At 42.1% G+C, this 133,589-nt stretch overlaps 2 protein-coding genes across 2 annotated transcripts; one reads left to right on the forward strand and one right to left on the reverse strand.

Annotated features, from left to right (window-relative positions):
* Window positions 1–33,283: 33,283 nt before the first annotated feature.
* LOC310856066 (RPA-related protein RADX) lies at window positions 33,284–97,326 on the reverse strand (the record flags this gene model as incomplete). Its single annotated transcript, XM_083761283.1, has 19 exons — window positions 33,284–33,546; window positions 36,261–36,410; window positions 36,880–37,227; window positions 42,386–42,429; window positions 47,798–47,851; window positions 48,178–48,314; window positions 48,535–48,659; window positions 51,262–51,423; window positions 53,487–53,591; window positions 54,042–54,158; window positions 54,276–54,333; window positions 56,820–56,929; window positions 78,571–78,724; window positions 80,693–80,853; window positions 82,309–82,434; window positions 83,453–83,547; window positions 93,697–93,844; window positions 94,547–94,640; window positions 97,243–97,326. 19 exons carry the CDS (start codon window positions 97,324–97,326, stop codon window positions 33,428–33,430), a joined length of 2,391 nt encoding a protein of 796 aa, XP_083617409.1. The 3' UTR covers window positions 33,284–33,427.
* Window positions 97,327–102,858: 5,532 nt separating this feature from the next.
* On the forward strand, window positions 102,859–104,310 carry LOC310856067 (serine protease FAM111A-like; the record flags this gene model as incomplete). The annotated part of the gene is made up of 1 exon (XM_083761284.1): window positions 102,859–104,310. Exon 1 carries the CDS (start codon window positions 102,985–102,987, stop codon window positions 104,308–104,310), a length of 1,326 nt encoding a protein of 441 aa, XP_083617410.1. The 5' UTR covers window positions 102,859–102,984.
* Between the last annotated feature and the right edge of the window lie 29,279 nt (window positions 104,311–133,589).

The raw sequence follows: 133,589 nt of genomic DNA on the forward strand, positions 1-133,589 counted from the left end.
GTGTGACGTTCTGCTGCAAGCTGTGCCCTAGTTTATTTATTTATTTTCTGCTTTTAACTGTGTTCTTGTACTGTTTTTAACCTGTACGGCGACCTTGAGTGCCCTGAAAGGCGCCTTATAAATAAAATGTATTATTATTATTATTATTATTATATAAATGCACCATTTACCGTTCACCAAAAGAGACAATGAGAGAGCTTTACAACAGAAAAGCCAACTATTAATTAGGGGACTAACTTATAACGATTAGGGCATTTGAACACTGGTTGCCTGTTCAATTTGTGGGATGCTTGACAAGCATTGGAAATGAGTCACCCTAAGGCAGTGGTTCCCAAAATCTCTCACATCAGGGACCCCCAAATTGACCCTAATTAGCCCTGCAGACCCCCATTTGAAAACATATGCCAGGGACCCCCATAGGAGAAGATTAGTAGGTACGGCTCTAGCAGTGATTATGAACCCGTTTAATTTCAAGGACCCCCCAGTTTGACATGCATTAGTCTACGACCCCCCATTGAATGGCATTTCTATCTCTGGGACCCCCAATTTATATTGTAAAATCAATGTTATTTTAACTCTGAGAGTGTACGAATGGAACCATTTAACTCTGAGAGTGTACAAATGGAACCATTCTGAATGGGAACCCATTTTGGTGTTAGCATCATGTTATGCTTTAGCTATTTGAAAAATAGCAGACCTACAAGCTCATAGCGCGCCACCGAGTGGCGCGCTACGAGCTTGTAGGTCTGCTATTTTTGAAAAATCGAAGAACGACTGACATTTTTAGAATCTGATCTCAGGTCAGAATGGGTTAATCAGACCAGTGTGTGTCCAGTGGAAAACCTCGTATGAATCTGATCTCAGGTCAGAATGGGTTAAGTCCATTTGTACATAACGTCACCAGGTTTTTAGTGAACAGTGGCTTTATTGACGATTTATACTTGTAATGGTTCGTTTTGTCCACATGGGGGCGACAAAGACAATACAACAGGTGTAAACATGAACACACGTACAGCTCTATAAATGAGCATTATAGTGTTGTATATAATCTAACTATAAATGCACCCTCGTGCGTGCGTGCGTGGAAAGGGGATCTTGCCGAAAATGTGATCTAATGTGCAGCACAGTGACATGTTATGTTGCGCAATAACATGGCATTTCATTCATATGCAAATTAACTGTAGGGTAATTATGCCAGTTGTGGGGATGCTACATAGCGTTGTGTACTTCTTCTCACACCACTGTAAAAGCAGCCCGTTACACAATTTAAACAATAAGAAAAGACAAAGCAGTTATTTTTATTCAATTTTATTCTTTTGATTAAACCTTTTTTTTCTCCTGTATTTCTTGAGTACATTTATAACTCCAAACAGAAGAGTCTTTTTTACAACAGGGGTTCTCAAAGTGGCTCCTAAAATGATACTGTTAATTTACAGAATGCACCGAGGCGTTCAGAACAATATGCATACAAATATCACTGGTTTAACTTCAGTTCAAATGTAATTTTGGTCCAATATTCTGATTAAATAAGAAATAAAAGTTGGAATGCAGTGAAAACTGTAGATTTACAACTCGACATGCACATGTTGTGAGCTTGTGGATCTTTTGCCCCTCCCCCTCTTCTATGAAATACAAATAATAATAATATCAAACACTGAGGAGCCTCTGTGTGTGTGTGTGTGTGTGTGTGTGTGTGTGTGTGTGTGTGTGTGTGTGTGTGTGTGTGTGTGTGTGTGTGTGTGTGTGCGTGTGTGCGTGCTTGCGTGCATGCGTGCATTGGCATACAGTGTGAAGTATCAGTATACATGTGTGAACGCACACTCAAACAAAGACATGCACGCACAGTCGCACGCACGCACAGTCGCACGCACGCAAGTACGCACGCACGCACACACATGCAGGCACACACACACGCACGCACACATGCACACACACACAGGGGAGCCACAACCCCATTATACTATACCCATTAATTACTGTACATGTAGCTCCTCCTCCTCCTCCTCTGACTCACAGAGACACTGAGGAGTCATCGCTCCAGCACCCGAACCCAACATACAGAGGTCCAGTGAACGTGGACTGGAAGGTGTGCAGGTGTCTGAGTGAGTCAGAGGACACTGTGTAGAAGGACACAGTGCCAGCAGCATGGTCTAGGTACACTGCTACTCGGTTGGAGGAGGAGGAGGGACTGACAGGGAGGTCAGTGTACTTCTTATTGTGACACACAGAGTAGCTTTTATAAACACCATCACAGACCAGACTCCATGATTTATTATTGTATCCAAACCCACTGTCACCACCCTGTCTGGTGACATCACTGTGTGTCAATGCTACATAAACATGTCCACTACACTGTACCTCACAGTAACAGCGTCCAGTCAGTTCCTCTCTACACAGCACCTGAGGGCGGTCCTTAAATCTGTGTGGATGAGGAGGATGCTTCTGATCTGCCACCATCCTCACCTTCCTGTTGTTCTCAGACAGAGATAAGAGGCTGTATGCTGTGTTTGGATCCAGAGTGAGTTCACACACATCTGATGAGAAGAACAAAACAATACAGCACCAGTTTACAATCACACATCATCATAATAATAATAATAATAATAATAATAATAACAATAACAATAATCATAATAATAATTATAGAAAAACAAAAACAACAAAAGGCAGCCGACGGTGGTGTGTGTGTGTGTGTGTGTGTGTGTGTGTGTGTCTCACGGTCTGCCTGCATTTGCTGCTTGTTAACCTGCACTCTGGTACACAGTAAGTGAAAACACACTCTGAACTTTTCTATACCCATTTCCTTTCTTTATTTTTGTACTATCTGTTTTGTCTTCTGCCTGTGTTTTAATCAGACTGTATCTCTGAAACTGCTGAACAAAGAGACCAGGACTTAATTGCCATCAACTGAGCCATCAACTCACTTGAACTATTAAGCTCCACCTACATTTGTAGATTTAAATCTCTTGCCAGCCCTATATATAGGGACCACTTTCACATACTCCAATTTCTTCTCTGTATCGTTCCAATTTCTTCTCTGTATCGTTCCAATTTCTTCTCTGTATCGTTCCAATTTCTTCTCTGTATCGTTCCAATTTCTTCTCTGTATCGTTCCAATTTCCAATCCAAAATTCACACAGGCTGACTAATATAGCCTAGTGTCCAATCCAAAGACCCGGACATCCAGACACATCGAAGGAGGCCGTCTTAGGGGTTCTGTATCAACTTACTTTCTACTTCCTACTTCCCATTATTATGTTTAGTTGTACTTTATTATTATTATTACTTTAATATTATTATCTTTATTATTATTATTACTTTAATATTATTATCTCTTATACCTGTTTAGAATGTGCTTTCCCACCGTCCCTATACTGTCCTCCTCATGCCGCCCTAGACACTACCTCTCCAGTCACAGAGATCCGTCAAATCTCATCTATCCAGCTCGTTCACCCAGTCACCACATTGTGGTGGAGGGAGGCCTATGGAACTGCCGTGCAGCTACCAAAAAGAATATGCCTGAATTCATTTCAGGCCACGCCTCCCTCAAGTCTCTGCATTTCCTTGCTCTGACCAAGAAAGCTTAGAGAAGGAAAAGACACCACCGTCATGGTGTCACGTGACTGGACGCCAGGGCTGCGCCATGACACCCCACCACGCCCCCATGTGCAAGAACTCGCAGCGGAAGTTCGATGAATACATTGGAGTGGATGGGAGCCCGCTGGACATCTTGTAAAGAAACATTATTTATGAACGATAGCGACCTTTGTCATATAATCGGTCCAGGAATATAATAGAAGACATATCACAGATTGTTTTCCGACTGGGTGTTTTTCGACTTGCTAACTGTTTCATTTTATTCAGAAATTTAAAGAGCACAGGGTACGTTTCTGGGCTGCATGGGCTTAGCCTGCTGGTGGCAGTATTGGGTTCACATCACAATCCTGCCTTCAAAAGCCTATATTGTTTTTAATTCATCAACACTACAAACTAAATAACGCTTTAAAAATGAGAATAAAGGATTTTGCAATATTACAAGTCAGTGGTGTTTGATGAAATACTTTTTTTCATATTAACAGTAGCCTTAGGACCAACCCGCTCACCTCCCCCTATTTTCACACCGTGTAAAGTACCGTGCCGAATTCAAATAGCCACTACTTTGCATAACAACAGCTTTAACTGTTTATATACCTGAGCTGACTGTGAGCGCACGTAGCCGGTAAGCATGCCATGCACACTTGACTTAAGTTACAGGAGTGTGACTGCTATGGCTCCAGTAGGCTACTGCTGCTGTGTGGTGTTCTCCTCCATCAAATAACAGTTACAGATATATTCGTCCAAAGCAAACCTTTTAGTTTCGCTAGTGTCCAGTAAGGATGTTTGTCTGACCATTTTAAGTCTACTTTTGTGTTTTAGGCTTAGGCTATAGCCTACAGCTGTTCTGTGTGCATGCCGCGATGCGTGCGTGCGCGTCACGTTCCGTGGTACCAGTACAATTTCATTTATCCAGTCATTCATTCATATTTAACTTGAAACTGAATAAGGCAATGTCTGGAGTTGATAGAGCAAGCATTAACTTCTTTAAGGTATGCCTATGCCTACTATATTTTGAGGGACACATGACTCTTAAATCGTTTAATTACCTCTACATTTCACATGCAAATATTATACTTTCACTACAATTATTAGTTATTACTGGACTACTATTAAGTTGTATTGTACTACTTAAAACTACTGTTGTATTATACTAGGTGGGTTGGTCCCAAGGCTACTGTTAATTTGCGTATTTATTCTGAAACTTAACCACTTGTAGAGCATATTACATTGTGATACTGCTAGGCAACTTTTACTTTAGTGAAAAAAAGTATTTCATCAAACACCACTGACTTGTAATATTGCAAAATCCTTTATTCTCAACATTTTTAAAGCGTTATTTAGTTTGTAATGTTGATGAATTAAAAACAATATAGGCTTTTGAAGGCAGGATTGTGATGTGAACCCAATACTGCCACCAGCAGGCTAAGCCCATGCAGCCCAGAAACGTACCCTGTGCTCTTTAAATTTCTGAATAAAATGAAACAGTTAGCAAGTCGAAAAACACCCAGTCGGAAAACAATCTGTGATATGTCTTCTATTATATTCCTGGACCGATTATATGACAAAGGTCGCTATCGTTCATAAATAATGTTTCTTTACAAGATGTCCAGCGGGCTCCCATCCACTCCAATGTATTCATCGAACTTCCGCTGCGAGTTCTTGCACATGGGGGCGTGGTGGGGTGTCATGGCGCAGCCCTGGCGTCCAGTCACGTGACACCATGACGGTGGTGTCTTTTCCTTCTCTAAGCTTTCTTGGCTCTGACTGAAACCTGGATCACCCCAGATAACACTGCAACTCCCGCCGCGCTCTCTGTTTCACACAACTTCACCCACACCCCTCGCCAAACAGGTACAGGGGGGGTACAGGGCTACTAACATCCCCCAAATGGAATTTCCGTGTCTTAAATCTCTCTCACCTTTCTCTGTCCACATGTGAATTTCATGCTATCTCAATATCACAGCCAGTCCCCCTCATCCTCATTGTGCTTTATCGCCCTCCTGGAACTCTCGGGAACTTCCTGGAAGAACTAGACTCTCTGATCAGCTCGTTTCCGGAAGATGGAACCCCTCTGATTCTACTGGGTGACTTCAACCTTCCTACCGCAGAGAAGTATCTTCCCGTTACATCCCTTCTGGCCTCATTTGACCTCTCCCTATCTCCCTCCCCTCCCACTCACAAGGCTGGTAATGTTTTGGACCTTGTGTTCTCCAGAGCCTGCTCTCCCTCCACACTCTCTGTTACCCCCTCAACTAGGTCTGACCACCACTTCATAACCTTCTCCCTCTCTCTCTCCACCCTCCCGCCTAAACCTACTAACCCCCCGAACGTCACCTCCCGACGCAATCTCAAATCCCTAAACCCCTCCTCCCTCTCATCCTCTATTCTCTCCTCTCTACCCTCCCTGGAGTCATTCCTCTCCCTCTCACCTGACACTGCAACCTCATCCTTCCTCTCCTCTATCTCATCTGCATTCGACCAACACTGCCCGCTCTCATCCAGGCCAGCTCGCTCATGTCCACCGGCTCCCTGGCTATCTGAAACTCTCAGATCTGAACGAACACCTCTAAGGGCAGCCGAAAGAAAGTGGCACAAGACAAAGCTACCAGATGACCTTTCACACTTTCACTCACTCCTCTCTGCCTTTGCCCACTCACTAACCACTGCTAAAACCTCTTTCTACCACACCAAAATTCAATCCTGTACTTCTAACCCAAGGAAGCTCTTCTCCACTTTCACCTCCCTCCTTAAACCCCCTCCCCCCACTCAACCTTCATCCCTCACTGCTGATGTTTTTGTCAACTACTTCGAGAAGAAGGTTGATGATATCAGCAGCTCCTTTCCTCCCCTCCCACATAAAGTGGCATCTGACTCAACCAACACCAACCCCAACATACCATGCATGTCCTCCTTCTCTCCTCTTTCCCCAGACGAGGTTCTACAACTAGTAACATCCTCTAGACCTACCACTTGTCCTCTTGACCCTGTCCCGTCTCCAATCTTCCAGACCATCGCACCTGATCTGCTCCCCTTCATCACCTCCATCATCAACACCTCAGTAACCTCAGGCTGCGTCCCATCTGCCCTCAAGTCAGCCAGAGTAACACCACTCCTCAAAAAACCAACCCTTGACTCCTCAGATGTCAAGAACTACAGACCGGTATCACTCCTTTCATTTATTTCTAAAACCATTGAACGTGTCGTCTCCAACCAGCTCTCTCTCCATCTCTCACAGAACAACCTGCTGGATCCCAACCAGTCCGGATTCAAGAAAGCCCACTCCACAGAAACTGCCCTGCTGGCAGTCACAGAAGCACTGCATGCTGCCCAAGCTGCAGTACTGATTCTCCTAGACCTATCAGCAGCATTTGACACAGTGAACCACCAGCTGCTCCTAGACACCCTAGCGGAGCTAGGCATCGGTGGAACGGCACTAAAGTGGTTCTCCTCCTACCTCACCGACCGGACCTACCAGGTTTCCTGGAAAGGTCTGTTATCATCCCCCCGAACCCTCCAAACTGGGGTCCCACAGGGATCTGTACTTGGTCCCCTCCTTTTCTCACTGTACACTAAATCCCTTGGCACTATCATCTCTGCTCACAATATATCCTATCACTGCTACGCCGATGACACACAACTGTTCCTATCCTTTCCCCCCTCTGCCACTCAGGTGGAAGAGCGCATCACTGCATGCCTGGCTGACATCTCACAGTGGATGTCCTCCAACCACCTCAAGCTGAACCCAGACAAGACTGAGCTTCTCTTCTTCCCAGCTAAGTCCTGCCCTATGCGGGAGCTAACTATTTCCGTAGACAACGCCCTGGTAACGTCTGTCCCAACAGCCAGGAATCTTGGTGTTGTCCTGGATAGTCAGCTCTCGTTCAAAGCTCACATCACAGCTGTCACTCGATCATGTAGGTTCACACTCTATAACATACGACGAATTAGACCGTTCCTCACCCAGGAACCAGCCCAGCTCCTAATCCAGACAACAGTCTTGTCAAAACTCGACTATTGTAACTCCCTCCTTACTGGCCTACCAGCATGTGCACTTAAGCCTCTCCAGCTGATCCAAAATGCAGCAGCTCGCTTGGTCTTCAACCAGCCAAAATTCTCACATGTCTCCCCCCTGCTCCGCTCCCTCCACTGGCTCCCGGTCGCTGCCCGCACAGAATACAAAACTCTGATGCTGGCATTCAAAGCAACCAAAGGTATGGCTCCCCCATATCTTACAAGTATGATTGAACCCTACAAACCCTCCCGCGCACTCAGATCAGCCAACGCAGGGAAACTGGAAGTACCCTCACTAAAAACGCCGGGCCAACGCTCCATACGTCCCAAACTCTTCTCCCTTCTGGCTCCAAAACTGTGGAATGCACTTCCCATTGCAGTCAGAACTGCAGCATCACTCCCAATCTTCTGCCGTAGCCTGAAAACCCACCTTTTCAGACTCCATCATGGCCCATAGCACTTACCCTAACCCCTTAGATAGCATTTCTGTTGGCTTAGATAGCATTTGACACAGACTTATAGCATGTTATGTAGACAGCACTATAATTGTATTGTATATAGTTATAGCACGCCATAGTACATATGTATAGCATAGTAGTAAATATGCATAGTTTATATGTATAGTGTATGTATAGTTTCATTATATAGATATTCCACTGTTACTTTCTTAGCTTACGCATGTTTCATGATATTGATAAATGCTTTTATGTGATGTATTCCCATGCTTTTGTTCTTGCTTAAATGTAAGTCGCTCTGGATTAAGAGCGTCTGCTAAATGCCTAAATTGTAAATTGTAAATTGTGTGTGTGGGGGGGGGGGGGGGTGTGTGTGTGAGGGGGGTTGTGTGTGGGTGTGTGTGTGGGGGGGGGGGGGGGTGAAGGGGGGGTTGTGTGTGTGTGTGGGGGGGGGGGGGTGTGAGGGGGAGTTGTGTGTGTGTGTGTGTGTGTGTGTGTGTGTGTGTGTGTGTGTGGGGGGGGGGTTGTGTGTGTGTGTGTGTGGGGGGGGGGGGTGAGGGGGTGTGTGTGTGTGTGTGTGTGTGAGGGGGGGTTGTGTGGGTTCCAAGCTATCATTTAGCTGCAGACCCCCTGGAACTCCCTCAAGGACCCCTGGGGGTCCCGGACCCCACTTTGGGAACCACCAGTGTTGTTTTTTACAGTTTTTATTTGTTGATGAAATTGTCAGTATATTTAGTCTTAGTTTTAGTCATCATAGCTTAGGTTTTTATATCGTTTCCATTTAGTTGTCATCGTCAAAAAGGTAGACGACGAACATTTTTCGTCTTAGTTTTAGTCGACAAAATCAACACTGGGAACCACTGATGTATAAATGTGAGGGCGGGGACTTCATGTAACTTTTTTGAATACTTAATTTTAAATGAAAAAACCTCTCCAAGCAGGAGCTGATGCAGGAGAGATGCTGGACGACAATTGGGCCATCGCATGTGACGGCTACGCATCAGGAAGAAACAGAGACAGCTACAAAGCCAGCTAACACCATGCACCAAATGCCTTATGTTTTATTCTTTAGAATTACATACCGGTATTAGGGAGGGGGGATAATCATCAAGTTCAAAATTTAAACGCACCCATTTAGGAGTTGATTAACACTATAAATACAAGACTTTTGACACCAAAAGTAACTCTGTATCTTGAAAATAACCCCCCACCCCTTGAAAATCAAAAAAATAACCCAAAAAGGGCCATTCCGCCTGGTATGCATAAGTTATTCTTGCTGTTTTTCTATATGCTGTTGAATAAATACTTTCAAACACATTTGGGAATTGATAAACACTATACATAGAAGAACTGTAACACCTCAAAGTAACTCTGTATCTCCCAATTCCTCATTAAAATGAAAAATACCACAAAAAAAAACGAGTTTTCTGGCTATTCCGCCAATTATGCATTCACTAATCTTACTGTCTGCTAATACTATTAAAGACTTTAAAGTCAGAATACTTTGTTGAAGATTAGATCTTAATTTCAAAGACAAAACAGGTCATTTTTATTCAGTCACATTGACAAATAACTTTAACTTCCTTGTAGCGGTTCCAGGGTTTGTGGGCATACTCGGGAGCCACCAACTTGAGGCACATGTCCAGTGCCTGTCCAGCTACACTGGCATTCTTGCTGTCTACATCCAGATCCACCATGAAACTCTTTAGCACTTGCTCCATCTTCATATCAGCCTCCAACAACTGCATTACCTTATTCATGGCACTGCTGAAGCCCAGTGTAGTGTGGGTGCCACAAAATATCTGCCCTGCTGGTGTTTCCAAGTTGTAAATCTCTGCCAGCAGCTTTGAAAACCCTTTGTTGTGCTCTGTACTGTCAGTCATGTGTGTATCTACTGTACTAGTTTATACACATCCTCCACACTGACTCCTCTGACCGATGCCAGTATTTCGAACCCCATATCCACTTGCATTGCTATGTCCTCAGTGGTCTCTCCATGATTTATCCTGTTTGCTTGCAGTCAACCAGGAGCCAAGATGCATTATGTAAATGTACCTTAATACAATAGAACTTTGGAATATCTGACAGGTGAACCAAAGTCCTCTCTAAGATTTAATTATTTTTTTTAATGAAAGAAAATGTGAAAAAGTGGTAAATTAACATGTCCGATTTAGTTTTTTGGGTGGGGTGGGGGGTTTATTTCATGCTAGGTACCAACTCCCAATACAAAATATCTCCCAAATGACCCAATGCACCATCCCTGAAATGGGCATAATCATTTTCCAATATTTTTATTTTTAGGCCATTTATCCCCCCTCCCTACCGGTATTAACCCATTCTGGGCGGGAACCCCTTTTGGTGTTTTAAGCATTATGTTATACTTTAGCTATTGACAAATGGTACCGAGTGCCGCGCATACGAGCTTGTAGGTCTGCTATTTTTGAAAAATCGTGAAAATGTGGCACAAAATATTTGAATGTATATTCTTTCAGAGCGAACGTTTTTAACTCAACTCTTTGCTTCTAAGGGGTTCCTGGAATTATAACACATTTTCAGATGGGGCTCGGTGGCCAATTATATATCATTTTTGGGGTTCTTGACATGGAATATGGAGCACCACTGACATACAAACATAGGTATTTCAGAAAACTGTCAGGATTTAAGAAGACATTTTCATTATATTATATATTTTAATATATATACTGTATATATATATATATACACACACACATAATGTTATAGTGACTTCTGCATCACTTCATGACTCATTAGCCAAGGAGGCGGTGGATCAGCGGTAGAGTGGGCGGTATAACGGCCGGTTCCCAGTTCGATCCCTGTGGGCTCCCCCAGAGTTACTGTCGAAGTGTCCTTGAGCAAGACACTGAACCCCTAAATGCTCCTGATGTGCTGGTTGGTGCCTCGCATGGTTTCCTCCGACATCGGTGTGTGAACGTAATGCACAATCTAATCCATGTGCCTTGGAGATATATACGCACACACACACACACACACACACACACACACACACACACACACACACACACACACACACACACACACACACACACACACACACACACACAGTGTACTCACATTTTAAAAAGTCTCGTCTGTTTATGCTCCCTGCAGGAGACACTGATTGACCAGACGACCAGATTGACCAGATTGACCTGAATGACACTGATTGACCAGATGCAGAAACTGGTCCTGAAACAGCAGCAACTGGTCCTGAAACACCAACTGGAAACAGATTTGACAAAATAAATAATGAATGTGACTGAAGAATGAACGAGATTACATTTTAATCTACAATATATCATGATATAATTGTGGAATGGAACAAAGCCATCATTAGCATCATTAACACTGACTCTGTTTGACCAGAATGGAACAGAGCCTTCATTAGCATCATTAACACTGACTCTGTTTGACCAGAATGGAACAGAGCCTTCATTAGCATCATTAACACTGACTCTGTTTGACCAGAATGGAACAGAGCCTTCATTAGCATCATTAACACTGACTCTGTTTGACCAGAATGGAACAGAGCCTTCATTAGCATCATTAACACTGACTCTGTTTGACAAGAATGGAACAGAGCCTTCATTAGCATCATTAACACTGACTCTGTTTGACCAGAATGGAACAGAGCCTTCATTAGCATCATTAACACTGACTCTGTTTGACCAGAATGGAACAGAGCCTTCATTAGCATCATTAACACTGACTCTGTTTCACCAGAATGCAGGAACAGAGCCTTCATTAGCATCATTAACACTGACTCTGTTTGACCAGAATGGAACAGAGCCTTCATTAGCATCATTAACACTGACTCTGTTTGACCAGAATGGAACAGAGCCTTCATTAGCATCATTAACACTGACTCTGTTTGACCAGAATGCAGGAACAGAGCCTTCATTAGCATCATTAACACTGACTCTGTTTGACCAGAATGGAACAGAGCCTTCATTAGCATCATTAACACTGACTCTGTTTGACCAGAATGGAACAGAGCCTTCATTAGCATCATTAACACTGACTCTGTTTGACCAGAATGGAACAGAGCCTTCATTAGCATCATTAACACTGACTCTGTTTGATCAGAATGGAACAGAGCCTTCATTAGCATCATTAACACTGACTATGTTTGACCAGAATGGAACAGAGCCTTCATTAGCATCATTAACACTGACTCTGTTTGACCAGAATGGAACAGAGCCTTCATTAGCATCATTAACACTGACTCTGTTTGACCAGAATGGAACAGAGCCTTCATTAGCATCAGTAACACTGACTCTGTTTGTCCAGAATGGAACAGAGCCTTCATTAGCATCATTAACACTGACTCTGTTTGATCAGAATGGAACAGAGCCTTCATTAGCATCATTAACACTGACTATGTTTGACCAGAATGGAACAGAGCCTTCATTAGCATCATTAACACTGACTCTGTTTGACCAGAATGGAACAGAGCCTTCATTAGCATCATTAACACTGACTCTGTTTGACCAGAATGGAACAGAGCCTTCATTAGCATCAGTAACACTGACTCTGTTTGTCCAGAATGGAACAGAGCCTTCATTAGTATCATTAACACTGACTCTGTTTGACCAGAATGGAACAGAGCCTTCATTAGCATCATTAACACTGACTCTGTTTGACCAGAATGGAACAGAGCCTTCATTAGTATCATTAACACTGACTCTGTTTGACCAGAATGGAACAGAGCCTTCATTAGCATCATTAACACTGACTCTGTTTGACCAGAATGGAACAGAGCCTTCGTTAGCATCATTAACACTGACTCTGTTTGACCAGAATGGATCAGAGCCTTCGTTAGCATCATTAACACTGACTCTGTTTGACCAGAATGGATCAGAGCCTTCGTTAGCATCATTAACACTGACTCTGTTTGACCAGAATGGAACAGAGCCTTCGTTAGCATCATTAACACTGACTCTGTTTGACCAGCAGCTGCTCCATTCAAAGCTCAAAGTGAACTTTACTCAGGTATCTAGTTTGTCGCTTTCCGACCTGTAGCATGTTGTAGGGCTTAACACATGGATTAAAACAACAACTTACTTAACCCTGAGTCTCTAAAAGACAACTATTCATCAGATTACTATTAAAACATTTCATCTTACTCACCCTGGGTATATCTACTCTAGATTACTATTAAACCTTTTCATCTCACTCACCTGTCTGTTGGTTTGATGATGCGGTTAGTCTCTTGACTTCAGCCTTCAGATCACGGATCTCCTGAGCTGCAAATGACAAATTCATATTTTCATAAAACATCAGCAGAACAAAACAATCGTAATACAATATTCAATTTCCCACTAAAATCAAATCAAAATGTATTCATAAAGCACATTAAACTACAATAAAGCAACAAGGAAATCAAATACAGTCAATTCAATCAAATACAGTCAGATAAACAAGCAATGAGACAGGAGGTGATCAATGAAAAAGCTAAATTAAGCTGTGATTAAAAGCCAAGTAAAACAATGGTACCATTTAACAGGATGTTTTATTTTGAAAACAGCAAATTAACCATAAGCAGAATCGCCTAAAGCTAAAGTCATCATCAGAAGCATTAATATTGTAACCGCGAGGTCGCGACAATGTTATTAATGAGCCCCTAACGAGTCATCAGAAGCATTAATATCGTAACTTTAAGATCAATCAATCATGTTGAAAGCAGGGAATCATAGCTTCAAATTGACATATTGGTTGTTCAGTTTGACCCACCAGCTTTGGAGATATGGCTTATAGAGTAATGTCTTGCAGAGAAAACAGGCTGGAAAGGTTCACTTCTGTGGACTCTATAACATTACACCTAGCTACAGTACATGTTTAAGCATTTATTTCATATTTACATGTCGATTTATTTAAGTCGACACTTATTTGAGACTTGCTCTAGTATGTGAAGAAAGAGTTTTTTTTAAATATAAACCAGCAACAGAACAAGACAACTGTAAACAAAGTATTTAATAATCAATGTCTCACCACAAAATAGGTATGTTTAGATAAACCAAGAATCACTTCTAATATAAGTATATTAACAGTCCTTTGTGCAATCGGACAGATTTCATCTTACTCACCCGTCTGTTGGTTTGATGCAGTGTTTAGCCTCTCAAATTCAGCCTTAAGCATCTCCTGAGCTGCAATGACACATGTTGATACATCTTTATAAACCAGCAACAAGTAAACTGTAGACTTTTATGTAGGTTTTTAGTTATCCATTTCTCACCCAGGAGTGTGTTTTCAGTGATGTCACCACCTTGTCCTTTTCCTGTCAGAACACACGGATAGAACATAAACGTTTGGATGAACCTCACAGACAGTCCTAGACGCATTGTGAGATTGTACAGCGGGTGTATAGCCATTATTAAAACCAATTGATACAATACAGTTATAATTTGGTCATGATGAGATCTTGTTGTCTTTTAATTGGTTCAATGTTTATAAAGCAGGCACGCACGCACACACGCACGCACGCACACACACACACACACACACACACACACACACACACATTGATGGTGTATTGTATGGTAACACTATTGCTACACTAGTAGCCGCTACAGTATACATTATTATTTACAGTAAACTTCATAGGCTACAGTATATGCTATTGTTTACAATAAACAAACATACATAGAGTACAGTACTGTCTCTAAAGAGTTTTTGTGGAGTGCAGGTTTTTTCCCACCCTTTTTCAGTCCTGTCTTTGACATTATACCACACCAACGCTGAACTAAGGTCGGTGAAGGGGCTATAAGAGTTTAGCCTGGACTAAAATGTATTACAGACATGATATGGGATGCATACCACGCGTTACCACATTAACCTACAAACATTACACATCTCTTCTTACACCTGTTGGTGCATGTGTTATCATTAACCTATCAACGTCATCTAAACTATCTTCTTTCACCTGGTGGTGCATGTGTTATCATTAACCTATCAACGTCATCTAAACTATCTTCTTTCACCTGGTGGTGCATGTGTTATCATTAACCTATCAACGTCATCTAACCTATCTTCTTTCAGCTGTTGGTGCATGTGTTATCATTAACCTATCAACGTCATCTAACCTGCATCTTCTTTTACCTGTTGGTATGTATCCAAATCCCTCCGCTAGATCAAACCTCTTGACCTTCTGCAGGACACACAGCATGAGCTGAGTTTCGCTACCGTTATATGTCTGAACGATCAGGTCGACCACGCGCATTTTCGTAGTGTTCTCCAGATGGCATGTTTTCAGCGGCTCCAGACCTTGGACATTAGCCTTCGTAAGAAACCAAAGGAACTTCTCGTACTCCCCTCCATTCAGCATCTCCAGAGCGTCCAAGATACGTTCATGCATGGTGGATACCTACAAGCACATGATGTCAACACGTCAGTTTCATTCTCTGAATGCTTTGGATGTGAAGAGACTGAACACAGGCTTTGTTGTCTCCACCAGGCTGAAGGCTGGGGGGGAGAGAGTATGTTTTGTACTGTGCGTCACTTGCTGTGTGTATATTGTATACAATTTATTTTCTTATTCCTTGGCCCCTCTTATCGCTATAAATTTTTTCTTTATTGTTGTCTCAACCAGGCCGAAGGCATGGGGGGAGAGTATGTTTTGCACTCCGTCCGTCCGTGTGTCCGTCCGTCCGTCCGTGTGTGTGTGTGTGTGTGTGTGTGTGTGTGTGTGTGTCCGTCCGTGAGCAGCTAATCTCGGCCACCGTTAACCCGGTCGATGCCAAATTTTGCACACACACTCCCTGGATGCCAACGATGAACCTCTGCCCCAAACTTTCCAGAACGGCCTGTTATAGCGCCACCAGGAGGCCGCTTTGTGCAAAACAGGTTTTTGCACAGCACACCTACAGATTTTGTCCAAACATCACGCAAATTGGTACACAGTCTCTCTAGAGCCATTCAACCAAACGGGTCTTTCAGATTTCTCACACTCCATCCTGATTGGTTAAGATTGGCTTCCAAAGTTCACAGGAGTGCTCAGTTTCAAACAAAATGCTGCAAATCATGAACACATCGCGTGATTTCCGTGAAATTGTGCACCCACATTCCCACTAGGCCGAGGAAAAAATGCCACATGAACAATTTCAACTCAGCCTCAAGGTGGCGCTATAACTGGCCGAAAAGTGTTTTTACCTCTAACTGCACGGATCTGTGGATAACCTGGTGGAGACCTGTGCCCAGAAGGGCACTTTTTCTAGTTTTATATCATTTCTTTTACAAAGTGGCAGATGTGTAGAGTCAGTGATTTCTTACCTGTACGACGGTCGTGCTGTTTGTCGCTCCTCGCGTGTAGAAGGAAAGTGTTCACACTAATGAAGCGGCGCTGCTTATGCAGTGAGCAGGAGCAGGCAGAACAGACAGACTGAGAGATATGTCGTGCGACTGGTTCCACCACATCAGGTCCTACTGCGTCACTCCAGCGGTTTCGGGCCGGCCCCTTCCTCTGCACCCCCCACCCCCCCCACCCCTCTCTACCTGCCTGAGGGAAGGAGGGAGGGTCACAGCCTAGACGTGCTGAACTCTACAGTATACCTGCCTAAGGTGGTCAGCCAGCCACACCACGCCAACGCCCCCCGGCCCCCAGCCCACACCACGCCAACGCCCCCCCCGGCCCCCAGCCACACCACGCCAACGCCCCCCGGCCCCCAGCCCACACCACGCCAACGCCCCCCCCGGCCCCCAGCCCACAAAACAATCCCAGTGCAGCAACAATTAAGTAAGTAAGTAAAGTACATTTTATTCATGAAGCACCTTTCGAAGCAAAGCTACAGGGTGATGAACAATTGACACAGTAAAAAAACAATAGAAGCAGGTTAAAACACAATATAAATGAGCAGAACAAAAACAAACAAGGCAGAGCAAAGACACACATAGGGCTATAAAAATGAATCAGGTCAAATTAAGGTACATGGGAGAAATATTTAAGGAAAGTCTTTAGGAGTCTCTTAAAACCGTCAACTGACTCAGCATTCTTCAATGCCAGAGGAATTCAGGGGCATTCGATTATAGGGTAGGAGCTACCACAGCGAAAGCCCGGTCACCCTTTGGTCCTAATTATGCATGGAATGCGTGTAACCTTTGGTCTGCGTTGTGTTGTTGACGAAAGACGTTTTCACACCACTTCCTTCTTTGTTGACAATTTATTGTCATTTGTCATATCGTCGTGAATGGGCATGTCTCATGTTAAGACTGACCCAAGAATCAATGAACATACATACGACCATGGGCGTATGTATGGCTTCTGACTGTAGTTTGTAATCATCTCTCTTATCATGATATGATGACTCGCTGTATGGCTGTAGTGCATGTGTGTATGTGTGTGAGCTGCTGTACTACCTAAATAACTCATTTTTAGGGGTTAGGGCATTGTAAAAACGCTAAAATAATAAAATAAAGGTAAAAAAAAATTGCATTGACGTTCGCCAAGCAGTCGCACCCCCTGGCGTCAAGTTCAAGCTCCGCCTATGCTACGACGCATTACAATTAAAGGACAAATATAAATCATTATCATAACCACTTCATGTTGGTACATTTAGCATGTTTAGAACACATGTATTCATCACAGTGAACATAGACTACAGACTCTTGTTAGATAGTTTGCTATTGTGGTATTTGTTCATGGATTAATTATTTGTTTGTTTGTTGACATGTACAATGTAGCGTTGAAAGTGCAATTATGTAATCTGCCGCTTGGCATGCAGTTCCCACTTGAAAGAGAGACGCCGTCTCAATGTGTTTTTTTACTGGTTAAATAACATAAATAACATAAATAAATACATTTGTCTCGAGCGGAGAGCTACACTGCTGCAGTTTATTGTTTATTACGGATCCCCGTTCGTCCTCACTACAGTGAAGACTACTCTTCCTGGGTCCAAACACTACAACAACAATACAATCAGATTAAAACATTACAAAGTTAAAAACTAAACTAAACTAAACTAATTGAAGCTTTCAGTCTTCATGCATTCTAGAAAATATATTACATTACAACACATTTACAAACTAAACATTGTATATCCTTATTATTAATAATTGAGTGAGGGTATAAGGAGTTTTAACTAGAACTAAGATGAGAGAACATATTACTCCAGTTTTAGCTTCACTGCACTGGCTTCCGGTTGTTTTTAGGATTGATTTTAAAATTATTTTACTTGTCTATAAAGCTTCTCAATGGTCTCGCACCTTCCTACCTACATGACTGCCTGCCTAAATATGTCCCAAACCGCCCGCTAAGGTCTTCCACTGCTGGCCTGCTCGCTTTGCCTAACTAAAAAATACGGGGAAGCAGCTTTTTGCTTCTACGGGCCGACGGCATGCTCCCACTGTACCTTCGTCAGGCAGCTTCTGTAGACATTTTTAAAGCACAGCTCAAGACCCACTTCTACAACATTGCTTTTAATTGATCTTTTATTTTTTATTTTTTGTTATTCATGTCCTCATTGTATTGCATTACTGCTTGTTTTTTAATGTCGTTGCCTTGCTTTTCTTTTATACTCCATTGTTCTGTAAAGCACTTTGAGCTGCATTCCATGTCATGAAAGGTGCTATACAAATAAAGTTTTTTTATTATTATTATTATTATTATGTACCCTCACAATAAACATGCAGTAATCCTGGTCTCTATACTGCCTCCCCCTGGCCAGCCGGGGTGCCTGATGGAGGGGAAAGGAACTGGTCTCTATACTGCCTCCCCCTGGCCAGCCGGGGCGCCTGATGGAGGGGAAAGGAACTGGTCTCTATACTGCCTCCCCCTGGCCAGCCGGGGCGCCTGATGGAGGGGAAAGGAACTGGTCTCTAAACTGCCTCCCCCTGGCCAGCCGGGGTGCCTGATGGAGGGGAAAGGAACTGGTCTCTAAACTGCCTCCCCCTGGCCAGCCGGGGTGCCTGATGGAGGGGAAAGGAACTGCTTGGAATAACGTGTTCCTTCCACGTGCTACGTCCAACCAATTTGAGCTAAAATATCGGGGACTGCCCTTAAGTCAGACCTATTAGTTAGATGTGCTGTGGGTTACAAATGACACGTGCTGACATATAAATGATAACGTGGCATATAAATGATAACGTGGCATATAAATGATAACGTGGCATATAAATGATAACGTGGCATATAAATGATAACGTGGCATATAAATGATAACGTGACATATAAATGATAACGTGCAGGGCATATAAATGATAACGTGACATATATCCGCACCAGATCAGTCTCTATCCTTTTAATACTCTATGGTCACCCCCCCCCATCTCTCTCCCCCATTTCCTGTCAGCCTACTGTCTGTCCCTCTAAAAAATATATATATAAAATAAAGGCAAAAGCCACTAAAATAAATAAATGCAAATGAATCTATTGATCAAATTAATCTATATGACAGTCTTAAGGTTAAGACATTTAGACCCTAGGACGTGTGGAAACGTCATAACTAACCCAACCCTGAATGAAGTACAGTCTGAAGGGTTATGCTTAACACTCTTACTGCTAGCCTATTCTGCTTGGCTGTCTTGGGCTGTGCTAAGGGGCTAACATTGGACGAAGGAACTGTTTGGGGCCCACAGCAAAATGTTCTCTTATAGCGAGAATCACACCGCATACATCAAAAGAAAGCCCAACTTGTCCACTTCAATTCAAAATAAAAATTTTAAATCATCATGATTTTACCATCTTCCATTCTGGAGATATTGACCTTTTTCTAACACCTGCTTTTTCCTGCACTCTGCTCGCTTGAAAAAAACAACAGAGATATGGAAGGTCAAAGTTGACAGACATTTCAGTTCAGTTTTTTTTATATGAACACAAATTATTTCCTATACATACCATACACTGAATGAAAGCCCTCAATGTCTAGTTTTAGGAGGAAATCAATATACACATTGATCCCATGTACAGTTTGTCAGTAATTAATTGTTTATTGAATGCAGCTTGTGCCCACCAAAGAGAACTTTAGAGAAAGCATGGACCTGAACAACTATTATTCACAAAATAAGGCCTATAGCGACATGTACATACTATATACCGTATGAAACAGAAGACTCTCTGCTTTCATAAGAAAAAAACTAATACTGTAATAATAATAAAAATCACACCCCTGTGAAGTGAGCAGTGCAACAGTTGCACTGCTCACTTCACAGGGGTGTGATTTGTATTATTATTACGGTATTAGTTTTATATGGTATATAGTATGTACATGTCGCCGTACATTAGTTTTATATGGTATATAGTATGTACATGTCGCCGTACATGGGCCGATCAAATAATTTATAAGAAGAAAAACAAAACAAATAGTGTTATGTCTCCTTGCCTTTATTCTCTTCTTTCTAATGATTTGATCGGCCCAAAACATTGTGTTCATTGTCATGATTTGTCACGATCCGAGTTGTCTTTGTCGGCGGCGTAACCGTCTTTAAATAAATACTTTAGGAAAAGCCTATGGGGAAAATGAACGGCGATTTATTTTCCGGGTCTCTCGAGGGGGCGGGACTGCAACGCTCTATAGGCATCGGGTGAAAGAATGGGTTGCAACATTGTGGGATAGAAATGTATAAAAAAGAGGTGCCATATAAATCAAATGTAATTACTTATACTTACTTACTTACTTACTTAGTTACTTACTTACTATTTCAATACTATGTACAGGTGTTTAAGGATCCTCTTTGTTACATTTGTGTACAGGTGCATAAGAGTAAAACTCTTACAAGCTGCATTCAGAAACTGTTCCAAATGATAGTAAACCATTATGAGCTGAGGGGTGGTAACAGACCCCCATTCCGAAACACCGCCATTCAGAAACCCGGTTAGGGTTAGGGGTTAGGGGTTAGGGTTCAGAATGGCGGTGGTTCTGAATGGCGGTGCGTATAGTGATGTTTGAAATCAAAACAAGCAAAAGAACCAACATTCAAGAAGGTGTCCATCGGTTATGGCAGAAGAAATGTGGAGTAGTAATAGTGATAATGACCAGAAAAGTCGCAAGTCAATCCGTAAATTTAAGAAAATGTTTATAGATGAATATATTTCATAATAAACCTTTATTATGTATTATCTTGCACCATATTATGATTCAACCCGATGTCTTCCTTTCTTTGCCTGTCGTATGAATTGTTTTGTTTTCATTACTTGTATTATTAGTGTAATAATTGGCTAAGTTAGGGTAGAGGCGCTATTCAGACCAGTGTGTGTGTGTCCAGTGGAAACCTCATATGAATCTGATCTCAGGTCAGAATGGGCTATAGAGCGTCGCAGTCCCGCCCCGTTTCATGACCACGCCAGGCCCAGGAAATTAATCTCCATGCATTTTTCCCCATAGACATTTCAAAAAGTATGGGGGGGCTCAGACAGAGTGCGTCCACCAAAGGAAAGCATAGGCTTTCTGATGACACAACCCGTCTTTGTATTGTTCTGTATTATGTATTATTGTTCTGGAGATTTCCACTAGAGAGGAGAGGTAGAAGTAGTAATTAAGGCTCTGGACCAGAGCTCACACTAACCCTGACTGTAAAGAGAGGCGTTACTGTCAGCTGTACCACCAGATAATCTGCATTGCTATAGTATAGCACACAGAATGAAGAGGAAACCGAGCTACACTTCCTAACCATCTGTCCATTCTCCATTGTACCTATAAGACATCAGAGACACATACTCACCCACAGATTACAACCACACACACACGGAGATTTTGAAAACATGACCAATGACAAAAAAACTCCCATATCTGCTGGGCGAAGTACAACAATGTGCAAATAACACATGCAGCAAGATTTGTGAGTTGCTGTGATAGGAGAAGGATATCAAATGGAACACAACTACCCTAAAGACTAATTCATCATTGTGTATATTATTCCTGCACTATACCTGCATCGAGTGATCTCGGTACATAGAATTTGATCTATTGAAGATTCTAACCTTCAAATGTACATCATTTTCGTTTTGATTGTATTGCTGTATTGCTGTATTGCTCTTTCTGCTTTGGGAATGTAAACGTATGTTTCCTCATGCCAATAAAGCCCTTTGAATTGAATTGAATTGAATATAGCCCAATGCGGTTATCTAAAGGACCGCCTCAAACAGGGCTGGACTGGGACAAAAATGAGCAGATTAGCAGAAACTCTACCGCCCGCTCCGTCGACGCACACACAAACAAACAAGGCCTAATAATACCACCCCTTTTACAGAACAACATGAATGATACAAACCAACAGACAACCCTTTGTAGAGGGTTATGTGTCCATCACTGATATACAGGTACAGTGACATTATCATCCCTTTGTAGAGGGTTATGTGTCCATCACTGATATACAGGTACAGTGACATTATCATCCCTTTGTAGAGGGTTATGTGTCCATCACTGATATACAGGTACAGTGACATTATCATCCCTTTGTAGAGGGTTATGTGTCCCTCACTGATATACAGGTACAGTGACATTATCATCCCTTTGTAGAGGGTTATGTGTCCCTCACTGATATACAGGTACAGTGACATTATCATCCCTTTGTAGAGGGTTATGTGTCCATCACTGATATACAGGTACAGTGACATTATCATCCCTTTGTAGAGGGTTATGTGTCCCTCACTGATATACAGGTACAGTGACATTATCATCCCTTTGTAGAGGGTTATGTGTCCATCACTGATATACAGGTACAGTGACATTATCATCAGTGGCGTGCACAGACATTTAGAGGGGCAGGTGCTCAAGTGAAAAAAAGGGCACCTTGTGCAGCGCATTTTGGGGCGGGAACCCATTTTGGTGCTTTATAGCTATTGAAAAATAGCAGATCTACAAGCTCGTAGCGCGCCACTTGTAGGTCTGCTATTTTTTTTGTATCGAAGAACCACTGACATAGAAAAATATAGCTTTAGATTGTGGGGGCCTAAATAATATAGTAGAAGCGTTTTTTATGAAGATTTGATCAATGTCACCGCATGGTCCACACACTACACTAAGAAAAGAAAAGATAGACACTAGGGGGTGCTCTAGCGCCCCCTAGTGTCTATCTGTGCACGCCACTGAGTATCATGATGGCAGAATGGCAGCACGCCCCGGACCTTTCCTGGGGGGACCTTTCCTGGGGGGACCTTTCCTGGGGGCCTGCCGCCTATATAGATCATGGAGGCCCCCCTGGGGGGACCTTTCCTGGGGGCCTGCCGCCTATATAGATCATGGAGGCCCCCCTGGGGGGACCTTTCCTGGGGGGACCTTTCCTGGTGGCCTGCCGCCTATATAGATCATGGAGGCCCCCCTGGGGGGACCTTTCCTGGGGGGACCTTTCCTGGGGGCCTGCCGCCTATATAGATCATGGAGGCCCCCCTGGGGGGACCTTTCCTGGGGGCATGCCGCCTATATAGATCATGGCGGCCCGCCTGGGGGTCCCCCCTGGGGGGACCTTTCCTGGGGGCCTGCCGCCTATATAGATCATGGAGGCACCCCTGCGGTGGCCCACCGCCCGGTACGCCCGCTGGCCAGTCCAGCCGAATACTGGACAACTCGCCCCGGTGCTTGCCCGTTGTTCCTCCCGGAATTTTCCCCAGTGAGGGGGATAACTTTGTAATATGCTATTGGCTGTTTGTATTCTTTTTGGAAAAATATAAAAAGATACTCCTGTGGAAAGGCTATATTATTTTACTTATATTTAACCTATAAACAATTTAGTATTATTTAGTATATGTAAGGTTTTGCCCCCTCAAATGGTACCTCGTCAGCTAATCCCCACATATCCTACAACAACTTCTGTGAACAGACTTCACTTCACCTTGTACTTAGGCTGTTCTGCTGTCATGAAAGTTTATAGTTAGATAAATTCAAAGTCCAGCCGTCTGCTGTCCAGCCTCTCCCATTAACCCCTCACTGTCCAGCCTCTCCCATTAACCCCTCACTGTCCAGCCTCTCCCATTAACCCCTCACTGTCCAGCCTCTCCCATTAACCCCTCACTGTCCAGCCTCTCCCATTAACCCCTCACTGTCCAGCCTCTCCCATTAACCCCTCACTGTCCAGCCTCTCCCATTAACCCCTCACTGTCCAGCCTCTCCCATTAACCCCTCACTGTCCAGCCTCTCCCATTAACCCCTCACTGTCCAGCCTCTGCCATTAACCCCTCACTGTCCAGCCTCTCCCATTAACCCCTCACTGTCCAGCCTCTCCCATTAACCCCTCACTGTCCAGCCTCTGCCACCAACCCCTCACTGTCCAGCCTCTCCCATTAACCCCTCACTGTCCAGCCTCTCCCATTAACCCCTCACTGTCCAGCCTCTCCCATTAACCCCTCACTGTCCAGCCTCTCCCATTAACCCCTCACTGTCCAGCCTCTGCCATTAACCCCTCACTGTCCAGCCTCTGCCATTAACCCCTCACTGTCCAGCCTCTGCCACCAACCCCTCACTGTCCAGCCTCTCCCATTAACCCCTCACTGTCCAGCCTCTCCCATTAACCCCTCACTGTCCAGCCTCTCCCATTAACCCCTCACTGTCCAGCCTCTCCCATTAACCCCTCACTGTCCAGCCTCTCCCATTAACCCCTCACTGTCCAGCCTCTCCCATTAACCCCTCACTGTCCAGCCTCTCCCATTAACCCCTCACTGTCCAGCCTCTCCCATTAACCCCTCACTGTCCAGCCTCTGCCATTAACCCCTCACTGTCCAGCCTCTGCCATTAACCCCTCACTGTCCAGCCTCTCCCACCAACCCCTCACTGTCCAGCCTCTGCCATTAACCCCTCACTGTCCAGCCTCTCCCATTAACCCCTCACTGTCCAGCCTCTCCCATTAACCCCTCACTGTCCAGCCTCTCCCACCAACCCCTCACTGTCCAGCCTCTCCCATTAACCCCTCACTGTCCAGCCTCTCCCATTAACCCCTCACTGTCCAGCCTCTCCCATTAACCCCTCACTGTCCAGCCTCTCCCATTAACCCCTCACTGTCCAGCCTCTCCCATTAACCCCTCACTGTCCAGCCTCTGCCATTAACCCCTCACTGTCCAGCCTCTGCCATTAACCCCTCACTGTCCAGCCTCTGCCATTAACCCCTCACTGTCCAGCCTCTCCCACCAACCCCTCACTGTCCAGCCTCTGCCATTAACCCCTCACTGTCCAGCCTCTGCCATTAACCCCTCACTGTCCAGCCTCTCCCATTAACCCCTCACTGTCCAGCCTCTGCCATTAACCCCTCACTGTCCAGCCTCTCCCATTAACCCCTCACTGTCCAGCCTCTCCCATTAACCCCTCACTGTCCAGCCTCTCCCATTAACCCCTCACTGTCCAGCCTCTCCCATTAACCCCTCACTGTCCAGCCTCTCCCATTAACCCCTCACTGTCCAGCCTCTCCCATTAACCCCTCACTGTCCAGCCTCTCCCATTAACCCCTCACTGTCCAGCCTCTCCCATTAACCCCTCACTGTCCAGCCTCTGCCATTAACCCCTCACTGTCCAGCCTCTCCCATTAACCCCTCACTGTCCAGCCTCTCCCATTAACCCCTCACTGTCCAGCCTCTGCCACCAACCCCTCACTGTCCAGCCTCTCCCATTAACCCCTCACTGTCCAGCCTCTCCCATTAACCCCTCACTGTCCAGCCTCTCCCATTAACCCCTCACTGTCCAGCCTCTCCCATTAACCCCTCACTGTCCAGCCTCTCCCATTAACCCCTCACTGTCCAGCCTCTGCCATTAACCCCTCACTGTCCAGCCTCTGCCATTAACCCCTCACTGTCCAGCCTCTCCCATTAACCCCTCACTGTCCAGCCTCTCCCATTAACCCCTCACTGTCCAGCCTCTCCCATTAACCCCTCACTGTCCAGCCTCTCCCATTAACCCCTCACTGTCCAGCCTCTCCCATTAACCCCTCACTGTCCAGCCTCTCCCATTAACCCCTCACTGTCCAGCCTCTCCCATTAACCCCTCACTGTCCAGCCTCTCCCATTAACCCCTCACTGTCCAGCCTCTCCCATTAACCCCTCACTGTCCAGCCTCTCCCATTAACCCCTCACTGTCCAGCCTCTGCCATTAACCCCTCACTGTCCAGCCTCTCCCATTAACCCCTCACTGTCCAGCCTCTCCCATTAACCCCTCACTGGGGAAAGTTCTGGGAGGAAAACAGAAACGGGGCGAGTCTTCTTGTTACCGTCCAGCCCTGCCCTCAAAACGAGATAATGCATCATTATAATCCTTCCAATAGAAAAAGTCATTTGAAATAATAGAAAGGTCATTGACGCATTTCCTGGGACAAAAATAAATCTAAAATGCAAACAGCGTTTATACATTTAATCTACAGATGTGCTCATTCTATGACACAATTCGAATTATACATAAATACATCTTTGAATTTCAATTTAAAAAAAAAATGCCAGCAAATTAGTGGGCAATATTACAATGAAAATGCATTTTAGAAAATACAAATGAAACAAGAGAAATGACCCCACCCACCTACCCACACCAGGGACTGTTCACTCTGTTGCCTTCTGGCAGAAGCTATCGAAGCATTGGGAGTAAAACAGCAAGATTCTCCAAGAGCTTTTTCCCCCCCAAGCCACGTGCAATATCCCCTAACCTTTCCCCCTAAATGCTGCTATAAGGACTCCTGTTGTGCAATATCTTGTCTCCAAATGAACTAATGGTGCTTTTAATTTAAAGGTATATTCAGTGATTTCACTCAAAAAACCTTAGGTTTCGTTTTTGGCTGTGGGACCCAGCCTTTCGTCCAATCAGGATAGAGAGTCAAAAACGAAACCTAAGGTTTTTTGACCCCCAGGGGTTAACTGGGGACAGGGAGGAACTCCTTATATGGCCAGCACACTCTATAGTAGGGAGGATTATCACAACAAAACAAAAAAATAAGTGATATTTGAATTAAGTGAAATCACTGAATATACCTTTAATTGTTTTTAAGTGGATTTTAGATTTTAATAGTATTTTAGCTCTCTTTTAACTAGCATACTAAAAGCCAGTGAGACGACATTTTCTTCTCTTTTTTATGTATCTGCTGAATGACAGTAAAGCTATCTATCTAACCTCAACTCCACTGCAAGAATATACATAAGGCTTGTATTAATCCACTTCCAAGCTGCATGCAGGAGCTGTTCAAGCCGAGAGAGAGAGAGAGAGAGAGAGAGAGAGAGAGAGAGAGAGAGAGAGAGAAAATATGACCTCAGGGGAACAGCTTATGTTTAACCCATTTTGGTGTTATGCTATGCTTTACAACCAGGTATGTGACAACCAGTCTGGTGACCACCGGAGAGACGGCTGACAGCCGGAATGTAGACGGCACCCCGGGGGGCAGTATGGGTTATACCCCAGCCTGCGTCCTCCGTGAGGGGGAAGCCCAAAAACCTCCGATGAGGCCTTTAGGAGGGCCATTCCAGACCTCCGATGAGGCCTTTAGGAGGGCCATTCCAGACCTCCGATGAGGCCTTTAGGAGGGCCATTCCAGACCTCCGATGAGGCCTTTAGGAGGGCCATTCCAGACCTCCGATGAGGCCTTTAGGAGGGCCATTCCAGCCGCAAGTGGAGCCTGCAGTAGGCCTACCACCGGTGTCCAGTCCAGTGAACTTGTAGGCCTTGTACCGTAGGTCTGCTATTCTTTGAAAAATGGTGAAAATCGTAGCGCAAAGCTTTGAATATATTCTTTCAGAGCCAACGTTTTTAACTCAAATCTTTGCTTCTGTGGGGGGGGGGGGGGGGGGGGTCCATGGCAATGTTCCCTCTAAAAAAAATTCGGTCTGAGCAAACACTCAAACCTCCTGAGCAGACATCAGCAACTACTGAACAAACATACGTCACCTTGACACCAACTATCCAAACGTTAGATAATGCGAAGTGAGCGCCCCTCACTTCACACAGGTGTGATTTTTTTTCTTTTTTCAAAATGGATTTTGGTATACGAGTGAATCAATGAATAGTTAAATAAGGTTACGCAAGTTACAACATTTTTATTTTATATCAAGGTGGTAGGCTAGCATTTTTAGAAATATTCAGTTATCAGTGGTTCTCAACCTTTTCAGGCTGTGACCCCCCCAAAGTAATCATATTTGAACTGGGGAAACCCCACCCAGACAAGCAACAGAATGGTTCCACAGATAAATATTGTGAAAATAGCCAATCTACAAGCTCGTTGTGAACTTGTAGATTGGCTATTTTCACCAGTTTGACCAGTTTTTATAGCATGGTTTGCTGCTGATTACTTTTGATGCAGTAATGGTATTTTTTCTTTTAGAGCCTTTGAGGTATTATAAAAGTCTTAAAAGTCCTTAAATTGTCACTTCACTGTCATCTGGGGTCCTCCCCCCACCCCCAAATCATGTGGAGACCCACAGGTTGAGAACGACTGGTATATGAATAGCCTACTCAATTGTGCATTACATGGGGGGCATGAGAAACCGTAAAAACTTTATTGGGACACACACACACACACACACTAAGGTGCTATTTACACGAGGATGGTGTTCATAAAAAACGGCAAAATAAAGTACCGTTTAGCGCTGTCATTTAGACGAGAACGGTGTTCTCAGGAGGTGAAAACGCATCGAAGTGAAAACGCCTCCCAGAGTGCAAATCTTTGAGAACACCGTTTCCTATGGTCTCCATATAAACAGGCAAAACGGTGAATCCGCAAAACTTATGACATCATGGCTCACGTTAATTGGCTCACAGCGGCAGCGCATAGCCTATGTTTATTACATTGATGCAGAGCAATATCATTATGATATAATGGAGTTCCTGAACAAGCCTCCCTCCTCGCCTACAAAGTGCTGCTCATCAGCGATGTTGAATGTAAAACCATGATGTAAATAAAAAGCCTTGTGAAGTTGTGATAGACGGCAGCCGCGGCAGCAACGTTTATTTAATAAATATATATCATCCCGTGGCGCGCCCAGAGCAGTGTTGCGCCGCTTGCGTCTTCTTCTTGTACGTGGGTGACCTGTCTATTTGGCAGCCCGTTATCGCCACCTAGCGACAGTATAGCATAATAGCACATTATATCATAACTTGTGCGTTCTCGTGTAAAGGGTAAGAAAAAATGAGAACGCAACGGGACTTTGACGTGTTATATGGAGATGGTCCCCGTCTAAAAGAGGCCTAAGACCGAGTTTGTTGGTGTGTCAACTCCTATAGTTTCTCAGATTGTCGAACGTCAGCAGCCCCTACTACGCCAGATATGAGCTATTATTATATGTAGCTCTACATAGCAGAGGGATTGATTGATTGATTGATTGAAGAAAGCTGTATTAACAGATTGGATAATAATTACAGAGAGAGGTTCCATATGGGACTAGACCGCTAGAGATTAATGTTAACTTCCACATGTTGTTTCATTCACAAGTACACTGGACTGCGGAGGCTTGTTGTGCTGTAGTGATAACAACGTTAGCTAACCAGCTAATGCGAAGCTAACGTTATTCCCCCTCTCCTTGTTGCGCACAGCCGCACTTCCATCCGTTCCATCCGTCTAAATGTCCCATCAACGCACGGGTCCAAGGCGCAACACGATCTTATCTGGTTCTTGGGGTTTCACACACTGACTGACTGCACTGCAGTGCTGCTGCTCCTTACGTCTCCACCTATAAGGTCCTCACTCGCCGCGCAGACGACGCACTCACTGGGCGCAGTATACACAGGAGGAGAGGAGAGGAGAGCAAAGAGTCAAAAAAGGAGGGGAGGAGACCTGCCTGTCACCTCGCCTCAGTGTGTGTGTAATCTAAATAAACTGTGAAGTAAATAGAAATAAAGTGTGGGCAAATGTCGACTCGGGATAGGTATTATTACTGTAATGTAGATGATACTCGGGGGGAACACCTTTTTCTTTTAAAGAAAACTTTTTTTACACCAGCGTCTGTGTCTGTGCGCGACAGATTTCAGTTGTGCGCGAGCATTTGGCCATGTGTGCGCGCACGGGCGCACGTTAGGGGGAACATTGGTCCATGGAACAACATATTTTCAGATGGGGGTCGGCGGCATATTACATATCATTTTTGGGGTTCTTGTCATGAAATATTGAGAACCACTGATATAAAAACATGAGGTTTTTTCAGAATTTTTAAAATTTTATTCTAAATTTCGACATCAGGCCTAAATGTACAAAGGACAAACGCTAAGGGGAGATATCTAACTGTTATAGCGGCAAAACTGTGGAACTCATTAGACAACGAGCTTAAATTATCTAATTCAATAAAAACATACAAGAAATTATTTAAAGCAAATTGATGCATATCATTATTATTATAGCAGCAGAACAAACAAACTGAGAAATGATCATAAAAACAATAATAATGGGTGAATATTATGTAAAATATGTCAAATTGGATGTAAAATAATATGTATAAAATACACATGTAATAGTACTTATATTATAAAGATAAGATATAACATTAAGTACACCTTATATATAAATTATTATGTCCGTAAAACAAATTGTGAAACAAACATTTTGTTCACTTTCTTTTTCCTTTTCTGTTTTTAGTATTGTTTCTACGGTTACTTAATTGATATGACTTTTTCATTTGTGCTTTTCATTTCATACTGTGATATTTCATCATAGACTATTTAATTTTTTTATTGTGTAAAAAGGTAAAGGCAAAATAATCTTTATGTTTCAGCCCATACCTTTTCGGCTAAAATAGTCACTACGTTGACTAAACTAAATGTAAACTGCTTAACAACCGTTTTGTTTTTAAATGACCGAAATAAAGATTCAAACTCAAACCCCCAGCATGCACCGGGCCAGGACAAAAGAGGGGTTAAACCCATTTTAGGCGGGAACCCATTTTGGTGTTAGCATTACCTTATGCTTTAGCTATTTAAAAATAGCAGATCTACAAGCTCTGAGCTACGAGCTTGTAGGTCTGCTATTTTTGAAAAAGCAAAGAGCAACTGACATTGAAGACATTTTGTAGAATCTGATCTCAGGTCAGAATGAAAACTGTCAGGATGTAGAAGACATTTTTAGAATCTGATCTCAGGTCAGAATGGGTTAACCGTTTCAGTTCATAAGACGCCTGAGGCCGTCATAAGGATTCCGAAATATTAGTGCCTACGACGTCTGTGGACGTCCTAGCGACGTCCTAGCGACGTCCCAGCGACGCGGGCGAGATGAGAATATTCAGAATTTTTCCTATTTTTTTTTTGGCATTTCGCTTTTCGCTTGCCGTATGCTAACGCTCAGTGCAACGATTAGCTTGTCATTGACTCCCATGTTAGCGCGGCGGAAAGAATGACTCGTATCTCCTAATCCAGGGCGCTCTCCGTGGTGATGAATGGATCGATATGCTGGCGCTTCATTTCTGCTCCTCATCCGTCTCTCCCGCAAAATATGAACGCTTTTTGGAGCGTAAAAAAAATAAATTAAGATGATCGGGGATGTGAGGTCACTTTGAAAAGTCAACTTTTTTAGGAAAGTGTTTCCGGTTCATGGCTTTCAGAGTAAAAGCGATCAGACAACTCTACATTGTAATGTTTTTTTGTCCGTTCGTTGAATGTGGACCTCTATGGGGACCTACCACGCATCACAGACACAGACCTCTATGGGGACCTACCACGCGTCACAGACAGACCTCTATGGGGACCTACCACGCGTCACAGACACAGACCTCTATGGGGACCTACCACGCGTCACAGACACAGACCTCTATGGGGACCTACCACGCGTCACAGACAAAGACCTCTATGGGGACCTACCACGCGTCACAGACAAAGACCTCTATGGGGACCTACCACGCGTCACGGACAAAGTCAGAGAGAGAAGGATGAGGCTGGCACTGTGTCAGGCACCCAGAACTAGAGGCTGGCACTGTGTCAGGCACCCAGAACTAGAGGCTGGCACTGCGTCAGACACCCAGAACTAGAGGCTGGCACTGCGTCAGACACCCAGAACTAGAGGCTGGCACTGCGTCAGGCACCCAGAACTAGAGGCTGGCACTGTGTCAGGCACCCAGAACTAGAGGCTGGCACTGCGTCAGGCACCCAGAACTAGAGGCTGGCAGGGCACTGCGTCAGGCACCCAGAACTAGAGGCTGGCAGGGCACTGTGTCAGGCACCCAGAACTAGAGGCAAGTAAATTGACCCTATGGGAGCCAACCCAGGGCAAAGCCAGGAGGGGAAAGAAGCGTACCAACTATGTAGACGTGCTGCGGCGCGACAGCGTGGCTATAACAACACTGCAGAGCTCAAGAACCTGATGTTGGATTAGAGGAATTTGTGGAGGGCTGCAGCGATCCAGGAATCCCCAGTTGGTGTTGGCTTTAGACCTCACCTCTGGCAGCAAGAAGAGGAAGGTCCGTTCTCACTTTTAATTTAATTATCTTGTCATGTAAAGAAAACCTTGTCACAAAATGTACTAAAAATAATAAATATAGCTGCGAGCTGCGATCCTACTAATACTACTTTTATCTAAGATTTTCCAATAAACAAAACAAAATATTCATTCATTCATTCAAGTTTTTTTTTTCTCTCTCAAATACATGTGGAAATTAAACTGACATATTATAACTGATATATTAATCAGACCAGTGTGTGTCCAGTGGAAACCTCGTATGAATCTGATCTCAGGTCAGAATGGGTTAAAACAACATCACAATACATCCTCAAGGCTTTGAAAAAAGAAGGATTAAAAAAAGCATAAGGTTTATAATAAATACAATCTAAGAACAGTTACAGTTCATGTCGCGGTCGTCCGTTTCAAACAAAATATACAAATTCAAAACAATGTAAAAAAACACAATCCATGCCAGTAGATTAGAATAGAAACAGCGTTTCTATTGTTTAAAAAAAATAAAATGAAAGACGCAAAATTACGTCCTGGCACACAGGGGGTTAACTTATATAGTGCTTAAAACGTAACCTGTCGTTCCTTGGCTTGGATTGGGTTGGTTTCATTCAACGTTTCCCTTTCAATTCACATCGGAAACAATGTGTGTGTGTGTGTGTGTGTGTGTGTGTGTCTGTGTGTGTCTGTGTGGGTCTGTGTGTGTGTGTGTGTGTGTGTGTGTGTGTGTGTGTGTCTGTGTGTCTGTGTGTGTGTGTGTGTGTGTCTGTGTGTGTGTATGTGTGTGTGTGTGTGTGTGTGTGTGTGTGTGTCTTTGTGTACGTATGTGTGTGTGTGTCTGCATGTGTGTGCGTACGTCTGTGTGTGCGTACATGTGCGTGTGTCTGCGTGTGCGGGTGTGTGTGTGTGTGTCTGCATGTGTGTGCGTACGTCTGTGTGTGTGTACATGTGTGTGTGTGTGTGTGTGCATGCGTGCGTGCGAGCGTGCGTGTGTGCATGCGTGCGTGCGAGCGTGTGTGCATGCTTGCGTGTGCATGCATGTGCATGCATGCATGCATGTGCATGCATGCATGCATGCGTGTGTGTGTGCGTGCGAGTCAGAGGCTGTAGGCTCTTGTCAGGACAATCTCCGTTCTGGCCCCGCCCAGATGACACGCCTCCAGGACACATACAAGCCTCTGATTGGCCAGCTGGGTTGCCATGCCGATAAGGTCCGCTGAAAGAGGAAGAGGAGGAGCATTAAAACGACGCTACCTCCACTTCACTTCCTCTGTGTGCGTGAAGTGGGCGGGGAAGAATGTTGGAGCTTATTCATTTACAATGAGAGAGTGAATATGGACCATAATTATTACTTGCGCAAGCAGAGCGCGCAAGTAATAATTCCGCCCGGTCTTCGTTCACCGTGACAGCCAACCCGCCATTTGATGTGTATGCAAAAAAAAACAGCAAATCCGTGCCTGGTTTGCTGGGACCAGATCACATAAATGACCATATGTCTTACGTCATCATTTAGAGCTAGTCATACGTATACTATATACATAATCAGTAAAAATAAAATAGCAAATTGTGCCTGATCTGCTGGGACCAGAGTACGTGGTGTGTATATGTATGACTAGCTCTTAATGATGACGTAAGAAATATGGTCATTTGTGTAATCTGGTCCCAGCAAACCAGGCACAAATCTGCTGTTTTATTTGCATACGCATCAAATGGCGGGTTGGCTGGCACGGTTTTTGGCACAAAGTAACCACAGTATACCGCTAATCAACTTACAAATTACATAGTATATGTATGACTAGCTCTCAATGATGACGTAAGAAGACGTATGTGGATTAAAGGACCCAATGCCAGAGTGTAATTGGTTTTCGATGGTGACGTAATGACGATATGTTTTAGTGTTGGGAGGATTAAAGGTAATGCTCCTGTGTATACATGTATGTAATCTGGCACCACTGCCGTATCAGGCACAGTTTGCAGGGACGGTGCAAACGCATCAAAAGTGACAGTTTATAACGGTCTAAAGTACTTGCGCGCTCTGCGTGCGCACTAGTTGGCCATTTATGGCCTACTAGTGTGCAACAAGCAAGTATGCACTGGACAGAGTGCAGTTCTAGTTATGATTGTGATTATATAAATGTATCATTGTTTAGTTCACTCTGTATATCCACAGGCATAATAGCATGATGATGCCATTATGATACCATTGGGCTACATGGAAGAAATGTGTTTAATAAAACGAAATTAACTGCTAGAAGGTCCTAAATTAAAATTAACTTCATTAAGTTAAGCAGAGTATAGAGATCGACTACTATGCAATCAAATAAATCTGTATACAAGATCATTTCTGATTTCAGAGAGGGAGGGAAACACTAAATTAACTGTTAACTACATTAAAATAAATTGCGGGGGCGAGTTGATAAAGGGGCGAATCGTTTGGTATTCGGAGCAATTAGGGGGTTCAGAGTCTTGCTCAAGGACACTTCCACACTAACTCTGGGGGAGCCCACAGGGTTCGAACTGGCAACCTTGCGGTTAGCATCCGGCCACCCTACCCCCTGAGCCACCGCCGCCCAAACGATCACACTATCTTAACCCATTCTGACCTGAGATCAGATTCTATAAATGTCTTCTAAATCCTGACAGTTCTCTGAAAAAGCCATGTTTCTATGTCCGTCGTTCTTCGATTTTTCAAAAATAGCAGACCTACGAGCTTAAGGCAGCGGTGGCCGAACGGTTTGCGGAGCGGTCTTGATATCAGAAGGTCGCTATAGTTCGTATCCCCGGACCGGCACGTTAAAATTACCACCGCTGAAGTGCCCTTGAGCAAGGCATTGAACCACTACCATGAAATGTTCTATGAGCAGGGCCTGGCTGTAAACAAGTTATTGAGCTATTAGTCCAGTTACCCTGGGTAAACATAGTACCTTTCCTTTCCTTAGTCCAGTTACCCTGGGTAAACATAGTACCTTTCCTTTCCTTAGTCCAGTTACCCTGGGTAAACATAGTACCTTTCCTTTCCTTAGTCCAGTTACCCTGGGTAAACATAGTACCTTTCCTTTCCTTAGTCCAGTTACCCTGGGTAAACATAGTACCTTTCCTTTCCTTAGTCCAGTTACCCTGGGTAAACATAGTACCTTTCCTTTCCTTAGTCCAGTTACCCTGGGTAAACATAGTACCTTTCCTTTCCTTAGTCCAGTTACCCTGGGTAAACATAGTACCTTTCCTTTCCTTAGTCCAGTTACCCTGGGTAAACATAGTACCTTTCCTTTCCTTAGTCCAGTTACCCTGGGTAAACATAGTACCTTTCCTTTCCTTAGTCCAGTTACCCTGGGTAAACATAGTACCTTTCCTTTCCTTAGTCCAGTTACCCTGGGTAAACATAGTACCTTTCCTTTCCTTAGTCCAGTTACCCTGGGTAAACATAGTACCTTTCCTTTCCTTAGTCCAGTTACCCTGGGTAAACATAGTACCTTTCCTTTCCTTAGTCCAGTTACCCTGCAGGGTAAACATAGTACCTTTCCTTTCCTTAGTCCAGTTACGCTGGGTAAACATAGTACCTTTCCTTTCCTTAGTCCAGTTACCCTGGGTAAACATAGTACCTTTCTTTTCTTTTCCTCGTAGCGCAGCACTCGGTGGCGCGCTATGAGCTTGTAGATCTGCTAATTTCCAATAGCTAAAGCATAGCATAATGCTAACAACCGCCCAGAATGGGTTGAGGCGGATTTTCTTGAAATGGAACGACAGTCAAATGGGGATTACGATTGATTAATCCCGCAAGTCAAACTGATGCAAACTAATTGGTGTGTGTGTGTGTGTGTGTGTGTGTGTGTGTGTGTGTGTGTGTGTGTGTGTGTGTGTGTGTGTGTGTGTGTGTGTGTGTGTGTGTGTGTGTGTGTGTGTGTGTGTGTGCGTGCGTGCGTGCGTGCTCACCTGGAGAGGGTGGGGGTGTGTCGGGGGAGAAGGCTCCGTGGGACAGGATGGAGAGCCAGGTGTTGTTGTGTGGGGGGAGGTGGAGGGGGAGGGGAATGGGGGGCGAGTGAGGGAGGAACACCGTTTCCATGACGACACTGTCTGACAACACTGGACAGACAGACAGACAGACAGACAGACAGACAGACAGACAGACAGACAGACAGACAGACAGACAGACAGACAGACAGACAGGATTAGATATATTCGTTTAACCACCTTTTGGTGTTAGCATTATGTTATGCTTTAGCTGTCAAAAATAACAGATCTACAAGCTCATAGCGCGCCACCGAGTGGTGCGCTACGAGCTTGTAGGTCTGCTATTTTTTTTAGAAAAATCGAAGAACGACTGACATCGAAACATAGCTTTTTCAGAAAACGGTCATTTTCAAAACAGACATTTTTATAGAATCTGATCTCAGGTCAGAACGGGTTAAACATGGTTTGGATCAATGATTGATTCCGAACAGATCTCTAGATCCAGTGTGATTTTACTGTACATACAGTAAGATGATCCATGAACAGATCTCTAGATCCAGTGTGATTTTACTGTACATACAGTAAGATGATAATACAGTACCTCTCAGCGTCAGCGTGTACCAGGAGGTCACGGCGGGGTCAAAGTGCTCCAGAAGGTCGCGGTGGCGGCGGTGATGTCGTCGTCTAGGCCCCGCCCACTCCCCCGGCTGCAGTGTCATGGCGGCGCCGGCTAGCTCCTCCTCCCCCTCCTCCCCCCCCTGGGGGGCGTGGCTACAGTAGCGCAGCGGCAGCGTCTCCATGGCGACCGGACGGACGAGGGGCGGAGCCACGGCCGAGACGAAGGACCACGCATCGTCGTCATCCTCGTCGTCGTCATCTTCGTCGTCGTCATCTTCGTCGTGGTGGGCGGAGCTTTCTAGGAACTCCATGGAGGCGTCCCATAATACACCTGGGCAACAATGTGTTACAACGTATCCGTTTATATAACGTTGATTTTTTACTATAACTAATATACTGCACATTATACTGTATACATTGGGGAGAGATATAGAAATGCCATTAATTAACCCATTCTGACCTGAGATCAGATTCTAAAAATGTCTTCTATACATCCTGACAGTTTTCCATTCTGACCTGAGATCAGATTCTAAAAATGTCTTCTACATCCTGACAGTTTTCATTCTGACCTGAGATCAGATTCTAAAAATGTCTTCTATACATCCTGACAGTTTTCCATTCTGACCTGAGATCAGATTCTAAAAATGTCTTCTACATCCTGACAGTTTTCCATTCTGACCTGAGATCAGATTCTAAAAAGGTCTTCTACATCCTGACAGTTTTCATTCTGACCTGAGATCAGATTCTAAAAATGTCTTCTACATCCTGACAGTTTTCCATTCTGACCTGAGATCAGATTCTAAAAAATGTCTTCTACATCCTGACAGTTTTCCATTCTGACCTGAGATCAGATTCTAAAAAATGTCTTCTACATCCTGACAGTTTTCCATTCTGACCTGAGATCAGATTCTAAAAATGTCTTCTACATCCTGACAGTTTTCCATTCTGACCTGAGATCAGATTCTAAAAATGTCTTCTATACATCCTGACAGTTTTCCATTCTGACCTGAGATCAGATTAAAAAAAATGTCTTCTACATCCTGACAGTTTTCCATTCTGACCTGAGATCAGATTCTAAAAATGTCTTCTATACATCCTGACAGTTTTCCATTCTGACCTGAGATCAGATTCTAAAAATGTCTTCTACATCCTGACAGTTTTCCATTCTGACCTGAGATCAGATTCTAAAAATGTCTTCTATACATCCTGACAGTTTTCCATTCTGACCTGAGATCAGATTCTAAAAATGTCTTCTACATCCTGACAGTTTTCCATTCTGACCTGAGATCAGATTCTAAAAATGTCTTCTACATCCTGACAGTTTTCCATTCTGACCTGAGATCAGATTCTAAAAATGTCTTCTATACATCCTGACAGTTTTCCATTCTGACCTGAGATCAGATTAAAAAAATGTCTTCTATACATCCTGACAGTTTTCCATTCTGACCTGAGATCAGATTCTAAAAATGTCTTCTACATCCTGACAGTTTTCCATTCTGACCTGAGATCAGATTCTAAAAATGTCTTCTATACATCCTGACAGTTTTCCATTCTGACCTGAGATCAGATTCTAAAAATGTCTTCTACATCCTGACAGTTTTCCATTCTGACCTGAGATCAGATTCTAAAAATGTCTTCTACATCCTGACAGTTTTCCATTCTGACCTGAGATCAGATTCTAAAAATGTCTTCTACACATCCTGACAGTTTTCCATTCTGACCCGAGATCAGATTCTAAAAATGTCTTCTACATCCTGACAGTTTCCATTCTGACCTGAGATCAGATTCTAAAAATGTCTTCTACATCCTGACAGTTTTCCATTCTGACCTGAGATCAGATTCTAAAAAATGTCTTCTACATCCTGACAGTTTTCCATTCTGACCTGAGATCAGATTCTAAAAATGTCTTCTACATCCTGACAGTTTTCCATTCTGACCTGAGATCAGATTCTAGAAATGTCTTCTACATCCTGACAGTTTTCCATTCTGACCTGAGATCAGATTCTAAAAAATGTCTTTCTACATCCTGGACAGTTTTCCATTCTGACCTGAGATCAGATTCTAAAAATGTCTTCTACATCCTGACAGTTTTCCATTCTGACCTGAGATCAGATTCTAAAAGTGTCTTCTACATCCTGACAGTTTTCCATTCTGACCTGAGATCAGATTCTAAAAATGTCTTCTACATCCTGACAGTTTTCCATTCTGACCTGAGATCAGATTCTAAAAATGTCTTCTACATCCTGACAGTTTTCCATTCTGACCTGAGATCAGATTCTAAAAATGTCTTCTATACATCCTGACAGTTTTCCATTCTGACCTGAGATCAGATTCTAAAAATGTCTTCTACATCCTGACAGTTTTCCATTCTGACCTGAGATCAGATTCTAAAAATGTCTTCTACATCCTGACAGTTTTCCATTCTGACCTGAGATCAGATTCTAAAAATGTCTTCCATACATCCTGACAGTTTTCCATTCTGACCTGAGATCAGATTCTAAAAATGTCTTCTACATCCTGACAGTTTTCTGAAAAAGCTATGTTTTCAATGTCGGTTCGTTCTTTCAAAAAATAGCAGATCTACAAGCTCATAGCGCGCCACTCGGTGGCGTGCTACGAGCTTGTAGATCTCACCAGACCTCAGGATTCCGTTTAGCTTTTTTTTTTGCGTGGTCGAACCACTCCAAGGAACAGCAACGTCCGTCCGTGCAAACCTATGTGTTGTTCACCTATTATGTATGTGACGTTACCAGACTACCAGTAGGGGGCGCCAGAAACAGAGAGAGGGATAGTGCTGCACTCAGTGCACTGTTTGCCTGCTAATATGAGAGAGAGAGAGAGAGAGAGAGAGAGAGAGAGAGAGACAGAGAGAGACAGAGAGAGAGAGAGAGAGAGAGAGAGAGAGCCCCCCCCCCATTGTGAAAATGTGGCGCAAATCATGGAATATTCTTTCAGAGTGACCGATTTTAACTCAAATCTTTGCTTCTGGGGGGGGGGGGGGTCCCTGGAACAACATATTTTGAGATGGGGGGGGGGGGGGGGGGGGGGGGGGGGGGGGGGGGTCGGTGGCCAATTACAGATCATTTTTGGAGTCCTTGACATGAAATATTGAGTAATATAGGCCTAGAAACATATAGATAACTGTCAGGATTTAGAAGGCTTTTTTTTATTTCGACATCAGGCCTAAATTTGATAAAGCAGAATCAACCCCTTTAGACTGACTATGAAGCAGAATCAACCCTTTAGACTGACTATGAAGCAGAATCAACCCCTTTAGACTGACTTTGAAGCAGAATCAACCCTTTAGACTGACTATGAAGCAGAATCAACCCCTTTAGACTGACTATGAAGCAGAATCAACCCCTTTAGACTGACTTTGAAGCAGAATCAACCCTTTAGACTGACTTTGAAGCAGAATCAACCCCTTTAGACTGACTATGAAGCAGAATCAACCCCTTTAGACTGACTATGAAGCAGAATCAACCCTTTAGACTGACTATGAAGCAGAATCAACCCCTTTAGACTGACTATGAAGCAGAATCAACCCTTTAGACTGACTATGAAGCAGAATCAACCCCTTTAGACTGACTATGAAGCAGAATCAACCCTTTAGACTGACTATGAAGCAGAATCAACCCTTTAGACTGACTATGAAGCAGAATCAACCCTTTAGACTGACTATGAAGCAGAATCAACCCCTTAGACTGACTATGAAGCAGAATCAACCCCTTTAGACTGACTATGAAGCAGAATCAACCCTTTAGACTGACTATGAAGCAGAATCAACCCCTTTAGACTGACTATGAAGCAGAATCAACCCTTTAGACTGACTATGAAGCAGAATCAACCCCTTTAGACTGACTATGAAGCAGAATCAACCCTTTAGACTGACTATGAAGCAGAATCAACCCTTTAGACTGACTATGAAGCAGAATCAACCCCTTTAGACTGACTATGAAGCAGAATCAACCCTTTAGACTGACTATGAAGCAGAATCAACCCCTTAGACTGACTATGAAGCAGAATCAACCCTTTAGACTGACTATGAAGCAGAATCAACCCTTTAGACTGACTATGAAGCAGAATCAACCCTTTAGACTGACTATGAAGCAGAATCAACCCTTTAGACTGACTATGAAGCAGAATCAACCCTTTAGACTGACTATGAAGCAGAATCAACCCTTTAGACTGACTATGAAGCAGAATCAACCCCTTTAGACTGACTATGAAGCAGAATCAACCCCTTTAGACTGACTATGAAGCAGAATCAACCCCTTAGACTGACTATGAAGCAGAATCAACCCTTTAGACTGACTATGAAGCAGAATCAACCCTTTAGACTGACTATGAAGCAGAATCAACCCTTTAGACTGACTATGAAGCAGAATCAACCCTTTAGACTGACTATGAAGCAGAATCAACCCCTTAGACTGACTATGAAGCAGAATCAACCCCTTTAGACTGACTATGAAGCAGAATCAACCCTTTAGACTGACTATGAAGCAGAATCAACCCTTTAGACTGACTATGAAGCAGAATCAACCCTTTAGACTGACTATGAAGCAGAATCAACCCTTTAGACTGACTATGAAGCAGAATCAACCCCTTAGACTGACTATGAAGCAGAATAAACCCTTTAGACTGACTATGAAGCAGAATCAACCCTTTAGACTGACTATGAAGCAGAATCAACCCTTTAGACTGACTATGAAGCAGAATCAACCCCTTTAGACTGACTATGAAGCAGAATCAACCCTTTAGACTGACTATAAAGCAGAATCAACCCCTTTAGACTGACTATGAAGCAGAATCAACCCTTTAGACTGACTATGAAGCAGAATCAACCCCTTTAGACTGACTATGAAGCAGAATCAACCCTTTAGACTGACTATGAAGCAGAATCAACCCTTTAGACTGACTATGAAGCAGAATCAACCCCTTAGACTGACTATGAAGCAGAATCAACCCTTTAGACTGACTATGAAGCAGAATCAACCCTTTAGACTGACTATGAAGCAGAATCAACCCTTTAGACTGACTATGAAGCAGAATCAACCCCTTAGACTGACTATGAAGCAGAATCAACCCTTTAGACTGACTATGAAGCAGAATCAACCCTTTAGACTGACTATGAAGCAGAATCAACCCTTTAGACTGACTATGAAGCAGAATCAACCCTTTAGACTGACTATAAAGCAGAATCAACCCTTTAGACTGACTATGAAGCAGAATCAACCCCTTAGACTGACTATGAAGCAGAATCAACCCCTTAGACTGACTATGAAGCAGAATCAACCCTTTAGACTGACTATGAAGCAGAATCAACCCTTTAGACTGACTATGAAGCAGAATCAACCCTTTAGACTGACTATGAAGCAGAATCAACCCTTAGACTGACTATGAAGCAGAATCAGACATTGAACCAAGCCGTGTAATGAGATAAATATGATACAGTACCTCTATGTAATGAGATAAATATTATACAGTACCTCTATCTGGGTGTTGGTCTTCCTGAAAGGTGGCCAGGGGGAGTCTGGAGAAAAAATTAACAATATTAATCCTATCATTTAAAAAAAAAACGTTCCTGGCCTGGGCCGTGGCTCAGCGGTCCAGGCACCTTGGCCGGTATAGTCCGAGTCTGGCAGTGTGCCGCGGGTTCGACTCCCGATCCCAACGGCCTTTACTGCACGTCACCCCCCCCTCCATCTCTCTACCCCATTTCCTGTCAGCCTACTGTGAGTCAGTCTACGCAGTCAGACTGCTAAACGATGGATCACTAAATGAGCATTGACTGTCCCCTCATATGCATCGCATGCACTCTGACTCTGGACTGTGTTATAACTTATTGGTTCTCTTCTTTCATCCATCTTGCACTTTAACCCATTCTGAACGGGCACCCATTTTGGTGTCAGCATCATGTCATGCTTTAGCTATTGAAAAATAGCAGACCTACAAGCTCGTATCGCGCCACCGAGTGGCGCGATACGAGCTTGTAGGTCTGCTATTTTTTTGAAAAATCAAAGAACGACTGACATTTCTAGAATCTGATCTCAGGTCAGAATGGGTTAATCAGACCCAGTGTCTGTCCAGTGGAAACCTCGTATATGAATCTGATCTCAGGTCAGTGTTTTTATGTACTACGGTTATGTGGGTGCTCCGTAGATTAGACATGTCGTTGTATGCTCAGTGTATGCTTTGTGTGCAATGACGAATAAAGGTCTATTCTATTCTATTCTTCTGTCCTTTTATAAAATATATAAAATAAAGGCAAAAGCCACACAAAAAAACTAGGGCCGGGACTAATAACGATTCATTTAGATTAATTAACTACAGAAAAATGTATCGCGATTAACCCATTCTGACCTGAGATCAGATTCATACGAGGTTTCCACTGGGACACACATTGGTCTGATTAACCCATTCTGACCTGAGATCAGATTCATACGAGGTTTCCACTGGGACACACATTGGTCTGATTAACCCATTCTGACCTGAGATCAGATTCTAAAAAATGTCAGTCGATTTTTCAAAAAATAGCAGACCTACAAGCTCGTATCGCGCCACTCGGTGGCGCGATATGAGCTTGTAGATCTGCTATTTTTAAATAGCTAAAGCATAACATGATGCTGAAACCAAAATGGGTGCCCGGTAAGAATGGGTTAAATACAGATAAATTAATCGCACCTTTTGTTCCACCGCGGAACGTTTCTCACTGGGCGCTTTTCTATAGTACTGAAAACTGGAAATAATAAAAAGTCACCCCATTTTGTGTTGCCTAGAACTGGAGGTCTGACAAAAAACAGTAACAATATGAAGTAAGTACAGCTTTGTGATGTCACTGAGATGTACTTGTTACTGTTACTATTTTTTTTCAGACCTCCAGTTCTAGGCAACACAAAATGGGGTGACTTTTTATTATTATTTCCACAACAGGTATATTAATGACAGTAAAATGATGAAAATGAGTGGTATCCTGTAGTCACTATTCATTGATTCACTGGGATACCATACCACCAAAAAACATTAAAAAAAAAGGTTTCTCACTGTTCTCGGGTTGAATATTGATATGCGATTAAAATGCGATTAATCTAGATTAATTAACTACAAAGCCTCTGATGAATTAGATTAATTTTTTTAATCGAGTCCCAGCTCTAAAAAAACCCCATTAAAAAACGGTTTCTTTTGGTACAGAGCCTCTCCTCAGCAGTAACTACTAATGCCTCTGCTCCCCAGGGGGTGTCTAAGCTCAGCTAAGCTTTTAATACCACCCTTTATACTTTAGACAGCAATGAAATTAATCTACCAGCTCAGTGGCCTTGTGGTTAGACTAGAGTGTCCGCGCTGAGACTGGGAGGTCGGGGGTTCGATCCCTGGCCGGGTCATACCAAAGACTGTAAAAATGGGACCCAATGCCTCCCTGCTTGACACTCAGCATCAAAGGGTTGGATTGGGGGGGGAATTAAAAAACTTCAGTGCACTTCAATGCAAGGAATAAATGCATTCGCCATGTATCCGAAGGAAGTCTGATCCATTCATTTTTAGATTTCTCCAGTTTAATCCTGAGTTTAAGTTTTGCTGTGTTCAAGATCTGATTTTAGGCCATGTTTAAGCCTCCAGGGAAATCCGTGTTGAGGTTCTTAATCCACTGTTTTTCATTAAAACGTCTTTGTCCTAAAACTGTCCAGTTGGGATTGTGTTGAAGTCCAGCGCATTTTAGAGCGTCAATGCCATGAGCCATGAAATGTTGCACAAACCTTGTGGTTGTCTTTTTTCCATTGTTAATATTGTATCTGTGTTGTCCCATATGTGACCAAATTTGACTGAGGGTTTTGTCATGTCATATGAAAGCAGGGAATCATAGCTTCAAATGGACATATTGGTTGTTCAGTTTGACCCACCAGTTTAGGAGATATGGCTTATAGAGTAATGTCTTGCAGAGAAACAGTTAGTTGAGACAACAGGCTTGAAAGGTTCACTTCTGTGGACTCTAACATTACACCTACAGTAGCTACATGTTTAAGCATTTCTTTCATATGTACATGTCTTCTGTGGTCTCTAACATTACACCTATAGCTACATGTTTAAGCATTTATTTCATACTGTATTTACATGTCTTCTGTGGTCTCTAACATTACACCTATAGCTACATGTTTAAGCATTTATTTCATATTTACATGTCTTCTGTGGACTCTAACATTACACCTAGCTACATGTTTAAGCATTTATTTCATATTTACATGTCTTCTGTGGTCTCTAACATTACACCTATAGCTACATGTTTAAGCATTTATTTCATATTTACATGTCTTCTGTGGTCTCTAACATTACACCTATAGCTACATGTTTAAGCATTTATTTCATATTTACATGTCTTCTGTGGACTCTAACATTACACCTAGCTACATGTTTAAGCATTTATTTCATATTTACATGTCTTCTGTGGACTCTAACATTACACCTAGCTACATGTTTAAGCATTTATTTCATATTTACATGTCTTCTGTGGTCTCTAACATTACACCTAGCTACATGTTTAAGCATTTATTTCATATTTACATGTCTTCTGTGGTCTCTAACATTACACCTATAGCTACATGTTTAAGCATTTATTTCATATTTACATGTCTTCTGTGGTCTCTAACATTACACCTATAGCTACATGTTTAAGCATTTATTTCATATTTACATGTCTTCTGTGGTCTCTAACATTACACCTAGCTACATGCTTAAGCATTTATTTCATATTTACATGTCTTCTGTGGACTCTAACATTACACCTAGCTACATGTTTAAGCATTTATTTCATATTTACATGTCTTCTGTGGTCTCTAACATTACACCTATAGCTACATGTTTAAGCATTTATTTCATATTTACATGTCTTCTGTGGTCTCTAATAGTGATCGACCGATATGGTTTTTGGCCGATATTTCCGATCACCGATTAGTGGACAAATCAAAAAGCCGATAGCCGATTATGAGCCGATTATTTAAGTTAAAAAAAAAAGTTTTTACAGTAACATAAATTCCAACACAAGAATTCCTTGAAATGCATTATTGATATTTATCGCTTATAAGAAGCACCAACATCGTTTCAGTAACACTTCCCCCCCTCCATCAAATGCAGCTTTTTTTTTAATTGCATGTACTGTATATATATATGTATCTATGTATGTATCTATCTATATATTTATCTATGAATGCACCAAGTGTGTGTGGGTGTGTGTGTGTGTGTGTGTGTGTGTGTGTGTGTGTGTGTGTGTGTGTGTGTGTGTGTGTGTGTGTGTGTGTGTGTGTGTGTGTAATTGTCCAGAACCGCCCCAAAAAGGCCTCTGCCCGGGATCTGGACCGGGCCCATGCCCACTGCCCAGCATCCATATATGGAGCTGGCTCCATATTTGGGCATGCCTGACACAGAAGACAGAACTCCACAAGCTGGCTGCCTATACTCCCTATTTGGGCATGCCTTACAAAGAACTCCATATATGGGCATAAAAGGGAGACAGACATAATTACTGGGCGGGGCATTCATTTCCAACTTGCATCGTTCCAAGTAGGTCAGTGCCCAATGGGCTGTAGAGGCACTACTAGTTTATCAAAATTGGTGATCTACAAGCCCACAGCACATTGCAGCATTACATGTTGAGAGCTTGTAGATCTGCTGCCCAAACTCTCCAAAGCCATGTGACCTTGTTTGCCACTTTCAAGATCACTGGCCACTTTTTTAATGCATGTAGAATTTGTTTTTACCATTCATTTTATAGCAATAAAAGACAATATGTCTCAAAACACTGGCCAACAATAAAGTTATTGGCAACTAATTATAGCCAACATGCAATAATCATATTAGGCTGGTCAGGATGGGGGGAAAAAACGTTGTCCTTCAGTTGGCTGACGCGCGCGCGCGCGCGCACACACACACGCACGCACGCACGCACGCACGCACGCACGCACGCACGCACGCGCGCGCGCGCACACACACACACACAGACACACGGACACAACAGGCAATCAATACAACGTGTTACAGCTGTTGTTTGCAGCGTTAGCAGGCAGCAGCTAGCTTGGCTAACGTAGTTCTACCACTGCTCTCTGTTGTGACTCCCTCTCACGTGTGGATTTTATTTTGGTTAATTGAAGATGAAAACAGCAAAGCTTTTTATCGTTACAAGGTTAGTAGCCTCCTCCCTGCAGTGGCCCTCTCTCTGACTCCGTGTGTGTGTGTGTGTGTGTGTGTGTGTGTGTGTGTGTGTGTGTGTGTGTGTGAGAGAGAGAGAGAGAGAGAGGAGACGTCAGTCTATCTGTAGTGCGGAGCTAAGCCGTGTCTACTCCTCCGGGGGTGGAGCACTGGGAGTCAGACACGCAGCTATACATTTCCTTACAACCGTACTCTACCGGATTTTCAATGAAAGTGGTTGTTTCACCATGTTTGCGCATTTATGAGAAATATAATAATCGGCCGTTTTTTTTTCGATTATTTGTTTTTAGCACCGATACCGATATTAATTAAAATCATGAATATCGAAGCCGATAATCGGCCGCGGCCGATTATCGGTCGATCACTAGTCTCTAACATTACACCTATAGCTACATGTTTAAGCATTTATTTCATATTTACATGTTGATTTCAGCTCTGACATTTATTTCAGAGATGAACATTGCTGGGGGGGAAAAAACTCTCCTCTGGTGAAAAGGTTATCGCGATGGCAGGCTCTCAGTCAAATCTGGTCACGTTATGGTATCAGATCTAACAGGAAGTGTAACTATGGTATCAGATCTAACAGGAAGTGTAACTATGGTATCAGATCTAACAGGAAGTGTAACTATGGTATCAGATCTAACAGGAAGTGTAACTATGGTATCAGATCTAACAGGAAGTGTAACTATGGTATCAGATCGTACCTCTTCCTGGGCGTCTCTGTTCTCGTCGACAGTTTCCTTTTAGGAGACATGAAACTAAACACACACACACACACACGCACGCACGCACGCACGCACGCACGCACGCATGCACGCACACCCACACACACACGCACGCACGCACGCACGCACGCACACACACACACACCCGCACGCACACGCACACACGCACGCACGCATGCACGCACGCCCACCCACACACACGCACACGCACGCACACACACGCACGCACACCCACACGCACACGCACACACACACACACACACACGCACACACAGAGCATAAATTATTACCCGTAAAAAATACAAATTAGACACATATCTATCGGTGTCTGTCTGTCTGTCTGTCTGTGTGTCTCTCACCTTGTACGGGCGTGCTGTGGGCGGGGACTCATTTGAGTGGCAGATGATGTGGGGGAGCCAAGGGAGGGGAGGTGAGACGCCTGTCTGTCTGCCTGTCTGTCTGCCTGTCTGTCTGTCCACACCAGGCACTGATCCTCCTGCAGACAGACAGACAGACAGACAGACATTTATATTTCACTCATGATCAGAGCTTCCGTTGCTCCACGGAAGCATTTACACACACACACACGCACGCACGCACGCACGCACGCACGCACGCACGCACGCACGCACGCACGCACGCACGCACGCACACACACACACACACACACACACACAGACACACACACACACACACACACACACACACACACGTACCTGTCCTCTGTGGCAGTGCGTCACCATGGTAACGGTTGCCTGGATACAGAAGCTGTCTCTCTCCCGGTAACGCAGTGACTCCACCCTTCTCTGAAGCTCCGCCCCTCCCAGCAACTCAGGAGCTCCTGACACACGCACGGTCGCACGCACGCACGCACGCACACGCACACGCACACGCACACGCACACGCACACGCACACGCACACGCACACGCACACGCACACGCACACACACACACACACACACACACACACACACACACACACACACACACACACACACACACACACATTCAACTTCAACTTCAAAGAAGGTTATTTTTCCTTTCGGAAGTGGTAAAGACAACAGAACGAGACGAGGACGAGGAAACTACAGATATTGAGGTCGGAAAGAAACCTATTAATTCTTTATACAATTCGGAGACATTGCATCGAGAACTGCCTAGCAGGCAGGCACTCGTTATGTACGCCGGTAGGCTCAGCGGCTGGTGCTCGCTCGGAGCTGAACCCCCGCTGTGGGAGAAGATCCTCTACAGTGGAGGCTAGACACTGACGACGTCACGAAGCAAGGCTCCGCCGTCATATATTATTATTATTGTTTCTTATTATAAGGAGCCCTCCGGAGAGGAGACGTGCCGTAAGAAGAAACTGTATAAACTGAGTCGATACTAATATTGTATTCTCACCCCTCTCCAGGCTGTGAAGGAAAACGCCTGTGAAGCAAGCAAATACTGTATTGGAATATAATTGGCCGAGAAAACCTATGTGGGGTTTTCTCCGGTCTGTTTCTCATGTCTGCATAATGTTATTATTTACTGCTCTTCAATAAATCAGTCGTTTTGAAGTGCTGCAATCCCTTGTCCCGCCTGTTGATGACCTGAGAGCCTTCACAATATATATATATATATAGACATACAGTTACTATATAAAAGATCATAAAAACTACTTTTTGTTCTCCCCGTGTCCCCTAGGGTAGGTACCCTCACATGTTCTCCCCGTGTCCCCTAGGGTAGGTACCCTCACATGTTCTCCCCGTGTCCCCTAGGGTAGGTACCCTCACATGTTCTCCCCGTGTCCCCTAGGGTAGGTACCCTCACATGTTCTCCCCGTGTCCCCTAGGGTAGGTACTCTCACATGTTCTCCCCGTGTCCCCTAGGGTAGGTACCCTCACATGTTCTCCCCGTGTCCCCTAGGGTAGGTACCCTCACATGTTCTCCCCGTGTCCCCTAGGGTAGGTACCCTCACATGTTCTCCCCGTGTCCCCTAGGGTAGGTACCCTCACATGTTCTCCCCGTGTCCCCTAGGGTAGGTACCCTCACATGTTCTCCCCGTGTCCCCTAGGGTAGGTACCCTCACATGTTCTCCCCGTGTCCCCTAGGGTAGGTACCCTCACATGTTCTCCCCGTGTCCCCTAGGGTAGGTACCCTCACATGTTCTCCCCGTGTCCCCTAGGGTAGGTACCCTCACATGTTCTCCCCGTGTCCCCTAGGGTAGGTACCCTCACATGTTCTCCCCGTGTCCCCTAGGGTAGGTACTCTCACATGTTCTCCCCATGTCCCCTAGGGTAGATACCCTCACATGTTCTCCCCGTGTCCCCTAGGGTAGGTACCCTCACATGTTCTCCCCGTGTCCCCTAGGGTAGATACCCTCACATGTTCTCCCCGTGTCCCCTAGGGTAGGTACCCTCACAAAAAACATGCAGTAATCCTGGTCTCTAAACTGCCTCCCCCTGGCCAGCCGGGGCGCCTGATGGAGGGGAAAGGAACTGGTTGGAATAACGTGTTCCTTCCAACCAGGGAAACTCCCCCCTGTCAGGTGTAAAGGAGCAACTTGGACACTCAGGCATGAAGGAAGCATGAGTTCAAGTCCGTTGCTCTCCCCTTGTCCCCCATATATGGGGACTAGGTTGCTCTCCCCTTGTCGCTCATATATGGGGACTAGGTTGGTCTCCCCTTGTCCCCCATATATGGGGACTAGGTTGCTCTCCCCTTGTCCCCCATATATGGGGACTAGGTTGGTCTCCCCTTGTCCCCCATATATGGGGACTAGGTTGGTCTCCCCTTGTCCCCCATATATGGGGACTAGGTTGGTCTCCCCTTGTCCCCCATGTATGGGGACTAGGTTGGTCTCCCCTTGTCCCCCATATATGGGGACTAGGTTGGTCTCCCCATGTCCCCCATATATGGGGACTAGGTTGGTCTCCCCTTGTCCCCCATATATGGGGACTAGGTTGGTCTCCCCTTGTCCCCCATATATGGGGACTAGGTTGCTCTCCCCTTGTCCCCCATATATGCGGACTAGGTTGGTCTCCCCTTGTCCCCCATATATGGGGACTAGGTTGCTCTCCCCTTGTCCCCCATATATGGGGACTAGGTTGCTCTCCCCTTGTCCCCCATATATGGGGACTAGGTTGGTGGAGGGTGTGTAGAGCCCAGGATCACATTAGATGATTGACACAGGGGTGAAAAATGGGTTACAAAATCGTGGGATAAAAAAGTATATATATAGTCCACCTGATGGACACGCACGCACACACACACACACACACACACACACACACACGCACACACACACACACACACACACACACACACACACACACACACACACACACACACACACACACACACACACACACACACACACACACACACACACACACACACACACACACACACACACACACACACACACACACACACACACACACACGCACACACACACAGACCTTCTTTGATGTGCGTTTCCAGGGAGACGGGAGGGGGCGGGTAGACGAAGAATCCCCCAATCAGAGCCCTGCTCATCACCTGTCCGTCATCCAGGCCTTTCACCCATTGGAGGAATGGCTTGATGGGGCGGAGCTTGCGGTAGGGCATCTCTGAGTGTTGGCCTTGAGGGGGAAAAAAAAATAATCACACCCGTGTGAAGTGAGCGGCGCTCTTATCCAGTGTTGTTTTCGTCGACTAAAACTAAGACGAAAAAACGAATGGAAACTAAATTAAAACTATCTATGATGACTAAAACTAAGACTAAATATACTGACAATTTCGTCGACAAATAAAAACTAGACTAAAATGTCAGGAAGGGACTAGTGGACAAGAGTTAACAGTATAAGTCATTTTACACTTGATTGCATGCTGAAAATAGCAGATCTGCTATTGTAGATCTGCTATTTTCAGTGTAAAAACAGTCCTTACGACGGCATCAAGACCCACCAAAATACATTTTAGTCGACTAAATCAACTGTAGTGTCTGAGTTACAGACCCATAAGGGTCCTAGAGAAAATACATCATAAATGAATTGAATACTGAAACCAGATGTAATCATTAAGGAAAGTTTGTAACAATCGCCCTTTACTCATTCAAGGCAAATTACTACTAAGGAAAAATTAAGCAGGATCGTGGGGTTATAGTCAGAATTCTTTATATAGAGATGCTAAGCCATAGCAATTGACATACTCAAAAGTAAACAGTACACTTCATTGATAACGCCTCTCTCTGTCTCTTTCCCTATCAAACAAAATAAACAGGCACACAAACTTAAACCAACAATCAATAATTATTTCCCCAGCCCCCCCCAAAGTCAGCAGAGAATCAAGTCCGCGTTCGTCGTCCCCCTCAAATGAGGCGCGCGCACGCGAATGTACAACTGTTCCAACACAACGAAAAGTTCCTCTGCTCAAAAACGGTCCAACGGAAATACGGAAACGCTCGGGGTAGGCCTACCCCTATATTTATGATCCTTTAAAGAACACTTGTGGAACGGTCTCACCGGTAGCAGCAGCAGCCCTGTTAGCCTCCAAACACCGGCAGGTAATCCTCAATTCCAACGCCGATCCCCGACGGCAGCGGCATACGTGATGCCCAATCCGCTGGGCCCGACTGTTCCTTATAGTTACTGTGGCTGCAGATACGCTCGTTTAAACCAGGGGGGCAGTCAGCCAGATATTTCGTGAAGCCTCATTTGAAATCGGTAGTTCATATAATGGCCTGTTGTGGCGCTGGACCGGACCCAAAAAGCCCCATAGCTCCATAGAGGCCCATGTATTTTGGCCCAACTTCACCTAGACTGTATTACCTTAATAAACATGGTCATGAATACTTTCTTCTTCCAGTCACTAGTTTAAAGTCTCATTTCTAATGTCATAATATTCTTTTTGGAAAATTATGGTCCCATTAATTAAAAAAATGACCATAAAGAAAAAAAACCATCGCGTATGTTCTGAGGGGCGTGGCTACCATTACAGTCTATGATCGAGATTCCCCTCCCACTCGAGTCAAAATAAAAACCAACGGAGAAGAAGGGGGGAAGTCCCGCCTCGTTGTCTGGGCAGCCAATGACCAGCTGGTATACAAAACGGAGCCAGCCAATGGCCAGCTGGTACCAAAGATGGCGACTTACATCAGGAATTAGCATATTATTACAGGCTTCATTTTACGTTCATGTTAGACCCGGGGAACGCTTTGTCCATATTTTTGCAGTCTATGGTTTAAACATTAAATAGCTATTTAATCAATGTAAACGCTTTCTGGCGCCTGGAGCTCCTCCTCCTCTGTGCAGGCCTGCACTCTGTTTGTTGGGAGATCCCCCCTCCCCGTGTGTCACTTCCTCTACTAGTAACCTTGGGTGGTGACAATCAACCAGTCACTGACAGCTGTCAATCACCCCTGCACCAGACCCGTTACCTTTCACATTATGAATAGAAGATAATAATACTTAAATACTCAGCATCACACGTTACATTTCTTTACATAAACGATAACCTGCATAGGTAAAATAAAGCAGAAAAACATTGAAATGTGCTTCGTCACAAGTTTACGCATGGTTACGCAAGTTTACGCATCTACAGGTATGTGGTGTGTGTGTGTGTGTGTGTGCGCGTGTGTGTGTGTGTGTGTGTGTGTGTGTGTGTGTGCGCGTGTGTGTGTGTGTGTGTGTGTGTGTGTGTGTACCTGTTGTGTACACTTGTGTGTTTTCGTTGTTTGTCAGGTAAAAACATCCTGGTCTCCACGACGACGACCTTACGACCTTTAATCTGGTACACACTACCACTGATACTACACACACACACACACGCACACACACACGCATGCACGCACGCACACACACACACACACGCACACACACACACACACACACACACGCATGGACGCACGCATGCACACATGCAAATGCACGCGCACATGCACGCGCACATGCACACGCACACGCACATGCACATGCACATGCACATGCACATGCACATGCACATGCACATGCACATGCACATGCACATGCACATGCACATGCACATGCACATGCACATGCACATGCACAGTAGGGGAGAAAAGATGATTAACATCATAATAATACAAATGAGTGTGTGTGTGTGTGTGTGTGTGTGTGTGTGTGTGTGTGTGTGTGTGTGTGTGTGTGTGTGTGCATGCATGTGTGTGTGTGTGTGTGTGTGTGTGCGTGTGTGTGTGTGCGTGTGTGTGTGTGTGTGTGTGTGTGTGTGTGTGTGTTACATGGGCGGAGCTTCCTGTGGGTCTCAGGCTGTGACGTGGCGAACAGCTTCACCGCCATTGGCTGGTCGCCGGTCCCATCCTCCAATCGCAGCCAGCGATACTCCAGCATGTCGGAACCTACAGTATGTATGGACCAATCGGAAATCAGGATAAGCATCCTGGCGTTGGTAACAACACTCAACAGCCAATCGGCATCTTTGTTATATGACTGTGATCGCCACGGCGACCTCTCACCCTTGCCCCTGATTCGCTCAGCCCGGCCCACGAAGGTCAGCAGGCCGATGACATCACACTGGTCGCCGTGGGGACAGCTCAGCAATTGGCTGCTGTGAAAACAGGAAGTGGATTTCACGTTGTGTCCTTGTATAGAGCGTCGCAGTCAGCCCCGCCCCCTTTCAGAACGACCCAGAGTGGCCCAGGAAATGATTCTCCATTCATTTTCCCCATAGGCTTTTCTTAAAGTATTTATTTAAAGTATTTAACTCGGTTCGTGACAAATCATGACAATGAACACAAATATTTTGGGGCCGATCAAATCATTAGAAAGAAGAAAATAAAGGCAGGAGACAACACTATTAGTTTAGTTTTTTCTTCTTATAAATGATTTGATCGGCCCCAAAACATTGTGTTCATTGTCATGATTTGTCACGATCCGAGTTGGCTTTGTCCGCGGCGTAACCGTCTTTAACCCAGTCAGGCCTGACGTCGAAATATAAAAAAAGTGTCTTTTTAAAATGTCATTTTTTCTGAAAAACCTCATGATTCTATATCAGCTGTTCTCAATATTTCATGTCAAGGACCCCAAACAATGATATGTAAATGGCCTCCGACCCCCATCTGAAAATATGTTGTTCCAGGGACCCCCCCCCCCCAGAAGCAAAGATTTGAGTTAAACACTGAAACTCATGAAAGAATATTCAAAGATTTGAGGCACATTTTCACGATCTTTCAAAAATAGCAGACCTACAAGCTTGTAGATCTGCTATTTTTCAATAGCTAAAGTATAACATAATGCTTAGTTAAAACACCAAAAGGGGTTCCCGCCCAAAATGGTTAAATAAATACTTTAAGAAAAGCCTATGGAGAAAATGAATGGAGAATCATTTCCTGGGCCACTCTGGGTCGTTCTGAAAGAGGGCGGGACTGCGACGCTCTGTCGTTTAACCCATTTAGACCTGAGATCAATTCTACAAAAGAATGTCTTCTAAACCCTGACAGTTCTCTGAAAAAAAAAAACATGTTTCTATGTCAGCGGTTCTCAAACATGTTCACGTCAAGGACCCCCAAAATATATGTAATTGGCCCCCGACCCCCATGTTGTTCCAGGACCCCCCCCCCCCCCCCCCCCCCAGAAGCAAAATGTTCACGATAAAAAAATAGCAGACCTACAAGCTCATTAGTGCGGCACCGAGTGCATTATGTTGTACCTTTAGTTATTGAAAAATAGCAGATCTAGAGCTGGTCACAGAGCTCTCATTGACGCCAGTGTATTTTATATATAAATAGAGCTGGTCACTGAGCTCTCATTGACTCCAGTGTGTTTTATATATAAATAGAGCTGGTCACTGAGCTCTCATTGACTCCAGTGTATTTTATATATAAATAGAACTGGTCACTGAGCTCTCATTGAGTCCAGTGTATTTATATATAAATAGAGCTGGTCACTGAGCTCTCATTGACTCCAGTGTATTTTATATATAAACAGAGCTGGTCACAGAGCTCTCATTGACTCCAGTGTATTTTATATATAAATCGAGCTGGTCACAGAGCTCTCATTGACTCCAGTGTATTTTATATATAAATAGAGCTGGTCACTGAGCTCTCATTGACTCCAGTGTATTTTATATATAAATAGAGCTGGTCACAGAGCTCTCATTGACTCCAGTGTATTTATATATAAATAGAGCTGGTCACTGAGCTCTCATTGACTCCAGTGTATTTTATATATAAATAGAGCTGGTCACTGAGCTCTCATTGACTCCAGTGTATTTTATATATAAATAGAGCTGGTCACAGAGCTCTCATTGACTCCAGTGTATTTTTATATATAAATAGAGCTGGTCACTGAGCTCTCATTGACTCCAGTGTATTTTTATATATAAATAGAGCTGGTCACAGAGCTCTCATTGACTCCAGTGTATTTTATATATAAATAGAGCTGGTCACTGAGCTCTCATTGACTCCAGTGTATTTTATATATAAATAGAGCTGGTCACTGAGCTCTCATTGACTCCAGTGTATTTATATATAAATAGAGCTGGTCACTGAGCTCTCATTGACTCCAGTGTATTTTATATATAAATAGAGCTGGTCACTGAGCTCTCATTGACTCCAGTGTGTTGTTATATATAAATAGAGCTGGTCACTGAGCTCTCATTGAGCTCTCATTGACTCCAGTGTGTTTTATATATAAATAGAGCTGGTCACTGAGCTCTCATTGACTCCAGTGTATTTTATATATAAATAGAGCTGGTCACAGAGCTCTCATTGACTCCAGTGTGTTTTATATATAAATAGAGCTGGTCACAGAGCTCTCATTGACTCCAGTGTGTTTTATATATAAATAGAGCTGGTCACTGAGCTCTCATTGACTCCAGTGTGTGTGTGTGTGTGTGTGTGTGTGTGTGTGCCGTGTGTGTGTGTGTGTGTGTGTGTGTGTGTGTGTGTGTGTGTGTGTGTGTGTGTGTGTGTGTGTGTGTGTGTGTGTGTGTGTGTGTGTGTGTGTGTGTGTTGGTGTGTGTGTGTGTGTGCGCGTGTGTGTGTGTGTGTGTGTTGTACCAGTTGTAGAAGGTGTAGTCCGGTTGGGGGGGGGAGGTGGTTTGGGGAAACCGAGGATTCTGGGAGGATTTTTATACGAGCCGTTGGATTTCTGCTGTTGAGACTTATCTCTGGAGAGAGAGAGAGAGAGAGAGAGAGAGAGAGAGAGAGAGAAGAGAGAGAGAGAGAGAGACATAGGGAGAGACGAGAGAGAGAGAGAGGAGAGAGAGAGAGAGAGGAGAGAGAGAGAGAGAGAGAGAGAGAGAGAGAGAGAGACAGAGAGAGAGACAGAGAGAGAGACAGAGAGAGAGAGAGAGAGAGAGAGAGAGACATAGAGAGGCATTAGAGAGAGACATAGAGAGAGAGATTGAGAGACATAGAGAGAGACATAGAGAGAGAGAGAGAGATAGAGAGACATAGGGAGAGATAGTGAATGTGAATCACATGGTATCCTTTTTAAACAGTCCCTTTCAGCAGGCCAAATGACCACTAATCCCTCTCAAGTTACTACCCCCACCCCCCCCCCCCCCTCTTTAGAACCACCCCCCCCCCTCCTCTTTATTTCATTTGTTTTATAGTTAAACTGCTGCAATTTGTAAAAAATGGCAAAATATGACTCCTAACATCGTTGAAGTGGGACTCATAAAATGTCCCTGGGACTCATTTCTAAAAGACCATCCCTGCAATCCTGGGACTCATTTCTAAAAGACCATCCCTGCATCCCGGGACTCATTTCTAAAAGACCATCCCTGCATCCTGGGACTCATTTCTAAAAGACCATCCCTGCATCCTGGGACTCATTTCTAAAAGACCATCCCTGCATCCTGGGACTCATTTCTAAAAGACCATCCTGCATCCTGGGACTCATTTCTAAAAGACCATCCCTGCATCCTGGGACTCATTTCTAAAAGACCATCCCTGCATCCTGGGACTCATTTCTAAAAGACCATCCCTGCATCCTGGACTCATTTCTAAAAGACCATCCCTGCATCCTGGGACTCATCTCTAAAAGGACCATCCCTGCATCCTGGGACTCATCTCTAAAAGACCATCCCTGCATCCTGGGACTCATCTCTAAAAGACCATCCCTGCATCCTGGGACTCATAAAAGACCATCCCTGCATCCTAGGGACTCATCTCTAAAAGACCATCCCTGCATCCTGGGACTCATCTCTAAAAGACCATCCCTGCATCCTGGGACTCATAAAAGACCATCCCTGCATCCTGGGACTCATCTCTAAAAGACCATCCCTGCATCCTGGGACTCATTTCTAAAAGACCATCCCTGCATCCTGGGACTCATTTCTAAAAGACCATCCCTGCATCCTGGGACTCATTTCTAAAAGACCATCCTGCATCCTGGGACTCATTTCTAAAAAGACCATCCCTGCATCCTGGGACTCATTTTCTAAAAGACCATCCCTGCATATCCTGGGACTCATTTCTAAAAGACCATCCCTGCATCCCGGGACTCATTGCATTGAAAACCTATTTACACACACACACACACACACACACACACACACACACACACACACACACACACACACACACACACACACACACACACACACACACACACACACACACACACACACACACACACACACACACACACACACACACACACACACTATATCCATTGAGATAGGCTGGAGGGAGGAGGGGTGGGAGTGGGGGAGGAAGGGGTGGGGTGTGGAGAACAACATGTTAGAGACTGTGATTGGAGGAGGAGGAGGCGGGGGGTGGAGAACCATTATGTTAGACTGTGATTGGTGGAGATGTTTCTAATGTTCATTCAAAGCAGTTTGGCTGAGTTCACATCAGACTCTCTGCTCTGAGACATTCCTCCTCAACTCCTCCATTTCTGATCCCGTCTGACTGTGGAGCTGAAGATGAACTCTACCGACTCCACCAGGGACATGTCTGCTGAACAGGAGGACCCCAAAGACCCTGGTATGTTATACTCTTTTTTTAACTTAAGTTGTATGAAATACTTGCCAATTTACAATTTAGGCCTTTAGCAGACGCTCTTAATCCAGAGCGACTTACATTAAGCAGGAACAAAAAAGCATGGGAATACATCACATAAAAACATTTATCATGAAACATGCGTAAGCTAAGAAAGTAACAGTGGAATATCTATATAATGAGACTATACATATAAACTATACATCTATACTACTATGCTATACATATCATATGTACTATGACGTGCTATGACTATATACAATGCAATTATTGTGCTGTCTACATAACATGCTATAAGTCTGTATCAAATGCTATCTAAGTCTACATAAATGCTATCTAAGGGGTTAGGGTAAGTGCTATGGGCCATGATGGAGTCTGAAAAGGTGGGTTTTCAGACTACGACTACGTTATTTGTATTGTTGACCTATTTCTAAAATATTAGCGCAACTTTCGTTCTTTTTTTTACCCCTCTATCACACAGAACTATGTTTTTTGTGTCCATATCACTACGCCCAAAAAATAGTTCCGTGTGATAGAGGGGTCAAAGTTGAACGGAAGTCGCGCTAATATTTTAGAAAAAGGTCAACAATACAAATTACGTTAATTTTGGGGATTAATTTACTTTTACTGCTTGGCCCCAGTGCCCCCCCACAAAATGACCGGAACTACTTAATATTCACTAAAACCAGAGCAGAACTCCCACCACGGGACTCAGGCAATCAATTAATACAGTTGCAACCACTATATTAATGGCAAGTATTTCATACGACTTAAGGTCAAAAAATCTCAACTATCCCTTTAACCCATTTTGGCCTGACACTACATTCTACAAAATGTCTTCTAAATCCTGACAGTTTTCTGAAAAAAACATGTCAGTGGTGCTCAACCTTTTTCATGTCAAGGACCCCCAGAATAATCTGAATTTGGCCGCCGACCCCCATCTGAAAATATGTAGTTCCAGGGACCCCCCATCTGAAAATATATTGTTCCAGGGACCCCCCATCTGAAAATATGTTGTTCCAGGGACCCCCCATCTGAAAATATGTTGTTCCAGGGACCCCCCATCTGAAAATATGTTGTTCCAGGGACCCCCCCCATCTGAAAATATGTTGTTCCAGGGACCCCCCATCTGAAAATATGTTGTTCCAGGGACCCCCCATCTGAAAATATGTTGTTCCAGGGACCCCCCATCTGAAAATATGTTGTTCCAGGGACCCCCCATCTGAAAATATGTTGTTCCAGGGACCCCCCATCTGAAAATATGTTGTTCCAGGGACCCCCCATCTGAAAATATGTAGTTCCAGCCAGGTACCCCCCCAGAGGCAAAGATTTGAGTTCAAATCAAAGTTATGCGTCCACATTCTCACGGTTTTCCGAAAATAGCAGACCTACAAGCTGTCGCACTACGAGTCCCTACACTTCCCTAAAACTGTGCTCTACCCTACCCCTTCCAACGTATAGTTCATAAGGTTTTATAGGTTTAACAAACAGCATACAAAATATTAAGCCTTAAATGTCAAATGTTCAAATCATAAACTTGACCTTATTTCAGAGCATTTTATAAAACATACAGGCTTCTCAGTACCCACTCTTCTGGTTTAAATTCACATTTACAGTTATTAAGCCAGTGTGGTTCCCAAAATGGGGTCCGGGGACCCCCAGGGGTCCTTAAGTGAGTTCCAGGGGGTCTCCAGCTAAATGATACTTTGGAACCAAAATGGACCCTTATGGGTTAAAATAACATAGATTTTACAATTTAAATTGGGGGTCCCAGAGGTAGAAATGCCATTCAATGGGGGGTCCGTAGACTAATGCATGACAAACTGGGGGTGTCCTTGAAATTAAACGGGTTGAGAATCACTGCTATAGAGACTTACAAATCTTCTCTTATGGGGGTCCCTGGCATTGTGTTTTCAAGTGGGGGTCCGCAGGCTCATTAGTGTCAATCTGAGGGTCCTTTAGCCCTGGTCCAGTGCTTACAGCGGGGGTCCTTGACATGAAAAAGTTTGGGAACCACTGCTCTAGAGTTGCTTGATGAACAAGGAACTATATTATGTGTCCCTGTCAGGGACAGCCCCCCCTGCTGGGAGCTCTGGAGGTTGCATACTAGAGTGGCCACAGCCCCCCCTGCTGGGAGCTCTGTTAAAGGATCATTAAGAGATTAACAGGCTATTGAATTGGGCCAGCAATTACCATAGTTACCAATTTTGCCATTGTGTCACACACCCTATAGAAATGATACTCAGTATAACACACACACACACACACACACACACGCATGCACGCACGCACACACACACACACACACAGAAGCTATGAGCTCTTGGGATGACTAGTGTTTAGGTAAAATTAGCTTAAATTGTGGCAAATTTGGGAAACTTTGTGGGAGCCAATCAAAGTTGGGGTACCCAGAGGGCCTATTCAGTATTTTAGCTGTGACGTGAGCGCCCCCTCCTGAGATACTTCCGGGTCCTACTTTTGTGTCGCTTTTGTGTCCCCATGGAGTTATACTGTGACGCTCCGTCGGACTAAGTCTGTGACGAAAACAACCACGAAAGTCTCATTTTACCGCTTTCCTCGCAACAACAAAGCTGCTGCTCTCCCAAATCTGGCTGTGACAGGCCGTCTGCCCCACATGGAATACTATCGCCATTTTATTTGATTGTGTCAACTAAATCCTCATTAATGCAAACTAGATTCAACATACTCAAGCCTGCACACATTCTAATATCCCCCGAAATATTTTACCTTCACATCATATATTTTTGTTATCATGGACACTTGTACAAAACATTAATAATTCTACTCGAGTTGGAAGCATTAAGACCCATTTTAACCCTCTATGGCTTCCTTTCTGAAAAATAACGTCAATTTAAAAAGATTCACGCGTTTAGATCTATTTACAATGGGATGCGGACGGGAGCTGGTGCCACTTGGACCCGGACGTAACGTAGCACTACAAAATGACGTCGGACTTAAATACTGAATAGGGCTTTTAAAATGGGCTAATATGAGCTTGTGAGGTGTGTAAATAGGTTGTTTTTTTGTGCTGAATCATTATTTTTCAGTAAAATGACTTCTGGCCATAACATTGGCCATGCCTGCTTGTGTATGTCCCAGACATACTAATCCATTTATGCATTATCTCAATGGATGTCTATGGTGTTTTCTTGTTTTCTTTTTTGTTTGTGTGTTGGTGTGGGGGGGCATATTAAAATACAAAAAGCATTTCATTAATATATCACAAATGCATCTTAATTAATTGAAACTAACTGTTGAAACTGTTGAAGTAGACGGACAATCTTTAAAGGGAAACTTCACCCTTTTTGCAAAAAGATATATGTTAATGATGTTTAGAAGCTTTAGAACACTTTCCTGGGGGTCTTTATGTGTGTAATCTGTGGTTTTAGATATTTTAGATTGTAGCAGTGAGCCCAGTGTCTCTGATGTCATGGACACTGGGCTCACTTCCTTCCTGGACTACATGTTGTCTCAGTAAGACAGCTCTCCCCCCTATACACAAGGAGGAGCAGTGCACCAAAGAATGGTGGGAATTGTAGTCCAGGAAGGTAGTGAGACCAGTGTCCATGACATCAGACACTGTGCTCACTGCTACAATCTAGAATATCTAAAACCACATATTACACACATAAAGACCCCCAGGAAAGTGTTCTAAAGCTTCTAAACGTCATTAACATATATTTTTTTGCAAAAAGGGTGAAGTGTCCCTTTAATGGATTTAACTGATGTATTCTTTTCAGAATCATAAACACTTTATTTTATATAATAATTAACGGTAAAATAAGGGGGAAATGAATGTGCCGAATTTCAGTCCATTAATAAAAATAAATAAACTGAATATGGTTCTATGATATCACAATATTAAAAAAAGATCAACGCATAATAAACTAGAACTGCACTCTGTCGAGTGCATACTTGCTTGTTGCACACTAGTAGGCCATGAATGGCCTACTAGTGCAAATCTCATCCTCTCTGTGAAAGAACGTTTGCAATATTGAATGATTAGGTTTAGGTATTTGCTATACGTACCTTGCTTTTGGAGGAGAAAAAGTAGTATTTTGAAGTATGGTAATGATTACTTATGCCTGTTATGGCAGTGGTGTCAGATTACATACATGTATACATAGGGGCATTACCTTTAGTCCGCCCGACACTGAAACATGTCATCGTTACGTCACCATCGATAACCAATTATACCCTGGCATTGGTACATATCTTCATCACGTCATGGGACACACGCTTGGTAGCATGACGGAAAACATACCTGCACGGTCTGTTTCGTGCCAGCATATGACGTCATATCATAATATGCTGCTAAGGGACATCGTAGCACCTTGCTGATAACATTAGTTGCACACTCTGCTTGCGCAAGTAAAAACTAAGGGGCTAAAACTGAAGTAATAATAATAATAATAATAATAATAATAATAATAATAATAATACATTTTATTTATAACGCACTTTACATTTGAAACAAATCTCAAAGTGCTACAGGCAGAAAAATGTAAGATACGAATAAAAATAAGAATAAAACAGTTAAAAACAGCATACAGGGCAGCTTAAAAGTCTGACTGGGCAAATGCCTTACTGAAGAGAAAGGTCTTTATGAAAGGTCTTTATGCTGTAAAGTATGCTTTTGTAAACAATAAATACAAATATGAATAAACATACAACTATATACTCTTCCAACTCCCTTTCATCTCCCTCACTGCTCGTCATCTAGCTTGTTGTTCTTGCAAAATTTGCCATGGAAGTTACCACAGGCAGAAATGCACTTTGAGATTTGTTTAAAATGTAAAGTACGTTATAAATAAAATGTATTATTATTATAAATGCACTGTGCACTAAAATGCTGTGTGGAGCCCTGGCAAATTAATTCCCCCCTTATTTTACTGTTAATTATTTTTAAGGTGTGACACTAAAGTCTGTGTTATTCTGAAAATAATAAATCGGCTAAAGATTGTTCTTTTGTCCATCTACTTCTCTTTCAACAGTTAGTTTTAATTAAGATGCATTTGTGATGTATTAATGATCTTTATATTTTAATATGCCCCCCATGTTATTACACATGTCAGGGACATACAAAAGCAGCCAATTTTATGGCCAGGGAGTCATTTTTACTGAAAGGAACGGAACGGATTCAGCACCCCCAAAAAACCCTATTTCACCCCTCACAAGCTCATTAGCTCATTTTTAAATGTCCTGCTGTTAGCCTCGGCCCTCTGGGTACCCCAACTTTGATTGGCTCCCACAAAGTATCCCAAGGGAGTTGGCTTGGAACACATGTTTCTGTGATAGTAGACAAATGTATGAACTCTGTGAAGAAAGCTAGTGGTAAGCATTTATTTTCCAGATTTGGCACAACTTAAGCTAATTTGACTTAACTATAGGGTAACAAGAAGACTCACCCCGGTGCGTGCCCGTTTTTCCTCCCGAAATTTTCCCCAGTGAGGGGGATAACTTTGTAATATGCTATTGGCTGTTTGTATTCTTTTTGGAAGAATATAAAAAGATACTCCTGTGGAAAGGCTATACTTATATTGACCCTATAAACAATTTAGTATTATTTAGTGTAAGGTTTTGCCCCCTCAAATGGTACCTCGTCAGATAATCCCCACATATCCTACAACAACTTCTGTGAACAGACTTCACTGTAGTAGCTTTTCATAAAGTATATTTGTACTTAGGCTGTTCTGCTGTCATGAAAGTTTATAGTTAGAGAAATTCAAAATCCAGCCGTCTGCTGTCCAGCCTCTCCCACCCCTCACTGGGGAAAGTTCTGGGAGGAAAACAGAAACGGGGTGAGTCTTCTTGTATTCAACTATAGCACTGGAGTGACCTTCGGTAACTATGCTTTGTCCTTAATAAAATGATAGTAAAACTAGACCTGTGCCTCCACCAGGAGGATAGGAGTGTGTGTGATGCTTGGCACAATGTTTAGGAGTAATATAAACATGTTGTTTTGTTTTTTGCAACAATGTTCTTCATTTTGTTGAGGAAATGCAGAGCCAAATCACTCATAGCATCTCTGAGGATATAATTCTGTGTGAGAGATGTGCAGCATTTTGTACAAAACGGGCTACTCCTGAAAACTTTGGAAGGCAATCTTAGCCAATCAGTGTAGAATCTGAGAAATCCTACAGGCTCGTCTTGATCAAACGACTACAGAGATCATGTTTACCGATTTGCGTGAGATTTGGATTCAATCTGTGCGACTAACATAAACAATGTGGTTTGCAGAAATCGGCCTCATGGTGGCGCTATAACCGGCAGATGTGGAGGGATGCAGGGACAATGTTTTTCCAAGGCCTCTAGGGAGTGTGCATACATACGTTGTATACAGATCGATGCGGTTATAGGTAAAAACAGGAATTGCCCTGTTATAGCGCCACCGTGAGGCTGATTTGGATAAATGAGTGGCATGTCGTCCTCGGCCTAGTGGAAATGTGCATGTATAATTTCACAGAAATTGCACTGCGTTTGTGATTTGTGGCATTTTGTTCGAAACAGACGAATCATGTGAACTTGGAAGACAAGCTTAGCCAATCAGGATGGAAGATGGGAAATGGTTCAGATCCGTGTTGATCACATGACTATGGAGATAGTGTGTGATGTATGGATAAAATGTGTACGAGTTATCTACAGAAATGTGCTTTGCCTAAATCGGCCTCATGGTGGCGCTATAACAGGCCGTTGAGGAATATTTGGGGCAGAGGTTCATCGTTGGCATCCAGGGAGTGTGTGTGCAAAGTGTGGCATGGAACGGTGCCGGAGATTAGCCGGTAACGGACGGACGGACGGACGGACGCACGCATGATGCAAAACATACTCTCTCCCCATGCCTTCGTCCTGGTGGAGGCAATGGAGAGTGTCGCAGTCCCCCCGCCTTTCAGAACAACGAGTGGCCCAGGAAATGAATCCCAATGCATTTTGACCATAGGCATTTCTTAAATTATTAATTTAAAGACCTTTAAAGCGTCGTACGAAGCCAACTCTTGTCGTGACAAATCATGACAACACACACAATATTTTGGACCAAACAAATAATTACAAAGAAGAAAAACAACAAAAAAAGTGTTGTAACCTGCCGTTTTTTTCTACTTTCTAATTCTTTGTTTGGTCCAAAATATTGTGTGTGTATTGTGTATGATTTGTCACGACAAGAGTTGGCTTCGTACAACGCTTAAAAGGTCTTTAAATTAATAATTTAAGAAAGGGACTGCGACGCTCTATAAGGCCATGCCTGGACTTCTAATTGTCTCCACCAGGCCGAAGGCATGGGGACAGAGTATGTTTTGCACTACGTCCGTGTGTGTGTCCGTCAATCTGTTACCAGCTAATCTCCGGCACCGTTAACCCTTGTCGATGCCAAATCTTGCACACACACAACGGTGCCAACGATGAACCTCTACCCCAACTTTTCCACAACGGCCTGCTATAGCGCCACCAGGAGGCCGACTTTTGAAAAACATTTTTTTTAATATTACTCATCCAGAATCTGTCCAAAAATATAACGCAAAAAAATGTGTAACGCAAATCGTTACACACTATCTCTATAGTCATGTGTTCAAGATGGATCTGTCCCATATTTCATATTCCATCCTAATTGGCTAACATTGGCTTTCAAAGTTTGCAGGATTGGCCCGTTTTGAACAAAAAGCCTGAAATCATGAACGCAGCGTGCAATTCACGAGAAATCTTTCACAGACTTTCCTACTATAGGCCGAGGAATTTATCCCACCCTTTTCACATTGGCCTGTTATAGCGCCACCAACAGGTGGAATTTTGCAAAAACACATTTTTGGAACAAAATGCCTGAAATCATCCAATTGCCATCCAAGGCATAAGAAGAAATGGCACCCGTTTCCCATTGGCCTATTATAGCGCCACCAGGAGGCCACAACCTGCCCCGAGGGGCACTTTATCTATTTAATTCCTGCAACAGGTGAAAGTACCTGCTACAGTTGTTAAGGCCACTGTTAGTTAGCTACATGACAGAGATTTGTCGAACATCCACAAAGTGCTTCTACTTCTCTAAAGTCTGTCTGCCTACCAACAATCTTTCCTTTGTATTTGTTTCCATTCCAGAGTCACATCAGCAGTCTGACTGCCCTGACCTACCAGAGGTGAACGAACACAGAAGCTTGGCAAAGAAACAACTCCACTCCTGTGATCAGTGTGGAAAACACTTCACTTACATCTCCAAACTTAAAATACACCAGCGCATTCACACTGGAGAGAAACCCTATGGATGTGATCAGTGTGGACAACACTTCTCTCAATTGTCCTACCTTAAAAAACACCAGAGAATCCACACTGGTGAGAAACCCTATGGATGTGATCAGTGTGGACAACACTTCTCTCAATTGTCCTACCTTAAAAAACACCAGAGAATTCACACTGGAGAGAAACCCTATGGATGTGATCAGTGTGGACAATGCTTCTCTAGAATGGCCAGCCTTGAAATCCACCAGCGCATTCACACTGGAGAGAAACCCTATGGATGTGATCAGTGTGGACAACACTTCTCTTGTTTGGCCAGCCTTAAAAGCCACAAGAGAATTCACACTGGAGAGAAACCCTATGGATGTGATCAGTGTGGACAACACTTCTCTCATAAGCTCACCCTTAAAACACACCAGAGAATTCACACTGGAGAGAAACCCTATGGATGTGATCAGTGTGGACAACACTTCTCTTGTTTGGCCAGCCTTAAAAGCCACAAGAGAATTCACACTGGAGAGAAACCCTATGGATGTGATCAGTGTGGACAACGCTTCTCTCAATTGTCCAACCTTAAACAGCACCAGGAAATCCATACTGGAGAGAAACCCTATGGATGTGATCAGTGTGGACAACACTTCTCTGTAATGTCCAGCCTTAAAAAACACCAGAGAATTCACACTGGAGAGAAACCCTATGGATGTGATCAGTGTGGACAATGCTTCTCTGAAATGTCCAACCTTAAAACACACCAGAGAATTCACACTGGAGAGAAACCCTATGGATGTGATCAGTGTGGACAATGCTTCTCTCAAATGTCCAACCTTAAAAAACACCAGAGAATGCACACTGGAGAGAAACCCTATAGATGTGATCAGTGTGGAAAACGCTTCTCTCTAAAGGCCAACCTTAAAAAACACCAGAGAATTCACACTGGAGAGAAACCCTATGGATGTGATCAGTGCGGAAAACGCTTCTCTGAAATGTCCCACCTTAAAACACACCAGAGAATTCACACTGGAGAGAAACCCTATGGATGTGATCATTGTGGACAACACTTCTCTCAGTTGTATCACCTTAAAACACACCAGCGAATTCACACTGGAGAGAAACCCTATGGATGTGATCAGTGTGGACGACAATTCTCTCTAAAGGCCCACCTTAAAACACACCAGCGTATTCACACTGGAGAGAAACCCTATGGATGTGATCAGTGTGGACAACACTTCTCTGAAATGTCCACCCTTAAAAACCACCAGAGAATTCACACTGGAGAGAAACCCTATGGATGTGATCAGTGTGGACAACACTTCTCTGTAATGTCCCACCTTAAAACACACCAGAGAATTCACACTGGAGAGAAACCCTATGGATGTGATCAGTGTGGACAACACTTCTCTCATAAGCTCACCCTTAAAACACACCAGCGAATTCACACTGGAGAGAAACCCTATGGATGTGATCAGTGTGGAAAACGCTTCTCTCTAATGTCCAGCCTTAAAAACCACCATAGAATCCACACTGGAGAGAAACCCTATGGATGTGATCAGTGCGGAAAACGCTTCTCTGAAATGTCCCACCTTAAAACACACCAGCGTATTCACACTGGAGAGAAACCCTATGGATGTGATCAGTGTGGACAACACTTCTCTGAAATGTCCAGCCTTAAAAACCACCAGAGAATTCACACTGGAGAGAAACCCTATGGATGTGATCAGTGTGGAAAACGCTTCTCTCTAATGTCCAGCCTTAAAAACCACCAGAAAATTCACACTGGAGAGAAACCCTATGGATGTGATCAGTGTGGAAAACACTTCTCTCATTTGTCCAGCCTCAAACGCCACCAGATAAATCATAAATAAATCACAGTAGAGAGAAACCCCATGGATGTGATCAGTGTCTCTGAAATGTCCCGCCTTAAATGCCACTAGATAATTCACCCCTGAGAGAAACTTTCATTGTGATGTGTGTGGAAATGCTTTCGTTCAAATAATGTAGAAGTTCACATGGTTGTACAGTACACTGTGGTCAGTGTGACAAGAGTTTTACTACTTCAAGCACACATATGTGAACAGTATGACAAGAGCTTAAAGATGTGCCATTATTATTTGTATTTTTCCAGTATTTCATGTGTGTATGAGGTGACAGTACTTCATTAGACACCCTGGAGTCTACTGTATGTGTCTATGAGGTGACAGTACTTCATTAGACACCCTGGGGTCTACTGTATGTGTCTATGAGGTGACAGTACTTCATTAGACACCCTGGAGTCTACTGTATGTGTCTATGAGGTGACAGTACTTCATTAGACACCCTGGAGTCTACTGTATGTGTCTATGAGGTGACAGTACTTCATTAGACACCCTGGAGTTGTTTTTATGTGCAATGGTGTATTAACTTTGTATTTTAAGGTTTCTTCCTGGAGGCTGAACCCTTGACAGTCAAACGGGCCAATGAAATAAACAGTAATATAGTGACATCACACTATCAGCCCCTCCCCTAACCCCTCCCCCTTTATCATACAACTACAGCTGTGGGTGAACTGTGGCTTCAGTTCAGGTGGCTCACCACCCATCACCACCCACCAGGCCATCCAGGCATACTTAATTAATGAACATGAACAACATCCACGTTAAACATGCGTTATGATCATCCATTTTGAGTGGTGTTTCTTAGCCTGGGCACCATTTCATTTCGGTATAATATGATCCGGGCTGGAGCCGGATGATGTGGTTACGTCATGTTGTAGGCAATGGTTTGCCTACAACAAACAGGAAGAACAGGCGGCGACAACTTCCTTTCCCCTCTCAATAAAGGGAAAAGGAAGTTGCCGCCGCCTGTTCGCCATCCTGTCTGGCGACTACAAAACAATACTACAACATGACGTAACGATATCATCCTGATGACTACAAAACAATACTACAACATGACGTAACCATATATCATCCTGATGACTACAAAACAATACTACAACATGACGTAACCACATCATCCTGATGACTACAAAACAATACTACAACATGACGTAACGATATCATCCTGATGACTACAAAACAATGACTACAACATGACGTAACGATATCATCCTGATGACTACAAAACAATACTACAACATGACGTAACGATATCATCCTGATGACTACAAAACAATACTACAACATGACGTAACGATATCATCCTGATGACTACAAAACAATACTACAACATGACGTATGTGTCTATGAGGTGACAGTACTTCATTAGACACCCTGGAGTTGTTTTTATGTGCAATGGTGTATTAACTTTGTATTTTAAGGTTTCTTCCTGGAGGCTGAACCCTTGACAGTCAAACGGGCCAATGAAATAAACAGTAATATAGTGACATCACACTATCAGCCCCTCCCCTAACCCCTCCCCCTTTATCATACAACTACAGCTGTGGGTGAACTGTGGCTTCAGTTCAGGTGGCTCACCACCCATCACCACCCACCAGGCCATCCAGGCATACTTAATTAATGAACATGAACAACATCCACGTTAAACATGCGTTATGATCATCCATTTTGAGTGGTGTTTCTTAGCCTGGGCACCATTTCATTTCGGTATAATATGATCCGGGCTGGAGCCGGATGATGTGGTTACGTCATGTTGTAGGCAATGGTTTGCCTACAACAAACAGGAAGAACAGGCGGCGACAACTTCCTTTCCCCTCTCAATAAAGGGAAAAGGAAGTTGCCACCGCCTGTTCGCCATCCTGTCTGGCGACTACAAAACAATACTACAACATGACGTAACGATATCATCCTGATGACTACAAAACAATACTACAACATGACGTAACCATATATCATCCTGATGACTACAAAACAATACTACAACATGACGTAACCACATCATCCTGATGACTACAAAACAATACTACAACATGACGTAACGATATCATCCTGATGACTACAAAACAATGACTACAACATGACGTAACGATATCATCCTGATGACTACAAAACAATACTACAACATGACGTAACGATATCATCCTGATGACTACAAAACAATACTACAACATGACGTAACGATATCATCCTGATGACTACAAAACAATACTACAACATGACGTAACGATATCATCCTGATGACTACAAAACAATGACTACAACATGACGTAACGATATCATCCTGATGACTACAAAACAATACTACAACATGACGTAACGATATCATCCTGATGACTACAAAACAATGACTACAACATGACGTAATGATATCATCCTGATGACTACAAAACAATACTACAACATGACGTAACGATATCATCCTGATGACTACAAAACAATGACTACAACATGACGTAACGATATCATCCTGATGACTACAAAACAATGACTACAACATGACGTAACGATATCATCCTGATGACTACAAAACAATACTACAACATGACGTAACGATATCATCCTGATGACTACAAAACAATGACTACAACATGACGTAACGATATCATCCTGATGACTACAAAACAATGACTACAACATGACGTAACGATATCATCCTGATGACTACAAAACAATGACTACAACATGACGTAACGATATCATCCTGATGACTACAAAACAATACTACAACATGACGTAACGATATCATCCTGATGACTACAAAACAATGACTACAACATGACGTAACGATATCATCCTGATGACTACAAAACAATACTACAACATGACGTAACGATATCATCCTGATGACTACAAAACAATGACTACAACATGACGTAACGATATCATCCTGATGACTACAAAACAATGACTACAACATGACGTAACGATATCATCCTGATGACTACAAAACAATGACTACAACATGACGTAACGATATCATCCTGATGACTACAAAACAATGACTACAACATGACGTAACGATATCATCCTGATGACTACAAAACAATACTACAACATGACGTAACGATATCATCCTGATGACTACAAAACAATGACTACAACATGACGTAACGATATCATCCTGATGACTACAAAACAATGACTACAACATGACGTAACGATATCATCCTGATGACTACAAAACAATGACTACAACATGACGTAACGATATCATCCTGATGACTACAAAACAATACTACAACATGACGTAACGATATCATCCTGATGACTACAAAACAATGACTACAACATGACGTAACGATATCATCCTGATGACTACAAAACAATACTACAACATGACGTAACGATATCATCCTGATGACTACAAAACAATGACTACAACATGACGTAACGATATCATCCTGATGACTACAAAACAATGACTACAACATGACGTAACGATATCATCCTGATGACTACAAAACAATACTACAACATGACGTAACAATATCATCCTGATGACTACAAAACAATGACTACAACATGACGTAACGATATCATCCTGATGACTACAAAACAATACTACAACATGACGTAACGATATCATCCTGATGACTACAAAACAATACTACAACATGACATAACGATATCATCCTGATGACTACAAAACAATGACTACAACATGACGTAACGATATCATCCTGATGACTACAAAACAATACTACAACATGACGTAACGATATCATCCTGATGACTACAAAACAATACTACAACATGACGTAACGATATCATCCTGATGACTACAAAACAATGACTACAACATGACGTAACGATATCATCCTGATGACTACAAAACAATACTACAACATGACGTAACGATATCATCCTGATGACTACAAAACAATACTACAACATGACGTAACGATATCATCCTGATGACTACAAAACAATGACTACAACATGACGTAACGATATCATCCTGATGACTACAAAACAATACCACAACATGACGTAACGATATCATCCTGATGACTACAAAACAATGACTACAACATGACGTAACGATATCATCCTGATGACTACAAAACAATGACTACAACATGACGTAACGATATCATCCTGATGACTACAAAACAATACTACAACATGACGTAACGATATCATCCTGATGACTACAAAACAATGACTACAACATGACGTAACGATATCATCCTGATGACTACAAAACAATACTACAACATGACGTAACGATATCATCCTGATGACTACAAAACAATACTACAACATGACGTAACGATATCATCCTGATGACTACAAAACAATGACTACAACATGACGTAACGATATCATCCTGATGACTACAAAACAATACTACAACATGACGTAACGATATCATCCTGATGACTACAAAACAATACTACAACATGACGTAACCACATCATCCGGCCCCAGCCCGGATCGTACAGACTTTTGAAACAGACCAGGCTTTCCTCCGAGGCGGTGGAAAGCCTGGTGATGTGAGGTTAGGTGTTTCTCAGTGACTGGGTCAAGCGTTATCTGAGGAATGATTAGAACAGAAACCTGTGTTTGAGTTTCTGTTAGAGACCAGTTTTTCTGTCATTGTCATTTTGATGTCCCCCCCCCCCATTGCATCAATCTATCTACATTATGTATTTCTGCTTATATGTCTGACCCTGCATGTTTTATGATTATGATACAATATCAAACAGTACTATATAGAGTACTGTATAGAGAACAGTACAGTACAGTACAGTACAGTACAGCAGTGTTTCTCAACCTATGTACCGCGGCACTTTACTGTGCCGTTTCATCTGTCCAGGTGTGCCGCGAGATTTTGACCGAAAGTAACACTAGCCCTGCCCCCGAAAGCGGCGATAACAACATGACGACGGAACAATAGACTCTAACGACCATCGGCCATAGAAATGTTAATTTGCGTTCCCTCCAGAAAGACACCACCAGAACCCGACAGCACAGACAGCGCCGCCGTGTCACCAGAACCCGACAGCACAGACAGCGCCGCCGTGTCACTGCATCTGATGACGGCACAGCAAGCGCTCCCTCGCCGCCGGGGGGAACGGCGACTACTACCAACGCAACGCCTACAATGAAAGCCCCTGCCAGACTGTACCGTGATGACTACATGAAGTTTGGCTTCACGTTTACTGGGTTATACAACGTACCCGATTTCCGCTGTGCATCGGTTGTGGATTCAAGCTTGCAAACAGCGGCATGGTTCCGAGTAAACTGAAGCGTCACCTTGATACCAATCATGATGAACTCGCTACAAAAGGACAAACACTTTTTCGTGAGTTTGAAAGAAAAAAAGGAGAAAGACACAACGAAGCAGGCAAGTCTCTTGATACGCAGTACCACTAAGACTTGTTGGCAAAGAATATCCAGCCATCACAGCCAGCGCAATGGCAGTGCTGCTCCCCTTTTCCACAACCTACCTGTGTGAGCTTAGCTTTTCAAGCCTGACTTGCATAAAAAAACAAACTCGGAGAGAGAGAGACTGAGAGCAGTTGATGAGGAGCTCCGTGTCTGTTTGTCCAGCGTCCCAGCCAGGATAAAAACTCTTTGTTCGGGAAAACAAGCTCAAGGTTCACACTAAGACAGAACTTGTCAAACATATTTACTTTTCTTTTTATCAATTATTTTTTTACGATTTTCTTTGTACAAAAGTGCTCAAGTTTAAGACCATTGTATTGTGGCAAAAGATTTTTGTCCTTGTTTTTACAACTCCTTTTTTTTATTTAGAAGTATTACTTTGCATTGACACATTGAACATGTGTGTGATACATTTTGTATGAGTTTTCAAAAATAAATTGGTGAAACTGAGGCACTGTCTCTGTCCTTTTCTTTCTCTTTAAAGTTATTTGACGAGTGCTGTCATGTGTGTTTTTAAAAGTATATTGGGTTCATATATATATATATATATATATACAGTATATACACACACAGGGCTCCAGCGTGCGACCTATTAGGTCGCATATGCGACCTAATTTTATTATGGTGATACTTAAAATTTAATTAGGTCGCACCGGTGATACTTGGAAATGTGCGGAGGAGAAAAAAAAAAAACGATCCGTTTATTTTTTATTTTTTACTCCGTCTCAACACTGAGGCACGGGCGCCGGGCGGCTATGTTAGTAGTGCGATAATAAAGTATTACTTTCTTTTGGCTCAATCTTTCTCTCTCTCTCTCTGCCTGCCTGCTGAGTGCCTAGATAGTAGCTCGCTCGCATGCATGCATGTGAGTGACGTCACGTGCCTGCGCATGTGCGTCAGTTACAGCCACAAGCGGCCGAAAAAGAAAACATACACAGATGCAGACATGAAACGCTCAATAATTGGAGAGGTGGAGAGGAAGTTGTTGTGGAACCGGCGATAACCTCATATTCTGAGAGTGAAGAGGACAGCGACAGGTTGGCCAAAGAGACTGGTGGGGGGGGGGGGGGGGGGCAATAAAGAAAGTACTCCTTTCAGCAACAATGGCTGGCACAGTTCCCGTGGTTGCGATACGAGGTGTGTGTTTATTGCAAGCAATGTGGCCCGTCCGTTGCAGGCAGCAGAACACAACTTGTTAATGGTTCGAAACAGTTTAAGGTTCAGTCATTAAAATTGCACAACGATAGCCTAAACAAAGCACAAGACGTGCAGGGATCGCTGTATCACCAGAAGCGCCCAGCCTCTACCCTCCTCATTTAGTCGTGTAGAGGAGAGCAATCGCTCATCTGAGAATGCTGAAATGATGATCAAGTTTAACACTGCGTACAACATCGCGAAAGAGGAACTCCCGTTCACCAAATACAAAACACAGATGGTCCTGATGAAGAAGAACGGACTGAACGTGAACCCTACATACAGTTTGTGGGCGTGATAGCAGACACACTAAGGGGGAAACCCGCTGACAAAATCACCCCCTACCTCTCGTTCATGCTAGACGGTTCCACTGATAACTCCACCAAAGAGTGTGAGATAAATCAGATAATCTATGCCCATGTAATATCCTTGTTGGCCATGTTGAGGTTGAACATGCCCATGCAGAAGGTAAGTTGTGTGTCTCTGTTTCATAGATAGCCTATAGCCAAATGATAATAATGGTATGTAAAATAGCACTATAGGTTATTAATTATAATTTCATATAGAATCTAATGTTTATTTAATGCCAACATGCCCAGCCCAGGTATCTTATAAAAACACTTGAAGTAGGTGCATTATGCATGAGATCAATGTGGAGCAGGGCATCATGCAGGTTTCATTCACTGAGTTGAGCTCTATATGTTGTGTGTGTGTGTGTGTGTGTGTGTGTGTGTGTGAGAGAGAGGGAGAGAAAATATTAATATTCCATAGGTGCTTAATTTAAGGCGTTTATGCTTCAAAAACTATGGTATGGAAATTAACTATCATCATGATAAGGTCATGTATTAATAATACCACGCTATACAAAGAAGAATATGGTGCTACCTAATTTCTGGTGGTGCTACCTAATGAAAAGGTAGGTGGCACCAGTGCTACCTGTGAAAAAATTAGTCTGGAGCCCTGTACACACACACACCGTATATCTAGGTGTGCCCGAGATTTTTAGGCTATGAAAAGTGTGCCTCGGGACAAAAAAGGTTGAGAAACACTGGTATAGAGAACAGTACAATAACAGTACATGGTTTTTAAACAGTATAATTGTGTACTTCAGATCAATACACACAGGTCAGGGTTCAGTGTATTCTGTGGTCACATGTTGACCTCTGAACATTTTACTCTCACTATTAAAGAACGGAGCTAATTGAAGATAAGATAAGATGTTGTCTCTCCATAATCCATTATATACAACTCATTCAAATAATGTACCTGCTCTTATACAGGCATGCTACCACTACTTTAGTTTTTAATAAAATGATAATGATAATAAGGACATGCCTGGCCTCCTTATTCATCTTCTGCAACCGGTCAAAAGTGCTTGTTTCCGGGTCATGGCTTTCAGAGTAAAAGCGCTGAGACAACCCCGGCCACCCAGAGCTCCTATTTTGAAGCACTTCCGGCACCGAGTGTGTTAATGCAGAATATACTCCATTGATAAATGAGGCCCTGTGCGTGCCTGTGCGTGTGCACGTGTGTGTGTGTGTGTGTGTGTGTGTGTGTGTGTGTGTGTGTGTGTGTGTGTGTGTGTGTGTGTGTGTGTGTGTGTGTGTGTGTGCGTGCATTATATGTGCTCAGCCTGCGTGTAGCCTTCTGGCTCCAAAACTGTGGAATGCACTTCCCATTGCAGTCAGAACTGCAGCATCACTCCCAATCTTCCGCCGTAGCCTGAAAACCCACCTCTTCAGACTCCATCATGGCCCATAGCACTTACCCCACCCCCTTAGATAACATTTCTGTAGACTTAGATAGCATTTGATACAGACTTATAGCATGTTATGTAGACTGCACTATAATTGCATTGTATGTAGTCATAGCACGTCATAGTACATATGTATAGCATAGTAGTATATATGTATAGTTTATATGTGTGGTCTCATAATATAGATATTCCACTGTTACTTTCTTAGCTTACGCATGTTTCATGATAAATGCTTTTATGTGATGTATTCCCATGCTTTTGTTCTTGCTTATTGTAAGTCGCTCTGGATTAAGAGCGTCTGCTAAAGGCCTAAATTGTAAATTGTAAATTGTTCTGCAACCGGTCAAAAGTGCTTGTTTCCGGGTCATGGCTTTCAGAGTAAAAGCGCTGAGACAACCCCGGCCACCCAGAGCTCCTATTTTGAAGCACTTCCGGCACCGAGTGTGTTAATGCAGAATATACACTCCATTGATAAATGAGGCCCTGTGCGTGCCTGTGCGTGTGCATGTGTGTGTGTGTGTGTGTGTGTGTGTGTGTGTGTGTGTGTGTGTGTGTGTGTGTGTGTGTGTGTGTGTGTGTGTGTGTGTGTGTGTGTGTGTGCATTACCTATGTGCTCAGGCTGCGCGTAGCAGGGTTTAACCCTGTAATGGCTGAGTCTCATTACCTATGTGCTCAGCCTGCGTGTAGCCTTCTGGCTCCAAAACTGTGGAATGCACTTCCCATTGCAGTCAGAACTGCAGCATCACTCCCAATCTTCCGCCGTAGTCTGAAAACCCACCTTTTCAGACACCATCATGGCCCATAGCACTTACCCCACCCCCTTAGATAGCATTTCTGTAGACTTAGATAGCATTTGATACAGACTTATAGCATGTTATGTAGACGGCACTATAATTGCATTGTATATAGTCATAGCACGCCATAGTACATATGTATAGCATAGTAGTATATAGTTTATATGTATAGTCTCATAATTTAGATATTCCACTGTTACTTTCTTAGCTTATGCATGTTTTATGATAAATGCTTTTGTGACGTATTCCCATGCTTTTGTTCTTGCTTATTGTAAGTCGCTCTGGATTAAGAGCGTCTGCTAAATGCCTAAATTGTAAATTGTAAATTGTTCTGCAACCGGTCAAAAGTGCTTGTTTCCGGGTCATGGCTTTCAGAGTAAAAGCGCTGAGACAACCCCGGCCACCCAGAGCTCCTATTTTGAAGAACTTCCGGCACCGAGTGTGTTAATGCAGAATATACACTCCATTGATAAATGAGGCCCTGTGCGTGCCTGTGCACGTGTGTGTGTGTGTGTGTGTGTGTGTGTGTGTGTGTGTGTGTGCATTACCTATGTGCTCAGGCTGCGCGTAGCAGGGTTTAACCCTGTAATGGCTGAGTCTCAGCATCATGCCGGGCCGGACGGAGGAGAACCACCGCGTGCACACGCTGTTCCACAAGACCACGCACACACGGGCCGTGCGGTCGCACACCTCCAAGACACCCTGCACGCACACACACACACACACACACGCACGCGCGCACACGCACACACGCACACACGCGCACACACACACACACACACACACACACACACACACACACACACGAATACATGTCAGTGAATGGAGCCGGCTGGACCAGCTCATAACACACACTAAGGAATACAATTAGGGGCAGCGGTGACCGAACGGATTGCGGAGCGGTCTTGATACCGGAAGGTCGCCAGTTCGAATCAGCGGTCCGACACGTTAAAATTACCACCGCTGAAGTGCCCTTGGACAAGGCATTGAACCTCTACCATGAACTGTTCTATGAGCAGGGCCTGGCTGTAAACAAGTATCTGATGCTTAGTCCAGTTACCCTGGGTAATCATACTGTAGTACCTTTCCTTTCCTTTCCTTACATGTCAGTGAATGGAGTTAGCTGGAACAGCTCATAACACACACTAATGAATACATGTCAGTGAGTGAATGGAGTTAGCTGGAACAGCTCATAACACGCACTAATGAATACATGTCAGTGAATGGAGTTAGCTGGAACAACTCATAACACACACTAATGAATACATGTCAGTGAATGGAGTTAGCTGGACCAGCTCATAACTAACACAATTCATGAACCATTGAGACCTTTGACATACAGTCGTTTCAGGAATATAAAAGAAGACATATCAACAGATTGTTTTATTTATAATCACTTGCGCTTCGATGTGCACAGAGTGCACTGTACAACTTTTTATTGAGCCTCTAACAGAGAATAAAATAGGGAGCATTTTGCATCCCAGAACGCAGTTTATATTTAAGGGACGCAATAAAACAACGACCTCTGCATTAACGGGATGCACTACTGTACTAGTCTACTGTACTGTTTTTTATTCTATTTTATTATGCTAGCTTTAGTTATAATAATCATTTCTTCTTCTGTTTTCTACATGAATATAACCACAAAATGAAATGGGAGTTAAATGCTGCAATTTGTAAAAATGGCAAAATATGACTCCCTGCATCCTGGGACTCATTTCTAAAAGACCATCCCTGCATCCTGGGACTCATTTCTAAAAGACCATCCCTGCATCCTGGGACTCATTTCTAAAAGACCATCCCTGCATCCTGGGACTCATTTCTAAAAGACCATCCCTGCATCCTGGGACTCATCTCTAAAAGACCATCCCTGCATCCTGGGACTCATTTCTAAAAGACCATCCCTGCATCCCGGGACTCATTACATCGAAAAACCTATTTACATCACTGGTCTAGACAGCAGCAGGTATATCGTTTCTGTTTCCGGGGGTATCGCGAGATTTGGCTGCCAGACAGGAGACGGTACTTTGTGCTCTTTAGATACCTCTATACATTTACACAGTGTACAGTATTGAAAAGCAACACCGCAGACACTACTGTTTTACAATGTCTACTGTGATTTTTGAGTGGTGCAACCACTCCTACAATCAGGAATGTCCGTGGGTATCCGTCGTCGTTGTCGTCATGAGCACGAGTGGTGTGCGCATGCGTGAAATTGGAAAGAGAGAAGTATGTGACATGGCTGCCACCTGCTGGACGCAAATCCAACTACTGACTGTCTAGGTTCATTGATATCCATAATAAAGCTAATGTGACAAGCAGAGAGAGAGAGAGAGAGAGAGGGAGAGAGGGAGAGAGGAGGGGGGGAGAGAGGGGAGTTGCATCACTCGGTTCACACAGGTGTGATTTTTACAGAAGTGTTTACTTTACAAAAGGTCTCAGTTATGTAAACCCCGTGGGTCGCGACCCCTCGTGGGGTTGCCAAATTATTTTTGGGGGGGGTCCCCAAATTATTACTTAAAAAAAAACATTTTTTTTCCAACTGAATAGCTGGAAAATGGAAATTAAGAGTTTACATAGTACAGGAGATAATTCACCCTGAAGGTGAATTATCTCCCGTCTCCCGACAATGACCACCTATGGCCAGATATCACATGACTTTAACGTTACCTTATACGGGCATTCGCAGTTCTGCTCCGCCTTCCCATAATGCACCAGGTGGGACTTGTTGATGATGCGTACGACCATGTGACGTTGGACCGTCCCCTGGGCGAAGTCCCTCTGGCCAATGAATGACCTCTGCAGCTCGGCAACCGTTACCCCCGGAGACACTGCACGCACGCACACGCACACACACGCACGCACGCACACGCACGCACGCACGCGCACGCACGCACGCACGCACGCACGCACGCACGCACGCACGCACGCACGCACACACACACAGGCACACAAACACGAAAGTGTCATGTAAAAGGTTGGTTGTAGTTTTAGTCATATTTTAGTCACATTTTAGTCGTTTGAAAGGTTGTAGTTTTAGTCATATTTTAGTCACATTTTAGTCATGTGAAAGGTTGTAGTTTTAGTCATATTTTAGTCATGTGAAAGGTTGTAGTTTAAGTCATATTGTAGTCACATTTTAGTCATGTGAAAGGTTGTAGTTTTAGTCATATTGTAGTCACATTTTAGTCATGTGAAAGGTTGTAGTTTTAGTCATATTGTAGTCACATTTTAGTCATGTGAAAGGTTGTAGTTTTAGTCCTATTTTAGTCATGTGAAAGGTTGTAGTTTTAGTCATGTGAAACGTTGTAGTTTTAGTCACATTTTAGTCGTGTGAAAGGTTGAAGTTTTAGTCATATTGTAGTCATGTGAAAGGTTGTAGTTTCAGTCATATTGTAGTCACATTTTAGTCATGTGAAAGGTTGTAGTTTTAGTCATATTGTAGTCACATTTTAGTCATGTGAAAGGTTGTAGTTTTAGTCATATTGTAGTCACATTTTAGTCATGTGAAAGGTTGTAGTTTTAGTCATATTGTAGTCACATTTTAGTCATGTGAAAGGTTGTAGTTTTAGTCATATTGTAGTCATGTGAAAGGTTGTAGTTTTAGTCCTATTTTAGTCACATTTTAGTCATGTGAAAGGTTGTAGTTTTAGTCATATTGTAGTCACATTTTAGTCATGTGAAAGGTTGTAGTTTTAGTCACATTTTAGTCATGTGAAAGGTTGTAGTTTTAGTCATATTGTAGTCATGTGAAAGGTTGAAGTTTTAGTCACATTTTAGTCATGTGAAAGGTTGTAGTTTTAGTCATATTTTAGTCACATTTTAGTCGTGTGAAAGGTTGTAGTTTTAGTCATATTGTAGTCGTGTGAAAGGTTGTAGCTTTAGTCATATTTTAGTCACATTTTAGTCATGTGAAAGGTTGTAGTTTTAGTCATATTTTAGTCACATTTTAGTCATGTGAAAGGTTGTAGTTTTAGTCATATTGTAGTCATGTGAAAGGTTGTAGTTTTAGTCATATTGTAGTCATGTGAAAGGTTGTAGTTTTAGTCATGTGAAAGGTTGTAGTTTTAGTCATATTGTAGTCATGTGAAAGGTTGTAGTTTTAGTCATATTGTAGTCATGTGAAAGGTTGTAGTTTTAGTCATGTGAAAGGTTGTAGTTTTAGTCATATTGTAGTCATGTGAAAGGTTGTAGTTTTAGTCATATTGTAGTCATGTGAAAGGTTGTAGTTTTAGTCACATTGTAGTCATGTGAAAGGTTGTAGTTTTAGTCACATTGTGTCCTACCTCCCTGCAGTGTCTCCTCCTCGCCACCAGGGGGCGTGTCATGTATCCAGCTCTCTCCACTGTAGTCCACGTTGTTCCACAGGGGCAGATATGAGCTCCTATTGGCTGTCAGGGGCATCAGTGGACCTATGGAAACAACCGGTCAATTAAGATATGAGCTCCTATTGGCTGTCAGGGGCATCAGTGGACCTATGGAAACAACCGGTCAATTAAGATATGAGCTCCTATTGGCTGTCAGGGGCATCAGTGGACCTATGGAAACAACCGGTCAATTAAGATATGAGCTCCTATTGGCTGTCAGGGGCATCAGTGGACCTATGGAAACAACCGGTCAATTAAAGGGAAAGACCACTTTTTGGGAGGTTTGGGTTGTTTTCTTACCTTATTATGGGCAAACTTGTTGTTTATAAGCAATTTAATAATTAAAAATACCTCTTTTTAGCACATAAACCAATGCAACAAAAGCTGATTCTGACATCAGTAAAACTCATGCGGTTTTATCTGTCTTTTAAGATAGATTTATAAAGTTACTATTTTAGTCGGAGATAGACTGAAGCAGTACTACGGTGTTCCCACCGTAGGGGGGGGGGGGGGGGGGTCTTGCACCCAAAAAACATGAACTTTTAACATTCAGTAGATTTTCTGTGATCTGGGGGTTTTCTGGCTCAAACAGGTGCTCTGATTTGCCGGCAGATTGTGATGGAAGTTCCTGCAAATCCCATATATGTCAATGGGATTTGCCAGCAGATGTCACTGTTTTCACTGTGTTGCCTGTTTTCATTGTAGCTCAAAAGGCCCCAAAAACCCCAAAGAAAACTTCAGACCACAGAAAATCCACTGAATGTTCAAAGTTCAGGTTTTTTGGGTGTAATTGAGGTCATAAAACCTAAAAGAAAAAAGAAAAATAAATGAAAATTAATGTCATAAAACCTTTAAAATTGCTAATAAACAACGCAACGGAGCGAAATAACTCATGGAATGGAATAGTTTGCCTATAATAAGGTAAGAAAACAACCTGTGTGTGTGTGTGTGTGTGTGTGTGTGTGTGTGTGTGTGTGTGTGTGTGTGTGTGTGTGTGTGTGTGTGTGTGTGTGTGTGTGTGTGTGTGTGTGTGTGTGTGTGTGTGTGTGTGTGTGTGACTCACCAGGTTGTGTGTGCGTGCACCAGGGCAGGGAGTGTGTGTCCGTCTGGGTGAGGTGTGTGTCTCCGTCTGCTATCTCCATGGTAACCATCACGTAACTATAATAATAATAATAATAATAATAAACTTTATTTGTATAGCACCTTTCATACATAAATGCAGCTCAAAGTGCTTCACAGGGCAGGACACAAAAATAGAATACAATAAAACACAAGTAGTTAAAATGATAGAACAATGGCAAAGAACAAAATTGAATATAAGAACATAAAATAAATTAAAACAAATTAAAACACCAAATCAGTCAGGGCAGGGTAGGAACGTGCATATTAAAACTCAACTAAAAGCAAGAGTGAAGAAAGAGGTGAGTCTTGAGTTGATATTTAAAAATGTCTACAGAGGGTGCGTGTCTGAGCTCGAATGGAAGTTTATTCCAGGCTGTTGGGCCGTAGAAGCAAAAAGCTGCCTCGCCATATTTTTTTTGTGCACATTCTTTTAGGCACTTCATGCAGGCCAGCATTGGAGGGACATATCTAGGTAGTCAGTCACGGAGGTACGGAGGTGCGAGACCATTTAGGGATTTAAAAACAAGTAAAATAATTTTAAAATCAATTCTAAAAACCACTGGGAGCCAATGCAGTGATGATAGAACTGGGGTGATGTGTTCTCTCATTTTAGTTCTAGTTTATAGTACTCTAGCAGCCTCATTTTGAACAAGTTGGAGTTTGTCCGTTGACTTCTTTGGCAGGCCTGAGAGGAGGGCATTACAGTAGTCTAATCGATAAGGCAGGCCGGAGAGGAGGGCATTACAGTAGTCTAATCGATAAGGCAGGCCTTAGAGGAGGGCATTACAGTAGTCTAATCGATAAGGCAGGCCTTAGAGGAGGGCATTACAGTAGTCTAATCGATAAGGCAGGCCTTAGAGGAGGGCATTACAGTAGTCTAATCGATAAGGCAGGCCTTAGAGGAGGGCATTACAGTAGTCTAATCGATAAGGCAGGCCTTAGAGGAGGGCATTACAGTAGTCTAATCGATAAGGCAGGCCTTAGAGGAGGGCATTACAGTAGTCTAATCGATAAGGCAGGCCTTAGAGGAGGGCATTACAGTAGTCTAATCGATAAGGCAGGCCTTAGAGGAGGGCATTACAGTAGTCTAATCGATAAGGCAGGCCTTAGAGGAGGGCATTACAGTAGTCTAATCGATAAGGCAGGCCTTAGAGGAGGGCATTACAGTAGTCTAATCGATAAGGCAGGCCTTAGAGGAGGGCATTACAGTAGTCTAATCGATAAGGCAGGCCTTAGAGGAGGGCATTACAGTAGTCTAATCGATAAGGCAGGCCTTAGAGGAGGGCATTACAGTAGTCTAATCGATAAGGCAGGCCTTAGAGGAGGGCATTACAGTAGTCTAATCGATAAGGCAGGCCTTAGAGGAGGGCATTACAGTAGTCTAATCCAGTGTTTCTCAACCTATGTACCGCGGCACTTTAGTGTGCCTTTGAAATCTCCAGGTGTGCCTCGAGATTTTGACCGAAAGTAACACTAGCCCTCCCTTAGCCCTCCCCCGAAAGTGATAGCTAGGCGTCCTATTGTTGCGTCGTTGTTGTTGTCACACGTCTAAATAGACGCCCAAAACAACATGACGACGGAACAATAGACTCTTAACGACCATCGGCCATAGAAATGTTAATCGCCTGGCAACTTTACTGTATAAATGGGCACAGCATAGACATGGCATTCACATTGTCCAGCCACTACTACAAGATGGAACCACCAGCAGCAAAGAAGAGATGCATCCAGAAGACGCTACATTTCGCTCCCTCCACCTCCAGAAAGACACCACCAGAACCCGACAGCAGCACACACCGCGCCGCCGAGTCACCTCCACCTGACGACGGCACAGCAACAGAAGCAACAACGCCGGCTACTAACGCAACGCCTACAAAGAAAGCCCCGGCCAGACTGTACCGCGATGATTACATGAAGTTTGGCTTCACGTTTACTGGGGATAAAACGTACCCGATTCCGCTGTGTATAGTTTGTGGATTCAAGCCTGCAAACAGCGGCATGGTTCAGAGTAAACTGAAGCGCCACCTTGATACCAATCATGATGAACTCGCTACGAAGGACAAACAATTTTTCGTGAGCTTGAAAGAAAAAAAGGAGAAAGACACAACGAAGCAGGCAAGTCTCTTGATACGCAGTACTACTAAGACTTCTGAAAAAGGTCTGGAATTAAGCTACCAAATCGCAGAGATGTTGGCACAGTTAAAAATGCCACATACATTGGCAGAAACAGTAATAGCCAGATCATTCAAACTCGCGGGGGGTGTGGGCTTGGTGCCACCAGATGCTGCAAAGGAATTAGCAAATGTGCCGCTCTCAGATAGCACAATTGGGCGACGCATTGAAGAAATGTCTGCAGACATCGAGAGTGCTGTCATACACAAAATTATGACGAGTGGTAAATTTGCACTGCAAGTGGATGAATCAACAGATATAAGTGGACACGCACAGCTGTTGGCAAACGTGAGATTCATTGATTGTGACGCGGATGGTGACTTCATCAGAGAGAATTACCTGTTTTGCAAACAACTACCTGGAAATACAACAGGAGAGGAAGTTTTCCGGGTGACATCTGAATATTTGGCGAAATGGAATTTAAACTGGGAAGACTGTGTCAGTGTGTGCACTGATGGAGCTGCAGCTATGACCGGGCGATACAAGGGATTTGTTAGCCGAGTGAAAGAGATTAATCCTGACGTCATGGCTACACACTGTTTTTTACACCGCGAGGCGCTGGTTGCAAAGACTTTACCAAAAGACCTGTTAGTTGTGTTGGAAAATGCAGTAAGCGTCGTTAACTATATTAAAGCAAGACCACTGAAAAGCAGGCTGTTCGCCACACTGTGCGAGGAAATGGAGGCGGAACATCAAACTCTGCTTTTGCACACCGAGGTTCGATGGCTTTCCAGGGGAAAAGTTTTGTCGCGTGTATATGAACTGAGGGAGGAATTAAAGTGCTTTCTGTCTGCAGAGGAATCCAAATATGCCGAACTGTTTGCAAATGAGTACTGGTGTGCAAGACTAGCATACATGGCGGATATCTTTATCCATCTGAATGAACTGAACAGGAAAATGCAAGGGCGAAATGAGAACATTCTTACAAGCACGGCAACACTGAAAGTATTTCGGGACAAACTCGCCTGGTGGCGGCGTGCTGTAGGCAAGGGCAAGCTAGAAATGTTTCCTTGCAGCAACGCTGGATACAAAAACAATCGTGAATTGTGTGGGGTCATTTCTGAGCATCTGGAAACTCTCGAGGAAAAATTTGCAATTTATTTCCCCCCAGTTTCCACCCAAGACTTTGACTGGGTCCATGACCCATTGGACGCGGAAAACGAGAACAGCCCAATGCTGGAGCAAGAGCAGTTATTGGAAATACGGGGGAACTATCAATACAAAAATAAATTCAAAGAACTAAGTCTGGACAGGTTTTGGTTGGCTGTTGGCAAAGAATATCCAGCCATCACAGCCAGCGCAATGTCAGTGCTGCTCCCCTTTTCCACAACCTACCTGTGTGAGCTTAGCTTTTCAAGCCTGACTTGCATAAAAAACAAACGCAGAGAGAGACTGAGAGCAGTTGATGAGGAGCTCCGTGTCTGTTTGTCCAGCGTCTCAGCCAGGATAAAAACTCTTTGTTCAGGAAAACAAGCTCAAGGTTCACACTAAGACAGAACTTGTCAAAGATATTTACTTTTCTTTTTATCAATTACTTTTTACGATTTTCTTTGTACAAAAGTGCTCAAGTTTAAGACCATTGTATTGTGGCAAAAGATTTTTGTTCTTGTTTTTACAACTCCTTTTTTATTTAGAAGTATTACTTTGCATTGACAAATTGAACATGTGTGTGCTACATTTTGTATGAGTTTTCAAAAATAAATTGGTGAAACTGAGGCACTGTCTCTGTCCTTTTCTTTCTCTTTAAAGTTATTTGACGAGTGCTGTCATGTGTGTTTTAAAAAGTATATTGGGTTCATATATATATATATATATATATATATATACATACACCGGTACATATATACAGTATATACACACACCATATATCTAGGTGTGCCCCGAGATTTTTAGGCTATGAAAAGTGTGCCCCGGGACAAAAAAGGTTGAGAGACACTGGTCTAATCGATAAGGCAGGCCTGAGAGGAGGGCATTACAGTAGTCTAATCGATAAGGCAGGCCTTAGAGGAGGGCATTACAGTAGTCTAATCGATAAGGCAGGCCTTAGAGGAGGGCATTACAGTAGTCTAATCGATAAGGCAGGCCTTAGAGGAGGGCATTACAGTAGTCTAATCGATAAGGCAGGCCTTAGAGGAGGGCATTACAGTAGTCTAATCGATAAGGCAGGCCTTAGAGAGGAGGGCATTACAGTAGTCTAATCGATAAGGCAGGCCTGAGAGGAGGGCATTACAGTAGTCTAATCGATAAGGCAGGCCTGAGAGGAGGGCATTACAGTAGTCTAATCGATAAGGCAGGCCTTAGAGGAGGGCATTACAGTAGTCTAATCGATAAGGCAGGCCTTAGAGGAGGGCATTACAGTAGTCTAATCGATAAGGCAGGTCTTAGAGGAGGGCATTACAGTAGTCTAATCGATAAGGCAGGCCTTAGAGGGCATTACAGTAGTCTAATCGATAAGGCAGGCCTGAGAGGAGGGCATTACAGTAGTCTAATCGATAAGGCAGGCCTGAGAGGAGGGCATTACAGTAGTCTAATCGATAAGGCAGGCCTTAGAGGAGGGCATTACAGTAGTCTAATCGATAAGGCAGGCCTGAGAGGAGGGCATTACAGTAGTCTAATCGATAAGGCAGGCCTTAGAGGAGGGCATTACAGTAGTCTAATCGATAAGGCAGGCCTGAGAGGAGGGCATTACAGTAGTCTAATCGATAAGGCAGGCCTGAGAGGAGGGCATTACAGTAGTCTAATCGATAAGGCAGGCCTTAGAGGAGGGCATTACAGTAGTCTAATCGATAAGGCAGGCCTTAGAGGAGGGCATTACAGTAGTCTAATCGATAAGGCAGGCCTTAGAGGAGGGCATTACAGTAGTCTAATCGATAAGGCAGGCCTTAGAGGAGGGCATTACAGTAGTCTAATCGATAAGGCAGGCCTTAGAGGAGGGCATTACAGTAGTCTAATCGATAAGGCAGGCCTTAGAGGAGGGCATTACAGTAGTCTAATCGATAAGGCAGGCCTTAGAGGAGGGCATTACAGTAGTCTAATCGATACGGCAGGCCTTAGAGGAGGGCATTACAGTAGTCTAATCGATAAGGCAGGCCTTAGAGGAGGGCATTACAGTAGTCTAATCGATAAGGCAGGCCGGAGAGGAGGGCATTACAGTAGTCTAATCGATAAGGCAGGCCTGAGAGGAGGGCATTACAGTAGTCTAATCGATAAGGCAGGCCTTAGAGGAGGGCATTACAGTAGTCTAATCGATAAGGCAGGCCTTAGAGGAGGGCATTACAGTAGTCTAATCGATAAGGCAGGCCTTAGAGGAGGGCATTACAGTAGTCTAATCGATAAGGCAGGCCTTAGAGGAGGGCATTACAGTAGTCTAATCGATAAGGCAGGCCTTAGAGGAGGGCATTACAGTAGTCTAATCGATAAGGCAGGCCTTAGAGGAGGGCATTACAGTAGTCTAATCGATAAGGCAGGCCTTAGAGGAGGGCATTACAGTAGTCTAATCGATAAGGCAGGCCTTAGAGGAGGGCATTACAGTAGTCTAATCGATAAGGCAGGCCGGAGAGGAGGGCATTACAGTAGTCTAATCGATAAGGCAGGCCTGAGAGGAGGGCATTACAGTAGTCTAATCGATAAGGCAGGCCTTAGAGGAGGGCATTACAGTAGTCTAATCGATAAGGCAGGCCTTAGAGGAGGGCATTACAGTAGTCTAATCGATAAGGCAGGCCTGAGAGGAGGGCATTACAGTAGTCTAATCGATAAGGCAGGCCTTAGAGGAGGGCATTACAGTAGTCTAATCGATAAGGCAGGCCTTAGAGGAGGGCATTACAGTAGTCTAATCGATAAGGCAGGCCTGAGAGGAGGGCATTACAGTAGTCTAATCGATAAGGCAGGCCTTAGAGGAGGGCATTACAGTAGTCTAATCGATAAGGCAGGCCTTAGAGGAGGGCATTACAGTAGTCTAATCGATAAGGCAGGCCTGAGAGGAGGGCATTACAGTAGTCTAATCGATAAGGCAGGCCTGAGAGGAGGGCATTACAGTAGTCTAATCGATAAGGCAGGCCTTAGAGGAGGGCATTACAGTAGTCTAATCGATAAGGCAGGCCTTAGAGGAGGGCATTACAGTAGTCTAATCGATAAGGCAGGCCTTAGAGGAGGGCATTACAGTAGTCTAATCGATAAGGCAGGCCTTAGAGGAGGGCATTACAGTAGTCTAATCGATAAGGCAGGCCTTAGAGGAGGGCATTACAGTAGTCTAATCGATAAGGCAGGCCTTAGAGGAGGGCATTACAGTAGTCTAATCGATAAGGCAGGCCTGAGAGGAGGGCATTACAGTAGTCTAATCGATAAGGCAGGCCTGAGAGGAGGGCATTACAGTAGTCTAATCGATAAGGCAGGCCTTAGAGGAGGGCATTACAGTAGTCTAATCGATAAGGCAGGCCTTAGAGGAGGGCATTACAGTAGTCTAATCGATAAGGCAGGCCTTAGAGGAGGGCATTACAGTAGTCTAATCGATAAGGCAGGCCTTAGAGGAGGGCATTACAGTAGTCTAATCGATAAGGCAGGCCTTAGAGGAGGGCATTACAGTAGTCTAATCGATAAGGCAGGCCTTAGAGGAGGGCATTACAGTAGTCTAATCGATAAGGCAGGCCTTAGAGGAGGGCATTACAGTAGTCTAATCGATAAGGCAGGCCTGAGAGGAGGGCATTACAGTAGTCTAATCGATAAGGCAGGCCTTAGAGGAGGGCATTACAGTAGTCTAATCGATAAGGCAGGCCTTAGAGGAGGGCATTACAGTAGTCTAATCGATAAGGCAGGCCTTAGAGGAGGGCATTACAGTAGTCTAATCGATAAGGCAGGCCTTAGAGGAGGGCATTACAGTAGTCTAATCGATAAGGCAGGCCTTAGAGGAGGGCATTACAGTAGTCTAATCGATAAGGCAGGCCTTAGAGGAGGGCATTACAGTAGTCTAATCGAGAAAATACAAAAGCATGGACCAATGCTTTAGCATCATCTAATGACTATGACAACAGACACATCTCCATGGTAACCAGCACGTAACTATGACGGTATGAGGTACGGTCGCCCCTAAACCATCTCGCCCCTCGATTTATTACCGCTCGGTGCCGCGGTTCTTGCATTCTTTATTTTGTTTTACTGAGAATAAGTTTTACTGAGGTTAAGGTTAGGAATAAGGTTAGGTTAAGGTTAGGTTTAGGCATAGTTTTACTGAGGTTAAGGTTAGGTTTAGACATAGTTTTACTGAGGTTAAGGTCAGGTTTAGGCATAGTTTTACTGAGGTTAAGGTTAGGTTTAGACATAGTTTTACTGAGGTTAAGGTTAGGAATAAGGTTAGGTTTAGACATAGTTTTACTGAGGTTAAGGTTAGGAATAAGGTTAGGTTTAGACAGTTTTACTGAGGTTAAGGTTAGGAATAAGGTTAGGTTTAGACATAGTTTTACTGAGGTTAAGGTTAGGTTTAGACATAGTTTTACTGAGGTTAAGGTTAGGTTTAGACATAGTTTTACTGAGGTTAAGGTTAGGTTTAGACATAGTTTTACTGAGGTTAAGGTCAGGTTTAGACATAGTTTTACTGAGGTTAAGGTTAGGTTTAGGCATAGTTTTACTGAGGTTAAGGTTAGGTTTAGACATAGTTTTACTGAGGTTAAGGTCAGGTTTAGACATAGTTTTACTGAGGTTAAGGTTAGGTTTAGACATAGTTTTACTGAGGTTAAGGTTAGGTTTAGACATAGTTTTACTGAGGTTAAGGTTACGTTTAGGCATAGTTTTACTGAGGTTAAGGTTAGGTTTAGACATAGTTTTACTGAGGTTAAGGTTAGGTTTAGGCATAGTTTTACTGAGGTTAAGGTTAGGTTTAGACATAGTTTTACTGAGGTTAAGGTTAGGTTTAGACATAGTTTTACTGAGGTTAAGGTTAGGTTTAGACATAGTTTTACTGAGGTTAAGGTTAGGTTTAGACATAGTTTTACTGAGGTTAAGGTCAGGTTTAGACATAGTTTTACTGAGGCTAAGGTTAGGTTTAGACATAGTTTTACTGAGGTTAAGGTTAGGTTTAGGCATAGTTTTACTGAGGTTAAGGTTAGGTCTAGACATAGTTTTACTGAGGTTAAGGTCAGGTTTAGACATAGTTTTACTGAGGTTAAGGTTAGGTTTAGACATAGTTTTACTGAGGTTAAGGTCAGGTTTAGACATAGTTTTACTGAGGTTAAGGTTAGGTTTAGACATAGTTTTACTGAGGTTAAGGTTAGGTTTAGACATAGTTTTACTGAGGTTAAGGTTAGGTTTAGGCATAGTTTTACTGAGGTTAAGGTTAGGTTTAGACATAGTTTTACTGAGGTTAAGGTCAGGTTTAGACATAGTTTTACTGAGGTTAAGGTTAGGTTTAGACATAGTTTTACTGAGGTTAAGGTTAGGTTTAGGCATAGTTTTACTGAGGTTAAGGTTAGGTTTAGACATAGTTTTACTGAGGTTAAGGTCAGGTTTAGACATAGTTTTACTGAGGTTAAGGTTAGGTTTAGACATAGTTTTACTGAGGTTAAGGTTAGGTTTAGGCATAGTTTTACTGAGGTTAAGGTCAGGTTTAGACATAGTTTTACTGAGGTTAAGGTTAGGTTTAGACATAGTTTTACTGAGGTTAAGGTTAGGTTTAGCATAGTTTTACTGAGGTTAAGGTTAGGTTTAGACATAGTTTTACTGAGGTTAAGGTCAGGTTTAGACATAGTTTTACTGAGGTTAAGGTTAGGTTTAGACATAGTTATACTGAGGTTAAGGTTAGGAATAAGGTTAGGTTTAGACATAGTTTTACTGAGGTTAAGGTCAGGTTTAGACATAGTTTTACTGAGGTTAAGGTTAGGTTTAGACATAGTTTTACTGAGGTTAAGGTTAGGTTTAGACATAGTTTTACTGAGGTTAAGGTTAGGTTTAGACATAGTTTTACTGAGGTTAAGGTCAGGTTTAGACATAGTTTTACTGAGGTTAAGGTCAGGTTTAGACATAGTTTTACTGAGGTTAAGGTTAGGTTTAGACATAGTTTTACTGAGGTTAAGGTTAGGTTTAGGCATAGTTTTACTGAGGTTAAGGTTAGGTTTAGACATAGTTTTACTGAGGTTAAGGTTAGGTTTAGCATAGTTTTACTGAGGTTAAGGTTAGGTTTAGACATAGTTTTACTGAGGTTAAGGTCAGGTTTAGACATAGTTTTACTGAGGTTAAGGTTAGGTTTAGACATAGTTATACTGAGGTTAAGGTTAGGAATAAGGTTAGGTTTAGACATAGTTTTACTGAGGTTAAGGTCAGGTTTAGACATAGTTTTACTGAGGTTAAGGTTAGGTTTAGACATAGTTTTACTGAGGTTAAGGTTAGGTTTAGACATAGTTTTACTGAGGTTAAGGTTAGGTTTAGACATAGTTTTACTGAGGTTAAGGTCAGGTTTAGACATAGTTTTACTGAGGTTAAGGTCAGGTTTAGACATAGTTTTACTGAGGTTAAGGTTAGGTTTAGACATAGTTTTACTGAGGTTAAGGTTAGGTTTAGGCATAGTTTTACTGAGGTTAAGGTTAGGTTTAGACATAGTTTTACTGAGGTTAAGGTCAGGTTTAGACATAGTTTTACTGAGGTTAAGGTTAGGTTTAGGCATAGTTTTACTGAGGTTAAGGTTAGGTTTAGACATAGTTTTACTGAGGTTAAGGTTAGGTTTAGACATAGTTTTACTGAGGTTAAGGTTAGGTTTAGACATAGTTTTACTGAGGTTAAGGTCAGGTTTAGACATAGTTTTACTGAGGTTAAGGTCAGGTTTAGACATAGTTTTACTGAGGTTAAGGTTAGGTTTAGACATAGTTTTACTGAGGTTAAGGTTAGGTTTAGGCATAGTTTTACTGAGGTTAAGGTTAGGTTTAGACATAGTTTTACTGAGGTTAAGGTCAGGTTTAGACATAGTTTTACTGAGGTTAAGGTTAGGTTTAGACATAGTTTTACTGAGGTTAAAGGTTAAAGGTCACCCACCCAGACATGGCGCGGCAGAGCGCGGCGTTGACGGTCGCGGTCCCACAGCTCAGAACGTTTCGCTCCACCAGGTGGTTCAGCGAGGGGTCAAGGGTCACGCGCAGCCGGCAGTCTCCGTCCGTCACCGTGACGTCATAGAGGTCGTCACCTAGGCAACCACACGATACACATTCACAGATCGGTCACCGTGACATCACAGAGGTCACCGTGACATCACAGAGGTCACCGTTACATCACAGAGGTCATACATATTTTCAGATGGCGGTCGGCAGCCAATTCAATATCATTTGTGGGGTCCTTGACATGAAATATTGAGCACCACTGATACAGAAACATGAGGTATTTCAGAAAACTGTCAGGATTTAGAAGACATTTTTTTTATTTCGACGTCAGGGTTAAAGGGTAAGACCACTTTTGTTGAGGTTTGTGTTACTTTGCCATGATGCAACTCCAAATGTGGACAAGAAATAAAAAAAATAACTGCTCCAGTGATTAGTTTTGGTGATGCTCTATATTGTCTGAATCAACATTGTTTGTGTTTGTTTACGTACTAAAAGAGTGACTTTGAGAGCTGTTTTAGCTACAATGTAAGTCAATGAGGAGCATATTATCAATTATCAATTTCTAATCACTGGAGCAATTATTTCTTATTTCTTGTCCACATTTGGAGTTGCATCATGGCAAGGTAACTACACAACCCAAACCTCAAAAAAAGTGGTCTTACCCTTTAATGATTATATCTGGTTTCAGTATTTATTATCTATGATGTATTTTCTCTATTATTAAGGTTATTCCCTGAGAACTCCTGACCAAAGCAACCACATGATTCATTCACAGAGCATATACTGACCTCTATGGACCGTGTGGGGGAAGTACAGGGCAGATCCAGTGTCTCTGATGTAACGATCCACTGATAAAACAAGCAGAGACTCACCACACACCACCTGCACGCGCACACACACACACACACACACACTCACACGCACACGCGCACACACACACACACACACACACACACACACACACACACACACACACACACACACACACACACACACACACACACACACACACACACACACACACACACACACACACACACACACACACACGCGCGCGCACGCATGCATGCACACACACGCACACGCACACGCACACGCTTCAATGAAAGGCCTTCATGTATTGAGTTGTGGACTTGTGCTTGAAATGTACTGTAATTCTGCAAACTGTTCAATCAATCAATCAATCAATCAATCAATCAATGATAAATATTTAGGCCTACTGTATCGATTTTAAATCATTCTTGTGTTTAAATAAATCCTCGAACTTAGCAGACCGTGGCTTGTATTGAACTGTACTGTACTGTACTGTACTGTACTGTACTGTACTGTACTGTACTGTACTGTACTGTACTGTACTGTACTGTACTGTACTGTACTGTACTGTACTGTACTGTAATAAAGTATTCAGTAACGTGACAGTCATGTAATAAAGCAGTGGTTTTCAACCCCTTTCATAAGTCCATTATTTATTCAGCATCTGAGCCACGGACCACCGTTTGATGACGTTTAGCCTCTCATTGATTGATTGATTGATTGATAGATTGAAGTATTTATTAACAGTTTGCAGAATTACAGTAGCCTACATTTCAAGCACAATTAAACTCAATACATAGACTGTTAACTGTGAGTGGACGACCCAATAAAGCATTAAACTTGTTTACAAGAGGGTCCACCATGTTCAATTCATCAAATTTTTAGAGACGTACAAATAGACACTTAGTTAAAGAACAGAACAGGATTTCACCAGACCCAAAACTAAAGAATATCTTGTCGTTGCGGATAAGATTAAGTCCATGATGTATTGGTACCATTAGGAGCCCCCCCCCCTTTTCCCCCTCACTGTATATGTTTATTTTCCCTTTTTGCTTCCTTTATGATGAATTCCTGTTCTGTTCTTTGACTACATAGAAGTGTCTATTTGTACGTCTCTAAATGTTTTGATGAATTGAACAATGTGGACCCTGTTGTAAACAAGTGTAATGCTTAATTGGGTCGTCCACTCACAGTTAACAGTCTTTGTATTGAGTTTGTGCTTGAAATGTACTGTAAATTCTGCAAACTGTTAATACATATTTCAATCAATCAATCAAAAGAGATAACAGGCAAATGTTGATCAAAATAATAATTATTCTATTGTGTAGACTTCTTGTAAATTAAGTAATGCAGATGTTTATGAATAATGTAACTCGAGAGCGTATGCAACCAAAATGGACGCTCTCAAGAGTTAAAGGGACACTTCACCCTTTTTGCAAAAAAATATATGTTAATGACGTTTAGAAGCTTTAGAACACTTTCCTGGGGGTCTTTATGTGTGTAATATGTGGTTTTAGATATTTTAGATTGTAGCAGTGAGCACAGTGTCTCTGATGTCATGGACACTGGGCTCACTTCCTTCCTGGACTACATGTTGTCTCAGTAAGACAGCTCTCCCCCTATCCACAAGGAGGAGCAGTGCACCAAAGAATTATGGGAATTGTAGTCCAGGAAGGTAGTGAGACCAGTGTCCATGACATCAGAGACAACAGGCTCACTGCTACAATCTAAAATATCTAAAACCACATATTACACACATAAATACCCCCAGGAAAGTGATCTGAAGCTTCTAAACGTCATTAACATATATTAAAATAATATATTAAAATTTAAAATATATATTATTAGGGTCCATTTGGTCATCTACGCTCCATCATTTAGCTGGGTACTGTACTGTACTGTACTGTACTGTACTGTACTGTACTGTACTGTACTGTACTGTACTGTACTGTACTGTAGCCTATACTGTCCTGTGCTCATGCAGTCTTCATGCAAACTGTTGATAAAAATCCTTCAGTATGACGTCATAATGTAATAATACAGTAGCCTATTCAGTGACGTGCAGTGTAGTTTTCGTCGACTAAAACTAAGACGAAAAATGTTCGTCGACTTCCTTTTTTCACTGACTAAAACTATTATAAAAACTAAATAAAAACGAATATATGATGACTAAAACTAACACTAAATATACTGACAATTTCGTCAACAAATAAAAACTAGACTAAAATGTTAGGAAGGGACTAGTGGACAAGAGATCCAGTTGCTGAAAATAGCAGATATACAATCTCACAACGAGATTGTATATCTGCTGTTTTCAGCATGCAACCAAAGTGTAAAATATGTCATTACAACGACATCAACACCTGTCAAAACACATTTCAGTCGACTAAATCAACTGTACATTTAGTCGACTAAAACTAGACTAAACACTAGAACATTCCAGGTGACTAAAATGTGACTAAAACTAAGTGAAAACTATTCAAGAGACTAGTGACTAAAACTAAAATAGAAATTTGCTGCCAAAAACAACACTGCTGTAGCCTACTGTCCTGTGCTCATGCAGTCTTCATGCAAACTGTTCATAAAACTCAGTCAATGTGACGTCATAATGTAATAATACAGTATTCGGTGACGTGACGTCATGACATGTAATAAAGCATTCGGTATTTACCTGGTTGGTGAGCCCCGCCCCCTGCAGTCTGGACAGTACTCTGGTCAGAACACAGATTCTGCTGCTGCTGCTGGGCGCCGCCATGTTGGATCCAAACAAACAACATCCTCATTCCCCGACGTCACAACGACATCCTCTGGGACCGGAGCTGCTCAACCCCGTTTCCGTATCCCCTCAATAAACCGGATCTGCTTTAAAGCTGAACGCGAGTTGGAGGTTTGCTGCTCCTCCGTCCCAGTTCTAAAGTGTGGTGAGACAGTGCCACCTGCTGGCGACTGTGACGAACTGCTTTAAACTGCTGCTACTGTATATTGAGTCTGCTTTGAGCAGTGGTTCCAAAACCATTACATGTCAAGGTTGACACATTGACACATAATATTAGCCCGCGGACCCCCTTTTGAAGAGCTATGCCAGGGACCCCCATGAGAGAAGATCTGTACGGCTCTAGCAATGACTCTCAACCATTTAAATTTCAAGGACCCCCGGTTTAATTTGACCCGCATGCATTAGTCTACGGACCCCCCATTTAATGGCATTCTCATGGGACCCCCAATTTATATTGTAATTAAAACTCTGGTTTAACTTTTAAAAATATATATATATTTTTGCTAATTCTATGCCCATTTATAATAATTATTATAGGCTAATAATAATAAATTAATAATTTAAATTTGGGGGATATCTTTCACAATAATGAATAAAACATGTTCTAGACATTCTAATGATCACATTCGATACCGATATCGATACATGGGGGTCCAGTATCTGCCGATACAGAGTACCGATCCGATACCCCCCACAAAGAAACGTAATAACCTATTAAGCTGTATGCCTCACTGTGTGGAGTCTGGAATCATTATTTTGTGTAAGGCAACATCAAGGCTTGACTTAAACATTACTTTCCCAACTTTGTAAAACAAAATGTAACAAACACAGATATAAATGCACTGAATTATTTATTAAATAACTGTGCAACAATTAGACCAGGTTAATGTGTGCGCAGGCTAGCCTTGCTGCATTCCACATGTTATACTGTCAATACTACACTGCTGTGTCTCAGAGGAGGTAGAGTTGTTTTCATACTGTAATTACACATAATTATCGGATCGGATCGGATCGGATAATGGATCGGCCACCGATCCGATACCCGATCTAGAATTTCCGATACGAGTATCGGATCGGTGCATCCCTACTTTTATCAGGGGTAAATAGGTGGTCATAGGTTAAAAATAGTTCAAAGTCCAGAGATTTTTAATTTGTGTGAATTTCAGCCTCTGTGGGGGGGGGGGGGGGGGGTATTTATATGCAAATATCATGACCAATGTCATTGCAATGAACATCAATGATGACGTTTAGGTGAAAAAATAACATTAAAAATAATAATAATAATGATTAATGAATGAATGAATTAAAATATGTTGTAGTATTGCAACGCTGGGTGTTACAGGGATAAAGTGAATGGCAGATCAAGTGGCAAAGTGAGTTAATTTAACATTGTTTGAAGTCATTTAATGCAATCAAATAGGACTTCTCTGTGTAGATGTAAATGGGCTGTCAAGGCCAGAAAGTAGTTATAACTATAAACAATATAGCCATAGGCACGGGCTACCATCTCTTCTGTGCGCATGGCATGGCCATGATGTACACTTGGTGGCGCTACAGTTGGTTTGTAGTCTAGAAGATGTCTCTCGCGAGAGTTGGCAACACTGCGAGAGGGAAGGGGAGGGGCTTCCCTGCCCTTGTTTTTGCACAGCGCCAAACTCAAAGTGCGTGTGTGTGTGTGTGTGTGTGTGTGTGTGTGTGTGTGTGTGTGTGTGTGTGTGTGTGTGTGTGTGTGTGTGTGTGTGTGTGTGTGTGTGTGTGTGTGTGTGTGTGTGTGTGTGTGTGTGTGCGTGTGTGCGTGCGTGTGTGTGTGTGTGTGTGTGTGTGTGTGTGTGTGTGTGTGTGTGTGTGTGTGTGTGAGAGAGAGAGAGACGAGAGAGAGAGAGAGAGAGAGAGAGAGAGAGAGAGAGAGAGAGGTTTTCATTCATAGCCTACTGACTGTGGTTTCACTTGCGAGGGAAAAAAGCTATACTTTATCCATGATTACATCCAGACAGTATTGTAGACAGAAATACATGTCGAGTCTTTCTAAGGCACAAGTATTAATTCTCTGTTCATATTATTTGTAAAGTCTCTAGACTATAGAGCAGTAGTAGAGTAGTATTTGTAAAGTCTCTAGACTATAGAGCAGTAGAGAGCTATAGAGCCTGGCGCACTGAAACAAGCTGTTGTCGACCGTCAGCTGTGGAGACTTGTCCACAGAGAGAGAGAGAGAGAGAGAGAGAGAGATCGTTGTGGTGTGAATTTCATCCATTCACCAGGCAGTGAGTAAAATGACCAGGCGATTATGTATATATTTTTAATAATGTTATTATTTGCTTTTTTTCCCGTTTTAAAATACACGATGATCACAAACAAAACAGAGTGTTTGTTTGTTTGTGTGTGTGTGTGTGTGTGTGCACATTTGAATTGAACACATCACATACACCCACATACAACTCAAATATAATTGTAACTAGATTTATAGGGCTTTATATTAAAACGAATTGACATCATTATAACTCTGCTGTGTATGTATTCCTGAGGTTGGTATACAAGTTATGGAAATAATCATGTAATGAACGCGAGCAGATTCAAAGTTGTACACCTCTGGAGGTTAAAGGTGAAAGGCCAGAGGTTAAAATCTGTCAGGGATTCACATGTCTTAATGACTGTTGGTAGGGCGTTCCACATTTTGGTTGCATAGGAGCGAAAATAATTTAGTCCCTTTTTTGTTTGTATTCGGAATGGCACATCAGTGCATATAGTGCAGTGTTGTTTTCGTCGACTAAAACTAAGACGAAAAATGTTCGTCGACTACCTTTTTTCACTGACTAAAACTAAATAAAAACGAATCTATGATGACTAAAACTAAGACTAAATATACTGACAATTTTGTCAACAAATAAAAACAAGACTAAAATGTTAGGAAGGGACTAGTGGACAAGAGATCCAGTTTTATGCTGGGTTGCATGCTGAAAATAGCAGATCTACAATCTCACAACGCGTTGCACTGCGACGCGTTGTGAGATTGTAGATCTGCTATTTTCAGCATGCAACCAAAGTGTAAAATATGTCATTACAACGACATCAAGGCCTGTCAAAACACATTTTAGTCGACTAAATCAACTGTAGATTTAGTCGACTAAAATCGTATGACTGACATTGAGTCGACTAAAACTAGACTAAACACTAGAACATTCCAGGTGACTAAAATGTGACTAAGACTAAGTGAAAACTATTCAGGAGACTAAAACTCAAATAGAAATTTGCTGCCAAAAACAACACTGATATGGATTATCGTTGTTCCATATGTATAATATTCCATTATCCATATTTCCTCACCTCAACAGCTGGAACCCTTCTCACCAGCCCATCAGCTGCCAATACCACTCAAAATGGACGCCAAGACAATAAAGATGGAAGAAATTGATCAAGATTCCAAGGTAAATCTATTCATATTTCATAATGTGTATTCCAGAACACTTTCATCACGCCGTTGTCTGTAATTACATTAGCACACCTAAACCTAACTTTAACCCTCTCTCAACCCTTAACGCACCCCTCACCAACCTTAATCCGGTCGTTTTAACGCACCCCTCACCAACCTTAATCCGGTCGTTTTAACGCACCCCTCACCAACCTTAATCCGGTCGTTTTAACGCACCCCTCACCAACCTTAATCCAGTCGTTTTAACGCACCCCTCACCAACCTTAATCCGGTCGTCTTAACGCACCCCTCACCAACCTTAATCCGGTCGTTTTAACGCATCCCTCACCAACCTTAATCCGGTCGTTTTAACGCACCCCTCACCAACCTTAATCCTGTCGTTTTAACGCACCCCTCACCAACCTTAATCCGGTCATTTTAACGCACCCCTCACCAACCTTAATCCGGTCATTTTAACACACCCCTCACCAACCTTAATCCGGTCGTCTTAACGCACCCCTCACCAACCTTAATCCGGTCGTTTTAACGCACCCCTCACCAACCTTAATCCGGTCGTCTTAACGCACCCCTCACCAACCTTAATCCGGTCGTTTTAACGCACCCCTCACCAACCTTAATCCGGTCGTCTTAACGCACCCCTCACCAACCTTAATCCGGTCGTTTTAACGGACCCCTCACCAACCTTAATCCGGTCGTCTTAACGCACCCCTCACCAACCTTAATCCGGTCGTTTTAACGGACCCCTCACCAACCTTAATCCAGTCGTTTTAACGCACCCCTCATCAACCTTAATCCGGTCGTTTTAACGCACCCCTCACCGACCTTAAAAAAGGCTGATCTACAATATAGCGCGGTACTCAGTGCCGCGCTATGATCTTGTAGATCCACTTTTTTTCAATAGCTAAAGCATAACATGATGCTTAAAACAACAAAAGGGGTTCCCGCCCAAAATGGGTTGATTCCTATTCCTAAACCAGTTCCTCTCTATTCCACTTCTGTATATTTACATACTTTACATACAGAATGACTCACTGAAATTATTATTATTATTTACATACTTTACATACAGAATGACTCATTTTGATTTTAGTTTTAGTCATAGACTTTTGAATAGTTTTCATTTAGTTTGAGTCACATTTTAGTCACCTGGAATGTCTTAGTGTTAGTCTAGTTTTAGTCGACTAAATCTACAGTTGATTTAGTCGACTAAAATGTATTTTGTCGGGCCTTGATGCCGTCAAAATGACAGATTTTACACTTAGCCGATCTACAAGCTCAGTGGGCTTGTAGATCGACTATTTTCAGCATGCAACCAAGTGTAAATTCACTTATACTGGATCTCTAGTCCATATCTGTCAGTATATTTAGTCTCAGTTTTAGTCATCATAGCTTAGTTTTCATTTAGTTTCTATTTAGTTTTTGTCCGTGAAAAAAGGTAGTCGGCGAACATTTTTCGTCTTAGTTTTTAGTCGACGAAAACAACACTGGTTCTGACACCACACAGGTTTTGACATTGTTTTTTTTAGTTTTGACACACAATTTGCAACATTTCACAAGATCAGTATCGGACACACATCGGTATGGGCCGATCACGAGAAAAGCAATCGGTGATCGGTATTGGTCCCAAAAAACCTGATCGGAGCGTCCCTAACTGAAATGTTTTTTTTTGTTTTTTTTTATCACAATGTTCTCAGGAAGCAGCAGCAGGGCATCATGTCAGCCATGACATTTCCTATTGCACTGGAAGAGAAACGGTGGAGATAACGTGTGACAGAGCCCAGACCGTCGCAGATGCACTGCAGATAGATTTAACCGACAAAGCGCATAAAGAACTTGTGATTCTGAGAGGTAAAAGGCCTGTCGCCTCACACTGCCCCTGCTGGCTAATTGGAAAAGATGATCTTCTGAATATTAAATATATAAAAGCTGAGGGAAACTCTGAACCCCCAAAGGGTGTAGTAGTCGGTTCTCCGCAACTCAAGGCTGTAATCTTTCACGTAAAGACAGAAGGAGGTAAGGGCATCAAGAATAACATTCTGAACAATAAGAATCTTAAAAACATAGCCGACGACTGCGACGAGGTCAGCGTGTATGCGTTTGACGGAGAAACGGTAGAGGTCGCTCTGAAACGAGATGGACGCTTCAAAAGTGATGTGTTCAGTAAATACTTGCTGAGAAAGCTAACTGATAACAAATGTGATGACAGAGACATGAAATGGTCCAATGATGTTAAACATCTTGATAACAAAACTTTGATGATCATACAGGGCAAACCTAGTGCTAAACCCAAGAGACCAGTCTCCCGTACCAGTACCAGTGCTATTACCAGTCCCAGTACCATTTCCTCACAGCCGTCGGCAACGCATGTGCCAGTTAATACTGACACGGTGGAGCGAGCGGCAAAACTAAATTATTTCCCTACTCTGGCGGTCAAACCACGTCCAATTGCAGATTCTGAGAAAACCCTCGCTATCCTACGTGCACAGTTCCCAGGTTTATTGAAACGCATGCAAGACAGAGAAGGAAAGTTAAAAACGGAGAGAGAGCTCTTCCGTGTAGAACATGGAAAGAATATCAAAACATGCAAGTCAGTGAAAATGCAGAGGCGGTTAATGGTCCGGGCTGACTCTGTTTGTTGGGTGAGAGAAGAGGGCTTTGCTCTAGGGAGTGGCTTTCTCCTGTTTGATAAGTTCATCCTCACATGTGCTCATGTGATTTATGACAAAGATAATAAACGCCTGAGGCAGAAGCTTACAGTGTCTTTCTGTTATGAGGGCCGAGAGGATCTAGAGCACCTTCAGTCAGTGCCTGTTAAACCAGTGCTAGTTGTCTATGAGGCTGTGAATGAGTCAGGATGTTATCATGATTTTGCTCTGCTGGAGCTTGACTCAGCCCCTACCCAAAGTGGACTGTTAAAAGACTTTGCCGCCTCGCCTCAGACGGGTGGAATCTGTCTCATGGGACACCCAGAAGGAGAAGTGAAACAGACAGACGCATGCTTCATCATTCCACTTGATGACCGTGAAAAGGTTGTGACAGATCGTTTTAAGGAGGTTGAGATGCAGCTCATTACTGATCAATACTTTGTCTTTGACCCGCTGGTTGATCAAAGTCCATATTTAGCTTATGATACATGCTTCTCCTATGGATCCTCTGGCTCCCCTGTCTTTGATGAGGTTTGTAATGTCATTGCGATGCACACGGGGGGTTACGTATATAAGACTAAGGAAGGACAGCCCCAGAAGGTTTATCCCCAGAGTTTCATCGAGTACGCCCAGCCCCTGCCACGCATTCTTCCCAGAATCCTCATCCGAATAGTGGAAGGAGGGAGGTTTGATGTGCTGGAGGCATACCTCCGCTACCAGAATGCCGCGTGTGACCGTGAAGTGAAGGAGGATGTGAGGAGGATAGTGCAGGGGCAGAATCCCAGGGCATTTGAAAACTCTCTTAAAGACTATGACGGAGACTCTGAGAAAATCAAGGCTTTTACACAATTCTTCTGTCCACAAGACGATTCAGAGCCCATGGAAATATAACGGCTATGCTTGCACTGTTAGAGGACTCATCATAGGTGTCGACTACGCCGAGCATATATAGGCTTTAGATTCTGCTGTATGTTCATGAACAATGAATTAAAGGGATTGTGACATTAAAAAAAAGGTTTTGGAATTGTTCTTGTTTTTTTTAGGTTTTCTAATCTCAATTGCACCCAAAAAACATGAACTTTTAACATTCAGTAGATTTTCTGTGATCTGGGGTTTTCTGGCTCAAACAGGTGCTCTGATTTGCCGGCAGTAAGTGACATCACTTACTGCAAATCCCATATATGTCAATGGGATTTGCCAGCAGATGTCACTGTTTCACTGTGTTGCCTGTTTTCATTGTAGCTCAAAAGGCCCAAAAAACCCCAAAGAAAACTTCAGACCACAGAAAATCCACTGAATGTTCAAAGTTCAGGTTTTTTGGGTGTAATTGAGGTCATAAAACCTAAAATAAAAATAAATGAAAATGAATGTCATAAAACCTTTAATTAATTGTTTTATTTACGTGTCTGACTGCCTTTTGCAGCCCATATCCCTTACGGGATTATTCTGACACAAGTTACAGTACAATATATTTCCTGTACCAACACGCTGACCCCAAAATATTAAACAAAAGTAAATATCATATTACGATGTATACACGTAATGTATACAAAATGGACTGCATGATTCACGGAGTCCATTTTGTCGAGATAGAGACTAAAGTGGAGGGCGAGAGAGAGAGAGAGAGAGAGAGAGAGAGAGAGAGAGAGAGAGAGAGAGAGAGAGAGAGAGAGAGAGAGAGAGAGAGAGAGAGAGAGAGAGAGAGAGAGAGAGAGAGAGAGAGAGAGCCCTTTCAGTGTACTGTACGTCCATACTTTATTTTGGTCTCATTTTTAGTACTTTTAGTTATTTTGTGCTGTCTTTTATTAACCCATTCTGACCTGAGATCAGATTCATACGAGGTTTCCACTGGACACACACTGGTCTTTATTAACCCATTCTGACCTGAGATCAGATTCTAAAATTGTCAGTCGTTCTTCGATTTTTCAAAAATAGCAGACCTACAAGCTTGTAGCGCACCACTCGGTGGCGCGATATGAGCTTGTAGATCTGCTATTTTTCACTAGCTAAAGCATAACATGATGCTAACACCAAAATGGGTTCCCGTTCAGAATGGGTTAAGGAAACTGTTAAAGTATTCAATAAATCAAATGTACCTTTTACAGAAGTGATTAAAAAAAGAAACTTTCTTATACACTGTAATGTTATTATTTTATTATTCTGTCCTTTTATGTGTTTCAATATTTTTCATTAAGCATAAAATGACATGGACAGTACATGACACATGGGCACAACATACGACACTTAACCCATTCTGGGCGGGAACCCCTTTCTGTAACAGTTTTATTCTTTCTCTATTAGACACTTGAAGGTTCTCTGGGGGTTTAAGTCAAAATCTACAAGGCATTCATGAGATCAACCATCATTTCATGTCATTTCACATTTATTTATTTCATTTCAGTTATGGTTTTACATGATTATATTAATTTTACTCTGTACTTATTTCTTTTTACATATTCCATAGCAGAAAAGAAAAGGAGCAGGGAGAAGATAAATCTTAATAATAATAATCCCAAATGGGTTGACAAGACAGTACAATAACAGGACAAAAACAAGAAGTATATGCAAATCATAAAATACATATTCTGTCCTTTTATAATGTGTATTCCTTAAAGAATCACTGTAATGGTTGATGTAAAAACAGCTCACAGGGCTCTGTGGCTCCAATACACACCGACATACTGACCCAGGGACCTGGCATGGATCATTCTGTGTTCTGTATTTCACCATCGTTTGTTGTAATTAAGTGGAATAGTGATTTTCATATACAGTAATGTATGCGTTGTATCAATTCTATTGTGACGTAAGCAAAAATAAACAATAATGGATATCTTCATCCTTCAATGTGCTACGTTTTTGAGGTGCAGCAAATATTTTGGAATGTGAAAAGATGAGAAGAATCTTGTGAAGTCTAGTAGCTATTTAGCTAGCTGGAGTGACCTAGCTTTATAAGCTCCATTTAGAGTAACATATCCTGTCCAGTAGCCTAATAGCAAAGCCCAGACTGTGTTTCACCAGAATGGTTCATTAGTATCACTTGTAACAGCATGGTTACTGTAATGTGCATAGTGCCTAACAATAGTGTACGGTCGGGTCAAAACATAGTCGATTCTGAACCTGACGTATTATTTATTTTACCAGAATGGAGTGTGATGTACAAACATTGGATCCAAATATTTGTATCATCTGTGGTAAACATTTAGAAAAAAGTAAAGAAACAAGATCCATAATGTCACAAACCCCAAAGCAGATGCAATATGGTGCTCAACAGAGAGATGATGATGATGATGATGATAAACCCTGGCTCCAAATACAGAAAATATACTTTCCTTCAAATTAAAGATATCTCATCATGTATCATGTTGCTGAGCAAACTACACCAGTCAGAACAAGTTCCAAATGTTGAGAGTGAGAGTATGCCTGCAGCCGTCTCACCAAGAAGACTGAATAAGGTTGATAATAGTAACAGACTGAATAAGGTAACAGACTGAATAAGGTTGATAATAGTAACAGAGACAATGAGGTCTCACCAAGAAGACTGAATAAGGTTGATAATAGTAACAGACTGAATAAGGTTGATAATAGTAACAAAGACAATGAGGAAGGTTGATGAAGTCGTATCGTCGGCTGCTCTTGTATTATATAAACATCATAAAAGCTACCTTAAACCTCTAAAGGAAATAAAGCTACCTCAAACCTCTAAAGGAAATAAAGCTACCTCAAACCTCTAAAGGAAATAAAGCTACCTTAAACCTCTAAAGGAAATAAAGATACCTCAAACCTCTAAAGGAAATAAAGCTACCTCAAACCTCTAAAGGAAATAAAGCTACCTTAAACCTCTAAAGGAAATAAAGATACCTCAAACCTCTAAAGGAAATAAAGCTACCTTAAACCTCTAAAGGAAATAAAGCTACCTTAAACCTCTAAAGGAAATAAAGCTACCTTAAACCTCTAAAGGAAATAAAGCTACCTTAAACCTCTAAAGGAAATAAAGCTACCTCAAACCTCTAAAGGAAATAAAGCTACCTTAAACCTCTAAAGGAAATAAAGCTACCTTAAACCTCTAAAGGAAATAAAGCTACCTTAAACCTCCAAAGGAAATAAAGCAGCTAAAGCCAGACTAAACAAAGAATCAGAACAGCAGACCAAATGTTCACATATTTTAATTTAATCAAATGAAAGTGATGCCACTAAACTAAGCGTTATGATGATGACATACTGAAGACACATGGTCCATGATTTTCTTCATCAATATATCTGAAGCTCTACAGCTCTGTTTTGTCTTGGACGTGCAGCTTCTATCAGTGCATATTCCATGAGCACACTTTCAGAGCATACTGTACCACATCAGAGCTTTCAGCTCAATCTACACAATTCAAATTGTAACGTATGAGATTTTCCTTCAGTTTCCAGGATCTGTATTTAGACCGTCATCACATCTTCCTCAGAGCTCAGAGTCTTCATTATGTCATAACTCCCAGTCAGAGGTTATATACTGTATTGTATGATATTTATCTTCATACGAGCAGGTTTACGAGAACATAGTGTTGGTATACGGAGCCAGGGTTTTATGAACATCATTGTCATTTCTCTGTTGAGCAACATTTAGTGTTGAAGGTCTTCTCACTGCGGAGGTTTTGACATTATGGACCGTGTGTCACTTTCCTTTTTCTATTTGTATTTGGATGTTTTCTTAACCATGTTGTAATAGCGACCGAAACGTCACATTTACTATGAAAACATAAATGTCCTGTCAGTCAGTTAGTCACCTTGTGACATCACGTGACATCATCAGGGATGGAGCCCTGATTGATGACATCCCTGATCTGATGTCATCAATATTGGCCAGCAACTCTACATCTGACCTTAAACCCTTAGATCTCCATATATGAAGCTGACCTGTTGAGCTGACATTCAAACCCTTAGATCCCCATATATGGAGCTGACCTGTTGAGCTGACATTCAAACCCTTAGATCTCCATATATGGAGCTGACCTGTTGAGCTGACATTCCATATTGTATGTTGATCTGACCTCATTAATTAATCCCTGTATACTCAAGACACGCTCCATATATGGCCAGTACAGAATTAATTCCATATGTTGATCTGACCCCCCCATGTCAAAGCGCCAGCGCTCGCCCAGCAGTCTGCTGTCACCCAGGCCGATGCGTGCACGTGACCTCGCCCCTTTTCTCGCCCTATAAGGTCTACAGTGTCAGGGTTCTACTGTAGTCAATGGCTACTGAATCCTAAAACACGGGACGTGATGTTAAGACTGTCCATTGTGCCACTAGATGGTGTGGGCTCACATGAGATTGCCTTGATGTTAACACATTCTGACCTGAGATCAGATTCATACGAGGTTTCCACTGGACACACACTGGTCTGATGAACCCATTCTGACCTGAGATCAGATTCATACGAGGTTTCCACTGGACACACACTGGTCTGATGAACCCATTCTGACCTGAGATCAGATTCATACGAGGTTTCCACTGGACACACACTGGTCTGATGAACCCATTCTGACCTGAGATCAGATTAAAAAAATGTCAGTCGTTCTTCGATTTTTCAAAAATGGCAGACCTACAAGCTCGTATCGCGCCACTCGGTGGCGCGATATGAGCTTGTAGATCTGCTATTTTTCAATAGCTAAAGCATAACATGATGCCAACACCAAAATGGGTGCCCGGTCAGAATGGGTTAAGAGTGGCATTAGTAGGTGTATTTCAACTAGGGTATGATGTCAATTTTGGGACACGTCCTCAGTAGTGTGCCTTTGAATCAGCGGGTGTTTCGGCCTTCCAACACTATAGTATACACCCTCATCAAAGGTGGCCAGCTAAAGGGTGATCAAGCCTTAGCTTGTGTCCCATAATGCCCCAATCATTGAGATTTGCCTCCCACGGGACTACGCAAGGCAGGGGGCGTCCTCTTCCCTGAGCCAGACATACAGCTGACCGCATACCTCATTATGCCCTCATGTTTGAGGGGTTTGAATGGAGTTCTCAGATGTGTGTGTGTGTGTGTGTGTGTGTGGGGGGGGGGGGGGGGGGGGGAGGGGGGGGGGGGTGTCTTTCCTTTTAATCCAGAATAGATCCACTGGCTGCCTCTTTCAGCTGCTTGAGAGAGTGTTCTGATTGTCTGCCGCAGAGCCTGTCCATGGATGCCAAGTTCCTTCAGTAGCCTGATGGTGGAAGAAGCCACAAATCTACTTGTAGCTAGGGATGCACCGATCCGATACCGATCCAGGCTAAAATTCTAGATCGGGTATCGGATCGGTGGCCGATCCATTATCCGATCCGATAATTATGTGTAATTACAGTATGAAAACAACTCTACCTGCTCTGTGACACAGCAGTGTAGTATTGACAGTATAACATGTGGAATGCAGCCAGGCTAGCCTGCGCACACATTAACCTGGTCTAATTGTTGCACAGTTATTTAATAAATAATTCAGTGCATTTATATCTGTGTTTGTTACATTTTGTTTTACAAAGTTGGGAAAGTAATGTTTAAGTCAAGCCTTGATGTTGCCTTACACAAAATAATGATTCCAGACTCCACACAGTGAGGCATACAGCTTAATAGGTTATTACGTTTCTTTGTGGGGGGTATCGGATCGGTACTCTGTATCGGCAGATACTGGACCCCCATGTATCCAAATCGGTATCGAATGCCAAAAAGCCGGATCGGTGCATCCCTACTTGTAGCCAGTTGAAGTTGCGCCTCAGAGGCCACCATAGGGCACTTCCTCATTGACAATCATCAGGTAACTATTAAAGGCCCGTCTTCTTCCAAGCAGAAGTTTGGTGAATGCTGGCCTGGCCGTGGGTCCTGAGACCTGGGTCTGCTCTTGTTTTTATTAATTTTACTGCCAGGGTGAGTAGCATGTCTCATTAATGTATAGTTTTAATCATGTTCTGTAATCTATTCTGAACTATATGTTACACTTCAGGTTGATGTCCATGCATGTGCCCTGTGCCAAACTCATGGAACCCAGTTTACTGGTCTATTCTGTTAATTCCTTGAACGATCTCAAGGTGGCGTAGTCATAGTTATAAAAGTAAATCCTTTGCTACACTTGGTTACATTACTGTTGTCAATGGCTACTGGACATGCTCCGTTAGTATGTTACACTAAATGGAACTTAAAGCTAGGTCAGATAGCTACTTTATTTGCCAACGTTCCAATCTTTTCATATTCCAAAATATTTGCAATGATTTTACCTGTCGGTTTTATGAAGAAAGCCATAGGCAATAGGTACAATGCAGATGTGGTGGAGCTAAATACAACTTTACCTTAAGCAAACATGCTAAATGATGACATCAACTCTACATGAATGAATGACTTGCTGGTCTGAGGATAACATTGAGCATGGAGCTTGGTTTCCCTCATCCAGGTGTGCTAAATAATAGTTCTATTTTAGGGCTGCATTTATCTCTGTAGCCTACTATTGTTTAAGCTGCATATATACTTTCACAATTTCTCATTTGTGACATTTCATATATTTTAGGGACTTCTACTCAAGTGAATTTGTTAGAGTTTCCCCACCCTTGCATAAGTGAAGTCAAAATAAAACTATCTGATACTGTAGATTTAATTTAGGACTGATTTATTTCCTCCCATTTGGGAAAACATATGCGTTTAGTGCCATAACTCCATGAGTATTCAAGCTACAGTTAATAATAATAATAATAATAGTAACTCCATGAGTATTCAAGCTACAGTTAATAATAATAATAATAGTAATAATAATAATAATAGTAACTCCATGAGTATTCAAGCTACAGTTAATAATAATAATAATAGTAACTCCATGAGTATTCAAGCTACAGTTAATAATAATAATAATAATAATAATAATAATAATAGTAACTCCATGAGTATTCAAGCTACAGTTAATAATAATAATAATAGTAACTCCATGAGTATTCAAGCTACAGTTAATAATAATAATAATAGTAACTCCATGAGTATTCAAGCTACAGTTAATAATAATAATAATAATAATAATAATAATAGTAACTCCATGAGTATTCAAGCTACAGTTAATAATAATAATAATAATAGTAACTCCATGAGTATTCAAGCTACAGTTAATAATAATAATAATAGTAACTCCATGAGTATTCAAGCTACAGTTAATAATAATAATAATAATAATAATAATAGTAACTCCATGAGTATTCAAGCTACAGTTAATAATAATAATAGTAACTCCATGAGTATTCAAGCTACAGTTGTTAATAATAATAATAATAGTAACTCCATGAGTATTCAAGCTACAGTTAATAATAATAATAGTAACTCCATGAGTATTCAAGCTACAGTTAATAATAATAATAGTAACTCCATGAGTATTCAAGCTACAGTTAATAATAATAATAGTAACTCCATGAGTATTCAAGCTACAGTTAATAATAATAATAGTAACTCCATGAGTATTCAAGCTACAGTTAATAATAATAATAGTAACTCCATGAGTATTCAAGCTACAGTTAATAATAATAATAGTAACTCCATGAGTATTCAAGCTACAGTTAATAATAATAATAATAATAATAGTAACTCCATGAGTATTCAAGCTACAGTTAATAATAATAATAGTAACTCCATGAGTATTCAAGCTACAGTTGTTAATAATAATAGTAACTCCATGAGTATTCAAGCTACAGTTAATAATAGTAACTCCATGAGTATTCAAGCTACAGTTAATAATAATAATAGTAACTCCATGAGTATTCAAGCTACAGTTGTTAATAATAATAATAATAGTAACTCCATGAGTATTCAAGTTACAGTTAATAATAATAATAATAATAATAATAGTAACTCCATGAGTATTCAAGCTACAGTTAATAATAATAATAGTAACTCCATGAGTATTCAAGCTACAGTTGTTAATAATAATAGTAACTCCATGAGTATTCAAGCTACAGTTAATAATAGTAACTCCATGAGTATTCAAGCTACAGTTAATAATAATAATAGTAACTCCATGAGTATTCAAGCTACAGTTGTTAATAATAATAATAGTAACTCCATGAGTATTCAAGTTACAGTTGTTAATAATAATAATAATAGTAACTCCATGAGTATTCAAGCTACAGTTGTTAATAATAATAATAATAGTAACTCCATGAGTATTCAAGTTACAGTTGTTAATAATAATAATAATAATAGTAACTCCATGAGTATTCAAGTTACAGTTAATAATAATAATAATAATAATAATAATAATAGTAACTCCATGAGTATTCAAGCTACAGTTAATAATAATAATAATAATAATAATAATAATAGTAACTCCATGAGTATTCAAGCTACAGTTAATAATAATAATAATAATAGTAACTCCATGAGTATTCAAGCTACAGTTAATAATAATAATAATAGTAACTCCATGAGTATTCAAGCTACAGTTAATAATAATAATAATAATAATAATAATAATAATAGTAACTCCATGAGTATTCAAGCTACAGTTAATAATAATAATAATAATAGTAACTCCATGAGTATTCAAGCTACAGTTAATAATAATAATAATAGTAACTCCATGAGTATTCAAGCTACAGTTAATAATAATAATAATAATAATAATAATAGTAACTCCATGAGTATTCAAGCTACAGTTAATAATAATAATAGTAACTCCATGAGTATTCAAGCTACAGTTGTTAATAATAATAATAATAGTAACTCCATGAGTATTCAAGCTACAGTTAATAATAATAATAGTAACTCCATGAGTATTCAAGCTACAGTTAATAATAATAATAGTAACTCCATGAGTATTCAAGCTACAGTTAATAATAATAATAGTAACTCCATGAGTATTCAAGCTACAGTTAATAATAATAATAGTAACTCCATGAGTATTCAAGCTACAGTTAATAATAATAATAGTAACTCCATGAGTATTCAAGCTACAGTTAATAATAATAATAGTAACTCCATGAGTATTCAAGCTACAGTTAATAATAATAATAGTAACTCCATGAGTATTCAAGCTACAGTTAATAATAATAATAATAATAATAATAGTAACTCCATGAGTATTCAAGCTACAGTTAATAATAATAATAGTAACTCCATGAGTATTCAAGCTACAGTTGTTAATAATAATAGTAACTCCATGAGTATTCAAGCTACAGTTAATAATAATAATAGTAACTCCATGAGTATTCAAGCTACAGTTGTTAATAATAATAATAATAGTAACTCCATGAGTATTCAAGTTACAGTTAATAATAATAATAATAATAATAATAATAATAGTAACTCCATGAGTATTCAAGCTACAGTTAATAATAATAATAGTAACTCCATGAGTATTCAAGCTACAGTTGTTAATAATAATAGTAACTCCATGAGTATTCAAGCTACAGTTAATAATAGTAACTCCATGAGTATTCAAGCTACAGTTAATAATAATAATAGTAACTCCATGAGTATTCAAGCTACAGTTGTTAATAATAATAATAATAGTAACTCCATGAGTATTCAAGTTACAGTTGTTAATAATAATAATAATAGTAACTCCATGAGTATTCAAGCTACAGTTGTTAATAATAATAATAATAGTAACTCCATGAGTATTCAAGTTACAGTTGTTAATAATAATAATAATAGTAACTCCATGAGTATTCAAGTTACAGTTGTTAATAATAATAATAATAGTAACTCCATGAGTATTCAAGCTACAGTTAATAATAATAATAGTAACTCCATGAGTATTCAAGCTACAGTTAATAATAATAATAATAATAGTAACTCCATGAGTATTCAAGCTACAGTTAATAATAATAATAATAATAGTAACTCCATGAGTATTCAAGCTACAGTTAATAATAATAATAATAATAGTAACTCCATGAGTATTCAAGCTACAGTTAATAATAATAATAGTAACTCCATGAGTATTCAAGCTACAGTTAATAATAATAATAGTAACTCCATGAGTATTCAAGCTACAGTTGTTAATAATAATAATAATAGTAACTCCATGAGTATTCAAGTTACAGTTGTTAATAATAATAATAATAGTAACTCCATGAGTATTCAAGCTACAGTTGTTAATAATAATAATAATAGTAACTCCATGAGTATTCAAGTTACAGTTGTTAATAATAATAATAATAGTAACTCCATGAGTATTCAAGTTACAGTTGTTAATAATAATAATAATAGTAACTCCATGAGTATTCAAGCTACAGTTAATAATAATAATAGTAACTCCATGAGTATTCAAGCTACAGTTAATAATAATAATAATAATAGTAACTCCATGAGTATTCAAGCTACAGTTAATAATAATAATAATAATAGTAACTCCATGAGTATTCAAGCTACAGTTAATAATAATAATAATAATAGTAACTCCATGAGTATTCAAGCTACAGTTAATAATAATAATAATAATAGTAACTCCATGAGTATTCAAGCTACAGTTAATAATAATAATAATAATAGTAACTCCATGAGTATTCAAGCTACAGTTAATAATAATAATAATAATAGTAACTCCATGAGTATTCAAGCTACAGTTAATAATAATAATAGTAACTCCATGAGTATTCAAGCTACAGTTAATAATAATAATAATAATAGTAACTCCATGAGTATTCAAGCTACAGTTAATAATAATAATAATAACTCCATGAGTATTCAAGCTACAGTTAATAATAATAATAATAACTCCATGAGTATTCAAGCTACAGTTAATAATAATAATAGTAACTCCATGAGTATTCAAGCTACAGTTAATAATAATAATAATAATAATAGTAACTCCATGAGTATTCAAGCTACAGTTAATAATAATAATAATAATAATAATAATAATAATAATAATAATAATAATAATAATAATAATAATAATAATAATAGTAACTCCATGAGTATTCAAGCTACAGTTAATAATAATAATAATAATAATAGTAACTCCATGAGTATTCAAGCTACAGTTAATAATAATAATAATAATAATAATAATAATAATAATAATAATAATAATAATAATAATAATAATAGTAACTCCATGAGTATTCAAGCTACAGTTAATAATAATAATAATAATAATAGTAACTCCATGAGTATTCAAGCTACAGTTAATAATAATAATAATAATAATAGTAACTCCATGAGTATTCAAGCTACAGTTAATAATAATAATAATAATAATAGTAACTCCATGAGTATTCAAGCTACAGTTAATAATAATAATAATAATAATAATAATAATAGTAATAATAATAATAATAATAATAATAATAATAATAATAATAATAATAGTAACTCCATGAGTATTCAAGCTACAGTTAATAATAATAATAGTAACTCCATGAGTATTCAAGCTACAGTTAATAATAATAATAATAATAATAATAATAGTAACTCCATGAGTATTCAAGCTACAGTTAATAATAATAATAATAATAATAATAATAGTAACTCCATGAGTATTCAAGCTACAGTTAATAATAATAATAATAATAATAATAATAATAATAATAGTAACTCCATGAGTATTCAAGCTACAGTTAATAATAATAATAATAATAATAATAATAGTAACTCCATGAGTATTCAAGCTACAGTTAATAATAATAATAATAATAATAATAATAATAGTAACTCCATGAGTATTCAAGCTACAGTTAATAATAATAATAATAATAATAGTAACTCCATGAGTATTCAAGCTACAGTTAATAATAATAATAATAATAATAGTAACTCCATGAGTATTCAAGCTACAGTTAATAATAATAATAATAATAATAATAATAATAGTAATAATAATAATAATAATAATAATAATAATAATAATAATAATAGTAACTCCATGAGTATTCAAGCTACAGTTAATAATAATAATAGTAACTCCATGAGTATTCAAGCTACAGTTAATAATAATAATAATAATAATAATAATAGTAACTCCATGAGTATTCAAGCTACAGTTAATAATAATAATAATAATAATAATAATAGTAACTCCATGAGTATTCAAGCTACAGTTAATAATAATAATAATAATAATAATAATAATAGTAACTCCATGAGTATTCAAGCTACAGTTAATAATAATAATAATAATAATAGTAACTCCATGAGTATTCAAGCTACAGTTAATAATAATAATAATAATAATAATAATAATAGTAACTCCATGAGTATTCAAGCTACAGTTACAATTGGTATTGCTGGATTCAGCAGAAGCACACCTTCCATTCAAGCCCTCATATTATGTGTTGCTGACCATCCATGTCAGAGTCACTACAAAGCAAATAAGACACTCTACATAGATTTACATTTCTGCCTATTGTAGGTATGTCTTTATGTCTATAATTCTGTTACTTGTCTATAAAGCTCTCAATGGTCTCGCACCTCCGTACCTCCGTGACTGCCTACCTAGATATGTCCCTAGCTGCCCCCTCAGGTCCTCCAATGCTGGCCTACTTGAAGTGCCTAAAAAAATGCGCACAAAAAAGTATGGTGAGGCAGCTTTTTGCTTCTATGGCCCAACAGCCTGGAATAAACTTCCATTCGAGCTCAGACACGCACCCTCTGTAGACATTTTTAAATCTCAACTCAAGACTCAATGTAATACAATGTAATAACATGACTGTGTTCAACAGGATGGTGGAACCAATCAGGACACCGAACTGAAGGAGCTCAGAGCAGAACTCCAGCTCCAAAACGACACAATGGCTGAGATGAGGGCGGAACTCCAGCTCCAAAAAGACAAAATGGCTGAGATGAGGTCGGAGCTCCAGCTCCAAAACGACAAAATGGCTGAGATGAGGGCGGAACTCCAGCTCCAAAAAGACAAAATGGCTGAGATGAGGTCGGAGCTCCAGCTCCAAAACGACACAATGGCTGAGATGAGGGCGGAACACCAGCTCCAAAAAGACACAATGGCTGAGATGAGGGCGGAACACCAGCTCCAAAAAGACAAAATTGCTGCATTGGAGAGAGATGATGCAGGTAAAGTAAATTTGGATCATACTTACCACTGGTCCATAGTGTTAGGAAGACTTCTCCTTAAATACATTTGGGTCTTGGATATGAGGCTTATGAGCGCCTTGGAGTTGGAGCGCAATGGAAATGAGCATTTTAAGTGACACAAATACAGTCAAGCTGCTCATTGACCTCCATAGTAAAATCCTTACGAGGAAATTATCGCGATGACAATTCTTAACTCGCTCTTATAACCACATTCTCGATCGTACCAACACCACAATCGCACATGGTGTACCTCAATATCTCAGGCCACTCACAGCGAAAAAAATATTTGCATTCGACTTTTACTTTTTGCGATAGAGCAATTTGTTCGGGCATAGTTTCCCCCCATTCAGGACCATTGTAAAATAGCAGACTATCAAGTTCATATCGCGCCGCGCCACTCCCCGTCATAGTACTGGCAATCTTTTAAACTTCCACAGCTGAGACATATAAGGGCTTAATTACAGGGCTGAAATTAAAGTTACAAGATCTCAATGAGTTGCTCTGCGATACCTTGTGGGCTTGTAGGTCTGCTATTTGTGCAATTGGCTGGCCTTTACACGTCTTTTTTTTTTTTTTACTTGAAAAGAAGAAACTTCAATTTTTTTTTTTTTTTTTTTAAATTTAAAGAAAAACTTTTAAAAACACTTCTACAACTTCCACATACTTTATTCCGCTTTATGCAGTTATTTATGCTTATTCTTTTTACAGATTTTTATACATTCTTTTTTCAACTTTTCCTTCAGCTTTAATACATTTTCTACTGTACATTATATACATTGCGTCTTTTGGCGAGCCCACGCAGTTTCTGCAGGGAACTGCTTTCTAGTTATTATTATTATTTATTATTATTATTATTGTTATTGTTATTGTTATTGTTGTTATTATTATTATTATTATGATGATGTGTGATTGTAAACTGGTGCTGTATTGTGGTGTTCTTCTCATCAGATGTGTGTGAACTCACTCTGGATCCAAACACAGCAAGCAGGATCCTCTCTCTGTCTGAGAACAACAACAGGACGGTGAGGCTGGTGGAAGAGGATCAGAAGTATCCTCCTCATCCACACAGATTTAAGGACTACGATCAGGTGCTGTGTAGAGAGGAACTGACTGGACGCTGTTACTGTGAGGTACAGTGTAGTGGAGATGTTGATGTAGCATTGACACACAGTGATATCACCAGACGGGGTGATGACAGTTGTTTTGGATACACTAATAAATCATGGAGTCTGAACTGTGATGGTGATAATAAAAGGTACACTGTGTGGCACAATAATAAGAAGAAGACTGTCCTCCCTGTCAGAGGCTCCTCCTACTCCGACAGAGTAGCAGTTTATCTAGACCATGCTGCTGGCACTGTGTCCTTCTACACAGTGTCCTCTGACTCACTCACACACCTGCACACCTTCCAGTCCACGTTCACTGGACCTCTGTATGTTGGTTTCTGTTTCTGCAGCTATGACTCCTCAGTGACTCTGTGTGTCAGATAGAGGAGGAGGAGGAGCTACATGTACAGTAATTAATGGGTATAGTATAATGGGGTTGTGGCTCCCCTGTGTGTGTGTGCGTGCGTGCCTGTGTAGCAGTATGGGCGTCGACTTCTACTCTGCCCATCCTCCTCCCAGTAATCAGTGAGCTGATTGCTTGCAGTATTTAAGCAGCACACACTCTGCCTGTGTTAGATTCTCCTCAGTCGGTGTGTGTGTGTTCCCGAACAGAGCTGGCCCTTTGGGCTTCAGCATGCCACGCAGTCCCACAGCGTCATTGTCAACGTCATTCCCCCAATAGGCATCACTTTAACCACTAACCAGTACTGGTGCAAACAGGAACCACATTTCAGCGTAATAGTATTTTACACAAAAGAAAAAAAAAGAAAAAAAAGTTTAAGCCTGCATGGATGCTGCAGGTGTGTGTGGAGTATGCCACATCAGGACTGTTCTGACAGTGTCGGGTAATTTCTTAGTCACAGAAACATTGTGTTGTTCTATGTGGTAACCTCCATGGACGTGGCATTCAGAAAATAGAGCAAATGATGAAAAGTACTATTAGTGCTATTTGACCAGAGGTGTTCCTCAAAGTGCTGGATTAGAGACCTGTGCCTGTATATTGAACCAAGGTGTTGTGATGATGAATTATTCCTTTTAATTTAGATGTCTGTTGATTGTCTCTCTCTTCATCACGGGATCAGAGACATGGAGCTTTGGAGGGATGTAAATCCTCTTTAAAAGCAAATTGGCCCTCCATCCATTAAGCCAAATCTTTTTCTGTTTTTGTTTTCTGGTTTAATGTTTGTTTACTCTAATGTTTACTTCCCTGAGCTATCAGATGTTAATTTATTTCAGTCCATTAGCATTCCAATAACTACTATGAACCAAATATTGCTCAAGAGATTAGATTTACCCACTTAAACCCTGTATGTTAGACCCAGGCGTCTGTGTTTGGTCCTCTCCTTTTTCCCTCTCTCTAGGTCGTCCTCAGACGAGCCCTCCATCGTTGCTTCCAGTCATCCCGGTTTTTCCCCTCTACCACAAATCTCTTTGACAAAAATAGGCAAAATAGAACACATCGCATTACTACATGTGTGGAGAGCTTGTTGATCGCCCTCTCAGTTCCCACCAGGATTGCTGTTAATGCATCTAACCTGGGACTGAACTGGATCCTATATTTCCAAGGATCAGCACATAAGGCAGACCTACTTATTATGCTTTTGGACACCCTTCTGATGCATACAGTATCCTGCTTTGCTAATTTATTCTCCCAATTCTGTATAATTGTTTTTATTATATTTTTCCTCTGGCTGCAACAGCTACTATATAAATTGTCTGTATTGATACTTTCTTTTTTTCCCCACGCAAATGTGGTTGTTTATTATATACTTAGACACTGCACATACACATAGTTTACTGATACACTTTGCACATATGATACCAGTAAGACGCCCTGAGGGCAAGAAGCGACCTGCGTATAGGGCTGGGAGTGTTGGCTGATGAATGAATATCAACATCCTAATACACCCTGATACTGGTGGGCCCTATTCCTAGGCTGTGTGTGTGTGTTCCACTTCCTGTCGATTTGATCCAATGAAATACAATGAAACTGGTCAGATGACCAATGATATCCAATGAAATCGACAGGAAGCGGAACACACACAGCCTAGGAAAAAGGTGAATACGTAGGTCGTGAAACTACAGGTCTGGGATGCCCATATATGTCTCCATATATGCAGATCTAGGTGATGATCCAGTCTTCTCCATGTATGGCTATCCAGGGTTTGAAGAGGTCAGTGTCGGGATCTTCATATATGGAGATGGCCATATATGGAGCGTGTCACGAGGCATGACGGACTGACAACCATATATGGAGGTGTGACAGACTGACCGACAGGTTTTGCAGGTTTTCATAGTAATCTGTGACTTATGGTCGCAATGATGATACACTGACTATTACGTTATCACTATTGCTGGAAAAAAAGTTTTGTCATTGTCATGAAGGACCCTTCATGACAATTATCCCTCAAACAAGGCTGGCCTAATGGGCTTCAGTATTGTTTGTTTCATTATGCCCAAGCCAGGTAAGCCTCTCTCGTGCCTGCAGTCAGTGTATTGTTGACTAGAGTTATGGTCATGAAATTGACCGGTTGTCCCTTGCTTTGTAGTCTGTGTGCTACCGTCCGTCTCTGCACGGACAGCACCCCCCCCCCCCCCCCCATGTGTGCCTGGAGGCTGCCTGTGCATCCTGCCCCTAAATGAGTGGTAGGTTTGTTTGTGTAGATCTTCCTTGTGTAATATAATTGATTAATTTAACTTGCGCCTTATTGAAATGGCCTGGTAACACTGCGGCTTGTGTTTCCAGGGCTTGGTGAAAGGAAGCCACGCTGCTGTTTTGCCTTGTCTGAATAATCGCTCAACACTGACCAACCACTGATCCACTACTCAAAGGAAGAAACATTATAATTGTGTATGAACTGGGAATGTTCTATTGGAACCTGTTTACGGAGACCTGTTTGTGTAACAGTGTAACCCTGTGTTGTCTGGATGCTCATTTAACGTGTTTTAACTCTCTCTTTGCTAGTTCCGGTGCTGAGGCCTCTGGGTCTGGACCAGGCGACGCCCGTTCCAGTGGTAGTGGTATCCCCTTTCCTTTTATTGTGTGCCATGAGTTTGTTTTTGCTGTGTTCTACGGTTTGGGGTGCCACTACCCTGGGCGGGTTAGCTGGTCCCCTGTCCCCCTGGTAACCCTCAGCACCGGTCCCTGAGTGTCCCAATCTGTACCTCTGAAGTACTTAAATACTACTAACTTGTTTATGTCCAAGAAACATCCTGATTTTTTACCATGAAGTGAATAAAGCTTTGTACTTTGGTTACACACGTTTCTGCCTTGCCTATCTATATATACTGTTACTGAATCTGTGTTTGGGGAGTCATTACGTGCTCCGGGTGTCCAGTGTTGCATTTAGTAAATATCTCCTGGGGCGCAATTCCCCAGGTGGCGTAGTAGGCTACCTTAAGCAATACCACCTCACCACACACGCATGTGTGTGCGTGCGTGCGTGCGACTGTGCGTGCGTGCGTGCGTGCATGTCTTTGTTTGAGTGTGCGTTCACACATGTATACTGATACTTCACACTGTATGCCAACGCACGCACACACACACACACACACACACACACACACACACACACAGAGGCTCCTCAGTGTTTGATATTATTATTATTATTATTTGTATTTCATAGAAGAGGGGGACGGGCAAAAGATCTACAAGCTCACAACATGTTGTGACGAGTTGTAAATGTACAGTTTTCACTGCATTCCAACTTTTCTTTCTTATTTAATCAGAGTGTTGGACCAAAATGACATTTGAACTGAAGTTAAACCAGTGATATTTGTATGCATATTGTTCTGAACGCCTCGGTGCATTCTGTAAATTAACAGTATCATTTTAGGAGCCACTTTGAGAACCCCTGTTGTAAAAAAGACTCTTCTGTTTGGAGTTAAATGTACTCAAGAAATACAGGAGAAAAAAAAGGTTTAATCAAAAGAATAAAATTGAATACAAAATAACTGCTTTGTCTTTTCTTATTGTTTAAATTGTGTAACGGGCTGCTTTTACAGTGGTGTGAGAAGAAGTACACAACGCTATGTAGCATCCACACAACTGGCATAATTACCCTACAGTTAATTTGCATATATATGAATGAAATGCCATGTTATTGTGCAACATAACATGTCACTGTGCTGCACATTAGATCACATTTTCGGCCAATCCCCTTTCCACGCACGCACGCACGCACTCATTTATAGTTATTATTTATAGTTATTATTGTCTTGTCCCCATGTGGACAAAACGAACCATTACAAGTAGAAGTCAATAAAGCCACTGTTGGTTTGCTTGAAAACCAAAACAGAAAAGGAAAAATAAATAGAACAAAAAGTTAACAAAATGTTTGGTTCACAATTCGTTTTACGGACATAATAATTAACACATAAGGTGTACTTAATATGTTATATCTTATCTTCATAATATAAGTACTATTACATGTGTATTGTATACATATTATTTTACATCCAATTTGACATATTTTACATAATATTCACCCATTATTATTGTTTGTTCTGCTGCTATAATAATAATAATAATATGCATCAATTACCTTTGCTTAAATAATTAAATAATTTATTGTATGTTTTTATTGAATTGGATAATTTAAGCTCGTTGTCAGACCAAGAAAATCTACTGAAGGTTAAAATACCGTTTTTTTTGGGGGGGGGGGTGCAATTGAGCTCAGAAAACATAAAATTAATAAAAATAAGATAAATTACCAAAATGCAATTGAAAAGAAAACAATCCCTTTAAAACATTCAACGAATCAAAAAAATAAAAAAGTGCAACAATAAAAAATAAAAATAAATCACACTCGTGTGAAGTGAGGTATATCATCATATTCCATGCTCAGCCAATCAAATCATTTCATGTGTGGTACAGTAGCCTATATACACACACTCAGCGGAGGCACACTGTCGCGCGTGGTCGCGCACGTTTTCAGCTGCGCACAATCCTCCGCTCCGCGCCCGACTGACTGACTGACGCGACGGACAGCTTCCCGGATGCGCTCTCCTCTGCGTCGGTCGGGCACGGAGGAGGTGGAGGTGGAGGTGGAGGTGGAGGTGGAGGAGCTTCTTTTCCATCCACCAGTTGTCTTAAAAAAAAAAAAACTGTGCGCAGCTGAAAACGTGCGCGACCACGCGCGACAGTGTGCTTGCGGGGACAGACCATAGACTGTAAAAAATATGGACAAAGCGTTCCCCGGGTCTAACATGAACGTAAAATGAAGCCTGTAATGATATGCTAATTCCTGATGTAAGTCGCCATCTTTTGGTACCAGCTGGCCATTGGCTGGCTCCGTTTTGTACCAGCTGGTCATTGGCTGCCCAGACAACGAGGCGGGACTTCCCCCCTTCTTCTCCGTTGGTTTTTATTTTGACTTGAGTGGGAGGAGAAGACTCTTGAGTGGGAGGGGAATCCCGATCATAGACTGTAACGGTAGCCACGCCCCTCAGAACATACGCGACTTTATGGTCATTTTTTTAATTAATGGGACCATAATTTTCCAAAAAGAATATTATGACATTAGAAATGAGACTTTAAACTAGTGACTGGAAGAAGAAAGTATTCATGACCATGTTTATTAAGGTAATACAGTCTAGGTGAAGTTGGGCCAAAATACATGGGCCTCTATGGAGCTATGGGGCTTTTTGGGTCCAGTCCAGCGCCACAACAGGCCATTATATGAACTACCGATTTCAAATGAGGCTTCACGAAATATCTGGCTGTCTGCCCCCCTGGGACAGACACCCAAAGATGGGCGTATAGGAGGGGCTAGCACCGCCCAGACATACAAATCACCACCTAAATCAGGGGTGGAGGATGGAGGATGGAGAGGAGGGGCCTCTATATTTCCACCCTCACTCCAGAGGGGCCATACGTTGCATATTATACTGTCGTAGCAAAAAAAATAGCCGATCAAATAATAGAAAAAAATAGCCGATCTACAAGCTCAAAACGCGTCGCACTGCGACGCGTTTTGAGCTTGTAGATCGGCTATTTTTTTCTATTATTTGAATTGAAACACTGCATTATTTATTTTTGTTGCTATTTTTTCAATTTGGAATCCTGAAAAGTAACGTTTTATTTAATTGCAAATGCCTTTAAATTATAGTTACGTTAACTTGTATGAACTAAATACAAATACATTGGACATAAATCGGACATTTTTAATACAACTCATTAAGCTACTAATTTAGACTGAACTTCTAAAGTGAGTATATCAGTATTCTGACATTAACCTGAGGGCCGCATTAAGTGAATGTGGGGGCCACATGTGGCCCCCCGGGGCCCCCAGTTGATATTAACCTGAGGGCCGCATTAAGTGAATGTGGGGGCCACATGTGGGCCCCGGGGCCCCCATTTGATATTAACCTGAGGGATGCATTAAGTGAATGTGGGGGCCACATGTGGGCCCCGGGGCCCCCAGTTGATATTAACCTGAGGGCCGCATTAAGTGAATGTGGGGGCCACATGTGGGCCCCAGGGCCCCCAGTTGATATTAACCTGAGGGCCGCATTAAGTGAATGTGGGGGCCACATGTGGGCCCCGGGGCCCCCAGTTGATATTAACCTGAGGGCTGCATTAAGTGAATGTGGGGGCCACATGTGGCCCCGGGGCCCCCAGTTGCCCATGTATGACCTAAATGATGGAAAGCTGATTTAACACATTTATAGAAAGTCTTCTAAATCATGAGTGACCTCCCAGAAGCAAAGATTTGAGTTAAAAACGTTCGCTCTGAAAGAATATATTATTCAAAGATTCGCGGCACATTTTCACGGGGTTTTTTCAAAAATAGCAGCCAGACCTATATACAAGCTCGTAGCGCGGCACTCGGTGCTGCACTATGAGCTTGTAGATCTGCTATTTTTCAATAGCTCAAGAATACTGGCGAAGAAGTTGTACCTTTCCTTTTACTTTTCACCTTAGAGATGGAGTGCCACAATGTTTGTTATTTTTCCAGTTTTTCATGTGTCTATGAGGTGACAGTACTTCATTAGACACCCTGGAGTCTACTGTATGTGTCTATGAGGTGACAGTACTTCATTAGACACCCTGGAGTCTACTGTATGTGTCTATGAGGTGACAGTACTTCATTAGACACCCTGGAGTCTACTGTATGTGTCTATGGAGTGACAGTACTTCATTAGACACCCTGGAGTCTACTGTATGTGTCTATGAGGTGACAGTACTTCATTAGACACCCTGGAGTCTACTGTATGTGTCTATGAGATGACAGTACTTCATTAGACACCCTAGAGTCGTTTTTATGTGCAATTCTGTTTTAACTTTGTATTTAGGGTTTCTTCCTGGAGGCTGAACCCTTGACAGTCAAACGGGCCAATGAAGTAAACAGTAATATAGTGACATCACACTATCAGCCCCTCCCCTAACCCCTCCCCCTTTATCATACAACTACAGCTGTGGGTGCGGCTTCAGTTCAGGTGGATCACCACCCATCACCACCCACCAGGCAATCTAGGCATACTTAATGAACTGGGGGGCGTGTCCACATAAAAGCATAATTTTAACAAATACTGTACCCCTTTTTGGAAAAAGTTCTTCCTCCTTATATTATAATAATACCTGATGATGTTTTAGGGTGGAAAAAAAATATCGTGGCACTCCGTCTTTAATTAAAAAAGGCCGTAAAGTAAACGTATATCCGAGTCGTGAAAGTTATTCGACCGCTCCGTCCGACCGCGCGATAACCTTCACCACCACGTCGACTTCCTGGCTGAGCGACGGGACGCTCTCGGGGGAACCCAGAGCCCCCCCCGGCCCCCCCCGCGCGGGAACGAGGTGGTGGCGGCGGCGACTCTGGCGCCACCTGTGGGCCAGACCGACCAGCAGCACGCCGACGCAGACGGCCAGGAGGACGGCGACGACCACCAGCTGGTTGAAGTGACTCCTCCTCCTCTCCTCTCTCTTGGTGACTCTCCCTCGCGGCTCCGCCTCCTCCTCGTCGTGGGGGCCGTCGTAGACGCAGACGGTGGCCGTCTCCTCGGTGTTTGGACCGACGTCGTGAACGTTGCGTGGAATCGTTTCGGTGCTGCTGTGGCGGTGGTGGAGCTCGCTCCTGACGGCGACGGTGGGAGGGAGAGGAGGGTCCGAGCCTGATGAGGCGGCGCGACGGCGGCCTTGCCCGCCGGCGGTGGCGGGGGGCCGTCGTCTTTTTTCGGGCGCGTCGTCCGTACTAGTCGCGACGACGACGGCGGCGACCGCGTCGCTACGACCGCGGCGCTCTGTCGGCGTAGGTTTGTTGTCGGTGCGGTGAGGCTCTTCGTCGGTGGCGGCGGTGGTGGCGGCGGCGGCGGCGGTGGTGGTAGCGATGGTAGCGGCGAGAAGATCCGTGGGCCGGCCTCGCTCCTCCGAGCTTTCACGGGGCACGGCGGCGTCCGTAGCGGGGAGGAGGAGGAGGAACGCGACCGCCTCGCTGGTCTCCGTGCTCGCTGATGTTTGTGTCGCGGTCGGCGCGCTGGTGGTGTCGGTCGCGACGGCCTTCCGTTTGACGCTGACGACGGCGGCGGGGTTGGCGGACAAGATGTCGCCGTCGTCGTCGTCGCCCTTCAGAGGCTCCGCAGCCATGGGCGTGGCCATGGGCGTGGCCATGGGCGGAGCCTGCACGGCGAGCGGCGGCGGGGCCATGGGCGGAGCCTGCACCGCGGCGCACGGCGGCGCCGAGTCTCTCAGTCTGACGGAGTAGGACGCGACGCGGTCCTCGTAGCCTCCCTCCTCGGACACGCAGACGTACGCGCCCACGGTGTCCTCCGTGAGCGCGAAGGACAGGCCGCTGACGCCGCCGAGGAGGAGGAGGAGCCTCTGGGGGAGGGCGGAGCCTCTGGGAGTGATCCAGCGCAGCGTGGCCAGGTTGGAGGGTTTGGGACACGGGAGCGTCACGACGTCCGTCAGACAGGCGCGTCGTTCCTCTGTGGAGGGACGGAGAGAGAAATCGGTTACACAAGTTTGACGTTTAAAATAGATCAGATTCATACGAGGTTTCCACTGGACACACACTGGTCTGATTAAAGGAGAATTCCATGCTTAGAAGGCTTTCTTAACCTTTATTTGTAGTCGTTACGTCCCCACCAAAGAGGTCCAGGTGTTATATTTTGTGCAAAAGCGAATTATTGGCTATTTCCCCTACGATAAGCCCTCAATGAATTGCATTGAATTGAATGGGGCATTGGGGTGTTGTGTTAATTTGCTTATTTCCATCGCTCAAAAATCGATGTTCTTTTGTATATATCCTCTCTTCATAATGTAAATAGTATCCCAAGCGGCACACTTTACTACTATTTTCGATGGAAATAAGCAAATTACCACAGAAACCCAACCCTCATTGAGGGCTTATAAATTATGGGAGATAGCCAATAATGCACTTTTGCAACTACAAATAAAGGTAAGAAAGCCTTCTAGCATGGAATTCTCCTTTAACACAAGGTGGAAGACATTTCAACAGTAGTGGCAACGGTGTGCACAGATAGACACCAGGGGGTGCTAGAGCAACACCTGCCCTTGCCCTCTGGACAGAAATGTGCCCTTTTGGAGAAAATAAATAAATAGTAATGTTTTTTTTTTTCGTACAGTGTACAGTATGTGGAACATGGTGACATTGGTCAATTATTGATAAAAAGCTTATATATATTATTTAGGCCCTAAAATATATAAATCTCACACTATTAAGGCAACCGGACGGTTCCATGCGCTGCACAAGGTGCCCTTTTTTCCCCTTGAGCACCTGCCCCTCTAAATGTCTGTGCACGCCACTGAGTAATAACCCATTTTGGTGTTAGCATCATTTCGTGCTTTAGCTATTGAAAAATAGCAGATCTACAAGCTCGTAGCGCGCCACCGAGTGGCGCGCTACGAGCTTTTAGGTCTGCTATTTTTTTTTTATCGAAGAGTGACTGACATAGAAGACATTTTTAGAATCTGATCTCAGGTCAGAATGGAAAACTGTCAGGATGTAGAAGACGTTTTTAGAATCTGATCTCAGGTCAGAATGGAAAACTGTCAGGATGTAGAAGACATTTTTAGAATCTGATCTCAGGTCAGAATGGAAAACTGTCAGGATGTAGAAGACGTTTTTAGAATCTGATCTCAGGTCAGAATGGAAAACTGTCAGGATGTAGAAGACATTTTTAGAATCTGATCTCAGGTCAGAATGGAAAACTGTCAGGATGTAGAAGACATTTTTAGAATCTGATCTCAGGTCAGAACAAACAAATATGAGGGGAAAGTGCAATGTGGGTTATAGATGCAATTTGTTTGGGAAGTGCAATAATGTGGAGTTCTATGTGCTATGTTGTAGTGTGAATTAACCCATTCTGACCTGAGATCAGATTCATACGAGGTTTCCACTGGACACACACTGGTCTGATGAACCCATTCTGACCTGAGATCAGATTCATACGAGTTTTCCACTGGACACACACTGGTCTGATGAACCCATTCTGACCTGAGATCAGATTCTAAAAATGTCAGTCGTTCTTCGATTTTTTTCAAAAATAGCAGACCTACAAGCTCATATCGCGCCACTCGGTGGCGCGATATGAGCTTGTAGATCTGCTATTTTTCAATAGCTAAAGCATAACATGATGCCGACACCAAAATGGGTGCCCGGTCAGAATGGGTTAAGGACTTATTATATAACTTGTATAGTTCATGTAGTTCACAGAAACTTGTAACATTTGCATGGTTTAAGGTTATTTATATGTATTTCTTGTATGTATTCATGGCATGTTCTCATTTGAAGACACCCCCCTGTGTGTAAATGGGATAGTCCATTCTCATCATGTCCAGCTGGGTATAAAAGGCGGCCATTTTGCCAGTGAACTGAAGTCTGTGCTGGGAGTAGAGCAGTGTTGTTTTCCTCGACTAAAAATACCTTTATTCACTGACAAAAACGAATGGAAACAAAATGAAAACTAAGCTATACGATGACTAAAACTAAGACTGAATATAATGACAATTTTGCCGACAAATACAAACTAATAGACTCAAGTCAAACTAATAGACTCACGCGTTGCGAACTTGTAGATCGGCTATTTTCAGCAAGTGTAAAAACACTCATTACGACGGCATCAAGGCCCGCCAAAACACATTTCAGTCGACTAAATCACCTGTAGATTTAGTCGACTAAAATCTTATGACATTTAGTAGACTAAAACTAGACTATAACAGTATAACAGGAGAAACAGTAGGCTACAGAGGCATTGGTAAAGGTCAGTGTTGTTTTCGTCGACTAAAACTAAGATGTCCGTCGACTACCTATTTTCACTGACAAAAACAAATGGAAACTAAATTAAAACTAAGCTATGATGACTAAAACTAAGACTAAATATACTGACAATTTCGTCGACAAATAAAAACTAGACTAAAATGTTAGGAAGGGACTAGTGGACAAGAGATCCAGTATAAGTCATTTTACACTTGGTTGCATGCTGAAAATAGCTGATCTACAAGCTGTAGATCAGCTATTTTCAGCAAGTGTAAAAACACTCATTACGACGGCATCAAGGCCCGCCAAAATACATTTTAGTCGACTAAAATGTGACTAAAACTAAATGAAGTTTCAGTCCAAAGACTATATGACTAAAACTAAAATCGAAATTTGCTGCCAAAAACAACAGTGGAGTAGAGAGCTTCCTGTATTTATGCCTTTGGTGAATAAACGTACCATTGGTTAACCTTAACCAGGGTTGTTTTTCCATTTTAGTCATATTAGTCTTTAGACTGAAACTTCATTTAGTTTGAGTCACATTTTAGTCGACTAAAATGTATTTTGGCGGGCCTTGATGCCGTCGTAATGAGTGTTTTTACACTTGCTGAAAATAGCTGATCTACAGCTTGTAGATCAGCTATTTTCAGCATGCAACCAAGTGTAAAATGACTTATACTGGATCTCTTGTCCACTAGTCCCTTCCTAACATTTTAGTCTAGTTTTTATTTGTCGACGAAATTGTCAGTATATTTAGTCTTAGTTTTAGTCATCATAGCTTAGTTTTCATTTAGTTTCCATTTGTTTTTGTCAGTGAAAATAGGTAGTCGACGAACATTTTTCGTCTTAGTTTTAGTCGAGGAAAACAACACTGCCCTTTACCGATGCCTCTGTACTGTTTCTCCAGCCACTAACGCGGTCATTCCTATACACTGCAATGTGTAAATACTAATAATAATAAGTAAAAGGCCGGTGGTCAACATTTACTTAAAGTACCAAAAGTATAAAGTATTCATTCACTGTGCAGACGGTGACATTTACTAATATGGACAGTAGGTGGCAGTGTAGCAACCCTTTTTAAGGCAGATTGTTAATCCATGTCAGTGGATCATCTTGGGCTGCATGTATTTGTAATGTATGTAAACGTATAGTTATAAATATTGAAACATGCTATATTTTGGACTGAGGCCGATTCTAAAAAAAAATGCCTTCTAAATCCTGAGCTAAGTTTTCTGAAAAAAAACATCAAATATTTATATAGCAGCATCATTTTGTTTTTGTAATTCTTGAATACTGTACATACTGTACAAGTGTACAGAACCGTACCAGAAGGGTATAGGGCTACAAAAATGGGTTCTAATGATTCCAGATCGACAGCTGATCATTTGTTTCAGCACAACAAACTAATCCCATTCTTACAGAGTTTACCACACAGTATTAAACCCATTTTGACCTGAGATCAGATTCTAAAAATGTCTTCTAGATCCTGACAGTTTTCTGAAGAAGCTATGTTTCTATGTCAGTCGTTCTTAGATTTTATAAAAATAGCAGACCTATGCTATTTTTCATTAGCCAAAGCATAACAATGCTAACACCCAAAAGGGGTCCCCGCCCAAAATGGGTTAATGACAGTAAAAAAGCCATGCTAAAAAGGCTATATTTGTAGTTGTTACGTCTCCAACAAAGAGGTGCAGGTGTTATTTTGTGCAAAAGCGCATTATTGGCTATTTCCCCTAATATAAGTCCTCAATGAATTGAATTTAATTGCATGTAATTTAATGGGGCATTGGGGTGTTGTGCTAATTCTCTTATTTCCATCGCTCAAAAAGTTATATTTTTGTATATATCCTCTCTTCATAATGTAAATGCAATAAGCCTCGGCTTCTGCCTTCACCTTTTCGGTACCACTAGTTACTAGTGGATATTAATGTATGGCTGTATGTACTATCTATCTATCTATCTATCTATCTATCTATCTATCTATCTATCTATCTATCTATCTATCTATCTATCTATCTATCTATCTATCTATCTATCTATCTATCTATCTATCTATCTATCTAAATAGTATCCTGAGCGGCACACTTTACTACTTATTTTGATGGAAATAAGCGAATTAGCGCAAAAACCCACCCCCCATTGAGGGCTTATGGTATAGGGGAAATAGCCAATAATGCACTTTTGCACAAAATAAGGAATTCTCCTTTAATCTCTTGTTATTGCTCGCTTTAGTCAAATAGGCTTTTCATAATTGTATTGTTGGCCTAATGTTATAAATGTGTTGTTGTAGTACCAGTAGTTACCTGGTGGGGGAGCAGCTTTAGGCCTAATGTTATAAATGTGTTGTTGTAGTACCAGTAGTTACCTGGCGGGGGAGCAGCTTTGGCAGAGACACACACTTTTGTAACATTGCCGTTCTCCACGTCTTGGCCCCTGTGGTGAGGAGAAAATAAAAAGAATCAGACCAGTCTGAAGTGAGTGGTGCAACAGCGCCCCCTGGCCTGTTGGTAAAAGGAAAGGAAAGGTACCATGTTTACCCAGGGTAACTGGACTAAGGAAAGGAAAGGTACTATGTTTACCCAGGGTAACTGGACTAAGGAAAGGAAAGGTACTATGTTTACCCAGGGTAACTGGACTAAGGAAAGGAAAGGTACTATATGTTTACCCAGGGTAACTGGACTAAGGAAAGGAAAGGTACTATGTTTACCCAGGGTAACTGGACTAAGGAAAGTAAAGGTACTATGTTTACCCAGGGTAACTGGACTAAGGAAAGGAAAGGTACTATGTTTACCCAGGGTAACTGGACTAAGGAAAGGAAAGGTACTATGTTTACCCAGGGTAACTGGACTAAGGAAAGGAAAGGTACTATGTTTACCCAGGGTAACTGGACTAAGGAAAGGAAAGGTACTATGTTTACCCAGGGTAACTGGACTAAGGAAAGGAAAGGTACCATGTTTACCCAGGGTAACTGGACTAAGGAAAGGAAAGGTACCATGTTTACCCAGGGTAACTGGACTAAGGAAAGGAAAGGTACTATGTTTACCCAGGGTAACTGGACTAAGGAAAGGAAAGGTACTATGTTTACCCAGGGTAACTGGACTAAGGAAAGGAAAGGTACTATGTTTACCCAGGGTAACTGGACTAAGGAAAGGAAAGGTACCATGTTTACCCTGCAGGGTAACTGGACTAAGCTCAAGAACTTGTTTACAGCCAGGCCCTGCTCATAGAACATTTCATGGTAGAGGTTCAATGCCTTGCTCAAGGGCACTTCAGCAGTGGTCATTTTAACGTGCCGGTCCGGGGATACGAACTATAGCGACCTTCACGATATCAAGACCGCTCCGCAAACCGCTCGGCCACCGCTGCCCCTATGCTCTAAACATACATAGGGACAATGCTGTTTCTCTGAGTGGTTGCACCACTCAGAGAAAAATAATAAAAATAAACAACATGCTGACATGAAGGAACTGCTTCCTGTCTGTGTCTCTGTGGTAATAGAGTGGCTGCATTTATTTGACAACATGTCCGTTTAGAAAAACAACATCGTCATAACACGCTCACATGCTCAAAACACACGCACACACGCATGTACGCATGCACGTACGCACACTCACTCACTCACTCACTCACTCACTCACTCACTCACTCACTTTCACAGTGAGTTTCACAGTACAGTTCTGTACTGGCCATATATGGAGCGTATATGATCAACATAAGGAATGTCAGCTCCATATATGGATGGCTTCTTGGTTAGAGTGGGTGACAATATTATCACACGAAAAGATCAAATTACCTACCTAGGTTCCATCCTGGAGGCCAATCTTT

This window comes from Protomyctophum parallelum (assembly GCF_964188405.1).
Source record: "Protomyctophum parallelum genome assembly, chromosome: 3".
NCBI lineage: Eukaryota > Metazoa > Chordata > Actinopteri > Myctophiformes > Myctophidae > Protomyctophum > Protomyctophum parallelum.